General features: G+C 46.0%; 4 protein-coding genes and 1 long non-coding RNA gene across 9 annotated transcripts; 1 reads left to right on the top strand and 4 right to left on the bottom strand.

Annotated features, from left to right (window-relative positions):
- Positions 1-3,038: 3,038 nt before the first annotated feature.
- On the bottom strand, positions 3,039-34,637 carry PLAT (plasminogen activator, tissue type). The gene is made up of 14 exons (XM_081870121.1): positions 34,392-34,637; positions 28,662-28,776; positions 27,073-27,112; positions 24,885-25,016; positions 24,338-24,454; positions 16,135-16,309; positions 12,869-12,960; positions 11,655-11,826; positions 9,306-9,391; positions 8,661-8,850; positions 7,868-8,004; positions 7,624-7,764; positions 4,739-4,887; positions 3,039-3,652 (listed from the first exon to the last, which is right to left on the bottom strand). The coding sequence occupies exons 2-14, from the start codon at positions 28,728-28,730 to the stop codon at positions 3,494-3,496; spliced, it is 1,659 nt and encodes a 552-aa protein (XP_081726247.1). The 5' UTR covers positions 28,731-28,776; positions 34,392-34,637; the 3' UTR covers positions 3,039-3,493.
- Positions 34,638-51,768: 17,131 nt separating this feature from the next.
- IKBKB (inhibitor of nuclear factor kappa B kinase subunit beta) lies at positions 51,769-90,881 on the top strand. 3 transcript variants are annotated; one of them, XM_081870016.1, is made up of 21 exons: positions 51,769-51,906; positions 58,794-58,888; positions 59,681-59,798; positions 70,054-70,123; positions 71,799-71,887; positions 72,540-72,629; positions 73,420-73,544; positions 75,230-75,337; positions 76,330-76,459; positions 77,701-77,895; positions 78,426-78,540; positions 80,201-80,324; positions 81,550-81,701; positions 82,579-82,640; positions 84,722-84,831; positions 86,782-86,831; positions 87,589-87,688; positions 87,876-88,023; positions 88,428-88,555; positions 89,938-90,028; positions 90,639-90,881. In XM_081870016.1, the coding sequence occupies exons 1-21, from the start codon at positions 51,805-51,807 to the stop codon at positions 90,708-90,710; spliced, it is 2,274 nt and encodes a 757-aa protein (XP_081726142.1). In that variant the 5' UTR covers positions 51,769-51,804; the 3' UTR covers positions 90,711-90,881. The 3 variants fall into 3 exon arrangements, with proteins under 3 accessions (XP_081726142.1, XP_081726143.1, XP_081726141.1); XM_081870017.1 differs by lacking the exon at positions 90,639-90,881 and adding an exon at positions 90,363-90,597 and having other exon boundaries at positions 88,512-88,555; positions 89,938-90,090; XM_081870015.1 differs by lacking the exon at positions 90,639-90,881 and adding an exon at positions 90,363-90,595 and having other exon boundaries at positions 89,938-90,090.
- Positions 81,692-84,715, bottom strand: LOC309346408. The gene is made up of 2 exons (XR_014158621.1): positions 83,059-84,715; positions 81,692-81,960 (listed from the first exon to the last, which is right to left on the bottom strand). It is a non-coding gene; the product is annotated as an uncharacterized lncRNA (long non-coding RNA).
- A 2,269-nt stretch (positions 90,882-93,150) lies between the features above and the next one.
- VDAC3 (voltage dependent anion channel 3) lies at positions 93,151-109,614 on the bottom strand. 3 transcript variants are annotated; one of them, XM_081870074.1, is made up of 10 exons: positions 107,984-109,614; positions 103,323-103,446; positions 102,346-102,417; positions 101,172-101,221; positions 97,963-98,115; positions 97,152-97,204; positions 96,612-96,839; positions 95,553-95,703; positions 94,079-94,136; positions 93,151-93,681 (listed from the first exon to the last, which is right to left on the bottom strand). In XM_081870074.1, exons 2-10 carry the CDS (start codon positions 103,351-103,353, stop codon positions 93,590-93,592), a joined length of 888 nt encoding a protein of 295 aa, XP_081726200.1. In that variant the 5' UTR covers positions 103,354-103,446; positions 107,984-109,614; the 3' UTR covers positions 93,151-93,589. The 3 variants fall into 3 exon arrangements, with proteins under 3 accessions (XP_081726200.1, XP_081726201.1, XP_081726199.1); XM_081870075.1 differs by lacking the exon at positions 103,323-103,446; XM_081870073.1 differs by lacking the exon at positions 107,984-109,614 and having other exon boundaries at positions 103,323-103,847.
- Positions 109,615-124,704: 15,090 nt separating this feature from the next.
- MAT2A (methionine adenosyltransferase 2A) lies at positions 124,705-133,692 on the bottom strand. Its single transcript, XM_081870052.1, has 9 exons — positions 133,459-133,692; positions 130,176-130,253; positions 129,952-130,074; positions 129,742-129,854; positions 129,488-129,631; positions 129,012-129,230; positions 128,266-128,448; positions 127,379-127,512; positions 124,705-126,187 (listed from the first exon to the last, which is right to left on the bottom strand). The coding sequence occupies exons 1-9, from the start codon at positions 133,538-133,540 to the stop codon at positions 126,085-126,087; spliced, it is 1,179 nt and encodes a 392-aa protein (XP_081726178.1). The 5' UTR covers positions 133,541-133,692; the 3' UTR covers positions 124,705-126,084.
- Positions 133,693-142,559: the final 8,867 nt, after the last annotated feature.

The raw sequence follows: 142,559 nt of genomic DNA on the forward strand, positions 1-142,559 counted from the left end.
TATTCCATTGAGCCAGTTGCAAAGAGTGTGCTCTGAGCTATGGCCCTCCGCCAGCAACTTCTGCAAGTGAGCTTCCCTACAAACTGGTGTCCTCCCCACCGGGTGTGTGTGTGTGTGTGTGTGTGTCAGATTTCACACCCAATTTGTGGTGGTGTTGGTTGACAGCCATCTGTATCAAGAGACAACTGCATATGCCTTGGCAGGGGTGGGAATCAAACCACTGAGAATCACAGCACCTTCTGTGGCTGCTGAGAACAGTAACTCGTGACTGCTGCCTCCTGCCTTGTTTTTGCTGCGTTAGTAGCACGCGACCTTCCCAGGGCGCCAGCCTGGGCCATGTGAAGGGAGGTCTTTGGCTTCCCAGACGACAAGACCCGCCTCTCGGCCTCACTGGTGGGGTCCAAAGGAAAGCAGAGCAATACATTTGGCACCAGCTGGGCTGCAGGAGTTGCTGAAAGGAGACACCTCTGGTACTACACAAAATCAACAGCCTCTGCCCCCCAGATCTCTGTGGTAGAGATGTGGCCCTTCAGGAATTGCTGGATTACAAGTCGCATCATCCCTGACTATTAGCTATCCTAGGATTGCCATACGTCTGGAATTTCCTGGACATAGCCAGGATCCATCCCTTGGAAACAGCATCTGGTTGAAAACCACTGAAATGTCCAGGAAAATCTGGACGTATGGCAACCCATGTTGGAAGTGTGGATTTTGGCTAATTTCCTTTAAAACTTCGTATATATTTTTGAGATTTTGCAAAAGAAGCTCAACAACTTTGGCCAAAAATAAAAAGCCCCCCCCCCCCAAATACAACCCTAAGATATGCTGACTGGGGCTGATGGGAGTTGTAGTTCAACATCATCTGGAAAACCATGGCTTATCTATGCCAAGGACACAGCAGAGGGAGCCAAGCAAGCGTCCACATTACTGTCGTCATTTGTTCTGTTGTTGGGGCTTCTGGAGAGGGAGAAATGCCCCTCTCATTTCTCTGAGTCAACAAGCCTCCCGCCGAAGGCCTTGTTCACTGCGTTGGAGTGAGGCCTTCATTCCTGAAAGGCTAAATCACCAGAAGGCCAAATCAGCCCTGGCTTGAACTTTGAACAGCAGCAGAGCAGAAAGACCTTGTGAAGTTGGGAGGAGGAAAGCCTGGAATTCCCAACCCTGTTACCTCAATACAGATGCAAGTCCTCTTGAATTCAGGGGGACATTCCCAAGTAATTGTGTATGCCATCAATCTCTTATTTTCAGAAATAATAGTACTGTAATATCCTTTTTGCATGATTTCTGTTTCTTTTCTTCACCTTTAACGGCCCTGAACCATTTTGCTTGTTTTTCTTTTATCTTACTTGCTACTCTCTTTCTCCTTTCATCTATTTCTGTCATTTCTATATACGAGGACTGTTTGATTCCTGCAGTTGACCTTTCACCAACATTTGCTGTTTGTGCTGTCTTCAGCATCCTGCTGGGCACCACACAGAAATCAAAGAGGGGCACATTCTGACCCCCAGGCTTGCAATCTAATAAACTATGGTATGCAAGAGAAAGGGAATGCAGAGGGGAGAAAGGAAGATCATGAAAAAACAGCAGGACAGACAGAGCGAGAAAATGCACTTTCAATAAGTAGCTGTTTGGATCAAAGGCGGAGAAATATTCCAGGCTTATGGAGCAGCAAGGTCAAAAAACGAACTGCTGAAAAATGGCACACGAGAGCTGGGGTATAAAATGCAGGTTAACATTGAAAGTTAGCGTCCTTCAGTCTTGAGACAATGGAGTGCACCTCTGGGGGTGAAGTCCACTTGCTGCTATAGCAGCACCAAAGTGACTTCCCTGGGGCACAAGCCTGGGCAGTGTGGATGGAGGTCCTGGGCTGCCAGGCGACAAGACCCTGCTCTGGGCCTCGCTAACATGGTCCCAAGGCTGCCAGAAGGAGGCAGACAAGGTGCCATCCAACTGCCTTGGGGACTCCACTCCAGATTTGTGTAGGGTTTACTCCCGAGCCTTTTCTTCTCCCAACGGTATCCCACATGGCAGTGGAGGTTTAGGGTCAGGCCAGACCAGGCCTAGTGAGCACAGCAACTCATCCCTGTAGATCTAGCCCCTATGAGGCAGTTGTGTGGACTGAAGATCCCCACCTTCCCACAGTTGCCTAAGTCTCCTCTCCCAAGTCTTTCTCAAACAACCGGACTCCATTGCTGTGCCTGTTGGTGTTCCACCCTTTTCCACACCTCTTCTGGTTCTGGAGATCAGGGAGAAGGGAGCTGGTGGCAGGAGGGGGGCGGACCCCCCAGCTTCTTCAGCAGCCAGACTCATCTCTGCCTCTTGGCCCCTCTTCTCCAGCCTCCACTTCTGGACTGCTCTCTGCCCCAGCCCCTTCCCACTCACTAAGCCCTGTTGCCTCTTATACAGTAAACAGCTCTGTGATCCTCAAAGGGCAGTATAGAAATTTAATGACTAATACTCAAGAAAAATGTGGAACAGGACTGGGGCAGATTCCCAAGGGAGGCCTGAAGCGCCACATTTGGCCCAGAGGTTCCCAATCCTTGCACTGTCGTGTCAATTCAAACTCCACCCTCCAAGCTGTTCACAGCTCTTTCCAATGTTCATCAAGCACACAACCTAGGAGAAAGATCTCCTGCACAACCCACCTCAAAATGCGTGGGAACTGGGCAAGCAGAAGTACTGTGTTCTTGATTTCAGTGGGACTCTGGATCGGTCGATACACACTGAGCCCGTGCCTTTTCTTTGTAACCCTTTTTTAAAAAAAAAATTTAAGGAAAAAACATTGAAGCAAATTAATACAACACACACCAATTAATTCAAAGACAAGGTAGTTTAATGCCCTAGGAACCACACACAGAAGGACAATTTTCAGCACAGGAGTATTTTCAAGTAGCAGCAGAAGACAACTCTGCCTTTGGACAGATGGTTAACATCGTATTAAAGAGTGTTTTATATAAAACATACACAGAAAGGTTAAATACCTGCAAACAAACTTTTGGATTAAAAGGATCTGAATGTGTTCCTGACTAGAAGTGCGATGCCCACGTTCTCTTCGCATACCTTTAGGAAACTGGAGCTTTCTTCATTCAGCAGGCTAAGCGTGTGTGAGAGAATTTCTTATTGCTGGCTGCACATATCGTTATTGTGTAGCCTGCTGCTAGAGTAATATACTCTCTGTCTTCTCCTGTTCATAAACTGCTCTTTAGAGCGCTTCCTGGTTTGAAAAGTTCTTTACTGTGTGGAAGTGGGAAAGATATACACTCCTTTAAACAAGGCAAGTGTGGCTCTATGCTGAAGATTTCATTCCTCTCATAAAGTGCATGTTGAGGTCATATGCATGCTGGACATGCAGGTGCATTCAGACGTGCACATGCCTGCTTTCTGCCAGTTCCCACTCCATACATATGGAAACAAGTTTCGTTCTCTGCCATCCACTGTCTCTCCCTGATGCAAGGAGATTCCAATGGGAGGGATGACTGGCTTGCAGGTGCCATTAAGGCTTCATGTTCTCCTGAATCCAGCTCAGATAGTGAACCACCTTTGTGTAGACGCCCGGAATGCCTTTCTTCCCACAACCCACGCCCCAGCTGATGATCCCCAGCAGGTTCATTTGGCCATTGTTCAGACAAACCAAAGGCCCACCAGAATCACCCTGCAAAAAGAAAAGAAAAAGGAGGGGTGAATTAAGTGAGCAACAAGTTCATTATTCATTTTAAAGTTCACTGAAGACAAGTCTTTAGCCACAATGAGCCACCTAGTCCTCCTACGATCAGCAGATCCAGGAACCAGTATCTAAATAAGCTGCCTATACTCAGGTGCCAAAATGAGCTAACCTTTAAGTGGGTCAGTGGGCTTCCTTGCTGCTTTCATGACCGCTGTTTGCAAAGGTCCATGCCAAAGAGATATTGTGATCTAGGAGGAAAGGGTGAAGCAGCCTTCCCCAGCCTGGTACCTGAAGGCTAGTTCAAAATGTTTGCATCCACTCCAAAAACTATATTTTAAAAAGGCCCCCAAAAGGAAATACAACAGAATCACAGAATTGTAGAGTTCATCATCACAAAACTCAAGAGGTTACTCAATTAAATTGATTGGCAGTGTTTCTCAAACTTGGGTCCTCAGCTGTTGTTGTACAACACCCATCATCCTTAGCTAGCAGAACCAGTGGTCAGCCATGAGGGGAGTTGAAGTCCAACAACAGCTGAGGACCCAAGTCTGAGAAACACTGCTCTACGCGATTCACTGCTTCAAAGTGCAGGGATGGTTGACAGCTTAGGCAGACAAAATTCATGGCAGATAAAAGGCCTTCTGGGTAGTGGCACCCAACCTGTGGAACACTCTCCCATCGTATGTCACATAAACAAATGGCTTTTAGAAGACATCTGAAGGCATCCCTGTTCTGGGAAGTTTTTAATGTTTGGTGTTTTATTGTGTGTTTATATTTTGCTGAAAGCTGCCCAGAGTGGCTGGGGCAATCCAGTCAGGTGAGTTGCATATAAATATCATCATCATCATCATCATCATCATCAAACCATGGCTATTTATTTTTAAAAATCCTATGTCCAGCTTCCCCCACCCGCTCTGAAATATGGGATCTCCAAAGTCAGATGTTATTTACCTCTGATCCTCAGAATCTAGAGACAAAAAATAGGACATTGCTTTGATGTCCTCCTTGTGAGCTTTGCAGGGTGGTGGTCTGATCCAGCAGGGCAATTCCTAACATTCCTAGAACTGGGATTACCTTGCAGGCATCGTCAATCTCCCTGGTGTCTCCTGCACACAGCATGTTCTCAGTGACCGTCCTGTTTGAAAGGAGCTTGGGTGTGCATTGGCTGTCTGGATAGAGCCTCACATGTCCTTCCTTCAGACGCTCCGAGAAGAAAGCAGAAACTGTAGATAGAAAGAGAACATATTCAACTGGATTATTGTCTTAATACATAATCACAGTGAAGAAACTCTGGAGTGAATAAAGAGCAAGGACTGAATACTTCTTAATATTAGAGCAAAAGTTGTGATGTTGGATTGGCAGAAGGTTATGGCTGATGTTTATCTATAATAATAATCAGAGAACCTCCTTTGGACTTCTTGTCTTGAAAGAAAATTGAATGCCTGAATTGAAGACTGGAAAAACATCACCTAGCAGAGGGAAGAACAGCTGGAAACAGGACTTTAAATCATTCTTCCACCCCTCTTTTTTTCTTTGTTTTTGCTTAGATTAGTTTGTTGTTTAATTGTATGTATTATGAAAAGTCTTAATAAAATCTTTTTTAAAAAAAGAAAAAAGGAACAGGTGCATATAGCCAAAGCACAGCACTGGGGCTGTTTGCAAAAGGCTTTCAAACCGTCCCATACTGCACTTTGAAGTCCTGGCAAATTGGAGCGTCAAAGTGCAGCATCACCTGACATCATAGTGATGTCAAGCGACTGACCCAAGTCTGGCCGGGCAGGGGTGGGGAGATAAAGATATTGCCCCCCAGTCAGAAAAGGTTCCCCACCCCTGATTCAACAAGTCTCTGCACCATGTTCTGCATACTGCAGGATATATATGATCACTGACTGTAGAGTCAGCCATGAAGGCAGTTAAGAGTCAGAGGCTCAAATGCCAGAATATTCCTCAATACCAAAGAAAAACAAAGAATTCACTGCACACAGAAAACTAGATTTCAGAGAAAAGCCAGGTTTCTGCATACAGAGATATGCTTTTGTTTGAATGAGCTTTCCATCATGCAAGCTCTCCACCCCAGCCCTCTGAAGAGAGGCATCCCAGACACAGGTGGACACGCAAGGACCAGGCCCATGTGCTGCCTGCCTCTGCTTCAGGTAGCTGCCTTTTCATTGGCTTTGAAAGCCATGGCACACAGAAATTTGAAAAGAAGAAATGAAGTTCCCAAAACACATAGGATAAAGGTCACCACTTTCGGGATCTGGCTAGCTCTAATAGAAGCCAGATGCTCTGCTGGTGTAAACTTGGTTCAGTCATATAGATCAGTTAGTAAGCAGATAGGAATTCAGCTCACAGACAAACACTGCATCAAATTAGGAGCAGGGAGATGTTTGTTGAGAGAGGCTGATTCTGCAGCTGGGCAACAGATGAAATCTGGCAACTGGACAGTCCCATTCCAGACCAAGTGACCTTAATTTCAGTAAGTACATAAGACATTTGTGAAACAACCCCCCCCCGCCCCGCTGCCGCCTAGGTGAGTGGTGGTGAAGCTATGGCATGCGTGTCAGAGAGGGCACTCAGAGCCCTCTCTGTGGGCACGCACCCCGTCGCCCTTTCCAACTCCCCACACTCCTATGATTCAATGGCTAGCCCACCGGGCTGCACTTCTCAAGCCCACTTGTGCAGGAGGGAGCAAAATGCCACCTGGCTTACTGGCACTTCTGCACCGAGGCGCTTTAAGACAGTGGAATGGAACCTTCCCGTTTCAGCTGCAGCCGGTGGGTGGCAAACCGGCTACTCACACATGCGCAGCTCCATTCAGTGCGCATGCTGCCCCTATGAACTGTGCTGGGGCTCCTCCTCCCAGGCTGCAACCGAGATTTCCTTTTTGCCTGCTTGGTCAGGCCAGGAAGTAAACTTTCGAGCTGAACTCTCTCCCATTGCCATGGGTAAGTGCAAGCTCCTCCCTGCTAGGGGACACACAGTGGAGGGCAAAAGAGACTGTTTTGGTTTTCTCATAGGATTGTGGGGAGTTGGAAGGGAACCCGAGGGTGATCGAATCCAACCCCCCATGCAGCTTCTGCTTTGAAATCTCCCAAAGAAGTTTCTGAAAGGGAAACTATCAAAACGGCCATGTTGTCTGGGAGTCATTCCCCTTTTCATGATTTCCCAAACAAGGATAATGCAAACTTTTACCTTTCAATAAAAAGTTGTTTGTATCATTGAAAGCTCTGTTATTTTGTTTTTCTTTTAAGACAAAATATGTTAATGTACAAGTTGTTTTTTTCTAAACTAAAACCTCAGTATTCAGGTTAAATTGCCGTGTTGGCACTTTGCGAAAAATAAGTGGGTTTTGGGTTGCAGTTTGGGCACTCGGTCTCTAAAAGGTTCGCCATCACTGGCCTAGGACTACTGCAAGGAAAGAAAAGGTTGCAGAGTTGTTGTTTTTTGGAGGGGAGGCTGTCAAAGGCAGTGAGAGAGACCCAGAATCCACTGGCAAGTTCTCCAACACTGCTCAACATTGCTCAAAATGCAGAAGGGGTTTGGATGCAGAATAGGAGAGGGAGAAATTTGCTTGGTTTGATCTGAAAAACTAACTTACATATTTGCATTTCCAAAACCACAATACAGTTATCTTTTGAGATTCACCCTTCTCCAAATTTTGTAAAGCACTTTTCCATACAAAAGATGCATACACCTTAATAAACAAACATTAGAAAAATCATGCACAGGAATGCCTGTATTAGTTAAAATAAGATGACTTTCATTATTTTAGGGGAAACTGTTTAGAAAATGGACATGTACAAAAATTCTCAAACTGATGCAGAAGTGTAACAAACTGGAAAGATGAGAAAGAGAAATGGACGGGGTTGGTGTCTCCCTAGCTAGCTACTGGGATGGGGCTTAGTCCTTTGAGCACAACACTCAGAGGCCACCGTTTGGAGCAAGCCAGAAGTTCTTACATTCTTCATGCTTGCCGTAGCCTGAGATCTCACATTCTGTCCAGTCAGGCAGCTTCAGGCCAGGCTCTGGGAGGCAGACAGGACGAACGGAATCTGTTTCCATTGCACACTCATTGTACAAGGACTTCAGCTTCAGAAGAGCTAGCAAAAAGAGAAAAAGCAAAGAAAAAGGCAGGGTGGGTCAAGGCAAGAGGCTGGAGCAGGTGCAGATCTAGGTCTGTGTGTAGGGAGGGAAAGGTCTTACCAATATCGTTGTCAAAGGTGCTTTGCACAAAGCTTTTATGTACAACGTATTTCTCCACTGAGAATGTCTGTTCAGACCATTCCGGGTTTCTGCGGGAAGTCCTGCCCAACACAACCTTGAGACGACTGGTGTCAAACCTACAGAATTGGGGGGCGGGGGGGGGGGACAGCTTTGGTGACTGCCAAGTTCAGGTGTAATTTATGCTCCTAAAAATACAGACTTCAACTTCCTTGCTCAAGCGTTCAAGGCCTTCAAGGTCCAGTTGTAACCATGGCTTTGCAGCTAACTGACCACCGTGGTTGTCCAGAAGAGGAACTGGAAGGCCTCTGCTCAAGCTTCAGCTCAACCATGTGCAACATCCCTTACAGGGGGAGAAAACTGGCTGCCTTGCAAAGTTGCTGGATGGATTACTTTCATATAACAACAAAGCAAACATTTTGTGTCTTGGGCAAAAAAACAAAAAACCCTGCCCCAGACCTTGAAGGGATGTTTCCTGCCAGAGGGGGGGTATTGAGGTAGATGGAGAATTGGGACTTGCCTCCCAATACAAATAGCAGGAACAGGAGTGGGGGAGATCTGGACTGCAGCAGCAAACCCTCCCTACAGTAGAATCCCACCTGCTATTTACTCCAAGAAAAACCTGCACGAATGGCACAATTGATAAATGCACGCATGTTGCTGCCTCCCACTTGGCCCTTCATCTCCAGAACCACAAATTGCCTCTGACTTCAAGAGGCTTCCTGAGGGGGCAGCAAGTGCAGAAGAGACGGCAAATCGGGCGCTGGACTCTTACCTTTCCACAAAGCAGTGGGCAGCTGAGAGGACCCAACAGGAATGGATCAGGACCCCACCACAGAGGTAGGCCTCCACTCCTTGTATCCTGACAAAGATGGCCGCCTGCCACGGGTGGGACTGGATGTACGAGTAGAGGCCTCCTTTGATCCGAAACTGAGACTGACGGTACTTTCTCGTTCCACACGTGGCTGTAGGTGGCCAGGAAAATAAGGAAAATGTACCCCAGACTCAGATAGAACGTTAACTCTCCGCTTGGGGCAAAATACTCTCACAGGGCCGACCTCTTCATTTATTTAGCACGTTGCTATCCCATCCGTCCTCTCAAAGGAGCCCAGGGTGGCAAACAGTTTAATGATAAAAGCATCTTCAAAACAATTCCACTACAGATGCAGACACAGAAAGATCTCTGCTTAAAAGTTGGAAGAGGAAGGTCTTTGGTGCTCTTAAGACAACAGACAGCAGTAGTATTTATCCCACCTTTCCTCCCAAAGCTAGAGCCAAGGTGGCGCACAACATTTAGAAACATTATTATAAAATACAAAGTAATGAAAACAATAGTAAAGGTACATCAAAACACCATCGGAGCCAGCAACTGAAATGCAGTTTGCTGGCATTTTGCCCCACAGATAGGGCGGGCACTTACAGCAAGCCGGCACATTGCAGTATTCCCATTTCCTCTTGCCACCCCTGAGCACGTGGCACCAAGGCTGGGTGCTATTATCAGGATTCCTGCAACACAAAAGTGGAACAGGATTACTTCAGAGATCAAAAGCTCCCCCCTCTCTGCCCCTGCAAAGAGCAGCAGTGTGGGCTACCCAGGTTTGTAAGTCCCCTGAGGATGATGTTCTGGAGTTTACAGAGGGCTGCTTTATAACCTTCTTTGTTTTTTGCATGTACTTAGAACAGCTTTTTCCCAACACTCCTGACGTTTTGGCCATCAGCCCCATTCAATGCAGATTGGTCAAGGCTCTAACGAAGGTGCCACATTCTCACCATACATTAAAACACTATGATACCACTTTAGAGGGCTTCCTGCAAAGAATTCTGGGAGCTGCAGTTTGTTAAGTGGTCTGACGGTTAGTAGGAGACTCCTCTTCCTGATCCGAGAGCTAGAATTCCCAGAGTTCCCTGTGAAGAGGGATGGGAATTGTAGCTCTGGGAGGCGAATATGAGTCTCCTAACAACTCTGAGCACCCTTAACAAACCATATTTCCCAGAATTATTTGGGGGAAAGCCATGACTGTTTCAAGCGGCCCTCCAGATGTTGCTGAATGATAGTTCCCAACATCCTTGGCCGTTTTTGTGGGTGCATGGGAGTTGGAGTTCAGCAACAGCGGGAGGGCCAAAGGTTCTCCACCCAGCTTAACACAACATGAATTTGAAACTGGTCCATGCCACAGAAAGCTCTGCATCAGCCGTGACTTCCTGTGTCCATCCATCTTTCAATCTTTCAATCATTCAATCCATCCATCCATCCATCCATCCATCCATCCATCCATCCTATACTATAAAGTCACAGGCAGGCCTGGAAACACTTGGGGATAGTCAAAAGCCATTAAATCCAGCATCATCTCCTCCTCCTGGTCAGCTTTCACAGACACTGTGTGAAGTGGCCTTTGGCCTCAGCTGTGATTCAAAGCCTCACTCAGAGTCCTTGGGAAGGGGGCGCTTGAGAAATTGTCCTCATCCCAATTTTATTCTAAAAGATCTGAATAGTTTCTGCACTGGAAAGCAATGCTCTTGAAACTCTCCCTTGTTTTTACTGTTTTCAAGTTGGACAGAGCACTATGCAGGCATGTTTTGCAACAGTTTTGCCTTCTTTTGCACTTCTTCCCTTCCCTGCAATGCGTTCCCGGTGCACAGATGTGCCCTGGTAACACACTACCAATGCATTGCCACAATGCATCAAGGTCGCCTTGGGACAAGCCAAGGTACATTCAGGGATGGACCACAGATGCAGAAGGTCCCATGTTCAATCCCTGAAATGTTCAGTTAAAAGGATCTCAGACAGAAGGGAATTCTCAGTGAAAGCTGGAAAGTGGCTGCTAAACATGCCCTCCAGATGTTTCCCACCCAGCTAATGGTGGGATGCCAAGGGACCCACGTTCCATCTCCAGTCAGTGCCAATGCCAGTCAGTGCCGTATTGCGGTGGGTGCAGGGAATGTACAAGTCCACTTCCTGAGTTTCTAGATAACTGCATCGAGATTCATTGTGTGTGGTGGTTTTTTTTTACCAGTGTGCAAGATCATATATGCGTGCACCAGTGGAACACACACCAAGACCCTGAATGCAATCCTACACATGACCACATCCAAATTTGGGTTTTCACCAATATTTTATCAACAACCACATAGGCATTTGTAGCAAACATGAATGAAATGGCACAAATGGATTGGATGACCACAGCCTCATCTAATTGCAGAATTATTTCTATGAATTCAATAAAAGCAGCACACAGGGCAGAGCAAATCAGCGGGTTATTGTTCTTACACTAGATAAGGCAGAGCAGTCCAAACACATATCTTATCCATAAGCCATGTTTTGCATTTACCATATTTTTTGCTCTATTGGACGCAGTTTTTCCCCTCCAAAAATTGAGGGGGAAATGTGTGTGCATCCTATGGAGCGAATGCAGGCTTCTGCCATAGCCACGCGCAACCCCTCCGGCAGGGAGAGGCTGCACGGGGCTATGGCTTCTTTAGCCCTGTGCAGCGTCTCCCGGCAAGGAGAGGCTGCAGGGGGCTAAAGGGGAAGCCAGAACAGCGAGCAGGATGCATCCCGCTCGCTGCCTTGCCTTCTTCCATAGCTGCGCGCAACCCCTCTGGCAGGGAGAGGTTGTGTGCAGCCTGTACGCTGCTCTTTGGGGCTGGGGATATTTTTTTCCTTGATTTCCTCCCCCTAAAAACTGGGTGCGCCCTATGGTGCGAAAAATACGGTAGTTTTTCTTTTTGGACAAAAAACTGCAAGGAGAAAAGGTGCGGGTCTGCTTACCTGCAGAAGTTGTGGCTAGTGAGACCGAGCTGCTCTGCGTCCTCCCTACGGGAATTGAAGACCAGCCCAGTAAGGAACTGGGAATCCCACCTCAAGCAAGCAGCACCCGATTCCGTGCGGTTGTGGGGACCTCGATAGTTGTTGCCTCTTCCAGAAATGCAAGTATGGCTTTCTGTGACAAAAAAGGCAGGTTTGCATCAGTCCCGAACCACATTCATTGGGCATATAGTTTGAGGTTTTTTCTCAATGCAGATTTTCAATTGTGAAGCCTACATTAAAAGCACATTCCCCCCCCCAAGAATCATAGGAGCTCCAGTTTACCTCTCACAGAGCTACACCTCCCAGCAATCCTAATGACCCACAGTTTCCAAGTTGAGGGGGGGGGGATGTGCCTTAAATGTATGATCCTTGGGGCAGGGATCCACTTTTCATCTGTAAAGCCCCACAGATGTTACAAGGGATGGGGCTGGTTCTTAAATTAAATTTTACATATTTTATTTAAATAGAAAAGTTTTAAATGATTTTTATTTAACTAGAAAACCAACACAGAAAAAGCTGAAAGTTACTGTACATGTCTTAGAACAAAGCTTACACATACCTTATGAATACGAGCCCTATTAAATAATTTGTAATAAACAAGATAATACATTTTTGCTGCAAACATGAAGGTATCAATATCCAAAATGCAACATTAAGAAAATGTTTAAGTTGAATGCCATCAGAACATTGCAAAATGATTATTTGAAGCCAGCACCCTCCCATTTTTATTTAATTCATAATCAAGTCTCTTTTAGTATATATTGTATCTTCTCATCTTCTCTTTTTTTACCGTAATGAGAGAGTTTGGTCATTGAGGCCAACTACCACAAGTTTTCTACTCCATTTTCCTGCAAGCATGGCAATAACCATATATGAAGCCAATTCTTTGTTACTGCAAAACTAAACATGCTGCACAAATAGGGAATGATTGTGATGGAACTAGAGGCCAAGATTCCACGCAAGATTCTCGGAGTCTGGTGCATATTTCTTTTGAAAAGGAGCAGACCAAAATACAAGTGTGTGGGTGTGGAATTCACACAAGTTAATTTGGATCAGGGCCGTGATGTGGAGAGAAACTGCTAACAGCCTTCTTCCCTTCGGCTCCAATGCTCATAGCACAACATTTTCACAACCCCACCTGGCTCTGCCCCACTACAGAGGAGCCTTGAACCTACTGTTGGCGCAGGGAGGGAGGCTGCAGAACTCAAAGCTGTACGTGTTTCCTTTGTAGACAAAGCACCAGGGCATGGTGTCGGAATCGGGGTTTCTAGAGGAAAGGAAAGGCAAACACTGGGCATTTTGTACCATTAAGACATTTATCATGGAAATGTGGAATTGTAGAGCTGGAAGGGACTCCAGGGGTCATCTAGTCCAACCACCAACCTTCTGGTTGATAGTCAGATGCACTGGCCCACTGCACCACTGGAGACAGCTGCAGACTCAGCTGCAACCTCAAAAATAAGGGGGAAAATGGGGGGGAGGCCAACATTTATGCTCAAAATAATGCACTGATAATTTTAAGGATGTAGGAAGAGTCTTGCTAGATCATACGAAGAAACATCTAGACAGACGCTCGGTTCTCACAGCAGCCAACTAGAAGTCAGTGAAAGGCTTGGAAGCAGCCTTTCCTGGGTGCAACAGCACTTGCCCTGTCCCACCCCCCACTTGCTATTCAGAAGCCGACTGCCTCCCCCCCCCCCAAGGGAAGCATCACCTCCGTCAAGGCCAGTAGCCACTGACAGCCTTATCCCCCAGGAAAAGGTCAAGAAAAGGGCTGCCAAAATAATTATGATGGACTCAAGGGCATCCTGATCAAATTTGCAGATGACACCAAACTGGGAGGGGTGGCTAACACCCCAGAGGACAGGATCACACTTCAAAACGACCTTGACAGATTAGAGAACTGGGCCAAAGCAAACAAGATGAATTTTAACAGGGAGAAATGTAAAGTATTGCACTTGGGCAAAAAAAATGAGAGGCACAAATACAAGATGGGTGACACCTGGCTTGAGAGCAGTACATGTGAAAAGCATCTAGGAGTCTTGGTTGACCACAAACTTGACATGAGCCAACAGTGTGACGTGCAGCTAAAAAAGCCAATGCAATTCTGGGCTGCATCAATAGGAGTATAGCATCTAGATCAAGGGAAGTAATAGTGCCACTGTATTCTGCTCTGGTCAGACCTCACCTGGAGTACTGTGTCCAGTTCTGGGCACCACAGTTCAAGAAGGACACTGACAAACTGGAACGTGTCCAGAGGAGGGCAACCAAAATGGTCAAAGGCCTGGAAACGATGCCTTATGAGGAACGGCTAAGGGAGCTGGGCATGTTTAGCCTGGAGAAGAGGAGGTTAAGGGGTGATATGATAGCCATGTTCAAATATATAAAAGGATGTCACATAGAGGAGGGAGAAAGGTTGTTTTTCTGCTGCTCCAGAGAAGCGGACACGGAGCAATGGTTCCAAACTACAAGAAAAAAGATTCCACCTAAACATTAGGAAGAACTTCCTGACAGTAAGAGGTGTTTGACAGTGGAATTTGCTGCCAAGGAGTGTGGTGGAGTCTCCTTCTTTGGAGGTCTTTAAGCAGAGGCTTGACAACCATATGTCAGGAGTGCTCTGATGGTGTTTCCTGCTTGGCAGGGGGTTGGACTCGATGGCCCTTGTGGTCTCTTCCAACTCTATGATTCTATGAATTAAGGGATGGAGTGACTCTCCTATGAAGAAAGGCTGTTGCACTGGGGACTTTTTAATTTAGAGAAAAGGCAAGTGTGAGGTGACACGATGAAATTTTATGAAATTATGCAAGGCATGAAAGAAAGTGGTTGGAGACGTTTTCTTCCCTTCTCATAACACACCCAATGAAGCTGAATGTTGGAAGATTCAGGATAGATTTTTTAAAAAGTATTTCTTCATGAAGTGCAGAATTCAGCTCTGAAACTCACTCCCACAGGGGCACTGGTAACCACCAACCGGAATGTCTTTAAAAGAGGATTGGACCAATTCATGGAGGAGGAGGAGGAGGAGGAGGAGAGGGGCTCTTGATGGCTGCTGGCCATTTTGACTCTGCTTTGCCTCCACCAGCTCCTCTTAGGCTCGTGGGAATTGGTCTTCTCAACCCAAGTTGGTGGTTGACACTATGCTGCCTTGGGGGAAGGAGCTCCATAGTTTAATTCTAAGCCCTGAGGGAAGACGTCTTTCCTGTTGTCAGCCCTGAATCTTCCAATCTTCAGCTCCACTATATGGCCTGGATGTCTTCCTATTTATTCCCTTTCTCCACAAAGCGCACACAGTTTCATGACATTATGATGAAATGATATTATACACCTCCACCTTGTGTGTCTTCCCAAAGTCTCACTTACACTAAAGTAAAATGTTGTAACCTTTCCTCACAGTGGAGATGCTCTCAACCATTTTGGTTGCCCTTTTCTGAACCTTTTCCAGCTCTGCAGCATCCTTATTTGACAATGTCAATATTTCTCCCGCTCAGAGTAGATTTTGCCTACAAGGATGTATTTGTGGGAATGGATTTAGGCACTAGGAGAGGATACATGGTTTAGTTATTATCCTTCCTTGCTCACATTTGTGAGATCAACAGAGTACCATCCTTTGCAGCTTAAACTTTGAAGCTAAGAAAAGTTTGATTTAAGCTTCTACAAACAATAATCCAGGATGCTCTAAAGGCAGACTGGATTTTCCTGGTATTACTTATTGTCTACCCCTTAAAAACAACAATCACACATTGTTTTGTAAAGAAGTAAAAGCAGTATTTACTTACATAATCTAGGTTGAAGTAGCAATTGCAGCACCAAATAAAAGCATGTTTATAACTACAGTCGTACCTTGGAAGTCGAAAGGAGTCCATTCTGGAAGTCCACTTGACTTCCAAAACGTTCAGAAACTAAAGCGTGGCTTCTGATTGGCTGCAGGAAGCTCCTGCAGCCAATCGGAAGCCGCAGAAGCTATTGGACGTTCAGCTTCCAAAAAGACTTTGCAAACTGAAACAGTCACTTCTGGGTTTGCAGCATTCAGGAGCCAAAATGTTCAGGAAATAAGCTGTTCCAAAACCAAAGTACGATTGTAATATCTAAGTTACCAAGTACAAAAGGTAAGTTCAAAATTATGACTGAGCTGCAGCCCTCAGACATAGACATGTGGTCAGCTTGGAAGCATGACGAAGAAAGAGGAGGCTGCCCAGGCTGGAAGGATGTAGTGCTACAGCTTCCTGCCCAAGCAGACAATGGAAGTGATCTCACAGAGTTCTCTCTAGCAAATTTGACAAGAAAGCTCTATGAGCCTCCGCCCCTTCATGTACCTATCTGGTAAAACATGAATTATTGGTTTGACTGCAATAATGTCCCACAGTATTGGGGGGCAAGAAGATGGGGGGCAGTATTGGGGGGCAAGAAGAGGAAGAGGCCCCTCCTAAACTCACTTTCTCACCTGCAATAGTTGTGGTTTCCAAGGCCCAACCTAGCGGCATCTGCCCGGTACGCATTGTACCGCTTATTCCTCAAGGAATCGAGCTTCCAGTTCAAGCACTTGGCTCCACTCACAGTTGTGTTCCATGTCCCCATGTAGCCCTCTCCAGCGCCCTCATAACACTTGGCTTTGGTATCTGAAAAAGGAGGAGCAGAGTATTCAGTCTCCCTCCTGTTCTCCAAAGGTACTCTGCACACATCTTGCATCCATGGGGCTGCTCAGGATCAAGATGGGAGATTGCAGCCGTGGTCACTGGGGGCTAGACAGCAGAGGCCTGTGGGCCACATGTGACCCCCCCAGGTCTATTCTGTTTAGCTCCTGGGACTCTCTCCAGGCCCCCCGGCCCTCAGCATCTCCACCCCTCTCACTAGCCCTACTTTGCAGCCTCTCCTCAAATGTTTTTGACTTGCTGGAATGTGGTCTTGAACTCTGATAATGGTTCTTGCTTGTCTGGCTGGAGGATAGAGAGGAATGCCACAGTTTGTGTGTAGAAACCAGCCTCATGAACCAAAGCAAAATTCACATTTCCTCCTGTGCCCATTTTTGCCCCCTGCCAGATGAGGTGGAGGATGGAAGAACCACAAGGCAATCTCTGTCAATATCTTCCCTGCTCTGTGATGCAGAACTCCTCCTTCCCCACTATTCCAGCCATCTTGGACTGGAAGAAACAGGAAGCTCATGACACTTTATGCCAGATCCTGCTTCCACGCTGCCTCTCCCTCACAGGCACAGCTAGCAAAGCCAGCAGGCCTGGCAGCCAAGCTACATACAATTTATTTTTATTATAATTTATTTATTACATTTCTATACCACCCTTTTCTTCCAAGGAGTTGCTTGGGAGTAAAGGTGGTATATAAATGTAATACACACACACACACACTAGAAAACCAACACAGAAAAAGCTGAAAGTTACTGTACATGTCTTAGAACAAAGCTTACACATACCTTATGAATACGAGCCCTATTAAATAATTTGTAATAAACAAGATAATACATTTTTGCTGCAAACATGAAGGTATCAATATCCAAAATGCAACATTAAGAAAATGTTTAAGTTGAATGCCATCAGAACATTGCAAAATGATTATTTGAAGCCAGCACCCTCCCATTTTTATTTAATTCATAATCAAGTCTCTTTTAGTATATATTGTATCTTCTCATCTTCTCTTTTTTTACCGTAATGAGAGAGTTTGGTCATTGAGGCCAACTACCACAAGTTTTCTACTCCATTTTCCTGCAAGCATGGCAATAACCATATATGAAGCCAATTCTTTGTTACTGCAAAACTAAACATGCTGCACAAATAGGGAATGATTGTGATGGAACTAGAGGCCAAGATTCCACGCAAGATTCTCGGAGTCTGGTGCATATTTCTTTTGAAAAGGAGCAGACCAAAATACAAGTGTGTGGGTGTGGAATTCACACAAGTTAATTTGGATCAGGGCCGTGATGTGGAGAGAAACTGCTAACAGCCTTCTTCCCTTCGGCTCCAATGCTCATAGCACAACATTTTCACAACCCCACCTGGCTCTGCCCCACTACAGAGGAGCCTTGAACCTACTGTTGGCGCAGGGAGGGAGGCTGCAGAACTCAAAGCTGTACGTGTTTCCTTTGTAGACAAAGCACCAGGGCATGGTGTCGGAATCGGGGTTTCTAGAGGAAAGGAAAGGCAAACACTGGGCATTTTGTACCATTAAGACATTTATCATGGAAATGTGGAATTGTAGAGCTGGAAGGGACTCCAGGGGTCATCTAGTCCAACCACCAACCTTCTGGTTGATAGTCAGATGCACTGGCCCACTGCACCACTGGAGACAGCTGCAGACTCAGCTGCAACCTCAAAAATAAGGGGGAAAATGGGGGGGAGGCCAACATTTATGCTCAAAATAATGCACTGATAATTTTAAGGATGTAGGAAGAGTCTTGCTAGATCATACGAAGAAACATCTAGACAGACGCTCGGTTCTCACAGCAGCCAACTAGAAGTCAGTGAAAGGCTTGGAAGCAGCCTTTCCTGGGTGCAACAGCACTTGCCCTGTCCCACCCCCCACTTGCTATTCAGAAGCCGACTGCCTCCCCCCCCCCCAAGGGAAGCATCACCTCCGTCAAGGCCAGTAGCCACTGACAGCCTTATCCCCCAGGAAAAGGTCAAGAAAAGGGCTGCCAAAATAATTATGATGGACTCAAGGGCATCCTGATCAAATTTGCAGATGACACCAAACTGGGAGGGGTGGCTAACACCCCAGAGGACAGGATCACACTTCAAAACGACCTTGACAGATTAGAGAACTGGGCCAAAGCAAACAAGATGAATTTTAACAGGGAGAAATGTAAAGTATTGCACTTGGGCAAAAAAAATGAGAGGCACAAATACAAGATGGGTGACACCTGGCTTGAGAGCAGTACATGTGAAAAGCATCTAGGAGTCTTGGTTGACCACAAACTTGACATGAGCCAACAGTGTGACGTGCAGCTAAAAAAGCCAATGCAATTCTGGGCTGCATCAATAGGAGTATAGCATCTAGATCAAGGGAAGTAATAGTGCCACTGTATTCTGCTCTGGTCAGACCTCACCTGGAGTACTGTGTCCAGTTCTGGGCACCACAGTTCAAGAAGGACACTGACAAACTGGAACGTGTCCAGAGGAGGGCAACCAAAATGGTCAAAGGCCTGGAAACGATGCCTTATGAGGAACGGCTAAGGGAGCTGGGCATGTTTAGCCTGGAGAAGAGGAGGTTAAGGGGTGATATGATAGCCATGTTCAAATATATAAAAGGATGTCACATAGAGGAGGGAGAAAGGTTGTTTTTCTGCTGCTCCAGAGAAGCGGACACGGAGCAATGGTTCCAAACTACAAGAAAAAAGATTCCACCTAAACATTAGGAAGAACTTCCTGACAGTAAGAGGTGTTTGACAGTGGAATTTGCTGCCAAGGAGTGTGGTGGAGTCTCCTTCTTTGGAGGTCTTTAAGCAGAGGCTTGACAACCATATGTCAGGAGTGCTCTGATGGTGTTTCCTGCTTGGCAGGGGGTTGGACTCGATGGCCCTTGTGGTCTCTTCCAACTCTATGATTCTATGAATTAAGGGATGGAGTGACTCTCCTATGAAGAAAGGCTGTTGCACTGGGGACTTTTTAATTTAGAGAAAAGGCAAGTGTGAGGTGACACGATGAAATTTTATGAAATTATGCAAGGCATGAAAGAAAGTGGTTGGAGACGTTTTCTTCCCTTCTCATAACACACCCAATGAAGCTGAATGTTGGAAGATTCAGGATAGATTTTTTAAAAAGTATTTCTTCATGAAGTGCAGAATTCAGCTCTGAAACTCACTCCCACAGGGGCACTGGTAACCACCAACCGGAATGTCTTTAAAAGAGGATTGGACCAATTCATGGAGGAGGAGGAGGAGGAGGAGGAGAGGGGCTCTTGATGGCTGCTGGCCATTTTGACTCTGCTTTGCCTCCACCAGCTCCTCTTAGGCTCGTGGGAATTGGTCTTCTCAACCCAAGTTGGTGGTTGACACTATGCTGCCTTGGGGGAAGGAGCTCCATAGTTTAATTCTAAGCCCTGAGGGAAGACGTCTTTCCTGTTGTCAGCCCTGAATCTTCCAATCTTCAGCTCCACTATATGGCCTGGATGTCTTCCTATTTATTCCCTTTCTCCACAAAGCGCACACAGTTTCATGACATTATGATGAAATGATATTATACACCTCCACCTTGTGTGTCTTCCCAAAGTCTCACTTACACTAAAGTAAAATGTTGTAACCTTTCCTCACAGTGGAGATGCTCTCAACCATTTTGGTTGCCCTTTTCTGAACCTTTTCCAGCTCTGCAGCATCCTTATTTGACAATGTCAATATTTCTCCCGCTCAGAGTAGATTTTGCCTACAAGGATGTATTTGTGGGAATGGATTTAGGCACTAGGAGAGGATACATGGTTTAGTTATTATCCTTCCTTGCTCACATTTGTGAGATCAACAGAGTACCATCCTTTGCAGCTTAAACTTTGAAGCTAAGAAAAGTTTGATTTAAGCTTCTACAAACAATAATCCAGGATGCTCTAAAGGCAGACTGGATTTTCCTGGTATTACTTATTGTCTACCCCTTAAAAACAACAATCACACATTGTTTTGTAAAGAAGTAAAAGCAGTATTTACTTACATAATCTAGGTTGAAGTAGCAATTGCAGCACCAAATAAAAGCATGTTTATAACTACAGTCGTACCTTGGAAGTCGAAAGGAGTCCATTCTGGAAGTCCACTTGACTTCCAAAACGTTCAGAAACTAAAGCGTGGCTTCTGATTGGCTGCAGGAAGCTCCTGCAGCCAATCGGAAGCCGCAGAAGCTATTGGACGTTCAGCTTCCAAAAAGACTTTGCAAACTGAAACAGTCACTTCTGGGTTTGCAGCATTCAGGAGCCAAAATGTTCAGGAAATAAGCTGTTCCAAAACCAAAGTACGATTGTAATATCTAAGTTACCAAGTACAAAAGGTAAGTTCAAAATTATGACTGAGCTGCAGCCCTCAGACATAGACATGTGGTCAGCTTGGAAGCATGACGAAGAAAGAGGAGGCTGCCCAGGCTGGAAGGATGTAGTGCTACAGCTTCCTGCCCAAGCAGACAATGGAAGTGATCTCACAGAGTTCTCTCTAGCAAATTTGACAAGAAAGCTCTATGAGCCTCCGCCCCTTCATGTACCTATCTGGTAAAACATGAATTATTGGTTTGACTGCAATAATGTCCCACAGTATTGGGGGGCAAGAAGATGGGGGGCAGTATTGGGGGGCAAGAAGAGGAAGAGGCCCCTCCTAAACTCACTTTCTCACCTGCAATAGTTGTGGTTTCCAAGGCCCAACCTAGCGGCATCTGCCCGGTACGCATTGTACCGCTTATTCCTCAAGGAATCGAGCTTCCAGTTCAAGCACTTGGCTCCACTCACAGTTGTGTTCCATGTCCCCATGTAGCCCTCTCCAGCGCCCTCATAACACTTGGCTTTGGTATCTGAAAAAGGAGGAGCAGAGTATTCAGTCTCCCTCCTGTTCTCCAAAGGTACTCTGCACACATCTTGCATCCATGGGGCTGCTCAGGATCAAGATGGGAGATTGCAGCCGTGGTCACTGGGGGCTAGACAGCAGAGGCCTGTGGGCCACATGTGACCCCCCCAGGTCTATTCTGTTTAGCTCCTGGGACTCTCTCCAGGCCCCCCGGCCCTCAGCATCTCCACCCCTCTCACTAGCCCTACTTTGCAGCCTCTCCTCAAATGTTTTTGACTTGCTGGAATGTGGTCTTGAACTCTGATAATGGTTCTTGCTTGTCTGGCTGGAGGATAGAGAGGAATGCCACAGTTTGTGTGTAGAAACCAGCCTCATGAACCAAAGCAAAATTCACATTTCCTCCTGTGCCCATTTTTGCCCCCTGCCAGATGAGGTGGAGGATGGAAGAACCACAAGGCAATCTCTGTCAATATCTTCCCTGCTCTGTGATGCAGAACTCCTCCTTCCCCACTATTCCAGCCATCTTGGACTGGAAGAAACAGGAAGCTCATGACACTTTATGCCAGATCCTGCTTCCACGCTGCCTCTCCCTCACAGGCACAGCTAGCAAAGCCAGCAGGCCTGGCAGCCAAGCTACATACAATTTATTTTTATTATAATTTATTTATTACATTTCTATACCACCCTTTTCTTCCAAGGAGTTGCTTGGGAGTAAAGGTGGTATATAAATGTAATACACACACACACACACACACACACACACACACACAGTGGTGTACACGGTTCTCCTCCTCCCCATTTCTTCCTCACAACAACCCTGTGAGGTAGGCTACAAATGCCGAGTGGCCCAAGGTCCCCTTAGGTGCTTCCTGGCTGAGTGGGGAATTGAACCCTCCTCTCCCGGAGTAGGAGCTGGCACTCTGACCATCCCACCACAGTCACATCTTGGAACAAGGCTGCTTAAACTTGCTCGCTTTTATTTGGGGGGGGGGACTGCTGCAGGTATACCAAATTCAGGTATTACTTCTAGAAATGAAAGGCCGCATATGGAGTCTTGTACTAATTAATCATAACAGCAGCAGCAGCAGCAGCCAGGCAGGGGGCCATTTTCAGTGGGGAACCAAAGCAGGGTTCTGATCTGGTTCAGGAGAGTTCTCCAAATTGGGGACCCACAACTATTTTCCCCAAAAAGGCTGCAGGCAAAGAAGTTTCCAGTTCATATTATGGCTTCATTTGTGTCAAACGCAGATGTGGTCTTAAGCAGACCAGAATTTTTCTGTGTAAGCAACTGCAGCCATTGGTTTTATTTCTTTTAAACTGCTTTTTGTATGTTGTATTTTAAATTGTTGTGACCCACCCTTGGATCTTACACTGAGGGAAGGTAATAAATCAAATGTAGGAATGTTGTGGATACTAGGAGGTGATATATTGATTAAATATTATCCTTCCTAACTCACGCTTGTGAGTCATACAGCAAAGTTCATTCCCCAATATATAGCAAGAAGCTAGTTGGTGGATTCGGCTGAATCTCTATACTTAAGTAATCCAATCTGGCTTTGTTCAGGTTGGATTTTGTTCCTGGTAAGACCCCTTTTATCCCTCCTAAAAAGAATAAATACACAAGAAGCTTCTTTTAAAAGTAATACGAAGTTTACTCACATTCAGTTCACAGCTGGATCCTGAAGGCAAGCTTCAGCTTAGAGTTACGGAAGAGAGTTTGAGTTCATCCCATATGGGAATGAGCCCCTGTCCCGGTGGCTTAGAGTCAGCAGACAGCAAAATGCGTCAGGATCAGGAGAGCATGGCATCAAGAGAGGAGGGCGACTGCGTGACTGGACCTTTTGTGGGGTCTGCAAGGGCCACGCCCACCTACCTGGTCACATGCAGGGGGAGGATGTTCCAGACCAGGTGTAACAGGAAGTTCAACTGGCTGGATCAACATCCCCTGTCTGTGTCCACTCTAGGCAAACAAGGAATGTTGTATTTGACTGTGCCAATGGATTACCGTATTGGCCCAAATATAAGCCGCACCCGAAAATAAGCCACACCTTTAAAATTCAAGACTTATTTGCAGGTGCAGCCCACCTCCTGGCACTACTGCCCTCAACGGGGGGCGGTTGGCACCAGTGCTTGCCACCCCACTCCCCAAGCCGGTGCCGGTGCTCAGTTCTGAGGGTGCTGCGCGCCCACCTCCCAACACTACCGCCTCCTGGCACTACCTCCCCAAGCCGACACCAGAGGAGGCTTGGCAGTGGTAGGGGGCCTGTGCGCCACTGCCCCACACTCCCGGGCTGCTTCCTTGCGGGGGGAGCCACACCGTTTTGCCGGAGGCCTGCCCCCCTCCCCCTTCCTTACAGTGGCTTAGGAGAGGCTTGAGAGACGCGGTTGGGACGGGAGCTGTTGTCCCACACCCCTGACACCCTTCGTGGGCAGCTGTTTCAGCAGTGATACTGTAAGGTCACAAATATAAGCCACACTTTAACTTTTCACAATCAGAATTTGGGGGGGGGAAGTATGGCTTATTTTTGGGCCAATACGGTACAGTGGTACCTTGGATTAAGTACTTAATTCGTTCCGGAGGTCTGTTCTTAACCTGAAACTGTTCTTAACCTGAAGCACCACTTTAGCTAATGGGGCCTCCTGCTGCTGCTGCTGCCGCGCCGCCGGAGCACAATTTCTGTTCTTATCCTGAAGCAAAGTTCTTAACCCGAGGTAATATTTCTGGGTTAGCGGAGTCTGTAACCGGAAGCGTATGTAACCCGAGGTACCACATCAAATGCATCCAATAACAGAGAAGCAAGGCAGGGGAGAATAATGCCTGCCTGCCTGCCACCTAGAACTGTTGTAAGGATTACCCAGATGAAAGCCAAATAAAGGCCAAGCGTCTACACAGTGGCTTTCAGCCCAAGTCAGGGCTCCTTATATTGCATCCCACAATAAATGTGGTGCAGTGGTTAGAGTGTCAGGCCTCGGAGAGTGGGGTTCAAATCCTGTTCGACACGGAGCCAGTCACTGCCCCTCAGCTTCACAGGGTTGTTGTGTGGATTAAATGAGGAGGGGGAGGCCCCCGTATAATACCTTCAACTCTTTGGAGAAGAAGGTGAACTATAAATGCAATCAATCAATTAATCAATCAGCCATCCAACCACATTGCATACCAATTACTCACCAATCTCACAGCGCTTCCCAGAGAAGCCTGGGCGGCATAAGCAGATGAAGAAGTTAGAAGAGTATAATGCTTGCTTGCAGCGGCCCTCATTGAAGCACTGTTGCCTCCTGCTGCAGGCTGTCGGACAAAGAAGAAAGAGAACCTCAGGTTTCCCTCGCCAGCAGTCGAGTGCTTTCAGTTCCTGGGCCCATAACCTCTTGGGGTGGAGGAGCAACTCAAAGGCAGAGCAGCTACGTGGCTTGCAGAAGGTCTCAAGTGCACTACTTGCTGGCCTCTGCAGTTAAAAGGGGTTCTAGGGAGCCACATTGTGGGTCAGACGTTTTCAACTACCCCACTCACTGCCTTTGGAAGCCTTGCAAGTTGCTGCAGGAGGAGGACAGTGAGCAACATCACAGGAGAGGTGTTCCTAGGACCAAGGCTAGACTGTCATGCTCCCGCCATCAGGTCCCAGGGTCCTATGAAAGAAGCTGCAAAAGTTTGGGTCACCCGCTTCATTGTCGCATCCTGCACCCAAACTGTCTCCCATATCTACCCATCTAATACCCACCTGTGCCTGGCACGATATGACAAATGATGCTGTTGGTCGCACACCGACAATATTCAAGTTCTTTTTCTCTTTGGCGTAGCCAGCTGTCCCTGAACTGGTAGATCTCTTGTGTTACTGGGTCTTTGCATACAACTGCAATCAGGAGAGAGGAAGGGCTCCTGAGAAGAGTCCCCCACACCACCACTTCCCACCCTCCAGGCACCAAACTCCCCTTTGCTCCCTGCTCAGCAGCAATGGTGGCTGGAAGTGGGAGGACATAAGCCAGGAGGCCAACAGTAGATGCTGCCAGGTCGCCAGTGACAGGCAGAGCCAGCAAATCCTAGGTTTGTCACCATCTTCCTCCTCCCTGCAAAGCTCTACAAGAGGGACACTGAGATGGAGGAGGATGAAGCAGACCAACGGGTTACACGTAAGAAGACAGGCAGGTGGGGGTTGTGGGACATTATTATGGTCAAACCAACAATTCATGCTTTGCTAGATAGGCACATGAAGGGGCTGAACTGATAGAGCTTTCCTGTGAAATTTGCTAGAGAGAACTCTGTGAGATCACTTCCTCTGTCTGCCTCGGCAGGAAGCTATTACACTACATCCATCCTTCCTTCCTGCCCGGGCAGTCTCCTTTTTCTTTATCCTGCTTCCAAATTGACCACACGTGCCCATCTGGGGTCTACAGCTCAGACGGCACTTTGTAGTTTGGTAACTTAGCAGTTTTAAACCTGCCTTCATTTTGCTACTCTAACTCCTGCTTCAAGATCTAGATTATGTAAGTAAATACTACTTTTATTTCTTCACAAAACAATGTTTGTGTGATTGGTGTTTTTACGGGGGAGAAAAGGAGTAACACCAGGATATCCAGTCTGCCTTAAAACATCCTGGATTATTGTTGTAGAAGGTTAAATTAACCTTGCCTTAGCTTCCAAGTTTAAAAGCTGCAAAGGATGGTACTCTGATCTTACAAATGTGAACAAGGAAGGATAACAACTAAACAATATATCCTCTCCTAGTGTCTAGATCCTTTCCTTGAAAGCAGACTGAGGATGGTAGGGCACTGCCCCATATGCCCTCATGAACCAGCCTCCCCTGCTCAGCAGTCACCCTCTTTCTGCCCCACTGCTGTCTGTGGGTGATGGGGCCATTTTGGAGCCTGCCACTTGCCAAGGTCCATGTGTGCTGTAAAGGAGAAAGGGAAATGTCTACCTTCTCTTCTTGGAAATACTTTCAAACCTTGTCAGCCAAAGGGAGGGTGGTAAATCCAAAAAAATTTTCCTCCAGGGCAGTGCATTATTTGCATCTGCATAGGGCTGCCAAGTGACCATAACAACTAGACAGTCCCTGTAATACTCATATTAATCAAAAGCAAGCTTCTGCCTGGTCCTCATGGCTGCAGAGAAAAGTTTGAAAAGCCATGTTGGGCAGAGCCTCCTGACGTCCCAGGAGCCTTGTGGGGCAAAGAGGCAATAGCTGGTGATTTTGGCCAGGGGGAGCAATGCAGGATTGGCAGTTGTGCTGCCTGATTTAAGCAGCCTGCTTTCTTCCAGTACACTCTGCAGTTTTAAAGTCCCCAGTGCTCACTCTTGTTGCAAGCAAACGGATCGTGCCATGTGGGTATCTGGGGTCAGCAACTTGGAATACTTGTGCAGCTATTCCTGCCTGCCCGTGACCGTTCTGCTTTGGCCCTACAGTTCATTTATCCTCAACTTCATAAAACTGCTTGGCATTAAGCAGTGTATGAAATATTAATATTAATGGTGTTTCCTTGTATCCAATGCTAGTCAGGCTCCAAGTAGCCTCATTGAAATTAAAGCAGCTCAGCCATGTCCACTAACTTCCATAGGTCTACTCAGAGTAGAACTAAGCTCTGGATAAATCCCAATATTATCATTAACAATAGCTACTTTTACGCTACTTTTGGCCTTGCCAAACGAATCCCAACTTCATTCCATTTACAAAACCCAAGTTATGAACAAGTTTTTGAACAAGTTAGGTCACAGATTTCCATGCTTGCTTAAAATTCCAGTTACAGATACTGAGCACAGAACGGGGCTTAGTTTGGTGCTCTGTGTGGGGACCCCTAGGACCGGGAGAGCAAAATCAAAATAGACCACCCAGTTTGTTTGTGTCTATCTGCTCAAAATAGCACACCCCACTCATTCATTTTGGAACTGGGGTGCTAATCCTGGCTACTTACCCTTTGACCGAGCTCCTAGTGCAGCATACCAAGAAAATTCCTGCCAAGACACAGAGGGGAAACGTTGGCTTTTTTAAGGAAAGACATTGTCAGAGAAAGTCCTATTTCACAGCTACTTCCTAAGCTCTGGAGCAGCCTTCCCCAACCCGGAGCCCTCCAGATATTTTGGGCTGCAACTCCAATCAGTCCCAACCAGGAAGCTAGAGATGCTTTGCAGCAGGAGGTGGAGCTCCATGTCCTGCCATTCCCAAGTGACGCAAAATGAGTTACAGGTTCTCAGGTGGTCCCTTTGTTGTTTAACTCACTTAAACACTGTTTTTTAAGAAGAGATAAATTGGCTGAGTAACCTAGTCCACCCCCCCACCAGAGAGAATTTGATTGGGTGGAGGTGCCACCATAGGCGCCAACTCCATGGGGCCTGAGGGGGCCCGAACCCCCTCAAAAATTCGTTTGGGGGGGCTCTGCCCCCCCCCAATAATTTAAGAAAATTATTAGTTATATTATGCTTTGTAAAATCACAAAATTATGTTGGTATTTTTTATTTTCCTTGTTTGACGATAGTTACCTTTTAAAATACATTCAGTAATGAGTTAAAACAAAGCCACTCCCGATCTAGAGAGGGGGTGGGGTTCCGGGCTCTCGACCCATCAACAATCTCGAGGGGCTGGCGTCAGCCCCTCGAGAAGCGGGGATTCCCCCTAGCTCATTAATATTCACCGCCCACGGCGGCAGCCAATCGGCTGCCGCAAAGGGCGGGCCCTCACAGGTTCACTTAAGGTCGGGGCAGCCCGGGGCTCGCCCCTTTTGTTCCCCCAGCAGCAGCGGTTTGGAGGTCTTGGCCCCCCCCCAATATTTTTTATAAGTCGGTATGGGCCCCCGCCCCCCCAATATTTTTTATAAGTCGGCGCCCCGGGTGCCACTACAGGCTAAACTGGCATCCTGCCTGAGGGGTGACCCAAGTGTCACTCCACCAGTGCAGAGCGCCCCCCCCTCCAAATGTCCAGGCAGGTGGTGTTCCAGAGGCAAGGAGGGGCTGAGACAGCCCAGGATCTACTGGATCCCAAGCAAGTCCCAGTGACGTTGCATGATAGCATGGGGTCCAGTTGGACTACTTCAAGCTGCTGCAACAATTGTCTGCCTCTCCCCCAACACATCTCCGCCCGCCAGCTGCTGCACCAGTTAGGATTGCTCCCCCAAACAGTGTGCAGCACAGGACTTAAAACTAAGCACTGCACACTTACAACATTCTCTCTTGCTCCTTCTTGCCGTTCTGGGGGGCGGGTGTGTAAGGGATTGAAGCAAGAGGCCGTGCCCCATAGTGCTGTCAGGGTTGGACTTTGGGACAGACATCAGCAGCAGCAGGGGCAGAAGGGGTCCCCCAACAGAGCAGAGCTGGCCTTGTAATGGAAGTGACCATCTCAAGAGGCTCCCCATCCCTCAAACCTGCTAAGGTGATTTAAGTGCAGAGTCTAAAATTACCCAACTGCACCGCAAGCTGGAAGTCTGCTTATCCCTCTTCTAATGCGCTGCTAAGGTGGCTGGAAAGGAAAGCCAAAGTGAACCGACAGGTTGGCAGGATGAGCTCTTACCTGGCGCTGAATTGTGGCAAACCCTCCCAGCAGCAGGAGAAATGGGGAGAGTCCTTGTCCCAGCCTCATTCTGAAGTCTTTTCAAGGCCTTCTCTTCCAAGTGTAATCAAGAACTCTAAAAGAAAACAGAGGTAGGAGAGAAGGCAGCTAAGGAAGACCTAACCCATCATAAAACTGCAGACCTCTACTTGGAGGAAGGGAGTTGCCATGGCAAACTCTGGCCCGGGAGCTGACTGGCTTCTTCTAGGAACTTTGCCCAAGACTCGTGAAGCACACACAACAACGGATGGCCGGGCAGCAAGAGTGGCTCTCTCAGCTGCAGAGCTGAGCCTGGAAACGCAACAGCAGCTGCCACAGCAGCAGAACATATTTACTGGTAGATTCCAAGCCAGGCGCATCTGCTCCAGCATTTCAGCCCAGGCTGGCTGTTTGCGTTCTGGTCCCTCCCTTTGGCTTGCTGACGAAAGTAGGTTACTTGGCCTGGGAGCAACGGGGCTTGTGGTCTTGGCTCTCTGCTCATCCGGGTGGCGGTGCTTTCACCTCCTTGACTCACTTCCCTGCAGCCACAACAAGCCTCTTGTAGCCTTGAGTCGAGGCCAAGAGCCAGGCCTTTGACTGCTGCCCTTCTGGTTTAACTCTCCTGCTGCCATATTCACAACATTGTGCCCACCCCAAAAGAAGTTGTGGCTGTGAGTGCTCCATTATCCAAGTCTTCCTCCAAAGGCAAAATTTATTTTCTCCTTCCCCTTATTCCCATACTTTCCCTATTTTAAAATTGCCCTCTAAAGCTGCCTTTCCAGATGCTTTAGGCAAATTGGCTGAAACTGAGGGGAGTTTTGGTCCAAAATCTCTGGATGGAAATTTGAGCCCAAAACCTTGGAGGGCACACGGTTTAGAAAGGTGCTGCCATCCAGCAAGGTCACTGAAGGTTTCTGAAGGCCTCCTCCTGCAGAGCATCTTGGCTGTGAGTCCTGGAAGACTTGACCCCTGCCTTGCCGGCCTTTTCCCACCTGGCCTGGGACGAAGGGCCCTGACTGACTCCAGCTACAAAAGCTGGGGCTGCTGAAGAGGCCAGAGACCATCTTGGTTTTCTCTTGGCACAGACGCAGTTCTTCATGCCTGAGTTTTCACAGCCAGCACCAACCACCATTGGCAGGACTGGCAGCAACCGCAGCAGGTATGTTCTCTGTTTAAGACAAGTGCTTTTTTCTGGGGGGACGCAGACCCCTAAACATTTTATGACTCTAAGTTTGGCCTCATTGGGGGGCAGTATTTCAATATGAGTGGGAAAATGAGAGTAACCCTAAACATTTTTTTAAGAAAAAAAGCACTGGTTTAAGGTAAAATTTTATTCTCTTGCTAATTGTGCTGTTTTAAATGTGCATTTTATACCAGACTTCCTTCTTTGAAATGTTTAAGTTTTTTTGTTAACTTTGCTGCATTAAATGCACATTCTGTAGTTGACCACCTTTATAAGGTTTTGTTTTGAAATCTTTAAGGTAATACTTTAGTTTCCTGTTAACTACATTACTTTGAATACATACTTTATCTTTGACTTTCTTCAGTAATGTTTTATTCTGGATTGTTATATTTGATGTTTTAATTTGTTACAAACGGCTTTGAGACTTTTTCTTAAAAATATGAAGCGGTATAGAAAAGAAAAGAAAACTAATAATAATACTCTGCAAACATTTTATTTTGATGTCCACAAAAACCTGAGTTTACTGAGTGAGGGGTAGCACTGTACTTTTTGATAATGTTTGCATTTTAAAAATCATATTTATCTACCTCAAGCCTGAGGCAGAAGACTGGAGAAAGATTAATTAAAACCCTTGCTTAAAGGTAGCCACCTGCCTAAGGAAAAGAAAAACCTCCCAAGAGGTTTGCATTTGCATTACTTCATTAAGCTACCAAAGCGAGGCATCGGTTCATCCTGGAACCTGAAAATCAAGGAAAGGCTGGTGAGTTTGCAAGCAAAAGGAATACGTGTGTTTCAGTTTGCTTATTAGCTTAGGAAGGGCATATTAGGTTTGCATGAATGAATCTCTCTTCCACAGCCTTATTGAGAAGCTGTCTGCTTTCTATAGGCACAGAACACACACATTTCTTTTGTCTGTGAAAAGGTTTTGCGAACCCACAACCACAGGCAAAAGCGGGATGAGCAAACTCTTCCTTCAACCAGTGCTCTGCACCCTCCTTGTCCGGCTGGAATATGTCCTTGAAAGCTGACAGTGACTCTCAGCTTGCAGGGATGGAGAACAGAGAGGTAGGTTTCTCTCTCTCTCTCTCTCTCTCTCTGTGTGTGTGTGTAAACCAGCCTCCTGTGCAAAGGCAAAATCCACATTTATTGCTCTGCCCCCGCCCCCCCCCACAGCATGTGTCCCCCACCCCAGAAGGCAACAAGGCCCGTGGACAAAGAAGGGGCTGCTCTACACAAAGTGACATTTTGCAGGGCCCCACAAGGTCCTTTTCCATGGTGGAATTGCTTCCCAGGGAGTCTCTCTTACCTCACTTCAGTACTAGCACTCCAGCAGAGAGACTGATAGGGCTCAGTCAGTGGAGAAGGAGACTCAGGGTTGTGAGTTTGCGCCCCATGTTGGGCAAAAGATTCCTGCATTGCAGAGGGTTGGACTAGATCAGTGTTTCCCAACCTTTGGTCTCCAGCTGTTTATGGACTACAATTCCCTTAATCCCTGACCACTGGGTCTTGCTAGCTAGGGATGATGGGAGTTGTAGTCCAAAAACAGCTGGAGGCCAAAGGTTGGGAAACACTGGACTAGATGCTCCTTGTGGTCCCCTCCAACTCTACAATTCTATGATCTATATCCTCTGCACTTTGTAAATGGATTTGAATCTGCACTGTTGCCCTCTGTTTTTAAAAAAACCATTATTGCTGTATTATGGTAGAAAAGCATTACGGCGATTTACACATCTGAGTGCTTGGCACAAAAAGTTGACCAGCATTTTTTAAAAAAGAAACCCAGACACCACACCTGCTGTTCCCAGTGGCCAATGATGTGCAGAGCCCACTTTCTGTATGCTGGTGCCTGCGCCCTTGTCTCCAGCCAGCAACAAGGATGTTCCAAAAAGATAAAGCAATCTAACTGGATCCACATGTCAGAGATACAGCTGTGTTTACAGGGGTGGAAACTGAGTTTGGCAAGCACATCTCAAGGAAGCAAATGGTTCTAAGAACCCAAAGGCTGTCAGCTCCAACCTGCTTCCTGCCCCCCAAGCCCCTGCCAGCCAGCTCCAAGGATCAGCCCCACCAGAAGGGAGTCAGCCTGATGCTTGTATAGAATATAATCCTGTATTAGAAAGAAGGAGAAATAACTTATTGAGCCACAAAGAGAGAGCTGCCTCTTGTAGTTCCCTTAGCAACGCTCTTGCTTCCAGCGTAGGACTTGGCCGAGCCTGAATGGAAATTGGGAGCTCTGTAAGATGCTCTTAAATAGACTGAAAGCAGAAGGTTTGTTTTTAAAGAACTGGTTCCTAGTCTGAATTTAAGGAGGACAAACAGCAGACAGCTGGCCTTCCTCTGAGGTACCAGAGGACATTAGGAAAATGGGGATCTGCCTTCTGTTGAGGCAAACCGTTGATCCACCTAGGTCACTATTGTTTACACTTCCTTCAGCCCCATCCTACAAGTCAAGGATAAGGGAAGTGGTCGTGCAGCAGTGCCTGTGGCGGCACAGGCTGGCTGCCCCTGTTGTCCACAAGAAGCTTCCACTGGCCCATCGAGAGCAGTGCAGTCTACACTCAGCGGCAGCAGCTCCCTGGGGCTTCAGGGCAGGCCAGCCACACCAGGATAGGCAGATGACTGAAGCCAGGACTTCCTGCATGCAAATCTGATGATGTCCTGTGGCACAGAGCTATAGCTGCCCTTCTGTGACTGAGTTAGACCTTCCCCAGGCTATTAGATTGCATAGTTAGCTGGATAAAGAGTGGCACAAGCAAATACTGACAATTAAATAACAATACAATTACAGTGGTACCTTGGGTTACATACTCTTCAGGTTACAGACTCTGCTAACCCAGAAATAGTACCTTGGGTTAAGAACTTTGCTTCAGAATGAGAACAGAAATCGTGCGGTGGCGGCGTGGCAGCAGCAGGAGGTCCCATTAGCTAACGTGGTACTTCAGGTTAAGAACGGTTTCAGGTTAAGAACAGACCTCCAGTGTGAATTAAGTACTTAACCCGAGGCACCACTGTATTTTCAAAAACTTATTTGGGCTCCTTTTAAAAAAACCTCATACATACACACAAACACCCACGCACTGTATTCTTGCTTACTGTGTCCTAGTACTGAGTATGAGAAGTAGATCCAAAATCTAATATTTTGGAGAATGAATTAACTGTGAAGGGTAAAATATACAAAGCAATGCCCAAGTCCAGCTTAACTAACATGGTCGTCACAAAACTCAAAACTGAACATCTACTGGGTTATTTTGCATTGTATCAGAGTGGGTTGTTGCCTTACTATATTATTTTCTTGTTATACAAGTCTTTTATTTGTTTCCAGAAGAGACCAGCCTCTTTGAGGTACCCACCCAATTCCCTGCCCAAACAAGTGATCCAAAAGAATTGCTTTACAAGATAATAAACCAGCCCTGCTGTCCTTGGGGAACTTCATGCTCTTTAAGAACCCTCCTGGGTTGGTCCAAAATCCTACCTAATGCGGCACCTGTTCTTCCTGGAAGCCCCTGAACTGGGCCTTGGGGCAGTGACCCTCTCCCTCACAATCCTGCCTCTGATCCTGGAGATAAATCAGTGGCCACTGATAGCTTTATCCTCCACTAAGTTGTCCAAACCCCTATTAAGCCATGCACTGAGTTCAGCAACCAGAGCTACACGCAGCAATCCAACTGCAGTTGCACCACAGATTTGCATTCAGGCATCCTTGCATCCTTTTCTCAGCAGTTTTATTTTTTACTCCTTTGTTATTGATCCCCAACATGAAATCTGACTTTTTCACAGCAGCTGTTCAGCATTCACACTGAGCTGTCCACCACAAAGCCAAGATCCCTTTAGTGGTCAGTTATTGCCCATTCAGACCACAATCATATACACACACGCGTGCAAAGTTGGGATTCTCCCTCCACCCCCTGCCTGTGCAACATTTTACCCCTGCATGCATCAAACCCCATTTGCCATTTGGCCTCCCAGTTACTCCTTTAGAGAGACAATCTGGAAAATCCAGCACCTCACAGCTCACCCTGGACTCTGGGCTATTTATGAGGAAGTTAAAAGGCAAAGTGAGACAATACAGATTTTCTGTGACAACTGTCCATACTTCCATTCTGCTTCCTGCTGTTTCAATTGGTTATTGATCCACATGAGGATGCCTTAGCTCACGGCTGAACCCCACATACAAAAACATTTAAAACATGTGGTTCCTCCCCATGAATCCTAGGAGCCATACTTTGTTAAGGGTGCTGGAAACTGTATCTCTGTGCCAGGTAAACTACAGCTCTTGGGTGGCAGAAGCCATGCGTTTCAAACGTATGGTGTGGTTGTGACCTTGGTTTACTCAGGATGGGAGCCTTGGGTGAGGCATTTCATGGAAAGAAAGCTCTCTAGATTTCTCATCACCTGAGGAAGTGGGAAGGCTAACAGGCCTTGATACCAGCATCTCACTGGCAAACATAGTAACGCAATAAACAAAATAAATAAAACGGCATTGATTGTGAACAGGCTACACAATAGCAGCACCTGTCTGGGACACTTACAAAATTCCTTGGCCCATCTGTGTCCTGTGCTGACACAGGGCTGCTCTGGGGGACCCACCCACTGCAATGGAGCCCACTACAAAACCTTAAGTGGGAGCAACTGGGCATCACAATGATGCATCTGGACAGCCTGGCGTCTCTCTTCACTGCCTCTTTATCTCTCTTCTCATTCAAAGGTTTCCTGCCCTTACAGTCTTCGCATTATGGGTACGGCTCACTAGCAATGTATCAAAAGAGAGAACAAACACAGCTTTCCAAGTATTGCTTTCTAGAAAGGACTCAAATAGCACAGACTTGAAAAGGAATAGCCATCCAGAAATGGTATAACAGAAAGTCCGAGAAATTGGCTTTAACCAAAAAACCAACCCAGAAGTCGTGCATCACCAGAGGACAAAAGACAAAGGGAGCATTCTCTGCAGTCTGGTGAACCTTTGTTGCCTTTACAAACAAAGGAGAAGATAGTAAATCCAGTGCCAAGGGCAGTCTAAAAGCATGTGGACTGGATGGCCTTTTGGGAGCATCTATTTTCTGCAAAGGCAGCCAGAACCCTCAGAAAGACAAAACAACATTATGTGACTCTCAAATTCCTGAGTGCTGTCTGTGCAAAAAGGGGAGGAGGGAGTTTCCCCACTCCCACTTATATGTAGTTGTAAAGATGATGATAATTTGGATATTTTATTTTTTATTTTTAATTATAAACCACTTGGAGGTGGTTAAAAAAAATTAAGCAGAATATCAGTTCTGTCCTGGATGCTTTGCTGAGATTCCTGCATCGCAGGGGGTTGGACTCGATGACCCTCGGGGTCCCTTCCAACTCTACAACTTTGTGATTCTATGAAATAGAATTCATTATTTACAAAATAAAGTGTGGATTTCAGTTCTATTAGCCGCGATGGCTACTTGCAGTAGCACTGAAATCTCCAGAGGAGAGACCAGTTTGTGTCTTGATCCATTTATGCCCGGTGCCCGTGGCAGAAGGCATATATGCACGCAGAGGGTGCTGAGAGGGAGACGTGGAAGCCTCAGGGCATTCGCCCCGCGCACAGAAGGTTAGAGGGTCGGGTTCTGTGTAGGCTTCTTCGGACAGGCCGTTTCCCCCTCCTGGCAGGGAGGTTTGGCAGGGCGGGGGTCCCCCACAGAAGCAGCCTGAAGGGACCGAGCCCAAGAGAAGCTTCGCCCGTCCTCCCGGGAGGCGGCGGCGGGGGCTTCCCCACGGAGGGCGGATTCAGACCTGCCTCGGCCGTCTTTGACCACGACGCCCCGCAGGCGGTCGGAGCTCCGGCGCTGGGGAATGGGAAGGGCGGGCCGAGGCCCCGGCGCCCGGGCTCGCTCGGCTCCGGGGGGGGGGGGCGGCCGGCCTGCCTGCCTGCCTGCCTGCCTGCCTGCCTGCGCCCCGAGCCCCGCGCAGCCAGGGCCCAGGGGGCATCCCGGCCCCAAGTCCCGAAGGGCCGCCCCCTCCCGGCCCCACGCCTGCTTTCACGCGGCCCCCTCAAATCTCTTTCCTCGACTCGGAAAGAAGCAGCACGTGCGGAGCGCCGTGCGAGTCGGAAGGCGGGGACTGCGGCCGGGACTCCGGCTCCGCTCCCGCCCCGCGCCCCCGGCCGGACTCACCTGCCTGCCTGCCTGCGTCGCGCTCCCGTCGCGGCTCCTTCTTAAGCCGCGGGCGGGCGGGCGGGGCCAGCAGAGCCCGGAGCTGCCGGCGCCGCCCCGAGGCGGGCGGAGGCCGCCGGCGACCCCCTCGGGCCGCCCCTTTCCTCCCGGAAGGGGCCGGGGGGCCCTCGATGCTCCCCCGAGGGGGACCCCCTCCGCGTCCCCCTCGCCCCTCCCGGGCCAACTTCGAGGGGAGGGCGGCGCGACCCCCCGCGGGTCCCTCCGTCGCGCGGCGTCTCGAAGTGGGCCGGGCCGGGATGCGGACCCCTCGGCGGCAGAGAGGCTCCCAGCCCCTTTCGGGCCACTCCGGGGCAGAGGTCTTCGTTGGAGGTTCCGAGGTTACTTTCAGAGCCTCTTGTGAGACAGGCGCGTTGCGGAAATTGGGCTTCATTTTAAGAATATGGGGAAAGATTTGTTACCAATGAAGACTATCTGAGCGGGGTAACTTGTATGGTCTTTTATTCCAATGAGAAGGAGGGGTGCGGCGAGGTCTCCTGCTGTATTTGGGGACCCCCTTCACTGCCTCCAAGGCCTTCAGCTGAGGACTCCACGAAAACCCCTCCCATGGTCGGCGGGGAGTCAAAACAGGGCGTCATCCTCCACATCCCAGGTGCTGCACCAGCAGAGAAAGTCCAGGCCGACTCGGCGAAGAGGAAAGCCTTTGACCTGTCCCAATAACTCACTACCAAGAGGAGCCAGGCTGCAAGCAAAAATATTCTGCTGGCTTTTCATGGGAAACTAGGGTCGTGGCTGCAAGAGGCACACAGCTGCTGGGCTGGAGAAGGAGCAAAGGAAAGCAGCGGACAACCGTGTGGTGGCCCAGATGCCTCCAGAAACACTCGCTCTGGGTTTGGGTCATGGCTATGCTAGATGCATCAAGCAGGAAATGGCTGCCTCAGCACCAAGGGGTTGCCACCTTCTTATTTGTAAGCACACCCTCTGCCCCCCTTGTGCTAATTAAGTTGATGGCTCACCATACCATAGAATCATAAGAGTTGGAAGAGACCCCGAGGGTCATCTAGTCCAACCCCCTGCAATGCAGGAATCTCAGCTACAGCATCCATGACAGATGGCCATCCAACTTCTGCTTAAAAACCTACCCAGGCTAAACCTACCCAGCTCCTTCAAGTGCTCCTCACAAGACTTAGTTTCCAGACCCTTGATTATTTGCATTGTCCTCACCTGTCAACGTTCCAGCTTGTCAACATCCTTCTTAAATTGTGGCATGTCCAGAATTGGACACGGTATTCCAGGTGTGGTCTGACCAAGGCAGCAGTGAGTGGTAGATTTGGATTTGTGGGCTGCGATACCAAAAGTTTGAGAAGCCCTTAGGGTGGCTTAACAGGAAAGGGTTATCAAGGGTTATCAATTTCATTCAATGAGCCAGCTGTGTGTGTCACCAGCATTAGCCTCATTGAACTCATTGGAAGGTGCTAGGCAAGATGTCTCGTTCAAAGACTTGAAACTTTAGTTTAGTAGCAGTGTACACTACATAAAAATAGTGCAGAAATCAGAGGCACACACCAGAGGTCTTTCCTTGGACTTAAGGTATGGTTAGGCTTGGATTGTTGCCAAAGCTAAAAAATTAAGCTGTCTGCTTCAAAAAGCACAAAGATGCACAAAAACAGACAATTTCCCCCTCACTTGGTTTCTTCTTCAATTGATTAGTTCATCGGAACAGAGGGAGCAACCACCAGCCACACCTGGGCACATGTGGCAGTTCAGTGCCACTAATGCAGCAGTTTGACTTCACCCCCAGAGGTGCACTCCATTGTCTCAAGTCAAGACAGACGGAGGCTAGAAACAACAACAACAACAAACAAACAAACAACAACAACACCACACTAGCAGCCGGTGCACAGAGTGAGGAACTACCTAGCAGAAAGGGTTGGTACATATAATTTTTATATTTCTTTGCTTCCATTTCTCTTCATTTATACTCAAAGCAGTTAATAAATGGGTGAAAACACAGCATTCACAAAATGTTCATTAGAGGTTTTTAAGCAGAGGGCTGGCTGACCACCTAGCAAGGATGTTGTAGGCTAGGCAGTGGGTGGACTAGATCACTTGGAGATCCCCGCTCTGTGACTCTGTAGTATACACATTAAAGTCAGTTCAATTTGTATCCCCTTTTACAGCCCAACCCAGAATTGGCTTTATTACTTGTATTTGATGGACAAATACTTGGCAACTTTTTAATTCATCAGTTCAAGACTTATTATTGCTAAAAACTGGAAGGTTCTAAAACCCAATCTACAGTATTACAAAGCTGGCATTAAGAAGTGTGGAAACTAATCTGATGGGGAAATACACACATAAAAGCACAGTGAAAAGGAACAGAGACTGGCAAGTTCACTAGTAGAGGGAAATATAAGTGGAATCAGATTTATTGTGAGATAAAGCATTCTATTGAACTTTCATAAGAATAAGACTTTGGGAAAGCAAACTATTATTGCCAGCATAGAAAGCCAGCAACATCCTGCTTTTCATAAACACATCCTGCTATAGAAGGCAAGGCAAGAGAGGTTAACTGCAAAAGTGTGTTATAAATCTCCAACAGCCAGTTTCTGTAAACAAAGGCTGCATATGTACCATGCATTTAAAGAAGCCTGGGAAATGCAGGGGTGAACACAGTTCCCAGCATTCTGAGGGTGGGGGGGCCATGTGCTTTAACTGTGCTTCCAATATATGGTGTGTGTGCAGCCAAAATGGGGGGGGGAGGGCACACTTTTGCGTAGAGAAATAGTGCAAGTGATTTTTTGTAAGCCACTTTGAGATTTTATTGCAATCAAGCAGTATATACATCTTGTGATATAAATCAACACATTAAAAAATGTGTTTTTCACCTTTTCCCTGCCCACCATTTCACAGTTGATGGGAAGGTTGTCACTTCGTGGAAGAAAATATGCTTTGCTGCAGCGATAACCACACAGGAACAACAGGAAAGCTGATTCACCTTAAATCTCACTTTGGACCTCGGCAGCAGTTTTTATGCAAAAACTGCAGATCAATTGCTCATCCAGGGAAGCCAGGGAGAGAAAAGGGCTCTTTCCATCAGGAAAAAAGTTGGAACGCCCTAGGATGAAATGTCATGCCCTAGCTTTCGCAGGGAGGAAATCCTGGTGAATCTCCAAAGATGACATGATTTCCATGTGTGCCCCATCTGTAGCTTTGCCCACGTCAGTCCTAGGCCTTATCACAACACTGGGGAGTCGTCACAGGACAACAATCTGATAGGAGTCACAGAGACACATAATGTATCTGGACGTAGTTATGGCTCCTAACGGGCAATGATTCAACAACTAGAATCATGATCACCTATTGCTCATGCCAAGGAGAAACTGTACAAGTTAGCCAATAAGTTGTTGGCATGAAAGAAGTAAACAGTGAGGAGGACTCCATTTCCAGTACAAAGAGCCTTGTGACTTGCAATAATACTTTTGAAAATGTCAGGGTACAAATAATAAACTGTTACAACTGGATTTTGAAATGTTACCGTGTGAAAGCTTTTAAAAGTTGTGGGAAAGTGAGCTAAGGCAGGAGCTGATGACAGATGAGCAAGATAAAGATGTCACAGACATATGGGGCAAATAAATCTAGCATCAGGATTCCTGTAGCTTCACAAAGTGCAACCAGACTCAAAAGAGATATTGCAGAGATGGGGAAAGTCAGAAATGGCACTCAGAATGACCAGGGGATTGGAGCAAATGCAGAGGGGAAGCAGGCAGAAGCTCCAGACAGAATGCAAAATAAATCCAGTCACTGTGGCTCTAAAACTGAACTAATCCTAACATATTCACTCCACTCATTCAAGTTTACTCACAATGAATCACAGAACCAAGACAATAATGCCCATTTACACCACAAAGAACTCGTAACCAGAACTCAGAACTCAGCAGCCAGAAACATCATAACCAGACACTGGTATGACCTGTCAAGAGTAAGCATGGACCAATGGTACCAAATAGTATGGGAAACGGCCTTATTAGAAAAACTAACCAACAAACTGAAACTGACATGGGGACAAATAGAAGAAGACTTTATCACATACGCAGCCTTTATCACATACACAGCCCAACAAGACAGTAACAAAAATCCACCAACAGCATACAAATCAATACAGTGATACCTCGGGTTACAGACGCTTCAGGTTTCAGACTCCGCTAACCTAGAAATAGTACCTTGGGTTAAGAACTTTGCTTCAGGATGAGAACAGAAATCGTGCTCTGGTGGCGTGGTGGCAGCCGGAGGTCCCATTAGCTAAAGAGGTGCTTCAGGTTAAGAACGGTTTCAGGTTAAGAACGGACCTCCGGAACGAATTAAGTTCTTAATCCGAGGTACCACTGTATGGCTAACCTGATCCAAAACACCCACCCACCCCATTCATACTTGAAAAGAAAGACCACCACAGCCAATCACAAATGACCAGCCACACCCTAGGCCACCCCCAACCTCTCTCACCACCAAAGGAACACAAGCAAATAGCAGAGAACCGGCACAAGCGATGCTGACACAAAACCCCATACATATATTAAGTAAAATGGAAACATTGCCACCTGACCCCACCCACCTTTCCCCCTCCACCTCTTTCCCCCTTTTCTCCCTAATGTTTCAACAAATGAAACTGATCTGTAAAAAATGTTACTTGAAAAAAGAGAGAGAGACATTGCACATACTTTTGTAAACCAAGAAAATCTTAATAAAAATACATTTAAAAAAACCAATGAATCACAGAACTGCAGAGTTAGAAGGGATCCAGCGGGTCATCTGGTCCAGCCCATCAGGTCCAATCAGCAAGACTGGGCAGCTTCATAGAAGATCCCCTCTTGGAACTCTGGCGCTGGGAAGGGAGCTGATTTTTCTGGTGATGGAAGGGGCCCTTCTTCACAACCAAGACGCCAAGTGGAAAGCTGCTGCGTCATTAGCTAAGAAGCCAAATCAGGTTCTTCACTCTGAGCCTGATGCCAGAGCAGGACCCTCACAGGCATCTTTCTTTGAGCCCAGGGAACCACATTCCCCTCCCCCTGCACCACCAGTTCACTGGCACAGAGAGCACGCCAGGTGGGAGGCCACAGAAGCCGTTACCTGTCCAGTTCAGCCCATGATAATGACCTGGCCCACAGAACCCACAAGGGGTTCCAAACAGCCCCACCCTCTGTGTGTCAGGGATTGGGGGGCTGGCCCTCTTAAGCGTCTCAGTGTCATTGCCTCCAGATGAGGGCATGGACTCTGAAGTGGAAGGGTAAGCAGGGCCAGCCCCACAAAGGCTCTCAGGTGAATCGGTGGGGCCAGTGCCCCACCCATTCCTGCCTGGGGATGTGGCACTGCCATTCTCTGACTCAGAGGACTCCGCTGGAGAAGAACAAGACCGACCTGGGGCTTCCCCCACTTTGTTGCAGTAGATTACTAGATTACTGGAGAAGGCTGGGCCCCTTTAGGTAGGGCAACATCTTGCAGCACAGGTGGAGCTAACAATTATGTTGCACCTGCTGCTACTTCTGTAAATGGACTCAGTTTCAGTTTGTTCCTTGCTGGAGCAGCTACAGAGCTTTGTTCTTCAGAGCACAGCCTTCAGAACCTTTACTTACACCCATGTTGGGCCTTGCTGCACAGAGGAACACAACAAACACTCCGGAGAGCTTACTGAAGGCAGAGCAAGTTGTTCCCTAGGAGCTCTCCACGGTGCTGAGACAACAGGCCTGCCTTGCTCAAAAGTCCTCAGTCCTCAGAGGTAATGACTCACTTGAGATGTCTTCCCTGCTTCCTAGACTCCGAGGTGGGACCAGAACAGGGCGGCAGTCTTCCTTGGAAACATAAGAAATGCACTGGGACTAAACTCGACAAACCAAGGATTCAAATTTGGCCTGTTAGGGTATTTTCCCTAAGCTATGCTCACCTGCCTCACAATTGATGGCATACCTGATGTTAGATGTGAGGGCAGGTAGAGACAGGGCTGCCAGTGCACAACTAGGAGCCTTAAAGAGCACTCCCAACTGTGCACCTGGAAAGGAAAGCAGGTGCCAGATTCCCTGTGAAGCACCTCCTCAGTCCACCCAGGCTGGCTACTGGTTCGTCTAGAACAGGAAGTATACAGGGGCTTCCTGTTCTAGCTAAGCAACAAGATCTCACTGAGTTGCGGTGTTGAACCTGGGACCATCTGTGTGCAAAGCAGATGTTCCAACTCCTTTTTTTTTTTTAACAGAGCACATAGTTAAACTATGGAATTTGCTACAAGATATCATGGTGGGCATTATTCAAATCAGTGGCTGCAAGTCATGATGGTTGTAGGCTGCCTCGGATGCCAGTTGCTGGGAACAAGAGTGAGAGAAGGCTATTTCATTCATGTCCTGCTCTTGTCCCTGACCCTTTCATGGGTATAAATGCAGGGGAAAGTGTGCATGCCTCACTCCACCCATTAAGCACATTAAGAAGTAAGCAGGCTTCGACTGGTCAAGAGTTGGGCCAAAATGGGCAGAGCCACTGAGATAACAGGCACAGCCCAGGCCCTTATTTGTAATTTGCAGGCTGCAATCCTATAGACACGCCCCTGGGAGTAGGATTGAACTCATTTAATTCTGAATATAGGATTGCACTGTAAATGCTATTTTATGAATATTTGGCTTTATTTCATAAATTTGAACATATTAGGCTGCCTGCATTTGGGACATGACTGTTCTGCCTCAGACCTCCACCTCCAGCCTCTCCAAACTGGTGTTTGTGGTGGATCTATTCTAGTTTATCAGTTGTTCTAGGATGGGCTCTGATTGCTACCATATTGCTGTCTGGGAGGGGGGTGGGCTATCACACAAAAAAACCACCCTCAGAACATTTGTGGTATGAAAAGTTACAAGGTATGCACTGGTTGGAAATGAATGAGTAGGCCCACCCCAAAACCTTTGCAGGAGCAAACAATACAGTGCTGCTGCTGCAAGGCTATTGAAGAGAAGAAGTCGGTTGCAAATGGCTGCTTAGCAGAGGACCAGCTTCATTGTAAAAGAACCTTGCACAAGAGCCGCATTGACTCCCGGCCTCAGCTGGACACAGCGCCACCTTTAGTTGAAATAGCCATATAACCGTTAGCTCTACACCACAACTGCTTAGAGATGCTAACGATTCCGTGATATATAAATGCCATAAATAAACAAATAAATAAAATGGTGTTGAAAGTGGGAATGTGTATGACCACCCAGATCGCATCCTGAGCACATCCTGAGTGCATAATGAAAAGGATGTCTGCAAGGACCCAGGTACTCCTTTAGGTTCCCCACCACAATACTTCTGGCTACCGGCCTGCAAGAATCCTTTCCGCTTCGCTGCTCAGGGGCAGAACTGAAAAAGAGGAATTTGCTGGTCAATTACAAATTCACATTTTCTCAATCAGTTGCTACTGATGAGTTTCACTGCAACAAAATGCTGCTTCCATTGCTTAATTCCCAAGCCACGTTGGAGAATATCAAAGAACCATGTAATCTTTGTGATATTTTGAGAACTTGCCGTTCCATTAAGCAATTGGATGACATCAGAACATTTTATCTGTGCAGCACACATCTGAAATGGCATTTCCTAGTAGATATGAATGCAGCCGGAAAGTCTTTCACCCCTACCCCTCTTATCGGTGTCATTTTAAGATTCCTTATGGAAGCCAAGGGAGGGGCAAAAGCCTCCACTACTGCATCATCCTCATTCTTTTTTTAAAAAATAAAAGCATAGGCACATGAGAGGAGCCTGACTGCTGGATCAGCCCCACAGCCATCGAGCCCCACTTCCTGTTCTCCCAGTGGCCCCTGGATGACTCCAGGAAACCCATAAGCCAAACCTTAGTCCATCAGCGCTCTCTACCCGGGAGACTTCCAGCAACTGGTATTCAGAGCCCGTTTTTGAGCCCTCTGTTCTTTGTGCCCAAATAAGTAGAAGGCTGGTGTGTTTTTTATTTGGTTTTCAGTTTATCCCCAATTTTAATTCTTGAATGTGTTAAATAGTTGTTTTTAACTGTTTTACCAATAATTGTATTGTTTCATTTTTTTGTTAACTGCTTTGAGGTGTATAAATTTTATGAAATAAATAAAATAAAGTGCAGTGCAGCAATGAAGGCAGGTCATTGTAAGAAGCTTACAATCAACTCATTTACATTTAAGCCCTACGTGATTTTTCCAGTTCCCCACACAATCAGAATTACACGGAGAGGCAAGGACGGCCACGTTATTGGTCCATGATATGAAAATGCAGCTCTGGGGCAGACTCAGAGGAACAAGAGACAGAGCCTGGGAGCCAGTGCCCCCTCTTCATGGACCATCCAGGCCAGAAGATGGAGGACTGCCTTCCCGGCCAGCCTTCCCCATTCCCAGGGCTGCAGAATAGGGCAGTGGTCCTTTCAACTCCTTAGAGTGGCAGGGCTAACAGGAGGTATCAGGTCAGTCTCCATAAGGCAGTGCTTCTCAAACTTTGTTCTCTGGGCCACACTTTCAGAATAAAAAATTGCTAGTGCCACACCAGTTTTTTTAATAGATAATAAATACATTGGAAAACAAAAAGAAACAACTCCTAGTAGTGCTTCATTTATAACTTGGAACACAACTGTTTTAAAGTATGATCATGGCACACCCAGAAAGTATAAAACAATGCAGCTACATAAGAACATGAATCATTCCTAGAGGTCCCGGGCCCTAAGGAAGTTAGATTAGCCTCAACCAGAGCCAGGGCCTTTTCAACTCTGGCTCCGGCCTGGTGGAACGCTCTGTCTCATGAGACCAGGGCCCTGCAGGATCTGATTTCTTTCCGCAGGGCCTGTAAGACAGAGTTGTTCCGCCTGGCCTTTGGCTTTGAATCAGTTTGATTCCCTCCCCCTCTTTCTTTTTCCTTTCTCCTCCTGTGATGAGGTTGCATTTTAATGTTTTAATGTTGTATTTTAATCTTGTTTTTAAGTTGTATTCATTCAACTTGTTTTTATTATTGCTTGTTAGCCGCCCTGAGCCCAGCCTTGGCTGGGGAAGGGGGGTATAAATAATAATTATTATTATTATTATTATTATTATTATTATTATTATTATTATTATTCCAGAGGCATTGACTTATGCCCAAGATTGTGTCTGACGTCATGTGCCTGGCCTGCAATGTGTGGGACATTACATTGTCAGCCCAGAGCGCTGTGGCTTCAATGGCCAGCAGCCCCTCCTCTCCTGCTCAGGAGGAACTGACCACTGAAGCTCTGCTCCGTGCTTGGACTCCTGTCCCAATCAGCATTGAGGGGGGCCAGCCAACAGATATTGGGGGAGCAAAAGCACCTCGTCCCCATAGTTGGTGGCCCTGAATCATTCCAGAAATATAATTATAAAACGAGTCTCTTACATATGCACCTTAAGTATGTCTACAAACTCAATGAGAGGTGCAAACTTGTTTTAGCAGGGTAAGCGCCACCCTCTTAATCATTTTGCTTGTCCTTTTCTAAACCTTTTCCAACTCTACAATATCTTTTTTGAGGTGAGACAACCTTAACTTCACAGTACTTCAAATTATGGTTCCTACCATAAGGAAACTCTGAGCTGAACCCAAACTGAAACTGTACCAACATTCGGCATGTGATGTTATCCAACGTGGAATGAACAAAAGTCACAGCTGGAAGCGAGGTGGGAGTCTTCCTGCTATTGAGAGAGGAAAGAAAGATATGCTGTGGAGCCATAAGAATCCCTGCCCTCGTGCTTTCCTGCAGACAACAGCCTGGATGGCCCTCAAAGAGAAACCTTTTCCATAAACAGGAGCACCTGGCCTAAGCAGAGGTGCAAACCACATAAGATGCAGGAGTCCAGTGACTGGAGCTCCCAAAGCCCCCCCCCCTTTTTAACCTTAAATGCAGGTGTGGCATTTAATCCAGATCTGATTGGAGCAAGGACAGCAGGGGAGCAAGGTGAAACATTTCCTTTGCAACATTTTTCCAATTAAATTGGTTGTGGTTATTATTCTGTATTAAGTTACATACAGTTTGCTTGCCGAAATGGCTTCTAGACTCTCAAAGATAGTTATTAAACCTTCTCTGAAGATTATTAGACCTTCAGTAGAAAAAAATTATCCTCCTTTCCCCCCATTCTAATATCAGCTTGAGTAACAATTCTTTGTGGGGGGAGGTTGAAACCCCTTTCCCCTTGCAACCCTTCTCCAATCAGTTTCTGAAACACACACTATGGCTGTTTTAAGGTACTTAGGAAGCTGCCTTATACCAATTCAAAGCACAGGTCCCTCTAATTTAGTATCGTCTACACCAGTGGGTCTCAAAGGGTGTGGCAGGAGAAGATGACAAGTGTGGCAAGAAGATTCAACGACAATCAAAGAAACATTTAAACATTTATGTGTAGTATAATATAGTACACACACACACACACACACACACACACACACACACACACACACACTTATTTGCAGAACATGGATAGGTATCTTTTCAAAATGAGAGCAAGAGCATCAAGTGAAACTGAGGACCATCCTAGTTCTGATCAAGAATCACCATTCATACAGAGTGCTGGAGAGGCCCGTTTTATTCAACACCAGTAGCAGGCCCAAGCAAACCTCCAAAAAAGGAAGTTTGTCAACAATATATGGATAGCTATCTGAGTCTCAGTTTCTGGTGGAATGGAGATGACAATGTCCCTCAGCTTATAGGTTTGATCTGTGGTAAGAAGCTTTCAAAGTCCAATATGGGCCCAAACAAGATGAAAAGACATCAAAATATGGAAATCTGGCAAACATGAATATTTTGAAAGGCTTTTGGAACAGCAGAAATGCCAACGATCATATGTAAAAAAATGAGTAAAAGATAAGATGCAAATATATTCAGTGTGATGAGAGCAAATTTTTATTCTGAAAGTGTGAGAAAAAAGTTTGAGAACTACAGTCCTACACTGACTGGCAGTGACTCTTACTCAACAGGAGTTCCTATATTCTGGGTGCAGACTAGGGACATTTCCTACCTAAGATGTCAAGGATCAGACCTGGGATAGACCCAGCCCAATACATTTTGCTGCTTGAGGCAAAACAGAAAATACCCCTCCCCCACCGCCACTCTTGCTGCTGCCTCCTCCTCTGCTGCCCCTAGAATATTGTGTCCAATTCTGGGCACCGTAATTTAAGAAGCATGTTGACAAGTTGGGACGTGTGCAGAGGAGGGTGACCAAGATGATCCAGGGTCTGGAAACCAAGCCTGATGAGGAACGGTTGAAGGAGCTGGGTATGTTCAGCCTGAAAAAGAGGAGACTGAGAGGAGAAAGGAGAGCCATCTTCAAATATCTCAAACGCTGCCACGTGGAAGAGGGAGCAAGCATGTTTTACCCTGCTCTGGAGGGAAGGACCCAACCAATGGCTTCAAATTACAAGAAAGGAGATTCTGACTAAACCTCAGGAAGAACCTTCTGACAGTAAGAGCTGTTCTACAGTGGAAGAGACTCCCTCGGGACGTTGTGAACTCTCCTTCCTTGGAGGTTTTCAAGCAGAGGCTGGATGGCCACCTGTCAGGGATGCTTGAGCTGAGATTCCTGCATTGAAGGAGGTTGGACTAGATGACCCTCGGGGTCGGTCCCAACTCTTAAATTCTGTGACTCTATTTTTATTTGTTTGTTTGTTTATAAATATTTTTTATTGGTTTTTACACATATTTTCCAGGATATCATCCTTTTAAACATCATTTCAAAATCTTTGGCTATCACAGCCTTAAATTTCCTTCAACCTCAACTGATGGTTTTCTAAAATCCTTTCTAATTATGCATTTTGTTACTACAGTTATTGCTATAAATTCAAATCTTAATACCTATTCTTAGTTCTTTTCACAATAATTTATATATTATTCCTTACAAAACTTCTTTTAACCCTACAAACAATGTCAATTGGTTACAGTTACTTTCCAAATACGTTGAATCATAGAATCATAGAATCATAGAGTTGGAAGAGACCACAAGGGCCATCGAGTCCAACCCCCTGCCAAGCAGGAAACACCATCAGAGCACTCCTGACATATGGTTGTCAAGCCTCTGCTTAAAGACCTCCAAAGAAGGAGACTCCACCACACTCCGTGGCAGCTAATTCCACTGTCGAACAGCTCTTACTGTCAGGAAGTTCTTCCTAATGTTTAGGTGGAATCTTCTTTCTTGTAGTTTGGAACCATTGCTCCGTGTCCGCTTCTCTGGAGCAGCAGAAAACAACCTTTCTCCCTCCTCTATGTGACATCCTTTTATATATTTGAACATGGCTATCATATCACCCCTTAACCTCCTCTTCTCCAGGCTAAACATGCCCAGCTCCCTTAGCCGTTCTTCATAAGGCATCGTTTCCAGGCCTTTGACCAATTTGGTTGCCCTCCTCTGGACACGTTCCAGTTTGTCAGTGTCCTTCTTGAACTGTGGTGCCCAGAACTGGACACAGTACTCCAGGTGAGGTCTGACCAGAGCAGAATACAGTGGCACTATTACTTCCCTTGATCTAGATGCTATACTCCTATTGATGCAGCCCAGAATTGCATTGGCTTTTTTAGCTGCCACGTCACACTGTTGGCTCATGTCAAGTTTGTGGTCAACCAAGACTCCTAGATCCTTTTCACATGTACTGCTCTCAAGCCAGGTGTCACCCATCTTGTATTTGTGCCTCTCATTTTTTTTGCCCAAGTGCAATACTTTACATTTCTCCCTATTAAAATTCATCTTGTTTGTTTTGGCCCAGTTCTCTAATCTGTCAAGGTTGTTTTGAAAAGTGATCCTGTCCTCTGGGGTGTTAGCCACCCCTCCCAGTTTGGTGTCATCTGCAAATTTGATCAGGATGCCCTTGAGTCCATCATCCAAGTCGTTGATAAAGATGTTGAATAAGACCGGGCCCAAGACAGAACCCTGTGGCACCCCACTAGTCACTCTTCTCCAGGATGAAGAGGAACCATTGATGAGCACCCTTTGGGTTCGGTCAGTCAGCCAGTTACAAATCCACTGAGTGGTAGCATAGTCAAGTCCGCATTTTACCAGCTTCTTTACAAGAATACCATGGGGCACCTTGTCAAATGCCTTGCTGAAATCAAGGTAGGCTACATCCACTGCATTCCCTTCATCTACCAGGCTTGTAATTCTGTCAAAAAACGAGATCAGGTTAGTCTGACATGACTTATTTTTCAGAAATCCATGCTGACTATTGGTGATCACAGCATTCCTTTCTAGGTGCTCACAGACTGTTTGCTTAATGATCTGCTCCAGAATCTTCCCTGGTATTGATGTCAGACTGACTGGGCGGTAATTATTTGGGTCCTCTCTTTTCCCCTTTTTGAAAATAGGGACAACATTTGCCCTCCTCCAGTCTGCTGGGACTTCGCCTGTTCTCCAGGAATTCTCAAAGATGACTGCCAGTGGTTCTGAGATCACATCTGCCAGTTCTTTTAATACTCTTGGATGCAGTTCATCTGGCCCTGGAGACTTGAATACATCTAAACTAGCCAAGTATTCTTGTACTATCTCTGAAGAAGTGTGCATGCACACGAAAGCTCATACCTAGAACTAACTCAGTTGGTCTTTAAGGTGCTACTGGAAGGAATTTTTTTATTTTGTTTTGTACTATCTCCTTAGTTATTCTGGGCTGTGTTTCCTCTGCTGAATCATTTGCTCCAAATTCTTCAGGTCGGGCATTGTTTTCTTTATCGGAGAAGACTGAGGCAAAGAAGGCATTGAGGAGTTCAGCCCTTTCTGTGTCCCCTGTTTGCATTTCACCATCTTCTCCTCTGAGTGACCCCACTGTTTCTTTGTTCTTCCTTTTGCTACGAACATACCCATAAAAGCCTTTTTTTGTTGCTTTTAACCTCTCTAGCAAGCCTGAGTTCATTCTGTGCTTTAGCTTTTCTGACTTTGTGTCTACACGTGCTGGCTATTTGTTTGAATTCCTCTTTGGTGGTTTCCCCCCTTTTCCATTTTTTGTACACATCCTTTTTTAATCTTAACTCAGTTAAAAGTTCTTTAGATAGCCACCCTGGCTTCTTTAGGCACCTTCCATGTTTCCGTCTCACTGGTATTGCCTGAAGTTGTGCTTTTACTATCTCCCTCTTAACAAACTCCCAGCCATCATGAACTCCCTTTCCTTTAAGTATTACTGTCCATGGGATCTCACCCAGCACTTCCCTAGGTTTTATGAAGTCGGCTTTCTTAAAGTCAAGAAATTGAGTCCTAGTATGCTTGGCTGCTCCTTTCCGCTGTATAGTAAACTTCAGAAGAGCATGATCACTCGTGCCTAATGATTCTTCCACTTCTACCCCACTTCTTACATTCCTTTAGGAAAGTCTGGTCCTGCTGGTTCCAAATTTTCCAGGATAATCTCACCATCTCAGCATAACACTGGGCTACAGCCCTTCCCTGCTGTGAAAATACGGGTAACAATAGGAACATTAGCTGTTCCAATAATTGATCGCCTGTGCAGACTGACCATCTGATCCACCAGCGATCCAATTTTTGTTTAGAAATCCTTTGCCAAGTCTTTGCAGCGGTGGAGCAAGCCGATCGGGCGCCTGGGGCAGCGCATGTGCCACCGCGTCACTCCCAGGAGAGACGCGTGGCTCGGGCGCACTGCAGGCCCTGCAGTGAGTGCCGCCCAGCATTTTGTCACCCCCCTCAGTGGTGACACCCAGGGTGCACCGCCCCCCCCTTCCTCCGCTCCTGAGCCTTTGCATCTTTTAGCTTTGTAATACAGTCAAAGAAAACACTGCCATTTCATTTGAAAGATATTTGAGTACCATACAGGCAGGTGATGCTCCTGCCCACAAAAGTTTGGAGGTAGGCGTTCAATTATCACATGTTACCCAAGTGCCCTGTGGTTATTGTGTCTTATGAGCTGGAGTGGGAGAGACGCTTGAAAGATTTCCTGAGAAAGCAGCTGTGGGTGGAACTTTTGTACCTACTCAGTGAATGCGGATTCCAAACAGCTCTTGCCAGAACTACTCATTGCTCTCAGCATCACACATACTGTCCCCGCCCTGATTGCACATGGTCTCCTACCGGGATCCCAATGACCAAAAAGACACCCTGTTGCTACCAGCAGAAATGTACCACCCTCCCCACATTCTTCCTGAATTGGAGCTATCCAAAATACGTTGGGTTTTGAGGAGATGCTCCCCCCCCGCGCCAGGCTACCATTGCTGTCTGTTGCTTCTTTCTGTGATGCATTCTTGTCTCCCTTGGAAGGTTCTGCAAATGCCAGCCTAAGCCAAAGGGTGTTGCTTTCCTTTCACAAGGGGCCAGCTAATTAGATAAATTCCTGGGATTCCTGGAGGCTGACGGGGAGCCGAGCTGTACTCCTCTCCATGCTCGCCAACTTGCTGAGAGCGGAGTTGGTGGCTCTGTGCCCCCGGCTGCCCAGGAAGTCTGCAGAGGGAGCCGCCTGGCTGCGCCCCCCCCCCCGTCCCGGGCCCGGGGTCTGAGTGCGGCAGATGAAGCCCGTGCTCGGCGGGGAGGGGGGGGCAGCGCGGGGCGCCCACTTTTAGGGAAGGGCCCTCCCCGCGGAACTTCGCCGGCCGACCGAAGATTGATGCCTTTCTTTATGAAATCCCAGCAGGCATTTGAATCGCCTTCTGTTTTGTCCTTTGCGTTATTTCTGGGTTTCTGCTCTCCCCGGTCCCGTAAGGGGCGGCGGTGAAGCCCCCCTTCCCTCCCTCCGCGCGAAGGCGGCGGCCCTTTAAGCGCCGGCCCGGCCCGCCTCCTGGCGCCTCCCTGCCAAGGCGGAAGCCCGAGAAGGCAGGCCCGGCGGGAAGAAGGGAGGCCTGGCCATGGCGCCGCCTCTGCAGCCCCAGGGCAGCTGCGGACCCTGGGAGATGCGCGAGCGCCTCGGCACCGGGGGCTTCGGCAACGTCCTCCGCTGGCAGAACCAGGTGAGGGGGAGAGGCGCCCGCGCGCGCGCGCATTCACACGCACACGTGTACCCCGCGCGCGGCTCTCGGGCCTGCGACGCGGAGAAGGGGAGCCTCGGAGGCCTCCGGGATCCGCTTCGGAAGTCCGGCGGCCGCGTCCAGGTCCGCCTTTAGAAGCAGCCCCTCGGAAGGCGGCGGCTTCGCTGACGGGGAAAGAAAGGAAAAGACTGGGCTCTCGCTCGCCTCCCGCTTGGCTTCCGTGGCAGCCCCCCCCCGTCCCCCGCCCGGGCAGGAGGCCGCCTCGGGAAACTCCAGATATATCTTGAAAAGAGTCGACTTGGCCCGAGGTGCGCTGTGGAATCCCCAATTAGGTCCTGGGTCCGATGAAATGGACAGGTGGCACTTGAAGGCGCCATTTGCCTCCACTCGCGCTTTTAGGGCGGCGCTGCTGTGCCAAGACCTAAAACGGCAGCGTGGATCCTGAGTGTGTGGACTCTTGGAGTTTTAGGAGATCTTTCACCTGGCAACCTTTCTACCTGCAAGGTATTTCCACATAGGATTTTTAAATAAAAAACCCCGGCTGCAGACAGATAAAACATAGGAAGTTGCCCTGCACCAAGTCGGAGTTTTGGTCTGCCTGGCTCTGGACGCTTGAGTGGCAGCTGCTCTTCAGGGCTGGAGACCAGAGCCTCCTTCCCAGCTCTGTCTGGAGATGCCGGGGATCAAACCGGGGACATTCTGCATGCAAGGCAGCTGCTGCACCACTGAGCTAAAGCCAATTGCCACACGTCAGAATGGGTGCCACTTCTACGCGTGGGGTTACCAAAGGAGGTACAGGGAGCACACCACCCTCACTGACAGATTCACACACCTCTGTGCTCATTCCACACATAACTCTGTGCCAAACAATGTCCAGTGCTGTTGGCTCTTTCCTAACTGCTCTGAGTCTGTGTTCTGTTCATTATCTCTGCAATAACTGCTCCAGCACTGGCTTCTGAAACAGGGCAAGTTAGTAAATCGACCAACAGTTGGCAGATTTATTACGGAGTAGATTGGCTTCAGTAACTTGTGTGTGTGCATACACAACAAAAGGGCCGTTTGTAAAATAATCCTGATAGAGTCTGCACTTGGTTTTCTCCTCAGAGAGCCAGTGTGGTGTAGTGGTTGAGAGTGGTGGACTCATAATCTGGTGAACCGGGTTTGCGTCTCCGCTCCTCCACCTGCAGCTGCTGGGTGACCTTGGTCTAGTCTCACTTCTCTGAAGTCTCTCAGCCCCACTCACCTCACAGAGTGTTTGTTGTGGGGGAGGAAGGGAAAGGAGATTATTAGCCGCTTTGAGACTCCTTAAAGGGAGTGAAAGGCAGGATATCAATGCACTAAACCTTAACTCTGCTGAAAAATCTTTTTATTGAAGGTTCTTGGACTTAGAAATTTGACTTTATTTTAACTGAAATTGATTTCTTCCCTGAAATATTTTAAACTCCCCCTAGAGGATTTGGGACTTATAACAGTGACTTTTACTTTACTTTCTTTTTCCCGGCCCCTTATTGACTGTGACCATCTGTGCTGGGGCTTTCTCATGGGAACAACTCAGCTTGACCTTGAATTTTAGATAACTTTGGAATGAGTGGTACAAGAAGGAGAGGAAGAACTAAACAAACAACTTTGACAACTTTAACCGCAGCCTCACAGGCACGTAGATCATCTGTGCCTACTTTGCCCTCTGAGGTCGAAACTGTTTCTCTGCCACGGGCAGGGGAGGGAGAAACTGAGGAATTACAACTGGAAGATATGGCCTCAGGGGCAAGCACTACTATTTTAGAGAAAATTTTTGAAAAATTAGAATCTTTGGATAAGAAAGTAGAATCTCTGGACAAGAAAGCTGATGAGCAAACATATAAAATTGAGCAGAACATAGAATGTTTAAATAAATTATCTGGACAAGTCGCACAGAATACTCAAGCAATCGGAGAATTGAAGGAGGCTGCAGGGGAAAATCGGAAATTGGCTGAAGATACCAGCCAAAAACTTGAAAATTTAGAACAAGAGGTAAGACCACTCTGCAAGCAAGTAGGCGAACATCAGACCTATTTGTCCATGCTTGAACTGCGGAACAGGGAGAGCAATTTAAGGATAAGAGCAATACCAGAAGTGGAAGAAGGCAACCTAGCTGAGTTTCTGACTAAAGAATTCTCCAAATTTTGGAGTTTAGAGGAAAAGGACTTTAAAATTGTTTCAGCTTTTAGGCTCGGAAGACTTCTAAAGAAAGAGAAGCCCAGAGATTGTTTGATAATATTGAGGTCAAAGGAGGAAAGGGATAAGATTTTGGGCCTACACTACGGAAAGTCACTGGACATTTTGGACAAAAGAATTGAGATCTACAAGGATATTCCTAAACAACTGCTAGATCTTAGATCTGACTATTTGGAGTTGACAAGACTACTAAGGAAGAATTCAATCATCTTTAGGTGGGAATTTCCTCAAGGACTATCTTTTACCTTTAGAGGGAAGAAGATCAAAATCAGAACATCGGAAGACAGAGATAAATTTCTGAACGTATACGGAGAGGACCTTCACAAAGGAATTGATCAACTTCCAGGGCCTGAAACACCAGAGGCATCTGCACCCTCGGACTCTGAAGATTCTCTGAACAAGATACCACCCCTTGAAAAATAACCAGATTTATTCAGGATGTCTCTGCAACTTTTGAGTTGGAACATTAATGGCTGCAATATCCCGGAAAAAAGGAGGAAAATTTTTCATATATTAAAAAAAGAACAATTGGATATTATTTGCTTACAAGAAACACACGTGACTAGGCTCCATAGAAAGGTGTTAATAAACAAAAGACTTGGCCAAGAATTTATATCTTCGGACAGAGTAAAGAAGCGAGGAGTGGTGATATATGCAAAAGAGAGCCTGTCACCTAAATTCTTATTCAAAGATGAACATGGAAGAATATTAGGAATTGAGATACAACACCAAGGAGAAAAGATTCTGATATTAGGAATTTATGCACCAAATGACGGGAAATCGGAATTTTACAAGAAGTTGCATGAGACTATGCTGGACTATCTGGACTACAACAACATCATTATGATGGGAGATATGAATGGGGTCGTATCGACAAATATGGATAAGTCACAAAATCAAAACGCTACAAAAGACGGCAGACTACCAAAGACCTTTTTTGAAATGGCTGACAATATGGACTGGATTGATATTTGGAGAACTAAGAACCCCCTGGGAAGAGAGGGAACATTCTTCTCTGAAGCCCAACTGACTTGGACAAGAATCGACCAAATATGGATATCTAGAGGTCTGGCACCCAAGGTCAGAAAAGTGGAAATCTGCCCAAAGACCTGCTCCGACCATAATGCGCTGAAGATGGATATGACACTATTGCCAACCGGCTCCTTTAGATGGAAGATGAATGATAGCTTGTTTAGAGATCAGGAGATTCTCAAGAAGGCCCAAAAAACATTGAAGGATTATTTTGAAATAAATATGAACACTACGGTGGAAAAAAGAACTATCTGGGACGCAAGCAAAGCTGTGATGAGGGGGTTCTTGATACAACAGAACACTGTAAAGAAAAGAACACAAAATGAAAGGAAAGATAAGATTTTGCAGAAAATTAAAGAATTGGAGAAGAAATTAAGATCAAATCCGAAGTCACAGCCGATTCTGAGAGAAATTAAACTATATCAAGCCCAATATTCTAAATTGATAAACCAAGAAATAGAATGGAAGATTAAATTAATGAAACAAAAAACTTTTGAATCGGCAAATAAATGTGGAAAACTGCTAGCTTGGCAGTTGAAGAAGAGACAGAAATTAAATACAGTTACAAACCTAGAAATTGAAGGAAGAAATATCCAGAACCCCATGGAAATTAGAAAGTGCTTCCAGAGATACTTTAAAAAATTATACACTCAAGGGCCGCAAGATGAGGTTGAGATTAAACAATTTCTGGAAAGAAATGGATTAACAAAGTTGTCACAAAAAAACAGATTAATCCTGAACAACAAAATAACACAACAAGAGATTGAACAAGCTATCCAGAACATGCAACTGGGCAAATCTCCAGGGCCAGACGGTTTGACCTCCAAGTATTACAAGACATTAAAAGACTATCTGACCCAACCAATGATGGAGGTCTGTAATGAAATTATGGAAGGGAAGAAGGCGCCGGAATCGTGGAAGGAAGCCTTTATCACATTGATACCAAAATCTGAAGCTGAAAAGACACAACTCAAAAACTATCGTCCCATCTCCCTTTTGAATGTGGATTATAAAATATTTGCAGACATTTTGGCAAGTAGATTCAAAAGAGTGCTTAATGAAGTAATTCACAAAGACCAGGCAGGCTTTCTCCCAGGTAGACATATGTTTGCAAATACTAGGAACATTATTGACGTTTTGGAACTTTTGCAAACAGACATAAATACAAAAGCAGTGTTAATTTTCATAGATGCGGAGAAGGCCTTTGACAATATTTCTTGGAAATTTATGAAGGGAAATTTGAATGAAATGGGAGTGGGACGGGGGTTTGAGAATGGGATTGACGCAATATATTCAGAACAAAAGGCCAAACTGATAGTTAACAATGTGGTTACAGAAGAGTTCAAAATTGAAAAAGGAACACGACAAGGCTGCCCGATTTCCCCTTTGTTATTCATTTCGGTTCTGGAGGTGCTCTTGAACTTGATCAGAGGGGACCGGTTGGTGGAAGGGATTCAGGTCGGAGCGAAACAATACAAATTGAAAGCTTTTGCAGATGACCTAGTTTTGACTCTGCAGGAGCCAGAATCTAGTACGAAAAGAGTATTACAACTGATACAGGATTTTGGTCGGGTGGCAGGATTTAAATTAAATAAACAGAAAACTAAAGTGTTGGGGAAAAATTTGACAGATACAGAGTCGGAAAGGTTTCAGAGAGAAACAGAACTAACTATGGTTAAAAAAGTAAAATACCTAGGGGTAAACATAACAGCAAAAAACCTGAGTCTATTTAAGGACAATTATGAAAAATGTTGGTCTGAAATTAAGAGAGACTTGGATAGTTGGACAAAATTGAAGCTTTCTTTGTTAGGCCGAATTGCTGCTATTAAGATGAATGTATTGCCAAAAATGTTGTTTTTGTTTCAAACATTACAGATTGTGGACAAAACGGAGTGCTTCCGGAAGTGGCAGAAAGATATATCTAAATTTGTCTGGCAGGGCAAAAAGCCCAGAATTAAGTTTAAGATATTAACAGATGCGAAAGAAAGAGGTGGCTTTGCCCTGCCAGACTTAAAGTTGTACTATGAAGCCGCAGCTTTCTGTTGGCTAAAAGATTGGCTACTTCTCGAAGACACTGACGTGCTGGACTTGGAAGGTTTTAACAATGCTTTTGGTTGGCATGCATACTTATGGTATGACAAAGTTAAGATCAATAAGGCCTTTAAGAACCATATTGTCAGGAAAGCACTGTTCAATGTCTGGACGAAATATAAAGACTTATTGGAAAACAAAACTCCAAGGTGGCTCTCACCTCTGGAGGCTAAGGCCCTAAAAAGACCCAATATGGAGGCCAAATGGCCAAAATATTGGGAATTATTAGAAAAAGATGGAGACAATTGGAAATTGCAGAGTTTGGAGAAAATGAAGGATAAGGTGCGAGACTGGTTACATTATGCTCAGATTAAAGAAGTTTTCAAAAATGACAAAAAGTTAGGGTTCCAGGTGGAGAAATCGAAGTTAGAAACAGAATTGTTAGAACCCAAAACCAAGGTACTATCTAGAATGTATAACTTGCTGCTAAAATGGAACACACAAGACGAAATGGTTAAATCGGCTATGATAAAATGGGCACAGGATATTGGGCATAACATTATGTTCGAGGACTGGGAAAGGTTGTGGACCACTGGGTTGAACTTCACTGCATGTAATGCTCTGAAGGAAAATGTTATGAAAATGATATATAGATGGTACATGACCCCAGTTAAACTTGCCAAAATATACCATTCGTCTGACAATAAATGTTGGAAATGTAAAGAAAATGAAGGAACATTCTTCCACCTCTGGTGGACATGCCCTAAGGTGAAGGCCTTCTGGGAAATGATATACAATGAGCTGAAAAAGGTATTTAAGTATACCTTCACTAAGAAACCAGAGGCCTTCCTTCTGGGTATTGTCGGCCAGAAGGTGTTAAAGAAGGATCGAACATTTTTCATGTATGCAACAACGGCAGCAAGGATTCTCATCGCAAAAAATTGGAAAACTCAAGATTTACCCACACTGGAAGAGTGGCAGATGCAGCTGATGGACTATATGCAACTGGCCGAGATGACTGGCAGAATCCGAGACCTGGGAGAAGAAAAGATGGAGGAAGACTGGGAGAAATTCAAGATGTATCTACAAAAACATTGTAATTTGTTTGAATGTTAAGAAGGATGCTAGATTATAAAAAACTGGCCACCACTAAACTAGATTTAAATTTGATGATAAGTGAGACTAAAGAAAATATAAAAATTTTATTGGAAAAAGTGTTAAATTATATTGGAATGTGTGGACATGAGATTGTAAACAAGTTGATAATTTGTTTGGAAAAATTCTTTTTTTTAATGATGTAAATGGGAGAGGGGGACGTGAGGGAGTCCAAAGAAGTGAAGAATTTGTTGTTATAAAAGTAAGATTGTTTGATCTGTGCATTTATATTTTAAAAAAAACCTTAATAAATATTTATAAAAAAAAAAAAAAAAAAGAAAGGCAGGATATCAAATCCAAACTCTTCTTCTCAGATTCATATAAGAATGGCATAGGAATTTTGTAGCATCTGCAGCAGTACTAACGCTGTCAGGGTTCTGAGAGTTTGAAGGTCAGAGCACTTGGTTCACATGAATAAACTCCCCCTTTTTTAACAGGAGAGTGGGGAAGAAATTGCTATCAAACAGTGTCGTCAGGAGCTCAGCCCACGGAACAGAGAAAGATGGTGCTTAGAAATACAAATCATGAAACGGTGAGCAGTATTGGAAAATGTGTGGCTTGTGTAAATATCATGGGCAGTGAACTTTGCCTTCTAGTAAATGCATTTAGCATCAGGATTTTAATCCTGTTTATTTACAGAGTTATCTTTTAGTTCGCCCCATCTTGAGAAGGAAGGTGTGGCAGCATTAACCCATTAAGCCAGGCTTTGGTTTTCCAAGTGAGGATGGGGAACTTCTGGTCCACAGGCCAAATCAGGCCCTGCACAGGTCCCAGTCTGGTCCACAAGGCCATTTCCCCCAAACTGTGCCCACCTGCCCAAGCCATATGTGGCATTAAGGGAAGCACAGGTAGAGACACACTGCAAAGGACAGCCAGGAGCCTTAAAGTGATGTTTGCTGTCAGTACCAGTCAGCTGACTGACAGTGACAGCAGGCCCCAGTGGGACTCGGCTCAACACGATGCTTCCTCCCAAGAGTTTAATATGCAGAATATTCTTTCATGTTTTTGTCTTCTTGATGAGAATGGTAAGGACATTTATTTTAAAAAGCTAAAAAAAAACCACCTCCTGCAACATGAAGCTCCAGGAGAATGTTTTAGAGCACACTGTCAGTTCACATGGGGGGATTGTGGGGCCCAGCAGGATGACCTGTTCTGAAGAATATGCTCCAGAATCTGTTTCTACACTCGTTTCATCATGGACATTCAGGAATTGCATAGCAAGACAGGCCAATGTAGAAAGTGTTTCTCAGAAAGTTAGAAAGCCATTGCTTAAAGGTAAAGTGAGAGATCTACCTGAGATCTTACTGTGTTTTCTTTTCCTCAGGCTAAACCACCCCAATGTGGTGGCTGCCCGGGATGTCCCAGAAGGGATGCAAAACCTTGCCCTGAATGACTTGCCATTGCTGGCTATGGAGTACTGCCAGGGAGGAGATCTCAGGAGGGTGAGTGAGGGGCGGAAAGGGGGCGGGGAGACTGAGAAAATGGACTGGGTTTAATCAAACGGCTGCTCTGTATTCCCAGTCATAGTGAGGGCTTTGCCTGAGTTTGTGGCACAGAGGGAGGAGCTTCATTCTTCTCAAATAATGTGCCACCCATTAGTGGTTTCTTCTGAAGTTATCATTTAAGAGATATTTATTATTAAGCTTACATACAAGGTACGAGTATCTGCAGGCAGCAAGTGACAGGCTAGTTCTGAAGCCCTTGAGAGCAGGGATAGAGTGTTGGTGCTGTTTTATGCTGGAATGCCCATTGAGGCCTAGATAGTGGAGAGGCAGGTGGTCAAGACTTCCTCCACTGTAGGGAGGAAGCAGGAGGCCCTGAGCATTCCTGGGAATCACAAGTGGGGGGAGCTGCTGCTGCGCTCAGGTCCGGCTTGCAGGCTTCTAGAGGCATTTGGTTGGCGGCCGCAGGAGAACAGAAGGCTGGCCCAAATGGGCCGTCTGCCTGATCCAGCAGGACACTTTTTGTGAATTCTGCTTGAATACCTTCCTGCTGCAGTTGCCGTCTTGCTCCCAGAGAAGGTTGCTAGAAATATGTGGTTGGTTTCTGCCGGAGGGTAGAGAAACTGGGGAAAACAGGATTCCAGAAGGACTGCTCTTATGGGGAAAGAGGCAAATATGTTATTTGTTGCATTAAAATCCTAAATGTCTAAATTTATATTATTCTACTTACATTACTTAAGAATGCAGGTGAAGGATAGCATGAGTGAAAGTTCCACTATATCAATTTCTCTGTGGAAAGCTACTTTGAAAAGTGTGTTCTTTTCCCTGATGTGGAGATATTGTGCCTTCAAGATAGCTCAGTTGGCTATTATGGAGCGTGGTGCTGATAATCCCACCCCCTTGTTGTTATATGCTGATGACGCGGCCATCATCTTACGTTCCAGACCGGGTGTGAATTATCTGCTGAGGAAATTATCTGATTACTGTTCTGGAAATGGTTTATCCATTAATTATGAAAAATCTAAAATTTTAGTCTTCGAAAGAAGATTTTCCTGGTCTAAATGGGTGCTGGATGGCCATAACCTTGAACAGATAAAATACTTCCATTATCTAGGGCTCCCATTCCATCATACAGGATCTTGGAAACACCATTGGCAAACCTCCCTTCAAAAGGCGGAGATTACAAAGCTAGCCATACTCAGATTCTTCTTCACAAAGGGAGGCAAATATGTTCCAGCAGCCTTAAGGGTTTTCAATGCAAAGCCCATTTCCCAACTCCTGTATGCAGCAAATGTCTGGCATAATGGGGACCTGCCAAAGCTAGATGGCTTTCAGGCAAAATTTCTACGATCTCTGCTGCAGGTACCCAACTGCGTCTCCAACTCCGTCCTTCTGTTAGAAACTGGTGAATGCCCAATTTCAACTAAAGCGTGGTGGGCGGCCCTAAAATATTGGCTCAGGATTTCAATGTTTAACCTAGGGAAGGGTTTGTACCAACACCTGACCAATGAGGAATTTGTCAGCAAATGGCAGAAAACCATGGCTAAAAAAGCCACCTCTATTGGTCTGTCAGCGCCCCCCCCCCAACTGTATTACCTGGGTTATGAAGGCGTCCAAAAGATTTTAAAGCAAAGATTATGGGATAATGCACACAGTGACTTGCGATCTTGATCACACGCAGTCTGTAGTCAGCTGGCAGTAGGAGTTCAATATGAGTATGTGTCAGGGGTTCAGGAGCAGAGACACAGGAGATGGAACAAATGGAGAGTGAGGAGGAGGAATGCGAGGGGGGTGTAGGCAGTGACAGTGGTCAGAGAGATTCCACGAGTCTCTCCAGCGAATCGGAAGATTCACAGAGAGGAGCACCGATGGCCAGGGCAAGGGGGGTGCCAAGGGGGAAACCCCAGAAGGAAGGGGCCAGCGGGGACTCCCTGAGCAGCAGTTGGAAATCAGGACCAGCTTCCCCACCAGAGCGCAGTGGGGGGGAGGAGTCCCAGGCATCGGGACCAGTGTTCTCACCACCAGAGAGAGGAGATGAGTCAGGATTGACCACGCCTCCATCGGAGAGCGGGGAAACGGTCAAGAGGAAAGTCACCGGCTGGGCGCGCGCGCCAAGTTCAAATGTACAGGTGAGCGGCACAGCAGGTAGCCCGGATAGGGAGCCAGGTCCTAAAGCCCGCCGGAAGGAAGGGGAAGACTCAGGGGGGTCAGCGTCAGAAGAGTCCAGGAAGGAGGAAACCCCAGGGGGCAGAAGGACCCAGAGGAGGAAGGAACAGCGCAGGAGGTGGAGCCGGGCTAGGATCTTAAACTGGTGCGGAAGGGGTAGTGACTCAGAGGGGACTTCGCCGATCTAGAGCCAAGACGTAGGGCTGCACGCTCTGGGGTTTGAAATGGAAACTAAACTTCAATAAAGACTTTTGTACATTACATCAACCGGGCGTTGGTCCTCTGTGAGCTGGGACCTAGAGGCAGCTCTGACAGTAAGTCCCCTCTCCACTTTTAAAACCTCGCAATGTGAGGGAACGCAGCGAGGGGGCGAAGATTGGTGCTTCGCGAGCTCACGAAAAGGAGGCAAAATGACTACCGAAGAACACATAGCAAGCCTGCGGAACGCAGTAACACAACTTAATGCGGAGATTTTGGCATCCAGGAAAAAGGAGGCGGAAGCAGCGGCTGCCTGCCAGGATCTGCGAGCCAGGTTAGAAGCGTTGACTACACAGGGGCTGCCGGGACCCAGACCAGAGGGGATTGGGCTGGGGAAGAGAGGAGGGAGCCTTGTGTCTCATTTCGATGGGAATCTGCAGCAGTATCCTAACTTCAAAGCAGACGTGATTTATGCGCTAAAGTTGCTGGAGAAGGATTTTAGAGATGAGGAGGAGAAAGTAGGCTTCATAGTCAGTCATCTCCATGGAGAAGCTAAAGCATGGTTGCGCAATCTCTGGAGAGATAAGGATCCAGCCCTCCGGAATGCGGATGCTTTCATTAAAGCGATGGATGCGTGTTTTTTGTCAGAGATTGATGTAGATATCGCCAGGAAAGAGGTGCATGGACTGAGACAAGGCAGAGCCACTGTAAGACAATATCACTCCTGTTTTTTCGCATTGGTCAACGCACTGGGGTGGGAGAAAGAGTCAGCTGCCGTCAGAGACCTGTTCTGGGAGGGGCTGAACGGTGCTGTGAAAGACGAAATTGCAAGGGGGGAGAGACCCAAGACCACCAAAGATGTGGTGCAGAGGGCGCTGACGATTGGGGTGCGCCTGGAGGGACGCCCTTGGAACAAGGAGGAAGGGTGTTGGGGACGCACGCCAGCAAGAGCACCACCCTCCTTTCCCAGGGAAACAGCGCGCGCTCAATCCACGCCTCCACTGGGAGGGGGAGAAGAGCCGATGGAGTTAGGTGGTGCTAAGGCTCAGTCAGCAGCCGGAGCCCTAACGCCGGGAGCAGTCAAAACGAAGCCTCCTAGAGGGAACAGGAAATGTTACATCTGCGACAGTGCTCAGCACATGGCGAAAGAGTGTCCCCGGAGGATTCACAAGCACACTGCAGCCTCAGCAACAGTAACAGAATCAGTTCAGCAGAATGCACCACAGCAGGGAAATGGAATGGTCTGGCTGGAATCGGAGGCACTGGGGCCCAGGCAGACAAGTCAGTGAAGCAGTCCCCAGGCATCTTACAGCCCACAGACCCTCTCCCACCCAAACCAGTGGTGCAGCTCACCGCATCCCTCCAGCTTCCCAATGGGCTCACCATGGAAGTACCTATTACCATTGACTCTGGCAGCAATGCAGACTTTATCGGAGTGGATTTTCTCAAGCAACACAATGTGGCGCTCCTGCCAGCCGCGATGCCCCTGAACGTAGTCACGGTGGACGGCAGAGAGCTACTGGGAGGGCAAGTGCTGCAGCAGACACCTCCAATGGTGATGCGAATTGGTAATCACCGCGAAGTCATCAGCTTCAATGTCACCCACCTATCAGACACGCCCATAGTGTTGGGCATGAGTTGGCTGGACAGGCACAGCCCCGCATTAGCATGGTACCAGCGTCAACTGACCTTCGGCTCCTCCTACTGCGCAGAACACTGCATCCTCGCTAACGCGGAAGAGGAGGGGCACGAGGATGGACCACAGCTGAACTTAGGCATGTTGCAAGCAGTACCCAACAAGTACAAAGAGTTTTTGGAGGTTTTCTGCGAGAAGGAAGCGGACAAGCTGCCTCCCCACAGACCCTACGACTGCAAAATTGACCTCCTGCCGGGGGCGACGCTGCCGACGGGGAAACTGTATTCCATGTCTGAGGATGAACTGCAGGAACTCAGGGAGTTCATAGATCACAACTTGAAGCGGGGATTCATCCGGGAATCCAAAGCGGTGGGGGGCAGCCCCGTCTTCTTTGTGAAGAAGCGGGACACGCCCCAGAAGAGGCTGGTAGTTGATTATAGAATTTTGAATTCGAAGACCAAGCCCTCAGCCTTCCCCATGTCCAAGATCGTTGACCTGCTGGCGACGGTGAGGAAGGGTCGCATCTTTACTAAGTTGGATCTGCGCGGAGCGTACAATCTCATACGCGTGCGGGAAGGCGACGAGTGGAAGACGGCCATGTTTACGCCGCTAGGCACCTATGAGTATAGAGTTATGCCTTTTGGATTACAAAATGGTTCCCACTGTTTTCAGGCCTTCATGTACCACGCCTTAGCGGGTCTCCTCTACCAGAAGTGCGTCTGCTTCCTGGATGACATCCTGATCTTCTCGGAGTCGCCGGAGGCTCACGAGAGAGATGTCAAGGAAGTCCTGCAGCGGCTGAGGGAGCACAGGCTTTACGCCAAGCTGGAGAAGTGCCAATTCGACAGGACGGAGGTGGATTTCCTGGGCTACAAGCTGTCCGACAAGGGACTCGCCATGGACAGCGCCAAGGTCCGCTCGGTGCTGGACTGGAAAAGCCCGCGCAATCGGAAGGAGGTCCAGAGGTTTGTCGGCTTTGCCAACTTCTATCGCAAATTCATCAGGGGTTTCGCTATGCAGACGGCGGCCATCACCGACACCCTCAGTTCCAAGAAGAAGAAGTTCATCTGGACTGAGCAGGCGGAGCAGTCCTTTCAAAAGCTCAAGCGTCTCTTCGCGTCCGAGGAACAACTACTACATGTGAACCCCACCAGGCCCATGAGGGTTGAGACGGACGCCCCAGACAGAGCCGTGGGGGCCGTCCTGTTGCAGCAAGACCACCAGGGGGACTGGAGGCCGTGCGCTTTCTACTCCAGGAAACTCAGCAAGTCGGAACAGAACTACACCATCTGGGACAGGGAGTTGCTGGCCATTCATGCAGCCTTCAAGGCGTGGCGGCACTTCCTCATCGGAGCCAAACACACGGTGCAGGTCCGCACGGACCATAAGAACTTGGAGTACTGGCGCACAGCGAGGTTCCTGAACCAGAGACACATTCGCTGGGCGGAGTTCTTTGCAGATTTCGACTTCAGGATAGAATACATCCCGGGAGACAACAACATCATGGCGGATGCGCTATCCAGGAAACCGCAGTATCTCGAGGAAGAGGCACCGGCGGCGGCCAAGCACATTTTCGCACCGGAAGCGTGGGCATGCGCCTCAGCCACGGTGGACCTGGACGCGGTACGTCGCGCGCTGCAGACGGACTCCTTCGCTCGAGCCAAGATGGAGGAGGTGCGCAGCGGCACAGCGAGGGACGACGAGTTCCAAATAAGTGACGGACTGCTAATCCGCAAAGGGGCCCTCTACGTGCCGGGAGACGACCTCCACGCGAAAGTACTGCAGCAGTTGCACGACACGCCCACCGCTGGGCACTTCGGCAAAGAGAAGACAGTGGAATTAGTAGCCAGAGACTTTTGGTGGCCCAAGATGCGGGGGGAAGTCGCGGATTATGTGAATAGGTGTGACACCTGCCAAAGGGCCAAGCCGGTACACAAGCCGCCGGCGGGGCTGTTGGAACCGCTACAGACACCGTTCGAACCGTGGGAGCGGGTGGCTCTGGACTTTGTCACTGATCTGCCCAGTTTGAGGGGGAAGACAGCGGTACTCGTGGTAGTAGACCTGTTCACCAAGATGGCCCACTTCATTCCTTGCGCGAAGGTGGCCACAGCGGAGCAGACCGCCAAGCTGTTCATAGACCACGTGTTCAAGGTGCACGGCCTACCACGGTCTATCCTGTCCGACCGGGGGCGCCAGTGCATCTCCAACTTCTGGCAGAAGCTGATGGGCATCCTGAACGTCAAGGTCAACCTGGCGTCGGCGAGACACCCGCAGACCAACGGACAGGCAGAAAGGGTCAACGCCGTCATGCAGCAGTACCTGAGATGCTACGCGAACCAGCAGCCGTCGACCTGGGTGGACTACCTACCGCTGGCTGAGTTTGCCTACAACAACACGAAGCACGTGTCCACGGGGGTGACACCGTTTTTCGCCAACAATGGGCGGCATCCCAGAACCTTCCCGGGTTTAGAGAAGGTAAGGGAGGGGGAGCCGCAGGGAGCAGGGGCCGTGGCAGAGGAGTTACAGGAGGTCCACGAGCAGCTCAGGAGGCAGTTGGAGCTCGCAAAACAAGCTTACAAAGTGCAGGCAGACCGACACAGGAGAGTTGGGGAGGACATCCGGGTGGGGGACTGGGTCTGGTTAGCAGCCCAGGCAGTCCCAGCCAGATCGTTAGCCAAGAAGAAGCTCAGACACAAGCAGCTAGGGCCTTACCAAGTCGAGGCACAGATCAACCCAGTGGCCTTCCGGTTGACACTCCCGGAGGGATCCAGAATGCACCCGGTCTTTCATAGATCAGTGCTAACGCCCTACAGGGCACCTCACAGGTTTCAGGCGCCAGGGACAGCACCAGAACCGCTCAGGGGGGCACCTGAGAAGGGGGGGTCGTCGAGAGAGGAGCCACTCAATGAAGCCACAGAGATTTTAGACTCGAGGTGGGGGGAGGAAGGGATTGAATATCTCCTCGCCACAGAAAACACCCCAGCCAGCGCCAACAGGTGGGTGCCGGATTATGCAGTGGAGGAGCAGTGGCTCAAGGAAGAATTCCATACAATTTTCCCGCACAAACCCATGCCAGCGGATTATTTCGACGAATATCTTTTCACGCCCACACTCTCAGCCAGCACTTTCCAGGGTTTCTCCTCAGCTGAGGAGACGACTCCGGGGACTAGTTCCCCAGAGGGATCGCTCTCAGGGTTTGGCACGGGAGGGTCTTATTGGTGGGAGGATCAACCCGAAGTGGGCTGGCGCAGAGACCTGCCGAAGGGACCTTGGCACGCAGTGTCGTCCCAGGAACCAGGGGAAGAAGGGGTCTTGGGGGATTTGGGGGTGGCTCCAGGTTTCGAACACGCCTCCCAAGAGATGGAAGCAGAGGAGATCGCCGTCGATGAGCCCATGCAGGACTTCCCGGACTTATCCCGATGGCTGCACGCCACCGGGGACGAACTGTATCCAGCGCTCACCCCCACAACACTGGAGCTCCCGGAACCCACACCTGGAGAGGGGGAGGGGGGAAGGGGGGGCTTCGAGGGGGGGATGGATGTCAGGGGTTCAGGAGCAGAGACACAGGAGATGGAACAAATGGAGAGTGAGGAGGAGGAATCCGAGGGGGGTGTAGGCAGTGACAGTGGTCAGAGAGATTCCACGAGTCTCTCCAGCGAATCGGAAGATTCACAGAGAGGAGCGCCGATGGCCAGGGCAAGGGGGGTGCCAAGGGGGAAACCCCAGAAGGAAGGGGCCAGCGGGGACTCCCTGAGCAGCAGTTGGAAATCAGGACCAGCTTCCCCACCAGAGCGCAGTGGGGGGGAGGAGTCCCAGGCATCGGGACCAGTGTTCTCACCACCAGAGAGAGGAGATGAGTCAGGATTGACCACGCCTCCATCGGAGAGCGGGGAAACGGTCAAGAGGAAAGTCACCGGCTGGGCGCGCGCGCCAAGTTCAAATGTACAGGCGAGCGGCACAGCAGGTAGCCCGGATAGGGAGCCAGGTCCTAAAGCCCGCTGGAAGGAAGGGGAAGACTCAGGGGGGTCAGCGTCAGAAGAGTCCAGGAAGGAGGAAACCCCAGGGGGCAGAAGGACCCAGAGGAGGAAGGAACAGCGCAGGAGGTGGAGCCATCTTAAACTGGTGCAGAAGGGGTAGTGACTCAGAGGGGACTTCGCCGATCTAGAGCCAAGACGTAGGGCTGCACGCTCTGGGGTTTGAAATGGAAACTAAACTTCAATAAAGACTTTTGTACATTACATCAACCGGGTGTTGGTCCTCTGTGAGCTGGGACCTAGAGGCAGCTCTGACAGTATGTCTTTAAGTTAACATCTTACATTAAAAATCTGACAGTACCAAACTACCGAAGGCTTTCCACCAAAGCCAGACTAAATGTCTTTCCCTCTGAAGTGTTGGGTGGCAGGTTGAGAGGAGTTCCCTACCAGGACAGACTTTGCTCATGTGCTCAAGACATCGATTCCATAAAACATATTTTGCTGCATTGTGCAAAATATGAGCAGGCCAGGGCTGAACTGATACTACCTTTGCTGGTAACTTTCCCGGGAAAATCAGAGGCTCAGTATGTCAGGTTCCTACTGGAAGACCGGAGAAATGCTAGTACGTTAGCAGTGGCAAAGTTTTTATCGGTGGTTGCAAGAACAAATGAGCCCTATATTCTAAACAAAGTGCTTGATTAACCTGGAGGTAGGCTGTATGAATTGTGTATTGATTTGTAATGATTTGTTGGGTCTCTGGACCGTAATAAAGATTGATTGATTGATAATCCCAAGGCCTCAGGTACAATCCCCATCAGGGTGAATAAAAATCAATAAATTTTTAAAGAAAATTTTTAAAAATGGATTTTTTTATTTAAATCAGATTTTCTTGATTTAAATCAGATTTTTTAAAATAAAATGCTTTTGGAGGAAATTTTTCTCTAAAGAGAGTTTCTATTTAAGTTACATTGTAGTCCAAAGGCTATTCATCAAGAAATAAGGATTTGTTGGGGGGCCACTAGGGGGCGCATTGGAAGATGGCTGACAATACCATCTCTCCGGCCCACACAAGGTAATTAAGAGGCTGTTATGGGAGTAGGCAGCCTCCCTTGTTGCCCCAAGGATATGGGGAACACTGCCCTTGCCTGCTGTGCCCATAAATCACCCCCTAATTCAAAAGAAGGGGGTGAGGGCACTAGGCAGAATGCCCTTGTGTGGACTCCGGCTCTCCTCGACGCTGTCCACTAGCTGCAGCAATTTGTAATAATTAATTTGGAAGAAGCAAATGCACATATTTCAAGTGAAGAAGGGGAGTGAAGACTGCTAACTGAAGGGACCTCTGTGAAAGAAGAGCGACGGGTCGGAGTAACAGGAATATTTCATGGAGAAGACACATTAAAGGCTGGGTATGTCAGCAGCGGGACTGGATGGGGGGGACTTTTTTTCTTTTCTTCTATGTGATTAACCAAGAACCCCTCATACTGGATCCGTCGGCTAACTGACCTAAGCAGGATGTTTAAGGACTGTGTGGAAATGAACTTTAACCAAAAGTATGTTTTATGGAGATTGAGTAAACAATAAGAGCTTTTGGAGTGATGCAGCAATAAAAACAGTCGCCATCTTGCCAGGCTTTGTCGAAGGATTTACAACCGGGAGGAGGAATGGATTTGTTTTCGGACTGCATTCCTGGCGAACCTCCTCAGAGGTTGGGAGAAAGGCGACAGACTTGTGAAGATTAACGACGGTAAGACTGTTTTTATTTAATGAAGTGATGATATACGGAAACCGTCTGAATATGGTTCTTGCATGAATAAAAATATCCACACAGGATTACAACTTGTTTTAACCCACTTTGGAGAGCATCAGAGGTCACAAAGAGAAAGGAAAAATATATGAGAATAACAAGAGGAGATGTGGAAAACAATAAGAAAGGACTGGACAGTATTGTGAACATCATATGGGCAGATTTGTGGACATTAAAGCAGCAGCAAGAAGATGATTGGATCCCCTTCGGAACTTGAAATATGGGTACCCCCAACAAAAATTTAAAATTCGGCTTTGTAATTTGGAATTTATGTAATTTGGTTTGATTTGATGTGATTGGTCGGTTAATAAAAATTATTTTTTTAAAAAAAGAAATAAGGATTTGTTTTAAGTTTTTCGTGTGTGCTAAAACTCAGTCTAAGTTGGGGTTTTTTTAAAACCGTTTAACCACATAATGGTTAACACATATGGAAGCTCAACAGAAACCTTTCTCCTGTCCTCTCGTTACACCTTTCAGCACCTGAATCAGCTTGAGAACTGCTGTGGCCTGCGGGAGAGAGCTATCCTGATCTTGCTGTCAGACATTGGTAAGTGGCCAGGGGTGGCCCTGTGGGGAGGTAAGGAGCCTCAGATGGTGGGTTTTGAGTGGAATTAAGGACAGCATATTGGGACGCGGGTGGCGCTGTGGGCTAAACCACAGAGCCTAGGACTTGACGATCAGAAAGTCGGCGGTTTGAATCCCCGCGACGGGGTGAGCTCCCGTTGCTCGGTCCCAGCTCCTGCCAACCTAGCAGTTCAAAAGCACGTCAAAGTACAAGTAGATAAATAGGTACCGCTCCGGCGGGAAAGTAAACGGCGTTTCTGTGTGCTGCTCTGGTTCTCCAGAAGCGGCTTAGTCATGCTGGCCGCATGACCCGGAAGCTGTAGGCCGGCTCCCTCAGCCAGTCGGTCACGACTGGACCTAATGGTCAGGGGTCCCTTTACCTTTACCTTAAGGACAGCATAGTGAGATGCAAACACCTGTCAGGGAACAAGCGCACTGAAATGAACAGGTGTGTGCAAGAACTCCTCATTTCAATGAGGATTTGGTGCCCCCTGGGTGGTGTGGTTGCAGATGCCTATCAGATTTTATGTCTCGGGTACTATCTCATCTTTTGAATATGTCCTTATCAAAAAAAAGTATGTTCTCATACATGCAAGGGCTTTTTCTTCTATCCCTTGGCTAGAGTAGGAGTTAGAAATCAGGGCAGGACAAAACAGATTCTCAGGAGAAATGTGCTCTAGCAGCTGGTCTGGATGGCCCCAGCTGTTAGGCTACTGCACCTTGTGCTTGTGTGTTCTTGCTGCTACACGTGAACTCTGCTGCTCTTCTTCTAATGACAGACGCTGCACTTCTGGTGCTCTGAGCAGGGCCAGATTGAGGTTTGATGAGGCCTTAAGCTACTGAAGGTAATGGGGCCCTTTATACAGTGGTGCCTCGCAAGACGAAATTAATTCATTCCGCAAGTTTTTTCTTCTTGCGAGTTTTTCGTCTTGCGAAGCACGGTTTCCCATAGGAATGCATTGAAAATCAATCAATGCGTTCCTATGGAGACGCGCGCCTTCCCCTCTGTCCCCGGAGATTGCGGGGCTGGCAACGGGGAGAAGCGATCTTCTCCCCGCCGCCCCTTGCTTCAAAAGAGGTCCGGGGACAGCGGGGAATACGTGCTGCACTTCCCCGCTATCCCCGGAGCTTGCGGGGCAAGCTTCGTTTTGCGAAGCAAGCCCATAGGGAAATGCGTCTTGCGAAGCGGCTAAGAAAATGAAAAATTCCTTCGTCTAGCGAGTTTTTCGTCTTCCGAGGCGTTCGTCTTGCGGGGTACCACTGTATGTCCAGCTGTCCTTTGTCAAAAACAAATTGTCTGTTTTTTGTGTTGAATATATGCTATATGGTAATTTATGGACCTAATAGGTATCTAAAGCCATTTGCCACTGTTGCTGTATGTAGGTTTTATTTTATTTGTTTTTTACCATATATTTTGGAAATGCACTTCCAGGTTTTTTTTCCTTTAATTTTTTGGGGGCCTCCAAGAGAGTGGGGCCCTAAGCTATAGCTTGTTTAGCTTATACGTAAATCCGGCGCTGTCTCTGAGCCTTTACAGTGCTGCTGCTGGTTTTCTGAGTTAACAACAGAATGCACTAATTGATTCATACGGATAGATTTTGGTCATGACAATACATTCCTCTCTCTTTCCCTCTTTCTCCACCCCCCTTCCGTCTCAGCCTCTGCTCTCAGATACCTTCACGAGAACAGGATCATCCATAGAGACCTGAAACCAGAAAACATTGTCCTTCAACAAGGAAAAGAGAGGGTGGGTGATGCTCTTCTGTTAAGCTTCCCCACCTGTCACCACTAAGGCAGGGTGCTGGGCAGAATTGTATCCCTCCTGCCAAAGGCGCTGTTTGAGAAGACTCAGTGAATAGGGGTTGGGTGTGCTTCGGCTAAGATACTGATCTAGCATATTTACTTACAAAAGAAAAGACTAAACTGGCTGGAGGTTTGTAGTGATGTGAGTTGCTTTCCTGCAGCATGTTCTGGTGGTCTTGCTCAAATCACTTTGAATTTGTTGATGTGCAGGCATCCCTTTGCAGCGCAGCTGCTCTCTGGTTGTGGCACTCTGGTGTGAATCATGAGGTCTGGTATATGGTGGGCTGTGGCAGGTTGGTCCTGCTTTTCTGTTTGGGGAAGTTGTCGGCTGTAGGGCTTAGTCCCTTTCAGCTCTGAAGGGCTGGCTGTTTTTTTGGAACCCTCTCCAGACGTGATCACACTACTTAACAATACTTTCGCAGTCCTCGATTCTTCCAAGCACAGAGATAGGATGAATGGGATATTGTGCTGGGTCCAGAGCTGATCCAACTCTGTGCTTGTGCTATATATTTATCAGCCATTTGGGTGTTGTTTTTTGCCAAAGCTCTCAGGTTCTAGTTCTGTTTACCACAACTGCCCTCTCTGCTTTCTCTCAGCTAATACACAAGATCATTGATTTGGGGTATGCCAAAGAGCTGGATCAAGGCAGCCTTTGCACTTCCTTCGTTGGGACATTGCAGTATCTGGTAAGGATTTGCAAGTGCAAATAGCGTGCTTGCACCCAGGAGGGCACAATTAGGCAGGAGGAGTGGAAGCAGCACATTAAAGGCGGCAACAAATGGATGGGAAGCTGAGCTGTTAGGAACCAGGAAGCCAAAGCCAGTATCCCGAAGAAGCATTTCAAATGAGTTGCAAAAATGTTGCTTTCCTGGGTCCGACCAAGGGTCCATCTGGACACTTCTAAGTGGGACAAGGGAGGTGATGGCCTTTCAGTACTGTTTGTCCCCAGGATCTGATCCTTAGAGGTATATTGCCTCTCTATACATGGCAGTTCCATTTTGCTCTCATGGCCAGTAGCCAGTGACAGACCTTGAACCGATATGAACCCATTTTTATACTGTGATCCTTGGATAAAGGGTGATATATAAATGTAATTAATAAGAAGAATAGGATTTTTTGTGTGTTTTTTTACAAAAGAAATCTGTCTAAGCTAGTATCTATCGCCGCATCTTGTGTTAGTGAATTCCACAACAGATTTACATTGTGTCATGTAGTCCTTCCTGTCTCTAGTCCTCAGCCTGGCCATTGCTGTTTTAAAATTTATTTAAAATTCTATTTTAAGTAAAATCTGTCTTAAGGAAGTAGAGGGAAGGGATCATATCTCAAGTTCTCCCTTGGTTCAAGGGAGCCTTTTTAGGAAGCTGGGAGCTTGTGGAGTGTAGGATTGCATTCCACCTAGGAGTGAGTCTCATTGGACTCAAAGGGGTTTGCTTCTGAGTTGCACTGCTAGCCTTTTCCTGGTTCTCAATGTTTCAGGCCCCAGAACTTCTGGAGCAGCAGAAATACACAGTGACTGTGGATTACTGGAGCTTTGGCACATTGGCCTTTGAGTGTATCACAGGCTTCCGACCTTTTCTTCCCTCCTGGCAGCCAGTGCAATGGTGAGTAACTCTGGCTCCATTGTGAGGTTCTTAGGAAATGTCCTTTTCACTTGAAAACTGAGAATACAACGGTTAGTATTTTTCTTGGCAGGGAGGTGAGAGGAGGAGTTAATGCTGATCAGGGTGATCTGTAAGAAATAACTTAATAATTTCTATAGCGGTGTATAAAAAGAGGCACATTTTGCATCTGAGAGGTGAGCCTGGCTCCAGCTTCAAATAACATGTCTTGGCAGCAACCAAGATTTCCTCACCTGTTTGGCTATCCTGCCTGTCTCTGGTGGATGTCTTCTTTTTTCTTGCCATACTGGTTTTATTCACTATTACATTTGCGACTTCTGATTTAAACTGTGGCCCTCCAGGTGCCATTGGAGGCAGGAGCTGGTGGGAGTTAATAGTTCAACAGCACCCGGAGGACCACGGGTTCCCCATCCATGGTTTAAATGTATAATTGTACAATCATATGGTGTCTGATTAAAAACAAAACAGAATCTGAACAGTCTTGGTTTTTTAAGCTGAAAATCTACTCCAGAGGCTGGAGAGAAGGGTGTTTATTATGTTGCAGGTGCCAAGCCAGGTGGTCTTCTGCACAGCACCATTGGCTTCAGACGGAGAGAACTTTTCCTCCAGTTCTTAGACACAGTCCTCAGAGACAATTCTCTGTGTGGTAATGAGTGTGTTTAGATGTATTTATTTCATTAACGCACATACTGTTTGATTGTAACAAAACCTCGAAGTGGTTTCCAAAAAATAAAACATCGCAATTGTCAATAAAAGACCGCTGAAAATAGATATTTAGAAAACATTCAGAACTACTGAAAATCAACCGTAAGCTAAAAACAGATTAAAACACATGTAGCTTTTACGTGTCTGGATGGCTTGATGAAAAAAATGTTTGAAGCAGGTGCTGGAAGAAGTGCAGTGAGGACAGACGCCTGGTGCCAGGAGGCAGGGAGCGGCCGACTCTCAAGAGCTGCCACACAAAAATGCAGAATGGATATTATTTGGTAGCTGCAGCAGTGCTAGTTCTGCAGATCGGAGCAGTCAAGTGGGCACATGAAGAGTCAGGCAATCCCACGAGTAAATGGGTGCCAAGCTGTTAAGGGCTTTATATTCTAAGAGTGACTCATTGAACTTGGCCCAGTAGCAAATGGGCACTCAGTGCAGACTTCTGAGCAGAGCTGTAGTATTTTGACAAGGCCTCATTCCTGTCAACAATTGTGCCGCAGCATTCTGAAATAATTGCAGCTTCCTCATCACCACATAGAGTGCCCTGTAGTGATCCAATCTGGAAGACACCACTGCTTGGACTTCTGGGGTCAAGGTATGGCTTAGCGTGACCAGAAAGGGCTCTTCCACTCCCTCCCATTTCCTCTGGAGTGGCCACAAGGGGCAGCCCGAAAGCTTCTGCTTCCATTTTAGCTTCACCACAGCTTGCGTTTTCTTCCAGGCAAATTGGTTAATGTTTAGTATGGCTGGTTGAGGTAAGCCATCCTCATAAACTCTGGTTTGATGTTGGCATGTTTCAGTTAACCAATTTGTGTGGGTTTGGAAGACACTGCAAGCTGTGATTAATTTAAAATGGAACCGAAAGCTCCTAAATTCTTCCTCTGCTGTAGCAAAAGGCCTTGGTGCAGTTATAAGGGTAAGCTAAAGTCTGAACCCACCCAATGTGTGCTTCTTCTTAGGCATGCAAAAGTCCGGCAGAAAAGTGAGCTGGATATTGTTGTCTATGAAGACTTGTCGGGAGAAGTGAAATTTTCTAGCAAGCTGCCACACCCCAACAATCTGAACTGGTAAGGAACGACTGACACCTCAAGGAAAACTCAGTTGCCCATTTTGCAGGCTGGCTGGGACTTTCCTTCTTTCTGGTTCTGCAACTCTCAAATCACAGTTATGAACTGACAGCAATTTATGCAAATGAGTTGTTGTTAAGAAACTTCCACTGCTTATTTTATGACTGGTCAACCAGGACTTGAGGAGTGTATTTAGAGCCAAAAAAGGTGAATGCTATTCTATACAGAAGTCTAGTGTCCCGATCAAGGGAAGCAATAGTCCCACTTGTCCACACCTGGAATACTACTGTGTCCAATTCTGGGCACCACAATTTAAGAAGGATGTTGAGAAGCTGGGGCATGTGCAGAGGAGGGTGACCAAGATGATCAAGGGTCTGGAAACCAAGCCTGATGAGGAACGGTTGAAGGAGCTGGGTATGCTCAGCCTGAAAAAGAGGAGACTGAGAGGAGATATGATAGAAAGAAGAGTTGGCTTATTTATTGTAGTTCAGTCTTGCCCTCCCTCTAAGTGGCTCAGGGTGAGGTTCTGTTCCCTGTGGGGAAAGTTAGGTGAGTGAATGTTTTGTCCAAGGCCATCCATTGAGTCTTGTAGCTAAGCAGAGGTTTTAACTTGGGTTTTCCTTGCTCCGAACCCCACATCTAGCAATTTATGCAGCAACCAACAACAATTACAATTAAAACATACCACCATCAATGCATACCTTCATTTTTGAATAACATTCGTAGGGGGAAAGGATCCCTGCCCCCAAAAAAGCTTACTAGTGAATTTGAGGGAATTGGGGAGGCGGGAATCCCATGGGATCCATCCTGTTGTTTAGGGTCCTGTGAATGGAACCATGGAGAGAGAATAGCAAGTCTGCAGAATATGTTATGTCTCTTAAACATAACGTTTAGGACTCTTCTCTGCAGAAAAGAGGTTTGACTCATCCCCCTGCACCCCCATCTCAGCATTTTCTTCATTCCAGTGCTTTCTTTTTCCTGCTTTCCTTCAGTGTTTTGGCTGAGCGGCTGGAGAAATGGCTGCAGCTGATGCTCCAATGGCATGCGCGGCAGAGAGGCACTGACCCTACATATGGCCCCAATGGTTGTTTCAAGGCTTTGGATGATATATTGAATTTAAAAGTAAGTGTTATTAATGGGGGGGTGTGCCTGTAGATTTCGCTTTATTTCCTTTAGATGTGACATTGCAAAAAATAGGGAATAATCTAAAGTGGCTTATTGGAGCAGTTGTGGTACAGAAACTTCTCTTGCTGCAAAATGGGCACCAGGAGTTCTGCACACATGGCACCACTTTCATGCCAGTTGCACTGGCTGTTGCTGCACTCCCAATTTGAAGAGCTGATGTTAACATTTAAGGCCATAAATGGTTTAGAGCTGAATTACCGAAATAATTCCTACTCCTATAAAACCCCATAATCAAAATCTATGCTTGAGGTCCTTCTTGTGTCTCTGCTGGTGACATCCATTTGGCTGGTTGGTGAGCACCCAAGACAAGTTCATGGCCTTGCAGAACTTTATTCCACTGAATATTCATTTGGCTCCTTCAGTGTTGGCATTCAGGGAGGCCCTAAAAGCTTTTCGTTTTACTCTTGCCTTTCCTTCACAAAATTTTGGTGATTCAGTTTCCCTCATGCTTTATTTTTGTCTGTATCCATTCAGTGTTTCAAATTCCGCCTGAAGCTCTATTATTATCTACGTCACTTGGTGTGAGCTTGATACAGTATATAGCGTACTATATAATTGCTCAAATAAATTATATGTGTACGCATTTTCTGTTTTTCTGAAAGGTAATGATATTTTTATTTACTCAGTGCCACCAGTTAGCTAAACTGACAAGTTTTTATTAACTTTTAAAAATTTATTTGTTGAGAGAGTTGCATTACTGTATTCAGTATATTATATTACAGAGTAATGTATCAAATATTAGGTTTGTTTTTGTTTTTACTGTGCAATACGTTTATCAGAGATTTTCTTTGGAAAGAGGCATGACAAATATTTAAATATAGATAAGTGTGAAAACATTTTAGTGGCAGTTTCACAGCTTTGCTGAAGTAGGTTTGAAATTTCCCTATAAGCCACTTAGTGTCCAAAGATACATTTAGTTTTCTGGCTGATGCAGAGAAAGGGATAAAAACAAGTCATGTAGATTAATATATGGTGCTGTGCTCAGTCCCAGAATCTGAATTGCTCTGAAGCAGAATTTACCCCTGCCTATTATCCTTTCTTTTACTCTGGCAGAGAGGGTGGTCTTGCTATTGGTGGCCTTTACTTCTGGACAAATTCTCAAACTGGAGCAAGTTGGGATGTGTCCTGTACTGGTTCCAGTTTCTCTCTGTTTTGGGGTGTTTTTTCTTCTTTTGCAGCTGGTGCAGATCCTAGACATGGTAACGGGCACTGTGCACGTGTATCCTCTGGCAGAGGACGAGACCTTGCAGAGTGTGAAAGCCAAGATCCAGGCAGACACTGGCATCCCAGAGCAGGCGCAGGAGCTACTTCAGGAAGGAGGCTTGGCATTATTTTCTGAGAAACCAGCCACTCAGTATCTGGCTGACATCAAGGTGTGTCCAATAACATTTCCCCCCATGGGTACCAAATTAGCTCCTGTTGCTTTTGGAATACTCCCAGCTAGTGAAATTTCAGTTTTGTCCTTTACCTTACCTACAAAGCCTTGGAAGGAATTGCCATTGTTTTAAAGGGATGGGGAGTGCAGAAGCAGGGGGATGGATTCCCCTTTTTGTGGGAGATGGTTTGGTTGAGAGTAAATTTGTGAGCAAAGGAAACCACTCAAGGAAAGATAACAAGGGAAACAGAAGAGGCTTGAGGGATGAGGAACAGGACTTGTGTAGCAATGAATGAGGTACTAATTTTCTCATTGTATTAAAAACACTGCATCTTTTCCCTACATAATGTTATTTCTTTCAGATAGAACACTTGGGAGAATGACTTTGAGTGACTCGTTTGGAGAACTAGCTATTAATATCCTATTTCTGTTGGCTGCTCTTAGTCCTTTGGATAGGGCATGATTGTAGGAGATGTTTCCAAGTTATAGGCCCCACGATAAGGGATCCGTGCTTCCTTTTCCTTGCAGCTAAATGATGCCACAGTTGCTGACACAGGCCTCTTCTTCCTGTTCGACAACCGAAAAGTTACATACAGGCCTCAGATCTCTCCCCGACCTCATCCAGAAAGCATTAACAGTATTCGTAAGAACCTTTTCTGTGTTTTGGTGCTACTTGGGGGGGGGGACAATTAATTGTTTTGAGGTGAATATATAGTGAGGAATACTTGCTGCCTTTGTGACTGATTGGAAATATATGTGTGCTCTGTGCTTACAAAAATAATAATCCAAATTCTGCTTCAAGAAACGTGTAACATGTACAAATTAAGCACCTTGTTTTATTTGCTATATTTATAAAAAGCTGCCCAATATAGAATCATAGAATCCTAGAATCATAGAGTTGGAAGAGACCACAAGGGCCATCGAGTCCAACCCCCTGCCAAGCAGGAAACACCATCAGAGCAATCCTGACATATGGTTGTCAAGCCTCTGCTTAAAGACCTCCAAAGAAGGAGAATATCATTCTCTATTCTGGTTACAACATAAAATGATAAAATACAGTTGAAAATGAAGTATCATAAAATAACAATTTATGGCATAAAAACTTGCAGCATATAGTTTTATATTTCCTTACCTGGCATGACTGAGGAGGGGCAGTGAGCACTCCTCCAGCCACTAGAAGTCCTCATACAGCTGAGGTCTTCTCTGGCTGCTGAGATTCTTCCTGGTTTTGCCTACACACTTTCAAGCTTATCTCTGCAACCGTATGGGCTAGGAACTTACTTAAAAAAAATTTTTTTAAGAACTCAGGACACCATACTATGACAATTCAGGTTTCTGTACATACATGAATTGCAGAATACATACCACACTGAACACAAGGCGACACGGTGGCAGCCTCTAGATGTGTCATTCCACAATTTCTGTATTACACGCTTTTCATCATAGGAAATATATTTTTGTATATTTTCTTGGCTACCTGGTGAGCTAGTTTAGCCTAAGGAGGATTGGCTTGCCCAAAGCCACCAGTGATCTTCCTGGCTAAGCGGAATTTGAAGCTGAGTCTTTCACTCCCCAAGAAAAGGAGTGAATTTTTCTAAAGTGCACAGACCCATGACGGATGTGAGCCCCAAGCTCAGCTTGGTTTTTTGAAACATCGTTTATATTGATCAGTAAGACTGAGATAACAAATTAATTCAGCCCTTGATGTTTTTACTGCAGAAGTTGGAATGAACTGAAAGAGTCAGGAAATGCTGGCAAGATAAGGAGCTTTTGGAATTCCTTGCCTGTGTAGACAAAGTTAGTTACCGTATCTCAAAACCTAATGGACACTTGTAAGTTGTGTGATGACAGGCAGGTGGACCGTGTAAGACACAGACTACGGATGATCTCTCATTCATTGGTTGTGTCTGCATCTCCTGGGAGATGAGCCAACAGGTGGGTATTTTTGCCACTGATGTCTGTGGCAGCGGTAGAACCCACGTCTATGATTGACTAGATTAATTATTTGGTTCACCATGCAGGCAGGGGCTGAAAGAGACAAGTCAGGGAGTAGTTTTGGCTTGCTGGTTGCAGAACTGAGGATTTGACTTGACTCCTGAGAGACTCCTGAGAGAGTTTTTTGTAGCATCCAGCTAATTAAGAGACCAGTCAAGTCCTGGGATAGCCTGAAAAAGTCCAGACATATTCTAATTTTGTAGAAACCAGCACTTGGCATGTAAAGCATACAAAATCCTAATTGTGGGTTTGGGTTTCCCCACTTGTGTCCCTCTTCCCTGTTGATCCTTCTCTTCTTTCTTCTGCAGTCCAAGATCCAAAGAAGAATCTCTCCTTCCTCCAGCTGCGCAAAGTGTGGGGGCAGGTCTGGCATACCATCCGAAGACTGAATGAGGACTTCCACCAGCTCCAGCACGGACAGCGGGCAGCCATGTGCGTGATGGGATCCTGCTACGTTTGGGGCTGCCAGTTCTGTCCACTGGGCTCAGACCTCGCTGGCCTGTTCTATGAGCAGCCTAAGTGAAGTCTGCACCACAAAGGAAATGTTCCCTGTTCTGTGCCCAGAGACGCTTCAGTTCCAATGCCTTAAACATTTCTGCAAATTTGCATTATATTTATTTGGCCAATTGATTTTTCTTATGCTAGCCCAGGGTGAGAGGGTGCAGAGAGTCTGGGGCTATGGCTGGAAGGCCTGCCTTCTGAAACCTCAAGAGGGCTCCCAGGTGTTGTTCTGCTTATGCTTGTAGTTCTTGGGGCTGGAAGCCTTGCTTTAAAAAGGAAAGGAGAAACACGGAAATTACCAAGGGGCTAATTTTTTGCCCTCAGTAACCACATTTGTGTACCCCAACTGTGTGGATTGCATGCCACTCTAAATACAGATTATATGAAATAGGCTCCTGCTTGGCTCCTCTTTGGCTTTTTCTATGCCAAGGTTTTATTGTCAAAACAAAATAAAAAAATTCCTTCCAGTAGCACCTTAAAGACCAACTGAGTTAGTTCTAGGTATGAGCTTTCGTGTGCATACACACTTCTTCAGATACACTGAAACAGAAGTCACCGGACCTTTCTATATAGTGAGAAGGTGGGGAGGGGTATTACTCAGAAGGGTGGTGGGAATGGGTGATTGGCAGATAGCTGCGATGAGCCTGTTGACGACTCTTAACGACTGCAATAGGTCTAACAGGAAAAAGCAAGGGGTGAGAAGGTGAAAAATGGCTTTGTCATGTATAATGAGATAAGAATCCAATGTCTTTGTTCAAACCAGGTCTCTCCATAGTTTTAAGTTTGGTGATAAGGTTTTATTGACCAAGGCTTTTTGCATTTTTAGTTTAATCCGGACTGTAAATGTTTGATGCTGTCTCTATTGTTGTTTTTTTCTTGGCTGGTTTTTTAATGCTTTTTGTTGGTTCATATTATTATACGCTGCAGTGTTAGCAAGCCACCCCAGGAATATTTATAGACAGACAGTCATATAAATTTACAATACTGTCTTTGAGACTGAGACAGAACTACTGGTTAAAAGGTGCGTCATGTCATTGTGCTGACGCTGGGTGGGGATGGTGGCTGTGGAGCCCAAGCAAAGGGGAGCAGACGAGGTCTGGTCAGCTGGGCCTCCAAGGGGGCAACTCTCTCTCTCTCTTTCTGCCTGGCTTTGTAGGAGGAACCTTCTGCGCCACAACAGTACCCTTTCCAAGATGAAGAACACGATGGCCTCCCTATCGCAGCAGCTGAAGGCAAAGCTGGACTTCTTCAAAGCCAGTATCCAGATTGACTTGGAGAAGTACAATGAGCAAACTGAATTTGGAATCAGTGAGTTTGGCTGTTTTTAATGATAGGAAAGCAGTTGCTAGGACAGACCTCTTCCCTGGGTTTTGTTTGCCTTGATGCCAGGTCACGCTCCCTACAGTATCACATTTTGCGCTTCTTCCTCAACTGGACCACCAGAGACTGCTAAGAAATGATAGCAAGTCTGAATCCTTCCCCAGGCCAGAAAGCATGGGCTGGGTGACAGGGGGTTAGGCTAAACTTCTCCTTCTTCATCTGCCAGGATATTTTTGTGCAGGGAATTCTTGGAGGGAGAGAGAATTTAAACAAACAACAGAATTTTATTTGCTTTATACGCTTAAGAAATTATGTTTATCTTCTTGTCTGTATTATTGCATAGCTTGGCATTGGTTGAGGAAAGTGGTTCCTGGCCTGCTCTCCACCCCACCCCCACCCCCGCATTCCCTGCAGTGACAGTTGTGCCCCATGTGCTCCCACCCCATTTTCAATGTCTGATGAGAATCTGAATACTCCTGGACAGCTCCCTGCTTACACAAGCTTTTCTTTTGTCTCTTGACTTCTAGGACGGCCTTTGATCTTGGACTTCCCACCTTTATTATATTGCATGTCAGAGCTCTCTAATCACCTCCTCCTCAGTGTGAACAGCAACAGACCCCTTCAGTCCTAGCTCAGTTTAGAAAAGGGTTCCTGTAAAAATGAGTTGTTCTGCAATGTAGTGCCTCTTTTCAGTAAACCATGTCTTGCGTCAGCCCTGCCCTAAATTCCCATATTCCCCCATCAGACTTGGTTTTCACCAGCCCCAGCATCTAATGTTTATGGTGACTCCTTGAGAGGCTCAAAGGGATACTTTTGCTGATCTAGGAAGGGTCTCTTGAAAACCAGAGCTCTTTTCTCTTTACAGCTTCTGAGAAACTGCTGCTTGCATGGAAGGAAATGGAGCAGACTGTGGAGCTCTGTGGGCGGGTAGGCTTGGACTTTTTTCTCTTTTGTTTTGCTTGGATGAGTGTTTTGCCTTGCAAAGGATGGTTAGAGTTACCAGGCCATAACCTGTGAGGTGGCTGGGATCAATTTCTTGGCAATCCTGTCTAAATTGTTGGACTTTGGGAAGCAGCAGATTAATGGACGAGGAATAAACCCAAGATGTTCCTTGTTTCTTTCAGAGCTTGTGGGCAAGGGGTAGAAAATTAGCTGGAGATTAACAGAGTTGTGTGGTCACAGGAGGAGGAAGGATAAGAGGACCCAGAAACAATAAACAATAACAAGTCCTTGAGAGCAGAGGTGGGCAGAGGCTAGATCTCTATGAGTGATTTGCAGTAAACCAGAATGCATTTCTGACTCTCAGTTGCTTAACCATGGCAGCAGCAAAATGACTCTCCCCTACCTGTCCTAAATTATACTGCTGAAATGAAAACCTTTTGAGGCAAGCAGCTTTGATATGAAAATAGCTTGGGGAGGGGCTGGAGCTCAATGGTAGAGGATCTCTTTTGCATGCCAAAGGTTCAGATTCAATCTTGAATAGCATCTCTGGCTAGGGCTGGCAGAGAACCCTGTCCCAAACCCTCAAGAGTCACTGCCATCCACAGTGTAGATAGCAGGCAGTATAGACTGTGAGCTCCATCCTGTTCTGGAACATACAGTAAATTCCTGAGCTCAGAATTCTCTTCATTGTGCATCTTTTGCATCAGGTTCTGGTTGGTGGATCTTGATGTTCTAGTAACAAGCAAAGTGGATCCCCAAGCCTGATGTCTCCCCACCCCTGCTTTAAAGTGTTCCAAGTATCTTTAAAAAACCTTGTCTTGGTGATCCTTGTACCAGCCCTGTAAGACCTGGTATTGCATATGGTATTGCACCCATATGGTTGATGGAGAGCTGAAGCTGAGAGTGAGGGCTTACCAAAGGCTACTGACGAGGACTGTGTTACAAGTGACTTAACAGGGAAAGCAGTGAATAAACTGTTAAAAATGAGCAATATAAAAATGTAACTCTTTCAGCCAAACCACTTAAAATAATCATTAGAACTAGTTCAGTCACATCCCCCAAGCTGCTGAAGTCTGGCTGGGTCTTTTTATGGGCCATTGTGATGGTTGTGATACGCTCTTTTTGGCTCTTTTTCTGGTAAGGTATTTAGAGAGACTTTTGAAACAAACAGCTAAGTCCAAATAATAATCACAATCACAATTAAAACTGATCTGGCTAAAAAGATACCCAAAAAGATACCTAAAAAGATACCCAACAGCAATAAGACCTTAAACAACATTCCAGATCATCTTAAAGATGTTAATGTGGAGGCCAGATGAGCCTCTTTGCAGAGGGCAAGCCATAAGAGGAAGGCCAGAATGCAAATTTCCTTCTTGTCAGCACCTGCTGTGCTTTTGCAAGAGGAGCACACAGGTGAGAAGTACTAGGTTTAGGTACTAGAATTATGCCAACACCATTGTCTGTCTTGCTGGCTTCAGAGGTAGAACTTCAAGTATTGTCAAATACTTGAATATTATACCTTCCAATGTGTTGGCCAAAAGCTAACAGTGTGGCAACAAAACATCTGTATATTTGTTTGTTTTACTTGGTTGGTTGGCTTTGAAATTTGTTTCCCCTGGATGGATCTTAGGCAGCCTTCACTAACCTGGCACCCTCCAGATGTTTTGGACTACAATTCCCATCAACCCCCAATAGCATGGCTGTCATGGCTGGGGCTGACGGCAGTTGTAGCCCAAAATATCTGGAGGGTGCCAGATTGGTGAAGGCTGCTCTTGAGGTGTCAGCAGGTGGGCTCAAGACTGCAAGCCCCTCACAACACCAGCTCTGGCTGTGAATTTTGAGTCAATGGCAGAAGGCAGAGCGCAGGTGCCTGGTATTAAAAGGGCATTTCCTCCAGCCTCCTTGGGCATGATACCACTGTCTCATTGCTAGCCTGGGATTGTTTAAGACTGGCTGGAAAGAGTTGGGTTACCTGCAGCCTAAGCTACTGGAAATAATGTCTTGCAACATGACCAAACCATTCCTGGTTTGCTGTCCTTTCCTTGTCCCCTCCTCTGCCTCCCGAGGAGGAGGAAGTTGAGCAGCTGGTGAAGAAGACGATGGCCCTACAGACAGACATTGTGGACCTGCAGAGAATCCCACAGGGCCCGAAACAAGGGAGCTCTCTGGATGCCCTGTAAGTAGTTGCTTGTAGTGCCTTTGGTTGTTTTAGCCCTTTCCTAAATACCATTTTCTCCAGTATCCATCATCCTGGGGCAGCATAAAATCACCTCCTTTGTTTGATAGACATGTACCCTGGGAAGAGGTCAGATACGCATGTGTAACACGTCAAACATGATAGCTTTTATTTGGGTTTCCCTATATTTAAAGGACAGCATAGGAAACTTAGAAAGTTCGGCACACCTAAGTCACGGAATCCAGTGGCACAGCACTTAAATATACCTATTTTTAAAATTGATTTTTAGTTTTTTTGGTGCTTACCTTTCTCTAGGTTGCACTTATAGCCAACCCGGCCAGGTCTGATCCAGCCCCACAAGCAAATGTTTATGCCCCCTGCCCATCAAGACTCCACCAATTTTGTCGGTGGTGGCAGAAAAGAAAAAATTAAGGTATACACCACGCTGGAGTGGGTGGCACAGCTTAAACCTCTCTGCCCTGCCCAGGCCCCAGTAGCCTGATGACTATAGGAGGCAAATTGCCCCTTCCACAGCCATCAGAGCAGCCATTTGATGAGCTGGGAGGGGCCATCACTTTCGCCTCCTCATCTGATCCACAGGGATCAGCAGATTTTTTTCGGGGGGGGGTTGTGTGCCCTACAAATGCGGGTGGTGCCCACGCCTACTGCTGTCATGCAGCCCAAAGGAGGTTATCCACGCCAACACACAACATAGCCAGGTTGAAAAGACTGGTGCAACTTATCCAAATCTGGAAGGCAACAGGCTGGGGGAGGCTAATCTAATCTCTCTCCCTCCATTGTATTCATTCAGCAGAGTCTCACCTGAACTCCACCATTTCAGGCTGCAGATAGGTAAAAGCTCCATGCACCAAAAAACCAGCAACAGCATATCATGAAGAAGACTGGCCAGAACTTTTCTTCTTGCCTAGTCTTTCTAGTTACATGTGTGCAGGGGGAGCAATCAAAGAGCATACTCCTGCGCACTTGGAGTGGCAACGTTAAGGGATAGGTTTTCCACTTTATTCTAAGAAATGTATAGCTGAACCTTGTGCTGGCTAAGGAAATTTGCATTTTAGATTAAGAATCTTCTGGGTCTTGTTAATCCTTGGGATTAAATCTAAACTGGCAAATGAACAGCAGATCTGTATTTACTCCACTGAGAGGCTGCAAGATAATATGGCACAGAATTTGAGTTGCTCCTTGTTCCCCCCTCCATCTCCATACGGAAGAGTGCCATTGTCAATAAGAGAGGAGTGCTAGAAAAGGGAGCAGGGAAGGCACCGAGGAAAATCATGTCGAAAGAAAGGCTGATGTAGTTATGCTAGTATTCTGTTTGTTCTTTTAAGTTGTTGTTAAATGATGTTTTTATAGTAATTTTATTTTGTAAATAATTTAAATAAGTGGAGCATTGAACTGTAGCCAGATGGGATTTACGGGAGACAAGGGCAAGCTGTACAGGGGCTATGCTCGAAGTTACCATTGCAACTTAAAAGTGCTTTACCAATTGTAATGTGTGTAAGTCCCTAGGATTCTCACTTCTTACATAGAATACAAGATCGGGAGGCGGGTGGAAGTAAGGAAAATAAGGTTTTGAAGGTTACAATTGAAAAGTGAGCTTTTATTTTTATGCTAAAATTTCTTTTTTCTTCTTTTTTTGTCTATGTTTTTTTATGTTTTTCTTTCCTTTTTTTGTAATGTCTATGGAAATTTGTTTTCTTTTTTTGTGTCATTTTGTGTAAAATGCAATAAAATATTATTAAAAAAAAAATAGGATTCTCACTTCTTACAGAAGGGTAACAGGCTAAGAGAGCAATTTTTGCCCAAAGCCACGCAGAAGGTGTTGAACCATGCTGAGCACTCAGTTGGTCTGAACATGGTGTTGGGTGGGGTGGGCTTGCTTCTACACTCACGAGCGCTGGAGAAAATTTGTCTTTTCTGTTTCTTTTATAGAGAGGGACAAGCAAAGGACTTGTACCAGAGACTGAGGGAAAAGCCAAGAGGTAAAAAAAGCCTTTGTAGCATAGGAATCTTGTTGCCGCATGATCTGTTCCAAAGGAAACTGACTACAGCTGGGCACAGGAGAGGAATTGCCGCAAGACCATGTGCTAGCACTGCTTTCTCATCTCACCATTTCCCCAGCCTTGTGCTCCTTGACAGTGCTGTGGAGATGCATGTTTACAATTCCCGTTCTTTTAGCATCAACATCCCCCACCCGTCTCCTTTGAGACTTCTGTAGTACAAAACACAACACAGAATAGTGTGTTACTAATAATGAGAAGATTGTTACCCCTTAACATGCTTTTGCCCCACTTTTTTTGTGGACATGGTGAGAGATGAATACTAAAGAGCAGTGACTTGCGTTCTGGCAACCATTGACATTTCACTCTGCTCCATTCACATTTCACTCTGCTCCATTCACATTTCACTCTGCTCCATTCACATTTCACTCTGCTGAACTAGCTGTTACCAGTTGGCTCGAAGTTTTACTGAGCAATGTTGAAGAATGCTGCCAAATATAGAGCGGTGATTTTAATCTGCATTAGTGGCAGTGATGCCAAATCCAGAGAGGGGTATTAATTTATACCAGAATAGATCCAATCTTGCTGAAGCTGTTCAAGGGTTTTAATTCCTTTGCCTGTGGCCCAACAGTCACAGTAATGGGGGCTGTTTCCTTTCTTATGTCTTTGAAGAGCTTTCTCGCTCCGGCCCCCACCCTCTGCCTAACATGCCACTTGATTCTGCACACTTTTTGTCTAGACCAAAGGACTAGCGGAGACAGCCAAGAAGTCGTGAGGCTACTTCTGCAAGCAATCCAGACCTTTGAAAAGAAAGTCGGCCTCCTTTATGCTCAGCTCAGGTAGGACTCCCAAAGACCCACTCTAGTGAGGTTGTCCTGGTTACTGGGAATAAAGTTGAAGTGGGGGGATACTGTTTAGTGGAACTCTGCCATTGTCCCACACCTCTCAGAGTTCTCTGTCTCTCCCCCTCTCCTTGTGCTAGTAGAGCTGATGACACGTGATTAGAAGGCTATCTCTTCTTTACAGTAAAACAGTTGTCTGCAAGCAAAAGGCACTGGAGTTATTTCCTAAAGTGGATGAGGTGATGAGCCTGATGAATGAGGATGAGAAAATGGTTGTTGAGCTTCAGGATAAACGGCAGAAAGAGCTGTGGAACCTGTTGAAAATTGCCTGTGTGAGTAAAGTGGAATATATTTTTCTGGTTAGGAACATCAGATTCTTCTCCATCTGGCGAAGATCAATTAGCATTAACTGTGCCCACGGCTCCCTCCCAACTCTCAAAATCTTCTGAGAACCCTTTCCCCATCATCTTGCCTGCTAAGAAACCAGTGGGCTTCACAAATTCTGAGGGCTCTAGGTCAGACTTGTTGGGCCTCACGTTAACTGAGTGTATAACCCTAGAGCATGCCCCGTCCTTTCCTGTTGCTGCCCCCTGCATTGTGAACTTTGTATTACTGATATTCTTCAGGGATCTGACAGCTGTTTGGAAATCACTGGCAGCAATGCCTTTAAATGAAAATAGTGTATTTCTTCATATTGCATGTAGAAAGCTTGATCTGTGTTCTTCCTCTCCTGCAGAGCAAGGTGCGTGGGCCTGTCAGTGGGAGCCCAGACAGCATAAGCGCATCACGCCTTAGTAATCCTGGTCAACTCTCATTGCAGGTTCCAGCCCTGCACAGTAATTTACAGGATCCTGGGATTAAAAGGTAATATTTAAGGCAGTGGTTTGCTCTCATAGTTATTGGTTACCTCTGCACTGGTCTTCAGCAGGTGGCTTGGGACCACTAGTGTGTCACGGCCTGATCCAGAATGCGGCAGCTAGACTGGTGACTGGGAGCAGCCACCGAGACCACATAACACCAGTCTTGAAAGACCTACATTGGCTCCCAGTATGTTTCCGAGGACAATTCAAAGTGTTGGTGCTGACCTTTAAAGCCCTAAACGGCCTCGGCCCTGTATACCTGAAGGAGCATCTCCACCCCCATCATTCTGCCCGGACACTGAGGTCCAGCGCCGAGGGCCTTCTCGCAGTTCCCTCGCTGCAAGAAGCAAAGCTACAGGGAACCAGACAGAGGGCCTTCTCAGTGGTGGCTCCCGCCCTGTGGAACGCCCTCTCACCAGATGTCAAAGAGAAAAACAACTACCAGACTTTTAGAAGACATCTGAAGGTAGCTCTGTTTAGGGAAGCTTTTAATGTTTAATAGACTATTGCATTTTAATATTCTGTTGGAAGCTGCCCAGAGTGGCTGGGGAAACCCAGCCAGATGGGCGGGGTATAAAAATAAATAATTATTATCCACAGTGGGTCATCACAAGGGCAGCAGCCCCATGCAAATATATGGTAGAAGAGTAAGAATTGGGTCCCCAGCTGCATGTTTGGGATTAAAAGTGGGTACTGGGTCTGAAAAGATTGAAGGGACCTGTTCTGCATTACCCTTTCGTCTGCAGTTAGTTGAGCTGGGCAATGCTTTCCCTTGCCGTTTCCCTTGCACACGCATAGACCATGTCATCTTACAAATGTGTCTAAAGTTCCTGTGTTGCATTTTTGTATGTTACATATGTGCTGCAACTCGCAGGCAGTACTCGTCACAGATTACCTTGACACCGGTGATGGATACTCATGACAGAAGAAAGGTGTGTGACTGGTAGCATGCTTGGTTGGAGCTGGCTGACTTCACAAGGAAATACTTTACTGGCTTCCGATAACATTCTCAAAGACAAACATTCATTCCTCTGTTCAGCATTGCAATGTACATGCTTTTTTTCAAGCAAGGAATGAATTATTTTTAAAACATGCACTGTATCACTTTTTATTATCTGTTCTCAGCCAAAGGGAGCAAACTTTACACTTCCTTTGAAGAACACCCCTTTAGTCACACAGCAAACTGTCAAACTGAGGGCAGTTAAAGCAGTTTGTGATTCACTTTTTAAAAACAAAACAACAAAAATAGGTTCCCACTAGCCTAGTGAAGGCATGAAGCAGCTCTGCTAATCCTGGCAAAAGTATGCCGTGATGAAAAAATGGACCTCCTTTATGCCAGTTCCTTTTATTGTGATATTCTTAAAAATCTTCTCTGATTTGTTTTAGTGAGGAGTTACTGATGGAATCTCGAAGTCTCTGCAATCAGCTAGAGAATGTGATGCACCACACAATGAAGGATCAAGAGCACAGCTTTATGGTAACATCTTATGTTTTCTGTTGTAAAGTGACTGGGGCGAGGGGAGCAGAGAGACTGATGCTTTGCCAGTGTGGAGAGCCAGTGTGGTGTAGTGGTTAAGAGCGGTAGTCTTGCAATCTGGGGAACTGGATTCGTGTCTCCGCTCCTCCACATGCAGCTGATGGGTGACCTTGGGCCAGTCACACTTCTCTGAAGTCTCTCAGCCCCACTCACCTCACAGAGTGTTTGTTGTGGGGGAGGAAGGGAAAGGAGATTGTTAGCCGCTTTGAGCCTCCTTAAAGGGAGTGAAAGGCGGGATATCAAATCCAAACTCTTCTTCTTCTTCTTCTTCTTCTTGCCAGTACAGTCCCTGCAGGTCAGTTTGAAAGTGGGTGGCATTGCCCCTCTCTCAGACACCTGATGTTAGATGGTTGAAAGGTAGGTGGCCTTCCCCATATGATAGCACCAATAACTTGTTTCTAGCCAGCGAGAAAACACTCTTATTTAGACTAGCTTATAGTCACACAAGAGAGGATTTAACCTGAACTGAAAAATACTTTGGAGGAAATTGGACAGGAAGCCACAGTTTCTATGAATGAGGTGTCTCAATAAGCACTTGTTTTGTTTTTAGGCTCTGGACTGGAGTTGGTTGAAACTTCAAGAGGAAGAAAGAGGAAAAGGCCTAGAACAAACCCAGATGTGAAAAGGGCCACTATTAAATCGCTTAAAAGCTAACATTTTAAAAGTTGGTAGCCTGCTATGAATGGAGGCTGCTATCCTTGTTGAGAAATCTATGCCTATTGCCCACTGACTGATTGTATTCATTTTTTACTCTTAATCATCTGTATATATAAAATATACTGTTTGTGAACTATGTTTGAGTGTAAATTCTCTCTAGACCTGCCTAAAGCATAAATTGCCCACTCTGACCTTTTCCCACTTGGTATTTATTAAACCTCTGGCTTGGAAGCAAACTTAGAAGCACCAGTTTTAGAAATAGCATACATGCAGGATATAGGTCAGTATGCACCATTACAGATCAGGATAGCCATTCAGGGAGGCTTACCTCTTCCACTAGTACCGTAAGTTGGTCTCTGCAATTAGCTTTGAACTTAATGGTCACCAGGTACGGGTAACCACCTTTGTTCCAGTGATGCTGACTTCAAAGGACCCCATACCTTGCAAGTTGTACAGTACCCAGTGCAAGCAGTGGCAATGCCAGGTCTAGCTTAGGCAATAAAGTTCAAGCAGCTAAGGCAGGTTATGTGGTTGGGCATGCAGCAACAAACATACTGGCTTAAAAGCCTAAGGACCATGTAACTTAGGGGTAACCAGTTTGGTGCTTGCTAGCAGTTGCTGGACATACAACTCCACAGGTTTGCCAGAGGTTGAATTGAGGGATGTTGTACAGCAGCCTTTGGGGAGCACCATGTTGGCTGTCCCTGATATAACTACCGTATCCTGTGAAATGCATTGCCTTGAACAACAAAGCTGGTAGGATCCCAGTGTTTGGATGGGGTCACACTGATCATAATGAGAGAGATAATAACAAGATGGCCTTTCCAAGGACAAAATTATGTTCTTTCCTGCACTTAACAATGCAGAAGTGTTAGGTCCTCATTTTTCCATAGCCAAAGTATCCTTCTGACTGAAGCATCTGAAGGGGTTCACAACTCAAGGATGGACTAAAGTTAAGATCTGGAGCACTGGCTCTTCAGACCTTGGCATTGATTGCCCAAGCTATAATTCTGAAATTTTCCTCGAAATTAAAAAGCTTAGCAGATTCTCACAAGATTGTAGAGATGTGACAAGTGTTAGAGATGCACTCTGACTGAACTGGGCTTAGAGTACCTTATACACACTTCCACTGTCAACACTCCCATCTAGAATACTGTGTCAAATTCAGTTACAAGAAAGCAGAACTGATTCTGGTGGTGCTGCTTCACTGCCTTGAAGGACTTGGGTTACAGAACTACTACAATCAACCTGACCAAGTCTCTGTCCAAAGCTATGAGAAACTACTGAATGTTCTCCCAAAACATTTCTCTCTCAGGCAATGCAGGTTTTGCTTCAGGCATGCTGCATTGGGGGAAGCACTTTACCCAAATACTTCTTGATGCCAGAAAGCCCTAGCTAGGGTTTGGGGGGAAGGGATTTCAATGCCTCATCTGAAGCGCTATTGGAGTTTTGCATTCCATATTGCTGCACAAGAACTCAACCGAGATTGTGAAAAGAACTTCAGACCAGGCAGACACTGAACCAATCAAGTAAATTTCCTCTCAAGTTGCTGCCCTGGAAATACTTGTTCTTAGTTGTCATAACATTGGCCAGACAAATTTCAGCCCTTGTTGTTGTATCAGTCAGTGCTGACTAAACTAATCTTTCCTGCACCCTGAAGGTCAAAACTTTGCTTCATATGCCTCAGGAGTATCTAGATTGTGTCCAATGCTACACACACAGAGTTCCACTAATGGAACAGGACTGCCCCTTTCTCTCCCCACACCCTCAAAACCTGCTCCAATCTTCTGGAGTGGATTTTGAGAGTACGGGAAGGGGAGAGTTTTGTTGTGCAAGCAGGTCTGCTGCACTTGGGAAACAGCAGCAGTGGATATGACCCCATGTCCCTATCCTTTTGTCTAAAGCACACAGATGGCATACTTGACTTTGGTAAACATTATCAGTTGAGTACTCTCCTCCCCAAAGGCACCCCCATTCTTGTTACTCAAGAAAGAAAATAGCAGAAAGGCTAGCCCCCCACCCAGAATAGTCAGTGCTGCTATCCAACATCCCTTGTTTGGATCCCCCACCTTAAAGCACCTCAGCTGAATTACATGCTGAAACTACCAGACAGGACTTAGCCCAACGCTTTAGCACAGGCCAGCCTACATTGCAAGTGAGGAGAGTGACAGTTGCCTGGTTCCCTTCCATCTACTGAAGAGAATGAACATTCAGAGTAACGCAAATGTCCCCCTCTAATTGCCAGGTGTTGCACTTGTCTAGCAGAGCAATGTGCTTTACATACAGCCACCCTCCAATTAGATATGAGAGCAAAATGTAATACAACCCTCTCCTTGTCTCCCTATTGTAGCTTAGTCTTTGGCTTTTTAGCTGTGTGCTAAAAGAGACAGTAACCATACAAGGAGTAACTTCCAAATGTGATTTTGATTTATTTCCACTTTGATGCAAAACCAAAGCTTTCACTACAGCACAGAGACCAGTTATACAAAAGGTCGTGAGGTGCAGGACATGCAGGATGTGATGTAGGAACACAGAAGGATGGGAGATTATTTCCTTTCACCAGATGCTATGCTGTCTTCTGAGGAACACATTTTAAAGAAACTGAGGAACTGAACTGAAATGTAGCACAACCATTACAACTTCCATGCATGCCTTCAAGTATTGCCCTTCATGGTAGGTTTGCACTCTCCAGACTTCAAATGTTGGGGGTTACAACAATTCTTTGGAAGAATATCAAGTTCACACTTTTTGAAGTTTCACAGAAGAGTTTAAGGCCAGAACATGTGGGGTTTGTTTTCTCCTTCATCTTCCAAATAAAGATCTAATACTTCATTAAAACCTACATTAAGCTTCGAGCTCAAATCCCAGCCCAATTTTATGGCCGCCAGTACTGAAATTCTTGCCATCAATCAGAGCAGAGAGAGTCAACTTCACACCTGGGAGAAACACAGTGCCATTATTAAGAGAATACAGCAGACTACCAACCAGTAAGGGAGAATAGGGGGGAAAGTCAAAAGAGAAGACTCGCAGCTGAGAGAACCAGTGTGTGCTAGATCTCAAGGTAATTCTTTGGTAAGACTCCCATGCACCGAGGTTTCTCAGGCAAGTTGTTCTCTCTAGACACACACTGGCTACAATAGCTTCCCTTTGTGGCAGGATTTACTCAAGGCATAATCCAAAAATAAGGTGGCGTATACTGTTCTTTACAGGGTTTGGACCCACTACCCCATGATGCCCTGGAAGTATCACTGGAATTTTCTAACTCGTTTTGTCCTACAGCCAAATGCAAGCAAAATTAAGGTATGCATTCAATACATTCAACAGTTTACATACCAGGTCGTAAGGTCTGAGTGTAGCCAAGTCCAATGAGGCTGGCATTATTGACTTTGGCCTAGAAAGAAAAAAAGGAACATTCAACAGCGTTACCAGTTTTTACTTGCTTTCCTGAGAAAGTTTATGAAGAGTCAGCAGTCTTCTAGAACTAGATCTATCAGTAAAGAGATGGAAGACGCTGGTAGTTATATGTTGGCAACTGCTTTCTGAGCATAAAAAGTCCCTCCTTCACCAGTCTGGGTAAAGGAATGGTGCCCACACTAGTGGAAACACTAATGTTATTGCCCTTAAGCATCAATGTAGTCAAAATCCATTCTCCTGTGTGTCACGAAGAGGAAATGATCACATGCAATATAGTCAACATTACCCAGAAGGAAGGAAGATTGGATGTTAAACAAAACTTTGGGTAAAGGTAAAGGGTAAAGGGACCCCTGACCATTAGGTCCAGTCGTGACTGACTCTGGGGTTGCGGCGCTCATCTCACTTTACTGGCCGAGGGAGCCAGTGTACAGCTTTTGGTTCATGTGGCCAGCATGACTAAGCCGCTTCTGGCAAACCAGAGCAGTGCACGAAAACGCCATTTACCTTCCCACTGGAGCGGTACCTATTTATCTACTTGCACTTTGACGTGCTTTCGAACTGCTAGGTTGGCAGGAGCAGGGACCGAGCAACGGGAGCTCACCCCGTCGTGGGGATTCGAACCACCCACCTTCTGATCGGCAAGCCCTAGGCTCTGTGGTTTAACCCACAGCGCCTCCTGTGTCCCTAAAAAAATCCTCAAAAAATCCTCAAAAACACAAAAGGCTTCATTCTTAGTAAGATGATAAACCTAAGCCCTTAACCTACATAGAATCATAGAATCATAGAGTTGGAAGAGACCACAAGGGCCATCGAGTCCAACTCCCTGCCAAGCAGGAAACACCATCAGAGCAGGTGGAATACTGCTCCATATAAAACAGTACCCTGCATGCAGAAAGGCTACGTTCAAACCCTTCTCCCAGAGGACATATTCTATATGTAGGAAATTCAATAAGAGCACTCACTCCACCTGAAGTTGGACCTGGATGAAGACTTATCTACCAAAGGAGATCTCAATACAGTACGTAGGATTGATACCACTGCCAAATACACCAAAGATCTCACAAATAGTGGAAGTCTTCCTACTCCCTAAGTTGATTCTACACAAACAATTCACAGCTAGCATAAAACAAACAAGTGAATTTGTTTTTATAAGACACTAGTCCATACTGAAACTTTCACTTGACAACTCGTATCACTCTAATTGTTCCATATAGGGTTCATACTAGAATCACAAGGAAAAGGTTAACAAAAAACTTCTGCTATTGTTAAGACTGCTCCAAAGACATCTGAGGCATAAAGCCAAGAGGCAAGGAAAATGGGACAGTGCTATACAATTAACTTGAAATTATCAGCACACATGTATAACATACTGGGAAGATGGCAAAATTCTTACCGAGACAGAAGCTTTATCATCCAACTGGTACTTGGTGGCAATACCAAACCGAGTGTTATTACTGCCAGCGGTCCAAGCAAGACTGACAGATGTTTCAATGTTGTTATTAACCTTCTGATAGATGGAGCCACCAAATTCAGTGCCATCATTCCTATTTTTTAAGAGATCAAATGAAGATTCCATTTTGCCTTTATAGAAGTTTTTCAACAACTGCAAATATTTGCCCTTATTCTCTTTACCTCTACCCCAGCCTTATTCTAGCTTGTATTGATTTTCTGTTTTTTCTAGTCCGTCCCCACCCCACGCTGCTTTTAGGGCTAAGAGTGGCTGACAACAATTTTGAATAAAATGGTTAAATCCATATATATTCCCTTCTTGTCCTGACATTTTCCTTACTAGATTAGAGGTTCTGTAGCTAAAGTTAGACTTAGGTTAATATATGAAGATGCACCAATTATCAGCTGGTATAGGGAAAGATCTGAAATAATGACAAGCATAGAAATGATATTTTTTTCCCCAGCTGGATTGAGAGGGAAGCACTTTCTGATATGAAGCAGAAAGACCAAATATAAGCTAAAATGTTCCTTTCTAAACTGCACTCTGAATGCAAGAGCAAGTGAATGGAGATTGGAAGGAGCCATTTCCCATCCAGATCTCCTTAGCTTCAGCATGTGCCTTCATGATGGAATATACCCTGCTCCATGCAAGTTAACTACCTTGGTGCTAGCATAATGTGAGAGAACCAAAAGTAATTCAACTGTGCAGTCATTTCCTTTTTAATGAGTTCCTGGATCCTGGCAAATGCCCTAGAAATCTACGGAGACTAAGAATTGTGCTCTTTCTGGGAAAGAACCATAGGTGGTCAGAGAAGACTTGGTTTGCAACCTTCAAGACTGAAGGCAAAGGTCACCTTCAACACAACCTCAAATTTAATCCCTTTCATGTATGCATATCGCCTGTCTTAGCAGAAAGCTGATATTGCATATTTTATTGATTATGTTTTATTATGTTTTCTGGTTTCTGTACATTCTGGCCTCCTGACCACAAAGAAATACTTACACATTTGTGTGCAGCTGGAAGTCTGCTGCCTTATATCCCAATGCAAAGTTATTCTGTGAAAGTTTGGACTTGGCTGTGTCGAAAGCCATCTGATACCCAGCAAGCCAACCTTCATAGCCCAGAACAGCCCAGCCATGGATGGTTGGTCCAGCAAGGTCAATGTCAACATTACAACCTAGGTTTAGATACTCCCGTTTATAGGATGTCTTCAACTTTCCACTCTTCTTCCTGGGAAGGTGTAAGAACAGGGAATCAAGTTTAATCCCATCTATAACCTCTAGTAGGCATTTCTTACAAACCCATACATTTAGCAGAAAACTGGGCATGAATTACCCCTGCGTGCTACCTGATGTTACATAATTGATTCAGAGTCACTGTCAATATTTCAATACATTCACTTAAAGACAGCCTTAAGCAAAAGAATAGGAAAGCACCTCCTATGTGAGCTAGCAGCTCCAGTACAACAGTCTGCAAGTGGTACCATCACCTATGAGGAAAGCACCCAGCTAAAAGTAGCCCTCTCGAGGGATGAATACTTACCCTGTGTTTGGTACAAACATGGTTTCAAGGGTCAGCTTCAGTCCCTCAGCCAGCTGAAGTGAAAAAAAGAAAAATATAGTACTCGTCTTTAAAAAATAATTACTTAATAAGTAGTATTTTCTTCCTACTTTAACTGCTTCTACTTAGCATTTCTTTTTCTTTGTAAATTATGGTAGTCTGCAGCACAGAAAAATGAAAAAAAAAATGTATGATGGAAATCCTAGAGAATCAAAAGTTTTCAAATGTTACAGTCTTTGAAAACCAGGCCATTATACATTACCTCATTATTTAGTGCCACCTGTGATAAAATGGAAGGTTCCCAAATTACATATAACTGAAAAGATCTCACACTTTTTGCCTCAAATACCTAACTAGCAGCCCAAGTACTTGTTTTTTCTGCATATGTGAATTCATTGACATACTAATTATATTTCTTGGATTGAAACTCAAGAACTCACAAAAGCACAACTAGGCATTAATTTTTGATAGATTATAAAGCAGCCTCACCATTTGACGGTCAAGGTATATTCAGAACACCAATTTTCCCTACCTTCAGAGGTGGCTGATAAATGGTGAGAGGACCTTTTCAGCAATGGTGTCTATCTGTAGATATAGTCTGTAGATATCTCCAGATATAATCTACATTACATTACTACCAACCACTAACTTCAGAATCCCTCACCCCCACTTAAAAAACTCCCCACAACATAGAAAAAGCTATTTTACACAACTCATTCTTTCCCCATAAGCCTTTGCTTAATTTCTTCTAGTTTACCTGCTATGCTGAAGTCATGATTCCATTTCCTCTTACCTTATTCTCCATGGACAGTTCTGTCCCCAAGGTGTTGTCAGTGTTCCATTTCTGAGTGAACGTAAGTCCATAATCCTTGAACTTATATTTGGTCTCTAGGCTGCCTGAGGCTTTGCCTGTGTCTGTGTTGGAGGAACCAGTGGTGATAAATTCCTGTAAACATACCACATTTGAATTACAAAGCAATCATGTTTTAAAATGAATATGCAATTCCAGCAAATCATGCAAGCTTTAGTTCCGCCTACACAATATGCTTTATAATCACCCTGCAACATTTATTATTCACATCTGCACTGGATTTCATGGTCCTACCACATCTAACTTCTCCTTTCTGATGTCTGGAACCAACAATTTAACAACAAACGCTTCATAAGGTACAAAAAATTACAATATATTGGGTGCTAGACACAGCCACCAGAATGTTCACTGAAGGGCTTTCTGATAATACAGTTTCAGTCTTTCCTGATCAATATCCTGCCCTACTTCCAAATATTCTTTTAAGTAATCAGTTTGTGTGCATAAAAGAATTACACATTTGGAATCTTAATACACAGCAGTTTTTTAATCAAGTGTGCAACACAGAAGTTGTGTTACATGAGGCTAATACTTATTTTCTTCAATAGTGTTGAAAGACTCATACTGCAACTGCTCCATTGACCATCTTAATGGAGCTTGCAGACCACCATTTGAGAACCTCTGGTCTAGGTCATTACTATTTATTTATTTATTTATTTATTTATTTATTTATTTATTTATTAGCATCTATAAACCACTTATTTTTAAAATGAGCCTTGCATATCAGGCTATATATGTTACTATTCAACAAAAACCCCTTCTAGTCAGCTTGCCTACAGTCTGCCTTTGTTGGCTATTTAGAGCCTAAGAGGCACACACAGACACCTATAAGCTTTTGTGGCCACCTAAAGCCTATTTTTATGTGCCACAGGAATCAGGCAAGTAGCTGATGATCAGGGTTATAAATAGCCAACTGCCTAATCGAAAGTTATGAGTCTGTGGGCACAGCCCATCTTTTTAGGTTATTTTTTGTACAGTGATTAGCTTCTTGGTGCTAGATGCTAATGTTGCCTTAGATACTGTACAATTTTACACACATACAAGTGCCTGACAACAACTTACAAGCTAATGAGGAAGAGAAGCAATTGGAAAAAAGAAAACAAGAAGGCAATTTTAGTTCAGAAACATGGTTCAGCTTCAACACAGATTTTCCCTGGCTTAAGAAGGATATGACATCTTGGGTAACTTTCTGTGTGTGTGTAGCGGCCAGTTAAAAATAATTCCTAGATCCTCTTTAAAAAGGTTGAGCTGGCGCCAGTGGAGGAGAAACATTTCATTTAACTTTCTTTGTTTGCTGAGTGGGAAGAAAAGAAAGAATCTTGCAGTCATATGATCAGACCAGGATTTTCCTGGCAGCTGCAACAAGATCTGAGTGGGGAAAGCAAGAATGCACACAACATATGTTACTTTTCATCTTACAACTGTCATATGTGATGGTTGCTTAGACCCCCATATGTCTGCAGTGCCAAGCTCCACTTAATCTGAGCCAATCCCCAAATTCTGCTTTTGATGTGACATTTGAGCTCAGCACATACATGTGGAGTTATAGGTCTTCATGACGTCAGACAGATCAAAAAGGAAGGCCACAGCAGCATAGAGGCCTTCTAGCTTTACATGATTTTGTTGAAACACATGATGGCCAGGAATGTAACCCCTGCATAAGATGTGAGTTACCTGTACTGTGCAGTTTGCAGAAATAAATTTTCTGAAACAATTGAGCAGAACTAGAATACTAATGGTCAAAGGGGTGGCGCATGACAACCAACAAACACCTTGGGAAGGAAGAGAGCTCCAAGGAGGGCAATGAAGTGCCCCACACACCACACTAAAAGTCTTTTCAAGATCCCTGCACTTAAGAGCCTTCAGAAGATGCTGCTCACATCTCTTCAGCAATATGGATATGCATAACAAATCCTGTCATTATAAATATACAAACTGCTGCAACTTCCAGGACCACCCTCTTTTCATATACAGTGGTACCTCTAGATACGAACGGGATCCGTTCCGGAGCCCCGTTCGCATCTAGAAGCAAATGTAACTAGTGATGGCACAACTGCGCACACCGCTTTTCGCCGCTTCTGTGCATGACGTCATTTTGAGCGTTTGCGCATGCGCAAGTGGCGAAACCCAGAAGTAACGCACTGGGTTCCGGGTTGCCGCGGAGCGCAACTTGAACGCAACCAAGCAAACACACACACACACACACACACACAGATTCCAAGAGGAGGTTTTTAAAAAAAGCTTAAGTCCTGCTGCAAGGTGAGCAGGGATGCTACTGGCTGGATGGGGAGCTCTCCATGAGCCACCAGTTCCTCACCAACTACTTCAGAGATTTAGTCACCAAGTGATACTACTCAGAAATACTAACTTCTAAATTTGAGGCTATCAAAAATAGCATGCCTGTGATTACACTGCTGTCTCCAATTCTTTTGACAGTTCAAGTGCAAATGCTACTGCTGTATGGAGCTGTACACAATGCAACATTTAGTGTCTGGTTAACCACATTTATGGGACACGTAACCCTTTACCTTTAACCACATATACTTAGCCATTAGAGTGGATTAGGAATGGCAGTGGGTCATGGTCCAAGTACACAAACCTGAAGGAGAGATATATAACAAGAAAGCAAATACGTGGTTCTCTTACCAGCTGAATAAACATCCAAAAATCAGTGTTGCATGTAAAAGGGAGAAGTCACGTTAGAAGTTAGCATCTTTAATAAGTCAGTAAATGTGAACCAATCCAAGTATCCGTACTGCCACTTCCACTTGCAGAGTCAGATTGTTTAAGCCATAGTTCTAGCTCTAAACTCCTTCAAATGATTACCTCTTCCACCACAGCTATTCTGAACATGGCAGACAAGTGGACAGGTCATGTGTCACCAGTCCAAATCCTTTCTTCACAGTTTACTAACAGCTGCTCTATGAGATGTCAAGCACTCAGGAGTCAAGCCTCAAAACACTAAAACTAATACTGCATGGAGGGGTCCTAAGTATAACCTTCAGGACACCCCAAACATACAGGAGAAGCAGAATGTTAGGTGCGTACATTGACTCTGCCAATGCTGTAAAGGTAATATTAGTGCTCCACAAACTCTCCTGTTGCAACAATAATTCAAAGTACTCATTACTTACCACTCCGCTGGAAGACTTGGTCTTCAACTCTAGCTTGACCATTCCAAACCCTGAAATTGCCAAAACATTAGTTTCTTATTTATACCACAATAAATGAATGAGAAACAAAGCCCAAGAAGTAACAAATTGGGTGCATCTGCCTTTAAAAGGTGCTTGTGATGAGCACCAATAAAAAGAGAGGCCAGCTTAGCTCTAATGGAAATTCTAGGAATCACTTGACAGAGACCCACAGATTTTGGCAGGCACTGGCAACATCTGGTTGACTGAACAACTCTGATTCAGGGAACTAATGGCATCCCATCTCATTACAAGGGTCCTGTTGGATCAGATCTAGCACTCAACTACCACAGCAGCCAAACAGATGCCTATGGAAAGACCATAAACAGGATGTGAGTACATGTTCACTTTTTGGAATTGTGCTAAGATTTGGACATTTTGGGTGCATTTTAAGTACAGTACCTCCAAAGAACAGCTCAAAGACGATCAACAAACCCCTTTAAACTCAGGGAAACTGATATGGGGCTCACCTATGTTATGCCACACTTCATATTCTCAAAATTCCACTAAAGTTGCAGCGTTGCTGCAGAGACAACCCCAGAGCTGAATATGCAAGCCAATATGTGGCGCAGAGCCCGCTTCAATAAGCCTAAAGTGAGCCAATAGGAGGTTCCATGCCAGTTTTTGAAATCTGCAATCACCATAGAATGGAGGCCCTCATCCATCTTGAGAGATTATGGACAAAGTCAGATGAGGAGAGTCAGAAAGCAGAAGACTGAAATGCAAGTGTTGCAGGCACCAGCTCAAAACCAATTGATTCATCTGAGAATTTAAGAGATGGGCTTTCCTTCCTGCTAGTGCTAGTTTTTAACTCGTTGTGTTACATTTTTGGAGAAAATGAATATACACTTTAAATAAAATATAGCATTTAAATAAAACAAGCATTAACTAAAACATCAAGGGATGAAAGCAAGGCCATCAATCCAATAAAAAATCTTAAGGATGGATGACAGATTGATAGAGTGAAGAAGGATAGAGAAACTAAGCGAAGGAGCAAGAACACTTCAAAGATGTGAACAAAAATATGCCATTCTAAACACATCTGAAGACCTTTAGCAACAGATTTCCAAAATATTTAGAGAATATATGCATAATTTGTGGCCATTGTCCTGCTTACCATATCCTTTGTTGAATACATCCCTGGCAGATTTCCCCAGGTCACAGTAGGATGGTGGGATAGCCATGGGGTCTGGAAGAAGCAAAAAAACCAGTACATATTTGGAAATAAATGAGCATGTATGAACACCATTCTCAGCAATTTCTTGCCACTACCTTACATGTCACATATGATGAAGAACCATGAGTCTATTCATAAATCTTCCTTTCCGACTATCAATAATTTTTTCGAGGGCAAAGAAATAATCCAAAATTTGATAGAAAGATTTAATAGTTTGAGTTCAATAACATATTTATTCCATGGCAGTCTGCTAAGCCAACAACTTTCTCTTGTGTATGGTTCCAAGAGCAACAGAATGGCTCCTTTGTATCAACAGCTTCCTCATCAACCTTAAAAGCCTTTGATCCAAAATTCATATTGGCTCCCCCCACCCCACTGCCACCCACAGAAAATTGCCAGGCTTGTGGGAAGTGACAAGTCTTTTTACAGCAAGGCCAAACTCCACTAAAGATACTTGCTGCTTGATTACTTGGGGAAGTAGTTTCGTTGCATTATTCCCAACTCCATGTACTGGAAAACCTTGTCTTAAGGAAATAAATTTAGTGGTAAAAACTAAATTGGCTGTCGACTCTACCCTATGAGGTGTTGACCTATTGGGCTGTACAGAGAAACTTATGCATAGCTATCTTGCTACTCTCAAGCTTCTATTTCCATTTCCCCCCTAAAGCATAGCAGGAGTTCTTCTGAACTTTGCTGAAGAAGAAATCTATTCTTGGCACATTCCTCTCCAATGTCACCTTCAGGAAGATAGCAGCGGTCAAAACGCAGAACTGCTTTGCAAGTCTGACATGTGGGATATCAGCAAGCCAGCTTTGTGCTGCTGGATAACATAACTCTTGCTTTTAAACACATCATCTTAGTATTAAGGTTCTAAATTTGTTTCTTTAATATCTGAACTTCCATATACGTATAGATACCTGGGGGTCTAGCAGGACCACAGCTGAACATGGTTGCAGACTTCTTATTTCACAATTTAGCTCCTAAATCATTTACTTCTCAACGTGAACCTACAGGACTCTCCTCTAGCTCTTTGATATACACCTGTCAAATATGGGGGGGAAATGCATGCATCATTAAAGATCAAAGCTATCACTTATAATACCTGCAACCACTACTTTTATACTCATTGTAACGCAATGTTTATACCAAACCTTCAAGGACAGCATGACAGGCAAACTTAAAAAAAAATACACATTAATATATATCACTTATCTACTAGGTTTAACCCCTGAAGGCAAGGAGCCGCTTCATATAAGTCCAGAGGTGTGAAAAGCATGTATGTGCAATATGTGGGGGATAGGGACAGGGAGATAGTATATGTGGGCATGTGCACTGGGAAACTGTTTACAACCGGCTTCTCAAATGTACACATAAGTTATACATAACATTCACATACGACAGGTCTACTTGAAGAGACCCTTACCTTACTATACATCAGACCAACCTCTCCCTTGGAAAAGGGAATATGATACCTATGATTATCATTATCAAACGCCTGCCAGCTATAGAGGCTCCAAGCCTCCTGCTTGGGGGGAAAGGGAGTATCTGTATGCAGTCAGCTCTTGTAACTACTGGCAGCAGTGCATTCTGAATTCAGCCATTCAATTCCTAATCCAGCTCTTCAGTTCATTCAGGTGAGTCAATTCTTTCTATAAAGTAGATTCACTAAAAAGCATGGATCCAACCTAAGCCTGACCATTCTCTGTGTCTAATTCTTTCAATAATAAATCATGGTTCCAAGCTTTCCTCAAGTCAAATTAACATTGATTCTGGAGGTATTTCAAATCAGCCTCCCCATTTTAGGCAGAATGTGTTAATCTGGACTCTCCAAGTGGAGATGGCTTTTTATTTTATGTTTGTCTGCTTGCTTCCTATATGCCTCTCAAAGTATTTTTTAGCCCCCTTCGATTTCTTCTCCCTTTTCCTTTCACATATAATTTGTGCCCTATTCCCACCCCCAAGTACATGCAATTTCTTCCATCCCTCCTCCCTGCTCCTTGTACATTCACTTCCTCCTATACCAGCTACCCTCCCTATTCCCAGTTTATCATGACTTTTAGAGCTGCTGCTTGTATCTGTCCCCTGTGAGAGGGGGTGGACTGCAGTGCTAACACTGATCTGGAAGTGGGCTAGTTCTTCTTCTTTGGCGATCACTCGTAGCCGAGTAAGATTGTCTTCCATGAACACGGTTTTAACAAGGCCCTAAGTGACTGTGGAGGCCAATTCTGGATCCACACGTCCTTTCACAGTGGGGACATTGGTTTCGGGGGGGGGGGAGTTGATCACGGTGTGGATTTGTTAAGCGTGCCTTCCTCTTAGCACACTTCTCCCTTACGTCCTGAGTTCGAGTGTCTTCAAAGCCCATGACACCTTTGGTAAAGGCTGTTCTCCAACTGGAGCACTCACAGGCCAGTGTTTCCCAGTTGTCAGTGTTTATACTACATTTTTTTATATTTGCCTTGAGACAGTCTTTAAACCTCTTTTGTTGACCACCAGCATTACGCTTTCCATTTTTAAGTTCGGAATAGAGTAGTTGCTTTGGAAGACGATCATCAGGCATCCGCACATGACCAGTCCAACGAAGCTGATGTTGAAGAATTATTGCTTCAACACTGGTGATCTTTGCTTCTTCCAGTGGGCTAGTGCCCAATGGTGGTCCCCAGTCCTCAGTTTCAGAAATTATGATCTATACTAATTGGCGCCTATAAAAAACCCTTGTCAACTGAATGCAAGGCAGGAAAAAGAAAATGTCTGAAGACATTTATACTCCCAAGAAAGACAAAGCTACTAATCACTAGTTTTCTTTTTCCCAACCCTTCCTTTTCTGGTGAAATTCTGTACTGTGCATCCATCATTTCAGCCTAATATGATGTTTTACCACCAAGCCAAGCCAGCCCAATGAAAGATACCGACCTACTGTGTGCCATCCATGTACATTGTAGTATTGCACTTTAGGAATATTTTAGATAAGAACAATTTGTATTGTTGTAGACAGAATAGTTTTCAAAGGTAGCATTAGAAGCAATAATTATTATTTTGTTCTTTTCTTTTTGCTCTTCCCAAGATTTTTTTTTTAAAAATTCACAATACAATAAAATTGTATTCAGAAACATTAAAAATAGTGCCAATAATAGTAATCATCATCATCATCATCATCAAGTTTATTTACATCTTGGCTTCTTCCACCCTCTGCCTCAAATAAGAGATTGTATTTTTAAGGAAATTAAATTGTAACATATTTAGCATTATTGATCTGCAGTGTTGCAGTTTTGAGACTAAGAGATCAGTGGAGAGAAAACCAGAGTACTAATTTATTGGCTTTTATAAACATTGTTTCATTCATGATTATTTTTTTTAAGTTTTCAAATTGAAGCCCACTCTGCTTTTAATTAATGTGCTATTTTTAACAGGTTCCCCAATTGGTTAATTTTCAGCTGAACCAGAAGAGAAGGCAAAAGAGTTATCGTAAGAAAGCAGTACTGAGTTCTGTGGGGGCTTTGTGCTCCAACCAATCCTTGGGACTACCACCTGCCAGGGTCTGTACAGACTTAATGTCCATCAGGTGTAGTGCCCAGCCAGCCAGTATTGATTCACATCTCAGCCATTTCTGTATGTGCCAATGCCACATACTGAATGAAACATGGACTGGATTTTCCTATTCCAAAACTGCAATTGTTGTGCAGCTTTTCAAGAAGTTGCAGTCAGGCTTTTATGGGTATGTTTGTAGCAAAAGGAAGAACAAAGAAACAGTGGGGTCACTCAGAGGAGAAGCTGGTGAAATGCAAACAGGGGACACAGAAAGGGCTGAACTCCTCAATGCCTTCTTTGCCTCAGTCTTCTCCGATAAAGAAAACAATGCCCGACCTGAAGAATTTGGAGCAAATGATTCAGCAGAGGTAACACGGCCCAGAATAACTAAGGAGATAGTACAAGAATACTTGGCTAGTTTAGATGTATTCAAGTCTCCAGGGCCAGATGAACTGCATCCAAGAGTATTAAAAGAACTGGCAGATGTGATCTCAGAACCACTGGCAGTCATCTTTGAGAATTCCTGGAGAACAGGCGAAGTCCCGGCAGACTGGAGGAGGGCAAATGTTGTCCCTATTTTCAAAAAGGGGAAAAGAGAGGACCCAAATAATTACCGCCCAGTCAGTCTGACATCAATACCAGGGAAGATTCTGGAGCAGATCATTAAGCAAACAGTCTGTGAGCACCTAGAAAGTAATGCTGTGATCACCAATAGTCAGCATGGATTTCTGAAATATAAGTCATGTCAGACTAACCTGATCTCATTTTTTGACAGAATTACAAGCCTGGTAGATGAAGGGAACGCAGTGGATGTAGCCTACCTTGATTTCAGCAAGGCATTTGACAAGGTGCCCCATGATATTCTTATAAAGAAGCTGGTAAAATGCAGTCTTGACTTTGCTACCACTCAGTGGATTTGTAACTGGCTGACTGACCGAACCCAAAGGGTGCTCATCAATGGTTCCTCTTCATCCTGGAGAAGAGTGACTAGTGGGGTGCCACAGGGTTCTGTCTTGGGCCCGGTCTTATTCAACATCTTTATCAACGACTTGGATGATAGACTCAAGGGCATCCTGATCAAATTTGCAGATGACACCAAACTGGGAGGGGTGGCTAACACCCCAGAGGACAGGATCACACTTCAAAACGACCTTGACAGATTAGAGAACTGGGCCAAAACAAACAAGATGAATTTTAACAGGGAGAAATGTAAAGTATTGCACTTGGGCAAAAAAAATGAGAGGCACAAATACAAGATGGGTGACACCTGGCTTGAGAGCAGTACATGTGAAAAGGATCTAGGAGTCTTGGTTGACCACAAACTTGACATGAGCCAACAGTGTGACGCGGCAGCTAAAAAAGCCAATGCAATTCTGGGCTCCATCAATAGGAGTATAGCATCTAGATCAAGGGAAGTAATAGTGCCACTGTATTCTGCTCTGGTCAGACCTCACCTGGAGTACTGTGTCCAGTTCTGGGCACCACAGTTCAAGAAGGACACTGACAAACTGGAACGTGTCCAGAGGAGGGCAACCAAAATGGTCAAAGGCCTGGAAACGATGCCTTATGAGGAACGGCTAAGGGAGCTGGGCATGTTTAGCCTGGAGAAGAGGAGGTTAAGGGGTGATATGATAGCCATGTTCAAATATATAAAAGGATGTCACATAGAGGAGGGAGAAAGGTTGTTTTCTGCTGCTCCAGAGAAGCGGACACGGAGCAATGGTTCCAAACTACAAGAAAGAAGATTCCACCTAAACATTAGGAAGAACTTCCTGACAGTAAGAGCTGTTCGACAGCGGAATTTGCTGCCAAGGAGTGTGGTGGAGTCTCCTTCTTTGGAGGTCTTTAAGCAGAGGCTTGACAACCATATGTCAGGAGTGCTCTGATGGTGTTTCCTACTTGGCAGGGGATTGGACTCGATGGCCCTTGTGGTCTCTTCCAACTCTATGATTCTATGATTCTATGAAATGCCAGACATTCAGACATCAAATCATTCCAAGTTCAGTGCTGGAACCAACATATCCAGCGTACTTAGTGTGTGGCTACTCACCTGGCTGCATAGCACGACTATGAGAAGCTCAAAGGCTACTTCTGTCATCCCCAGCCAGCATGGCTATGCTGTCTGGAGTTGATAGGAGTTGTAGTCCAAAATGTCTGACAGGCAACAGGCTGACGAAGGCTGAGCTAAGATCTGCCTGTTTACAGCTCTCATACAACAGGGTTTAAAGTAAGCACTCAAAACCACACACCCACTTCTCCAGTCTATCCTGGGTGTAAAAAAATTGCTTCCTTGAGAAAGTGACAAAATTCACTTTGATATCTATAACTATGATAAGGTAATATTGGCCTCTCCTGGCAGATCTGTCTGCCCATCCAATGCTCCTATTATCTTTGCCACTCAAAACGTTTCCTATAGCTCTAAACCAACTTCCTTGTTAGTGATAACATTTTAAAAGGTTGGCATTTCAGAAGGAAACCAAAGCAGCATGAGTTTAACCATACTACCCTTTCATTTTCAGCAGCAGCAGCTCCCTCTTTGGAGTTGCTCTGCAAGGAATCACAATCAGAATAACCATGAAGAAGAGATGTAAGCACATGTGGATGAACCTGGGCACACACGACTGCAAGAATAGATATATACACTTGAGCAAGATTGAGAGGTGCTACTGAATGCAGTCCACCTGCAGATTTACAATAGTCCTGGAAGCCAAAAGAGCCGGGCAACTCCTATGTCCACCCAATACAATCATTGTGGGGTTACTACAAATTTCAGGAGGTATCACAGACACACACAAAAAGCCCTATGGCCACAGCACTTATTGTGGAATTATCAGTATGGAACTTCCCACCCTTAGTTCTGCATCAAAATAGTAGTATTTTTGTTTAAAATAAAATGCCCAATTGCTGAGATTCCGAGCAATTCCACTGACATTTTCATGAATGTGACACCTCAGGAGATTTCACAAAAGTTGTATGTCTATCTACAACTCTCATGCTTCCATTTAATGATGGATGAAAAGGAATTGTGTATATGCTCTAATTCAGTTATTGCCAGGGCTTAAGCTTGCAAAGATTTACTTTTGAGTCCAGTTAAACATTGCTCTCTCTTACATCCATAACTTACCAGCATGTCTGTCAGACATAGATAGTGGAGGCCTTGCTTAAAATTCTTGCTCAACCTCAAAGCTCTTTGGATAACCATCCTCTCCAAATGAGGGGGCAGTACAAGCTATCCTGAGCTCTTTGAAAGAGATCAAAGCAGAAAATACCATGCATGGACAAATGAGCATCACCATCTCAAGACTCTCTCTGTGCAGATTTTAAAATCTATGCTTTTCAGAGAAAGGCCAACACATTTTTAAACCAAGCCACTGAATTCCAATAAGCCTACTAACAACTGCTGACACCATGCAAGTACAAACCACCTTTAACTGTGGTTTTATTGTCACATATTCCCTTTTGCTGTTACCCAAAAGCAGAGTTAGAAACGCAGATATGTAAACTAATTGCCAAATGGCACCTTAAACCTGGGTTACGGTCGCCACAACAGAATATCTAAGCACTATCCTTATTTCTATACTGCTTTACATTTTAAAGAAAAAAAACCCTAAATGATATACAACACAACACATTAAAACATCAAATAAAACAATCCAGAATAAAACAAATTTAAGCCTCAAGGAAAATATTTCAGATTCTTCTCTAAGTGACATTTTGCTTTCCACATATTTATTTACCTATAATAATAATAATAATAATAATAATAATAATAATAATTTATTTGTACCCCGCCCATCTGGCTGGGTTTCCCCAGCCACTCTGGGCGGCTTCCATAGAAACCAAAAATACAGTAAAATATCACAGATTAAAAACTTCCCTGAACAGGGCTGCCTTAAGATGTCTTCTGAATGTCAGGTAGTTATTTATCGCTTTGACATCTGATGGGAGGGCGTTCCACAGGGCGGGAGCCACTACCGAGAAGGCCCTCTGCCTGGTTCCCTGTAGCTTTGCTTCTCGCAATGAGGGAACCGCCAGAAGGCCCTCGGTGCTGGAACTCAGCGTCCGGGCAGAACGATGGGGGTGGAGACGCTCCTTTGGGTATACTGGGCCGAGGCCGTTTAGGGCTTTAAAGGTCAACACCAGCACTTTGAACTGTGCTCGGAAACGTACTGGGACCCAATGTAGGTCTTTCAAGACCAGTGTTATGTGGTCTCGGCGGCCGCCCCCAGTCACCAGTCTAGCTGCCGCATTCTGGATTAGTTGTAGTTTCCGAGTCACCTTCAAAGGTAGCCCCACGTAGAGCGCATTGCAGTAGTCCAAGCGGGAGATAACTAGAGCATGCACCACTGGCGAGACAGTCTGCGGGCAGGTAGGGTCTCAGCCTGCGTACCAGGTGGAGTTGGTAGACAGCTGCCCTGGATACAGAATTGACCTGCGCCTCCATGGACAGCTGTGAGTCCAAAATGACTTCCAGGCTGCGCACCTGGTCCTTCAGGGGCACAGTTACCCTATTCAGGACCAGGGAGTCCTCCACACCCGCCCACCTCCTGTCCCCCAAAAACAGTACTTCTGTCTTGTCAGGATTCAACTTCAATCCATTAGCCGCCATCCATCCTCCAACCGCCTCCAGGCACTCACACAGGACCTTCACCGCCTTCACTGGTTCTGATTTGAAAGAGAGGTAGAGCTAGGTATCATCTGCATATTGATGGACACCCAGTCCAAACCCCCTGATGATCTCTCCCAGCGGCTTCATATAGATGTTAAAAAGCATAGGGGAGAGGACGGAACCCTGAGGCACCCCACAAGTGAGGGCCCAGGGGTCTGAACACTCATCCCCCCCCCACTTTCTGAACACGGCCCAGGAGGAAGGAGCAGAACCACTGTATAACAGTGCCCCCAGCTCCTCTAGACGGTCCAGAAGGATGTTATGGTCGATTGTATCAAAGGCCGCTGAGAGATCCAGCAGAGCCAGGAAACAACTCTCACCTTTGTCCCTAGCTCGCCGGAGATCATCAACCAGCGCGATCAAGGCAGTTTCAGTCCCATGGTGAGGCCTGAATCTCGATTGGAAGGGATCCAAATGGTCCGCATCCTCCAGGCGTGCCTGGAGTTGTTCAGCAACCACGCGCTCAATCACCTTGCCCAAGAATGGAAGATTTGAGACTGGGCGATAGTTGGCCATACTGGCCGGGTCTAAAGATGGTTTTTTAAGAAGCGGTTTAATGACCGCCTCTTTCAGCGGATCTGGGAATGTTCCCTCACAGAGGGAAGCATTCACCACCCCGCAGAGCCCATCGCCCAGCCCTTCCCGGCTTGCTTTTATTAGCCAGGATGGGCAAGGATCAAGGAGACAGGTGGTTGGTTTCATGCGTCCAAGCAGGCTGTCCACATCCTCGGGGGTAACAGATTGAAATTGATTCCATGCAACTTGACCAGACAGAGCTCTAGCACTCTCCCGCCCCAGCCCTGCTCCCACGGTGGTGTCTAGCTCCTTCTGAATATGAGTGATTTTATCTGCAAAAAACTTTGCAAAATCGTTGGAGGACATCTTGGGGTCTTTACAAGGCCCCGGTGGTAAAGGTGGTTCCGTTAAATTGCGAACCACCTCAAAGAGTCTCCTGCTACTATTTTCTGCAGATGCAATAGAGGCGGTGAAGAAAGTCTTCTTCGCTGTCGCTATCGCCACTTGGTAGGCTCGACGTTGAGCTCTACCCTGTGTCCGGTCAGATTCGGAGTGAGTTTTCTGCCACCGACGCTCTAGCCGTCTCAGCGATTGTTTCATCGCCCTCAGCTCCGAAGAAAACCATGGGGCTGTCCGGGCTCCATGCAATCGGAGAGGGCGCTTCGGAGCCAGACAGTCGATAGCCCTGGTTAACTCCTTGGTGCAGCGGGGAGGTCGGTACACCAAAAGGAATCCTGTACTGCCCCTATTGCCCAACTTCCAGAACATGCACTCAGAGAACTGGATCTTCCCAGTAGGACGCCAGGTGCAAGCTAGTGACTTCCTAAAAATCACTGCAACCCCCCCTCCCCGCCCACATGACCTGGGTTGCTGTGCGTAAGAGAAACCTGGTGGGCAAGCAGCGGCAAGGACAGGCCCATCTGCTTCCTCCAACCAGGTCTCTGTCACACATGCCAGGTCAAATCCTCCATCCACAATCAAGTCGTGGATGGCAGTGGTTTTATTCATCATTGACCTGGCATTGCACAGCAACACTTTCAGGTCATGTGGGTTTCCCCTGTTGATTCCAGTATCCATCCGGTCAAGGCCAGACCCGGAGGCAGGGATAGTCTTCAAACAACGACTAAACCTGCCTCCTCGGTAATGACATGGTCTGGTCTTAGCGTAACTCCGCCTCCTGCCCATGATCACCGAGATCGGATGTCCCAGTGCTTCCGCCCCCGTGGAACTTGTCCCAGCCATCATGTTGGCTGGGGCCCCACTCCCAGGCAGCCCTGATCCCGCCCCTTAAAAACAAAATACAAACTATACAGAACCAATAAAACAACAACAAAAGGAACAGAACAATTATACTAAAATTAATCCCCAACCAACTATACATCCCACCCACCCACCCCCAACAAAGGAAAAAAGGAAAAAAAGAAATAAAAATTTAAATTGCCACCGACTGCTTGAGGACATTTTAAAGCACATTAACCACCTGGAACAGGGAAGCAATGGCAGAACACTTCCCACACTTCTCCAAAAGTTTGTTCCTGGGCCACGCCCCCTGGGCCAGTTGGAGAAGGCCCTGGAAGGGAGTAGGCCCTGCAGTCCTCACCCAGCTGATGGTCCAAGGCTTCCCCGCAGCAGGAGTCCCTTTATAGCTGGGGGAGAGGGCCTGGGCCACGCCCCCTTGGCCAGTTGGAAAAGGCCCTGGAAGGGAGCAGGCCCTGCAGTCCTCACCCAGCCGATGGTACCTACTTAATTTATAGAGCTGCCCCATAGCAGAAGTACTTTAGGAAGCCAGTGTGGGATAATGCTTAGAGTGTCGGACTAGGACCTGGGAGATCAGGGTTCAAATCCCCACTCAGTCATGAAGCTCACTGAGTGAACATGGAGTCAGTCACAGTCTCTTAATTTACCTCAAAGAGTCATAGTAGGGATTAATTGGGGGTGGGGGGAAAACCATGTACTCCTTGGAGGAAAAGGTGGGAGATGCCTACCTGCTTAAGAAAGCTGGAGGGGCCAGCCAGATGGAGATGTCAGTTGCCACCTGGCATTCAAAGATCTCCATGTGGTCACAACTGGACCTGCACAGTTTGCAAAATGCACCTGATACCTGGCTAATTTTGAACACTGCTTAAAAGAAGAGGAAGAAACCATAATAGCTTGTGCTTTGCACAGCAAAGGTCCTAGGTTCAATTTCTTGGTATCTCCATTTAAACAAAAAAGGAGGATCAGGAAGCAGGTGATGTTAAGCCCTGGAGAGTTGCTACCAGTCAGAGGAGACCATGATGAGCTACACCAGGCTCCCATCACCCCTTGCTATGGGCCATGCTGGCTGGGGCTGATGGGACTTTCAGTCCAGCAACATCTGGAGGCCACTACATTGGCTAACCCCGAACTAGACTGATAAACAACCCGATCCCACACAAAGCAATTTCACACATTCCCATAGTTCACCTGTCAATAAACTGCACGTAGAATTATTAATTGCATCTTTATCACCCCACCATCACTACTTGTTCTCTAAACAGTGTTCAAATTAGCCAGGCGCCAGACTACTGGCCACTTGTGACCAAGTGAAGCTGCTTGGGCACTGCCAGGATGGTGCCTGACATCACCACCATCTGGAAGTGCATACCTGGGAATCTTGGGGTCTTAACTGTTTTCACACACTAATGCCACATCTTGCAGAATTCTATCAGTTACATTTTATCTGCACAATCAGAATGAATTTCAGGAACCAATATGCTTTTTCTGTGCAGCCTGAGAATGAGCAGTGAACAATGTTATAGTGAATTGTTGCTTGTCTTCACTTACCCCAACCCACAGTTCACAGCTGTGAATAATATTATTATGTTACGAATGGTCTGTTACCATTATGAAAAACAAGTTGGAATAGGCTACAGCTGCTGTATTTCAAAAAGTGAAAATCCGGACACACAAAAAATACCACTTTTGAGCTATTTTTTTGGGAAATCAGCAAAAACGACACTGCTGACATGGCTTACCATACATCTGGATTCTCCCAGACATTTTGCCGATTTCCGCTGGGACAGTGCTTCCAACTACAGTAGTCCAGGAAATTCTGGACATATGGCAACCCTAGAATAGGCCGTTCTATGTGGGCTGTCCCTGGATAAAGTGACTTTTCTTCTTTAAGCTCTCAAAGTTCTTAACCTAGCTCAGGCTTCCTCAACCTCGGCCCTCCAGGTTTTTTTGACCTACAACTCCCATGATCCCTAGCTAGCAAGACCAGTGGTCAGGGATGATGGGAAATGTAGTCTCAAACATATCTGGTGGGCCAAAGCTGAGGAAGCCTGACCTGGCTCAAAGTTGTCATCTGCTAGCCAGATGTTTAACTGATAATCAATCATGATCAGTCCATCATTTGAAAAATAAAGACTTTAGAACAGTCGTGCCCCAAAATGGAAACCAGATGTTCTGTTCTGGTGGCTATAACCTTGGTTTAATGAGCCATTTGGTGCCTAGCTTATATACCTGAGTTTCTGACACTACAGTACCTCTAAAGAGCTTGAGATGGCAGGCAAGCCTGCACACTTTAACCTGACAACAACCCTGTGAAGCAGCCTATGCAGAGAGATGGGGGGTGGGGGTGGGGATCCCCAAAGCCATCCAGTGAGCAGAGATTTGAACCTGTGGCTTCCTCTTAATCTCAGTTTTTTCTCTGGAACGCACTTGCAGAATAAAAATTTGCTGGCACCACACCGATTTTTTTATCGATGAGAAATACATTGGAAAGCACGATTAGCAGTGCCCTCGGTATCCTGACACTTGACAGTCTTGCTCTCATACTGAAACTATTCATATTCCGCAAGTATTTTTTTTTAGAAAAATACTTTGATGCCATAATATATGATACTACACTGAAATGTTCAGATGTTGCCCTTGAACCTTCCCGCCCCGCCTGCCAGCTTCTCCCTTTGGGTTCTGCTGCCTCAATTTCTTCATTGGTTTTTATTCTGCTCATTTCGTATGCCGAAGATCGCAGGGGGCTTCACGCCGCCAAATACAGGAGACGCCGCCGTGGCGGGGTCTCCGCGTCTCCCCGCCGCCCTCCCCCCTCCCCCCCTTGCGAGCGCGGCCTTGGCAACAGCCTCAGGCGGCGGGCCGGCCGGCGGGCGGGCCGGCGGGCGGGCGGGGGCTGGAGGCCCGCCCTCAGAGGAGCCCCTCGCTCGGCAGCCCGGGAGGGCGGCGGCGGCGGCGGCGGCGGCGGCGAGGGGGCAGCGCTTCCCCACAAGGCCCAAGGCCCTCTCCGCGGCCCCCACCCGAAGCCTCAGGCGGCCCCGCTCGCCGTTGCGAGGGCGTCGCCGGGCTCCTCCAGCCGCGAGCCGCCTTCCCTCGCCCGCCTTCCCTCGCCGCGCACCTCAAGGGCCAGGGCCAGGGCCGCCTCCGCCGCCGCCGCCGCCTCCTCCGTCAGTCCGTCCCTCCTTGTCAAGCTGAAGGTCTCCGTCTCCGCGCACTGCGCAGGCGTAACGCTCGGGGCCCGGCTCTGGCCCCGCCCCCTTGCCGGAGCTTGCGTCTCAAGGCGCAGGCGCGGCACCAGCCTCTGCCCCGCCTCTCTTTCTCTCGCGTCATCTCTGCGCAAGCGCACAGATTCCTTCCGAGGCGCAAGGTGGGGCTCCCCGGCCGCCTGCTGGGACCCCGGGGTCATCTAGTCCAACCCCCTGCGAGGCAGGAAACGTGGGGATCGAACCCACAACCAGGAGATTAAGAGTCTCACGCTCCACAGACTGGGCTGCCCCCGTTTTTTGTTTTTGATTTTCAGTTACAAATAAATTAGAGATAAAAAAAGAGAACAGTAAAGATAATACCAACAATAACAACATTTGTCCATTTATTCCTGCTCTGCATTGTCTCGTTTCTTAACCAATTACTGAGTCACAAGAGAACTGTTGTTCTATGACTTCTAAGCTTAGGAGTATTTGGTGAGTTACTTTGTCCAAAAAATTTGAGAGTCTGTGTACAGTGTCCACTGGATCACCTTTATACACATGTTGACACTCTTAAAAAGCTCTAGTTAACAAGACATAGTAAACTCTTACAGAAGTTATACTAGTTTTTCTTCTATATGCTTGGTAGTTCTATCTTTAACAATACTTTACACCAGTTTTCTTGGAACAGACATTAAATTAACCAACCTGTAATTTCCAGCAAAAAGCCCCTGGATTGCTTTTTAAAAATGGTGTTCCCTTGACTGCTTTCCAGTCCTCAGATATGGAGGCTGTTCTTAGCAACAGGTTAAATATTTTTGTTAGAAGATCAGCAATTGCACATTTCTGTTATTTAAGAATTCTTGGGGGCTTGCCATCCAGACCTAATGATGGGGTGAGTTCCCATTGCTCTGTCCCAGCTGCTGCCAACCTAGCAGTTTGAAGGTACGCCCAAAAGTGCAAGTAGATAAATGGGTACCACTGCAGCGGGAAGGTAAACGGCATTTCCATGCACTCTGGTTTCTGTCACAGTCTCCCATTGTGCCAGAAGCGGTTTAGTCATGCTGGTCACAACTCAGAAAGCTGTCTGTGGACTGGACCTAACCGTCTAGGGGTCATTTACCTTTACCTTACGTTATATCCTGGCTGAAGCCTCCTGCCCAACCTCAAAGAGTAGCCCCATATAGAATGCATTACTGTACAGTAATCCAATCCAATGCATGGACAGTTGTGTCCAAACTATCCCAATCCAGGAATGGCTCCAACTATCTTACCAGCCTAACCCATTTTAGCAGTCTGAAGTGGTATAGCCCACCCAACACTTCGGTCCCATCACCTCATTTACAGAACAGGCATCCAAAGGGTATTCTGCAGAGGTGTGTCTGTCATGTCAACATCATTTAGGAATATACCTGTGTCTATGATTTTATGGGCAAAGGAACAATATAGATTTTGGGGGTAGGGAAATGGTAGATGGAATCAGCCAAGGAGAGGCAGAGCCAACTTAGTTTTGTGCCCCTGCTCCTTGCTGCCGAAGAGTGCATCAGGCCCATCTCCTCCAGCATGCCATCCCCACAGGGGCCCACAAGCAGGACCTGAGTGCAACAGTGCTCCCCCAGACTGAGGTTCTTCGGGCTGTGTCCCATTTGCCCAAACAGACCAGAAACCACTGTGCAGAAATATTATGAAGTTGTTTTGTTGATCTCTGGAAACTGGAATTGCTTTGTATGGAAAGTAGGAGGGTTAGGCAACAGAGAGCAGTTGTCTTGTTTTTGTTTAGTAGTTTAAAATGACATGGCTCTAGATAATGGCTGCTGCAATAACTCCTTTTTGACTTCCTGCTTTTATCAGCTTTGAAAGCTCTGTAATTTGTCAGATTGATAGGTGGTAACCCTAATGCTGCACATGTAAAGGAAAGTGATGCAAGCACCAGCCTCCTAAAGTTGAAGTCTGCTATCCATTCTGTAGTCTCACAAATCTGCACAATGTATTCCTTCGACATTTCTTTTGCAGTTGAAGTCTGCTATCCATTCTGTAGTCTCACAAATCTGCACAATGTATTCCTCCGACATTTCTTCTGCAATGTTTACTATTTTGCATTATTTATTTTGATTTTGCTAGTTATTGGAAATGCAAGAACATAAACAAATTTTAAACCTTCTCTGTGGCTTCGGAGATTTCAGCAGACATGACCCATATTTTCAAGCAATTTTCACAGCTATGAGGTCTAGAAACTTGTTTATTAAAAACAGAAAGCTGAGACACTCAGGAATCTGAACTCTATACCTACTATTATATTCTGCTCTTGTGAAACCTTTGTATGTACACAGGGCCTCTCCAGACTGATGTCTTTGTTGGGGGGGGGGTGACTTGATCGTGGATGGAGGACTTGACCTGACATGTGTAACAGACTTGGTGGGGGAGGGGTTTGCAGTGATTTTTAGGAAGACATAAGCTTGCACCAGGCATCCTATTGGGAAGACCCAATTTTATGAGTGCAAGTTCTAGAAGTTGGGCAATAGGGGCATTACAGGATTCTTTTTGGTGTATCAACCTCCCTGCTGCACCAAGCATTCCCTGGCCAAGCTGCTTCAGGTCATGGTGGATGTTTTCCTAGAGATACCTAGTTTGGTTGTTCTAGGGGATTTTAACATCCACACTAACACAACCTTACAAGGGGCCGCTCAGGACTTCATGGAAAGCATGGCCTCCATGGGGCTGTCCCTGAATAAGTTTGGCCCAACTCATAGGCGCAGACATGCCTTAGACCTGGTGTTCACCTCTATGGATGTGGGTGATCTGACACTAAGTAAAATCAAAACAAACGAAGTGCCATGGTTGGATCACTTCCTGGTGCAACTGGACTTCTCCACAACCCTTCCCCTCTGGGACGGAGGTGGAACTGATTTGGATGGTCCGCCCCTGCCACTTAATGGATCCAAATGGTTTCCAGAGAGTGGTAGATGTTTTATCCCATGCTGATGGCCTTTCAGCTGATTCCCTGGTGGCCCGCTGGAATGTGGAGTTAACCAGGGCTATCGACTTGTCTGGCTCCAAAGTGCCCTTTCTGATTGCATGGCGCCTGGACAGCCCCGTGGTTTTCCCCAGAGCAGAGGGCAATGAAACAATCGCTGAGATGGCTAAAGAGCAAGTGGTGGAAAACTCATTCTGAATCGGACCGGACACATCGAGCCTACCAAGTGGCAATAGCAATGGCGAAGAGGACCTTCTTCACCGCCTCTATGGCATCTGCAGAAAACAGCAGGAGGAGACTCTTTTAGGTGGTTTGCAATCTAACGGAACCACCTTCATCATTGGGGCCTGGAAAGGCCCCCAGGGTCTCCTGCAATGATTTTGCAAAGTTTTTTTAACATCTATATGGAGCCGCTGGGAGAGATCATCAGTGGGTTTGGGCTGGATGTTCATTAGTATGCGGATGATACCCAGCTCTACCTCTCCTTTAAATCAGAAACATCCTGCAGGATTCATCTCACCCGGGATACAGTCTGTTTGCACTACTGCCTTCTGGCAGGAGATATAGAAACATCAAGTCAAGGACAAATAGACTGAAAAATAGTTTCTATCCAAGAGCTGTGGCCTTTTTGAATGCTGTAACTCGATAGTGTGACCTGGAAGTTTGATGGGTGTGGGTGTGGGTGTGGCTGGAATGTGGTTTGTTTGGTTGTTGTTGCTGTTTTGCTTTTGTTGTTTTTTTAAGGGATGGCATCCAATTTCGTTGCACTGTGCAATGTTGCACTTGTGTAATGACAATAAAGAATCTATCTATCTATCTATCTAAAGGCGGGGAATGTCTTGTGTGAGTGCCTGGAGATGGTTGGAAGTTGGATGGCAGCTACCAGATTGAGGTAGAATCCTGACAAGACAGAAATACTGTTTCTGGGATACAGGGGGCAGGAAGGTGTGGAGGACTCCCTGGTGCTGAATGGGGTAACTGTGCTCCTGAAGGATCAAGTGTGTGGCCTGGGAGTCATTTTAGACTCCCAGCTGTCCATGGAGGCACAGATCAATTCTGTGTCCAGGGCAGCTGTCTACCAGCTCCACCCCCATCGTTCATCCCAGACACTGAGGTCCAGCTCCAAGGGCCTTCTGGTGGTTCCCTCACTGCAAGAAGTGAGGTTGCAGGGAACCAGGCAGAGGGCCTTCTCGATAGTGGCACCCGCCTTGTGGAATGCCCTCCCACCAGGTGTCAAGGAATTAAACAACTATCTGACTTTTAGAAGACATCTGAAGGCTGACGTATAAGGGTAAAAAGATATTTTTTAATTGTTGTTGGCATATTAATAAGGCATTGGTGATAATTTATTCTGCTGTATTAGTTCTGTGACATTTCCCCGATACTACATTATTGCTGTCTGGACAAGCTGTAGTGCAAAATACATGGGGACGACGACGACCCAGAACATTTGTGGTATTATGGATTTTTTGTGGAATTTCAGCTGGAAGTTTTCACCCACTTCTCTGACCCCACTGTGGGGCTGCCGACCAGATCTCAGGTTTAGGAAATCATTGTTAGTCTCTGCGCTTCGCTTCTCCTGTTGTGTCCCTAGTCAGGCTCAAATCTTTTTGTACACTTATTCCTTTAAGCACCAGGGGGCAGTGCAGTGTCCAGCAATATGCATTGCCTCTTTGACATGACCCAGTGCTCACCTGTGAACTACTTTCAGTGGGCAGAACAAGATTAGTGTTTTACAAGAGCACTCAGGCAGTAATACCTTGGGGAAAGGGGACAAAATACTGAGTGACACGCTATGCCTGCCTGTTCCATTCAGTGCCTCTTCCAAAGGAGTGTATAGTCTTAGCAGGTTCACTGATTTTGCTGCTCCTTTTAGCAACCCGTTTCATCGCTTGAATTTTTGTTTAAATGGCAGGATATTAATCCACAAGTAAATAATAAAGACTGCAAATCTATGCAGACTTAACTAAAAAAATAACCTCCACTAAATGCAATAAGGTGTTCTTGCTAAATGTGGTTCAGATCAAGCTGCAAAAAACAATCCGCTGGCAACTTTCCCAAAGCAAGCTGAAGGGCTGCGCTGGGAAACCTTTGTCCTGGCACATGTTGTTGGATCACAGCTCCTGGCAATCCTTCCTGCTGGCTGCTGGACTCCAACATGTGGATAGCCACCAAGTGTGGAAGGAGAGAAATGTGGGAACTAAAGTAGCATATCGAAGTGGATGGGTTTTTTTTTACCTGGAAAGTGCTAGGCCTCTTTTTTCATCGACACCAGTTCCTAGTTTCCAGGGTCAATTCAAGATGCTGGTGTTAGCCCTGAATGACCTGGGACTCCCGTCCATTCGTTTTCACATCTGAAACACTACACAACACCATGAAGAATGGTGGGCAGCCACAGGGAGCAGGTTTATTGCTTGAGTGGCACCCACTCTATGGAATGACTTGCCAGTGGAGATCCTTTAGGCAACAAATACTCTGGAACTGAATCTTTCTTCTGGTTTTTTAAAAAATGCTGTTCCCAGAAGCTCTTTATACACATACAAGCAAGCAAAACTCTGTGTTTCCTTCGCTTAAAATCAGTGGAAGAGGCCTTGTCCAGTGATCTACCTTTTGTGAATGAGAGCAACTGAGCTGATCAAGACTGCCTCTTCAGATATATGGAATTCCCTATCTGGAGAGATTTGCCAAGCAACAGTGGTCTCTATAATATCACATGTAGAACTTATCTGCTGCTTTTGTGTGTTCAAAGTGTTTCATATCGATTAGCTTATAATCCTTATAAGCAACCCTGTAAGGTAAGCCAGTGACATTACCTCTATATAGCAGATGAGACGCTAAGGCTAGAGGGTCTTTCCTACGACTACCAAGTGACTTCAGAGCAGAGGGGACTTAACACTCTGACACAGCTACAGGTCAAGACAGTCAGATTTTTAATGCATTTCCCAGCTACTGATAAGAGTCATTCAGTTTTTAACATGCAGGTGCCTGTATTGTTGTTTTCACCAAGTGTATCCCATGCAATCCAGTCCCATCACAACTGCTCTCTTCCAGTGTGGTCAATGCAGTGCTTTTTCATAGCAAGTTGGATTTAAAAAGGGAGGCTCTAGACAGCACTTAAAATAGCTCTATATTATCAAGCAAGTCTCCATAGCCAAGATCCTCTTATGATTGCTCACTGTGAAGTCCTATTTAGCAAAGTCTCCAGCAACGTTGAGTTTCCTATTTTATTGCTCCCTGATGAGAATAGCTGCAATAACAGCAATAAATTGCTGCTTAATTTTGTTGCTTGGGGCAAGGTGTAATCTTACAGATTCCCTTTCATTATTATTTTTTCTTAATTGAAGAATAAGAGCCATTTTGCTATAAAAGGGAAAAAGGGGGTGCTGGGGAAAGGAAACCTGTTAAGGGGCAAATTATAACTAATCCCCTAGTCACTGGAACGGAAAATATTAAAATGACTTGCAAGGAATAATCTGTCGGTAAAAGACACTAGTCCGCAAACTGGGAAGTTTGCGTTTCTGCATTAAACAGCCTAGAACTGCAACTGCATTTTGTTTCACTAAAATGCTGCAAAGGAGGTCTGAAAAACAGAATAAATTTAATGCAAGGAATACTTTAATGCACTGAAGTGTGTGAATGAATAATGGACATTCTATTTTAAAGGCTAACTACAAAATTTGTTTACAATGAAAAGATCTCACCACAACCACAAAGCTGCTGTTCAGACTGGCAGCGGCCACCAAGGCCTAGAAAGGATCTCATGGGCCTGCCTGACACACTTTAGAACCAGAGCTGTGGGGAAAGCAGCTTAAAGGCTTTAGCTGAGGAAGCAGTTTACACCGGCAGTAGGTCAGGGACTGGGCTCCACTGACAATGTGTGACAGGCTCCCACAACAATGAGCCTTTTTAAAAACAGCGCACTGGTTGCTTGTTTGCTTCTAGGCCCAATTCAAGAGGCTCATATCCATATAGTTGAGGTGGCAGAGTCATGGCTTGCAGCTAATAGCCTTATTCTCCATGATGCCTTCCTGGAACTAGGGATTCTCCCCCCCCCCTTGATGTCACACTGGCCTTTTTGCAAATATACTAGAAGCCCTGTTCAGATACCATGTCTCTTTCCCTCCAAGCCCTCACAGATGTTGGTAACAGCAGCATTCTAGCAAGTTTGATTATCCTGAGCAGCACAGGGAATGGCAGACTGGGGGAAAGGCTTCTCCAAAATGACAGTTACAGATGGGTAGCCGTGTTGGTCTGCCATAGTCAAAACAAAATAAAAAAATTCCTTCCAGTAGCACCTTAAAGACCAACTAAGTTAGTTCTAGGTATGAGCTTTCGTGTGCATGCACAACCCTCTACAATCCACGTATCCCACTGAATATGCAAGAAAACTATGCAGCACTTTCTCGAAGAAGCTGCTCAAACATCTGATCAGCGTTCTCTTGGTATCTGAAGAAGTGTGCATGCACACGAAAGCTCATACCTAGAACTAACTTAGTTGGTCTTTAAGGTGCTACTGGAAGGAATTTTTTTATTTTGTTTCCAAAATGACAGAAATCCCTCCCCACAAAGGTGCATCTAATGATTATTGTATAGCATCTGACATATGCTGAAAATGCACTTCTTCAGGACCTTCAACACCGAATACGTATTTCAGGACCTATACTACTGTTCTGATGGCAAATAGTTTTGAACAGTGGGCCTTGGGCCACATTACTGTCATAGATGCTCCCTAGTGACTTAGCTGACTCTGCTTTGTCCAAAATTAGCCTTTTACCAGCTCCCATCATCCCCAACAGACATATGCTGCTCGTCCTGAAGCTTCCTAATGGAATGTTTTCTACTACAAATGTTCCACTTGTGCCTGGAGGCGACCCCTAGATCTAAGATGACAGGAAGGTGGGGCTGAATGATGCCTTACAGCAACAAAGGAGACACAGCAGGCAACTGTTCCTGCTCAAATCTGAACCTGCCTGCAGAGGTAGAAGCCCATTAACTGCTGACAAAAGAAATGAATTTGGGCCAAATAGAGCAGGACAACAACAGCCAGGGATCTCAACCATCTTCCTGCAATGCAGAACACTGGCAAAAGATCTACATGTGCTCTCCAGTCAGTTACAGAACCAGTGGGCTTGGGCAGTGAGCTGAATATTCAACCCAAATGCACAACAGAATGTTCACCCTTATTGCACCAGGTTCGCAGGAGGGAATAAGCTGTACAATGCAATAAAACTTGAATCTGAGAAAGTTTCTGGCTATCTGGAGAGTAGCATCAGTGAGCTCAATAAAGTAGCAGCTAGACAGCACACCCCACCACATGCAGGATGGTGCCATATTCAGCAAATCAACCTGCTCTAAAAATATGAATGGAATAGAAACATTTCAAACACTCAAAATAGGCCAGCGAAGTGGGTGGTATCTGAGAAGTTGGTTAGTACCTGCAACATCAAGTGGTCTGTTCATACACCCTTTTTTCTTCTCACCTTCATTACTTTCTCTGTAAGTGGTACCTCGGGTTACATACGCTTCAGGTTACGGACTCCGCTAACCCAGAAGTAGTACCTCGAGTTAAGAACTTTGTTTCAGGATGAGAACAGAAATCGCACAGTGGCGTTGTGGCAGCAGCAGGAGGCCCCATTAGGTGAAGTGGTGCTTCAGGTTAAGAACGGACCTCTGGAACGAATTAAGTACGTAACCAGAGGCACCACTGTAGTTTGCTGCCACAACAGTGGTGGTGCTACCGGCAGCATATGAAGCTTACTTAAGTTCCTTCCCCTTACAGCTCCAGGTGATCTATGTCCATAACTACTTGTCCATAGTTTTTATATGTTTGCTGCTTGCACAGCTGTTTTAAGCTGCCACCTGCATAACCAATTTTGCAGAAGTTGACAACAGCAGAGTGTGCATTCTGCAGGTGTGGATTCAGTCAAGTATTAAAATAATCCATAATCCCAACACAGGTAGCGAGGTAAATGCATTGGCATCAAGCTCCAACTCAGGCATGACTTCATAAAGAATGGTGTGCATTCCAGAAACTTCCAAAATGCAAGTAACTTCATCCTGCTCAACTTTTGTTTCCCCTCTTCTGTATACAATGCAAGTTATAGCAAGAGCCTCTTATTCCTGATTTAGTACACCTCCAACCTTGACATTCAAATCAGAGACACACAACACAGTAAGATAGAACCTAGCACTTTATTAAGAACTTTAAAATCAACTTGGAATTGAACCAGACATACGTAATAAACGCCCAGGAAAAAAATTGGAACGCAAAAGGCACTTCCTGCTTAGGACACTTGCCATGGAGTGGGCAGGTAAACAAGCTGGTTTCTCTGTACAACACCAGCCAAGTCAGCCTCTCCCAAGGCCAGTTATCCTGAGCACTGCCCTCCCCTGTTTTACACAAGCCAGACCCCCTGCAGGTTGTGACCCAAGGCTTTTCTGTAGGACACCTTGGCCTATCAGGGAATGCTGGGTACTGTCAAGGAATTTATGGTGTCAAAATAAAGTTAAAAAGCTGCCATTTGAGACCAGGGCTTCTCTGTACTCACACCCTATCCCAAACACAATAAATAAGCAAGTATAAAAAAATTTCAAGTATGTAGGGTTTTCCCCCCACGTCCTTCCCAAATGCACTTACACTCTGAAGGGAACTGGCTTCTCTGTAGCTACGCCAGTACTTCAGAATGCAGTTTGGACCTGGCTTTGAAAATAAACCCTGGGAGTTTTGTGCAACATGAAATTCTTGGCTCTTCTAAAGAAAAAAATTCCAGGTGCCAAAAGTATGCAGCCTACAGACCTCAGGCACAACCCTGTGACTTCTCTGCAGTACATCACAAGGCTGGCCAAGGGCCCGCTTAATAAAAGATGGTGAGGTTTGGCTAGTGCTAAAACTGTGCATAGGATTTTTTTTTAAAAAAAAAAAACCTTTATTACGTACATCCCCCAAGAAGATAAGAGCAGAAAATGATTAAGGTATGGTGCTGACTGATTTTAAGAGAATAATACCATGAGTTGTTGGACCAAAATTGCCTCAATTAAAAAACCACACAAGACTCGAGTTCCAAAATGGAGCTTGCGGAGCATGCAGGGCCATCTGCTAAGGCGGCGATGACTCACTCGCAAGAGATCGGGGGGGGGGGTCCAATCATTGCACCATCCTGCTCTAGATATCTGGACAGAGACTATGTGAAACCACGCAGTGCACATTAGGAGAGAGGCATCTTGCTCATTGTTGAAAGGAAATTCTCGTTAGCCTTTGGGCAACACAAAGGATTAGACTGAAGCACTGTTTTGACTACAGCCTGTTCTTCTGTTTTACATATAGCGCCTATGCTCAACTGGCTCTACACATACGTCAAGCACACCAGGAAGAGGAGAAAGCACAGTGCAATTGCGGTCCCCGGAGGACTAATATTCATGGCAATGGACAGAATGTGCCAAATTAAGAGCAGAGGACAGGACCAGTTTAGGGAATGGGGCTCTTTCCCACAGAAAAGCCTGGAGGTTTCTCTGTAATGCACACCAACAGGTCTGGGGAAAGAAGCCCAACATATTCAGTATTTAAGCTTTTTGGGCACTTCCCATGGGAAGTTGTCCCTACCAAAGTGGCCATAGGCTGCAGTCTTCTGATAAATTGGCCTCTTCAGATCCAGATCCCTGGAATATACAAGTCCGTAACTCAATACAAGGCATTTATCAAGCAAAGCAAAAACCAGCTACACTGAAGGGGCCACTTGATGTTCAATGCTGTAGTCCCAAGACATGGACCAACGGCTACTTTGTACACAGGAAGTAGATTTGCTCCCAATTCTGGGTGCCAATGCAAATACATCCCAAGGAAACTAAGCCCCTGGGCTCAACTGACATTACAGAATACTTACCCTCCATTATGAGGGGCTACATCCAACTGTAGATCACCACAAGTTTCTCCACTGGGAATGGTACTCCCCAACTGAATAATCAGCTCATATGACAACCAAACCTGCCTACTTCCAGCTTGGAGCTTTTAGAAGCAGTTAGTCAGCGTAGGCAGCAGCACCACTCAGAACACCCATGTTTGCAGAGCTAAGCACCCACAACTTCACACTTTGATTCCAGGACAGTACAACATAGCTGGCCTTGGGTGTCAGTGGTTGGGCCAAAATACCCAGAAGATCTCTGGAAAATGAGTTTTAATACTCAAAAGCACATGACTGAAGTGCCCAAGAGGAGTCTGTAATAACTCACAGAAATCCTCATATCCCTGCACTATCCATACTTTCCAAATCAGTGCAAGAGCCACAAGGGCTGTGCCAATTTGCAAGGATGGATTTAATATTACTGTATCTATACACCACTTGCTGCATTAAAAGAGAATAGCTTTTCAATCTTGGGTATGTATGCCAATGGTGCAACTCCAAACTGGCTGGGGATCATGGCCAGACAGCAACAAGCTACTTTGTTAATTAATAGCCACCTTTGCCCCAAAATGTGCTATTCTAAGATATTTCTCATTTTCTGTGCCTTCCCCTGGCATGTCACATCATAAACTCTAATTTGCCTTACTATACAGTGACAAAGAGGCACAGACTAGCACACCATTCTGCTTTAACTACTACATATTAAAGAGCAAGCACTACTTTGTTTTATCTCTAGAAAAATGAACCACCCCAAAGCTCCTCTACAGCGGTGCTGGGGAACTGTCTCCACCACTCCCCAGGAGACTAGGTGTTTTGACAAGGGTCTATGGTAGGAGATTGTGCAACATCATGTACGTTTAGGGTCCATGCCTTGTTTATGCCTAGTCCCATCCTTATTACCTCCTCTTTATCTGTCTGAATATTACGCGCATGCACCACCATGTTTTACCTGACAATAACCCCTGGGCGGAGGTCAAAGTTCTTCTTCACAATGTCTAGCAGCTCATGCTCAGTCTTTTGGGAGGTGCCGTAATGAAAAATGGAGACTGACAGTGGGTGGGCCACTCCAATGGCATAGGAGACCTAAGAGCAAAGTTAATATAAACCAAAAGCATTAAAATGTGTGGTTTCAGCTACTTTGTAGGGTATCCCATTTCTCTTCTCCCTCTTCACACACCATTATTCCAATATTTCCCTCTCAACTTTCCTTTCAACCCACACTCCCTAGCCAGTTGTTTTTACTACTAATCCTTAAGTTGTACCTCCATAATGAATTCTGAATGCTTATTTCATCCAACTTACCTTCCCTACTGTTTTTATTTTAGAACCCAAGATTTGAAAAGACACGCAACAGCACAGCCACACATCAAGTTGGCCAATACTGCATGGCACCCAAGTAACTCTTGCCAGAACAGGAGTTGGAAATGTGGCATCCTCCAAATGCTGCTGGGATGCCCATGAGACCCAGCAACCATGGCCAATGGTCAAGGATGATGGGAGCTGTAGTCTAAGAAACCTGGCAAGGATTGCAATGGCCACTGCAAGGCAGCATTTGAGATTTACTGTGGCATTGATTACAGGTGCAAGAATCATGGGGGTGCTGGGTGTATTAGTACAAGGACCGCATTTTTCAGAAGCAGCTGTTATTCAGCTGAGCATTACCAGACCCGATTTACATCTCTGCTGCATTGCAGCTGCCTAAAAATCATGAAAGTGCCAACTGTACACACTTCCCAGCAACATCTTAAACCCCCAATACTCATTTGAAGAAAACATTAATGTTGCAAATCTTGGGAAAATGCATCTCGTTGCCCAGAAATAACAGACTGAACATACCTGAACAAGCACTCTCCGACAGAGACCAGACTTCACAAGGGATTTTGCAACCCAGCGAGCAGCGTAAGATGCTGAACGGTCAACTTTTGTGTAGTCTTTACCAGAGAAAGCACCACCTCCATGAGCTCCCCAGCCACCATAGGTATCAACAATGATCTTCCGGCCAGTCAAGCCAGCATCTCCCTGAAATTGGCAATTTTTTTCATTATTTATTTGCCAACCTTCCTGCAGAGTCCATCTCATCTGACTGGACACAACACCACCTGTCTATAAGACTGGAATGAGGAACCCGTAGCTCTCCAGATTGTGAACTCGCATCAGCCCCCAGCCAAGGTGGCCCATGATCAGGGGAGGAAGTTTTAGTCCAATAACATGTGGCAGTTCAGAGGCTCTCCACCCCTAGTCTATAGCAAGGCAAAGCTACCAGAAGGAGAACTGTGCTGTGTTTCTAGACACTAGACCTCTAGATCAGTGTTTCCCAACCTTGTGCCTCCAGCTGTTTTTGAACTACAACTCCCATCATCCCTGACTAGCAAGACCAGTGGCAAGGGATGATGGGAATTGTAGTCCAAAAACAGCTGGAGGCACAAGGTTGGGAAACACTGCTCTAGATGGCATATGGAGCAAAGGCATTTGTCACAAAAGCATGATGCTTCTGAACTGTAACACTGTAGCTGAGATCTTCCAATAAGGTACCATCAATTGTACAGATTAGGCAAGGGACAAGAATCCAACCTTCATCATACCTGGGGGCCACCAATTACAAAACGGCCACTAGGCTGCAGGTGGTAGACAGTATCATCATCCAGGTATTTTGCAGGTACAACAGTTCTGACCACTTTCTCTTTCAGGGCATCCCTCATCTCATCCAGCCCAATTTTATCATCATGTTGAACAGAAATAACAATTGTATGGACTCTAATAGGGATGACTGCACCACGGTCTTGTCTGTACTGCACAGTCACCTAAAAGGGAATCAAGGAAAACATAATTTTTGCATTATTTCATGTCCATGTTCTTCATACACTTTGATTGTAGTTTAAAAGGCCTTAAAAGGCACAGTCACCTAAAAGGGAATCAAGGAAAACATAATTTTTGCATTATTTCATGTCCATGTTCTTCATACACTTTGATTGTAGTTTAAAAGGCCTTAGATTGACTATGGTTTCCATTTTCAAGACCTTTCAATGTTAAGACAACGCAAGTTAAAGACAACATTTACCTGAGTTTTAGAATCTGGTCGTAGCCAGGGCAAGGTATGGTTACGACGAAGCTCTGCCAGTTTGGCGTTCAGCTGGTGTGCAAGGAGAAGAGTCAGGGGCATGCACTCTTCCGTCTCATCCGTAGCATAGCCAAACATCAAGCCCTATTTTTGTAACCAAACCAAGATATGAATTTCAGCTTCCTAAGGTGAAGTTTTAAGAATGTACACCACAAACAAATTTTGAGTAATCCGCAGCCTCTTATAACACTGACCTGATCCCCAGCACCAATGTCTTCTTCCTTTCTGTCAAGATGAACTCCCTGAGCAATATCAGGGGACTGCTGCTCCAGGGCAACCAATACATTGCATGTCTTGTAGTCAAAACCTAGGACACATACATAATGCTTGTAAGTCCCAATCTTATTAACAGTCAACATTTCTATTCAAAATTAAAACGGCCAGAAGCAATCCAATCTGCTTACCTTTTGAGGAATCATCATAGCCAATGTGCTTTATTGTTTCACGAACAATTTTCTGATAGTCAACCGCAGCTCTAGACGTGATCTCCCCAGCCAGAAGGATCATTCCTGTCTTTGCAGCAGTTTCTGCAAAATACAGAACCAGAACTGTCAACTCAAAGTACAGAGGAGTTGCAGTTCTTTGACCACACTCCCAATAGATTCCCATAATGGTCAAAGGAACTTACCACATGCTACTTTGGCATCCGGATCTTGTTTAAGATGTGCATCAAGGACAGCATCACTAATTTGGTCACAGATCTTATCTAAAATCAGAAACAGCTTCCATTACTTTTCAGACCTCAAGGTTGCCACTATTTCACATGTTAAAAAGTATTCAGCCAACACCCATGCAGGTTTGAGCCTTTTACCACTTTTTTCCTGGTATCATCAACCAATTCAAGAACAGCTGTTTGTGTCAATATGGAACTCCCTTTCCCAAGAAAGCTTGATCTGCTTGTTTTCTGGTAACAGACATGGATAGAGGACTTTATAGGAGACCTTGGTTTAGGAAGAGCCACTGGTTCCTGCTGACCTGTTGCAACTGCTAGTTTTGACATTAATGACTTATACCAACAATACAACAAAAAGACCCAGCATTCACAATTAATGGTTCAGCAGAAACCCTGGGAAGTAATTAGGCACCAATGAATGAAGTGGGGAAAATTATAATTAAGCAAAACTTGCCAATGCTTGATAGCACAAGTTCAAGCTTTCCTCATTCCCTCTAGACACACAAACAAAATTATCCTCAGAATTGCACAGGTGTCCCGCAGTTCTCAAGCTAGTTTTGGTTGACTAAACCTTGCAAGCTCTCTGTATTTCCTACCCACTGGTTTCCACATGGAAACTGCACTGTTTGAGACGAAATTTTAATGCTGTGCATCCAAGCACAGTTTGCACCTTCAAGGTATACATGTTACATTTTATTCTGCTGCCCTTATATTTGCCCTTTACAAATAATGCCTCACACTCAGCCATGCATCTTGGCATTAAGATTCAATCGCTCCAATACTGCATTGATGACTCTGAGTTTCTATAAGCAGAATGAAAGGACCTGGTTACAAAACACCCACTCAATTCTGTAGAACTTTACATAATCTAATCCTACAGTTGTACCTTAGAGCCCAAATGCCTTGGTACTCGGACATTTTGGCTTCTGAAAAGTGTTCCAGTTTGTGAACATTCTTTGGAACTCGAACATCCAAGTCAGCCAATCAGAAGCTGCACTTTGGTTTCCAAACGTTTTGGAAGTCAAACAAACTTCCAGAACGGATTCCATTTAACTTCCAAGGTACGAATGTACTTGCCATTTTGAAATTGGAACTGCTTTCAACCAGCAAAGTCAACCCACACTGCAATGAAATTTATTATAGAGCACTCAAGTCTGGAATGCCAAAATGCTTTACAACCCCTTATGTATGCTTCAGTGATCAACACAGCCTGCCACATAGTCCTTAACAGCCATTCTTCAGATTTGATCTACCATTTCATTCAATGGTCAAGATTTAGCCATCTTGTTACCTCTGAGGCACCAACGTGCCACAGATAAGGCTCCCCACCACCAACACTTCAGCTAGTGGTCTAGACACATGAAGTCTTTATTTAAGAGAAATATTTAACAGAAATTCTAAGGCATACTTCAAAAGCCATCAATTTGTTTAATGTGTATAACTGGTTACTGCCAGAAGCATTGTCTGCACACAAGGCTGCAGGCTATAAATGCAGACTAGTGTCATCCTATATCTAATCCAGAGAGAACAAGATGGCAGTGAGGATAAATTACCACCAGCACAGGATTCCTAAATATGGCTAAGTCTGAGACAGAAGATACACAGCTGCACACACCACTAGCACTAAATGAACATTTTACAGTATTATAAAATAGACCTCCAGCTTGGAGTTCCACCTAAGCCAGAAACGAAGAAGCTCTAACAGCACAGATTTAGCAGTCGTGCCAAAGGTGGATGTTGTGCTTAAAGTGTTTATTCTATCAAGAGGTACTAAGTTGTCAATACAAATGCCTAATCTACATAAAGTTCAGTTGCATGACATACTCATTTGACTAGTTTCACAGTATAAAGTTTCACAGTATAAAGAACTTGAACATAGTCAGAAAGCCCAAATCAGAATATTTTACAGAAATTTAAACACATAAAAATAGTGGGCAATTTCTAAACAAGAAACTAAAATAGCTCCCTAGGGGACTGTGTTACAGACGGAACAAAAGTCTAGCAAGTATAAAGAACAGGCACTTAGAATTGTGGATTTCAAAGTCAGAAAAACAGATGTCATTCACTGTGTCTTGGAAAACAGAGTACTGTAAAAGCACCAGTGATGCTTTTCTGCCCTGTTCTCTGCATACAACTCAGGCAAAAAGAAGCCGGATATGCAGCAGTCGTCCCCCCAACTGAAAACACTACAAGGTGCTATTCTTCAATGGAGCCACATGGGTTCAACCACCACATGGCAGAAACAGAGGTGCAGCAAAGGAAATGGCCAAAGCTGAATTCCCCTGCATCAAAGAGTCCTTGTTCCCATGCAGCCTCTTGGCAAAGGCTATCTTTAGAATAGTACAAAAAAGCACATATGCCCAGCCACCAGGATCGGGGACAGCCTTCTCCAACTCCCGCCCTCCCTCTATGCATGCTGCAGGCTCTGCCCAGACATCATGGCGGAGGAGGACAATGAAAGCGCAAGTCTCCTCCTCCTCCAGCGTCGTTGGGCATCCAGACCGTTTTGAGCCGACAACGAAATCTTCCGCTCTGTGTAGTTTTGAATTGCTTTTTGATTCTGTGTAACGTAGACAGATACGTGATTGTGCGTACTTACATGAAAGCCCACCTGCTTCTGTATGTAAAAGGCAGGCGCTTGGTCCTTGTCTCCCCCACCCCCGTTTTTACACGCGCGCGCGCTGCAGTTTTGGGCTTCCGGCTTCTTTCTTCCATTTCCACACACACAAAATCCCTTTTCTCAGGGGCTGCTCCCTTCCCACCGTCCCTCCCAAGATCGCGCCATGCGGATACCACGTGGTCGCCTGCAATGCGGGGGCGCGTCCCCGAAACCGAGCGGGAGCGCGCGCTCCGAGCCCGCTTTCAGCGTCTCCCTCCCATGCCGCCATCGCGCGCTTTCCCTTTGTTACCCTGCCCCCCACCCCGCAATCCAGGGGGGCAGCGGGGAACCTCCCGCTCCTGTCCGGGGCGGCCGAGCGGAGCCTGGAAGCGGCGCCCGCCCCCCCCGCGCGCCCTCGTGGCGCTTCCCCCTCCCTCAGCCGCCGAAACGGGCCTCCGAGAGCCGGACGTGAGCCAGCCAGGCAGCCGGAGGGCGCGCGCCACAGCACGGCAGCCAATCGGCGAGAGAGCGGTCGGTCGGCCGGCCGCGCGCGCGCCCCCGGCCCCTCCCCCGGGTTTTTCGCCCCCCGCGGGCGGGCGGGCGGGCGCGCGCGCCTCCTCCTGCCGCGAGGGCGCTCACCTGGGTGCCCCTCCCCCACCGACTCTGAGGTGAAGAGGAAGGTGCCCTCATCGATCCTGCTGTCGCGGAAACCGTTCATCATCGCGCCGGAGGAGAGTCGCTGAGGAGAACGAGGCGGAAGCGTGGCCGGAGCGCGCCGCGGAAGAGCCCACAAAGCAAGCAAGCGAGAGCGCGAACGCGGGAGAAGCGCGAGTGAAGAAGCTCTGGCCCCTCGCCGGAATGGAGGAGCCGGCCCTCCGGCGCGGGCATTTATAGGGCCTGGCCCCGCCTCCTCCGGCGAAGCCCCGCCTCCTGCTCCTCTGCCCGGGGGGGGGCGGCGCTGCCCCAGTCTGGCTCCTCCTCCCTCAGACGAAGCCCCTCTTCCCCGAATCTCCTCAGGGCGGCGCCGGCCGGCCGGCCGGCCTGCTGGGCATTTCCGAGGACGAGGCGAGGCCTGCCGCGCGAGGCGCCGGCCGGCCGGGCGGCCATCTTGGCTCCCTCCGCTCCGCCGCGCGGGCCCCTCCTCGAGGGCGGCGCAGGGCCCGGCAGCGGCTCAGCTCCCGCCACCGGGGCGCCAGGCTCGCCGGGCGCATTGTCCCGAGGGCGAGCCGAGACGCGGCTCGTCGCTCCCAGCTTCGCTCGCCCGCCCAACTGAGGGCGCTTCCTCCCCCCCCCCCCCAGCCGGCATACTGGAGAGCGCGCCCCCAGGACAAACACATTTTCAAATAAATTCGGCATTCGATCCATACGTATAGAGCGCTTTCGTGTTTTGAGACGTAGGCTGAAAGGATGCCGTGGTATGAACCCGATGGGGCTCCAGAGTAAACGGGCACGGGATCGAAGGCCTCCTTCGTAAAACTGATGCCCGAAGCAGTGAGGTACCTTACAGTCCTTGGAGGGCGACATTTTAGAACCGAAGTCCTTCCAATACAGCATACCCTCCAACATTTCTCTGATGAAAATAGGGACGTCCCATTCCATAAGGATAATATTACTATTTATACTCCACACATCTTACTGGATTGCCACCCTCTCTGGGCAGCTTCCAACATATATAAAAACAATAAAGCACTAAACGTTTTTAAAAAGCCCTTCCCTTTACAGGGTTGCCTTCAGGTGACTTGGGGGTCAGATAACTCCATACCCTCCCAACATTTCTCCAATGAAAATATGGACATTGCACAAAATTCTGAGGAGGCATAGGAGCCAACTCTGAGTCGAGGAGTCTTTGGCCTGCCTAATGAAAGATATGAGGGAGGTGGCCCCACCAAGTTGATGGACATTGCCGTTGCCCTGAGAGGAGGGGCAACCCCCTTCGTGGAGGGGGGATTCTTCCACCAAGGGCCACGTCAACGGGCGGGCTCCCCCTGCACGGGCAGGCGGCACAGCATGGTACCACTTGGCTGGGGGGGGGGCTGTGGCGGCATCAGCGGCCTGCCCGCCCTGGGCACTGGCAACCTATGCTCTGCTGCTGTATTGACCCCTTCACACCCAGAACCCATAGAAAACATTTATTGTACTCCTGAGCTAGCCAAACCTAGCAGATGCACAAGTCACTAGATCATGTTAATGCAGCAAGTAACCAATGAAGAAGAAAAACCCACCCAAATCATGTTCTGATGCCAATTCTGAACCACAGATGATATTCCAGAAAAAAATGGCCTGGCACACCAAATTCTGAGCAAACCAACAAAATTGAAAAGTCATTTCATGCATATCAGCTTCCAAGCTAACAAAACCAAATTTACGCATCACACAGCATTAGATGGGATTGATTCAGCTATTAGCCTTCACCCCACCCCACCCCCCGCAATGCAGTAGATGTTAGTTATGCAGGAAACTATTTCAATCTCACCTTTAGCAATCCATAAGGTCATTTATCGCACCCCAGGCTCCTTTTCATTCCCAGACAATAGCTACAGTAGCCTCAGCCCTAGCCACTTGAAGAGGCAGCTTAAAAGAGAAAAATATCTTATAAACTGTGATTATGATTATTAATTGAATTTCTATACCGCCCTCTACCCACAGGTCTCAGGGTGGTTCACAGAAAACAGCTTCCATACGATGTAACATGAGAAGCTGATTTGGGGACAATGGATCCTTTAATTCTTATATGCATTTTTAAATGGACTCTTGGCTTGGAGGCACATTGAATTTGTTTAAAGTTTAAACTATTTGTATCCCTCTCCACAAGGGATGCGGGTGGCACTGTGGGTTAAACCACAGAGCCTAGGACTTGACGATCAGAAGGTCGGCGGTTTGAATCCCCGCCACAGGGTGAGCTCCCGTTGCTCAGTCCCTGCTCCTGCCAACCTAGCAGTTCGAAAGCACGTCAAAGTACAAGTAGATAAATAGGTACCGCTCCGAAGCAGTGAGGTACCTTACAGTCCTTGGAGGGCGACATTTTAGAACCGAAGTCCTTCCAATACAGCATACCCTCCAACATTTCTCTGATGAAAATAGGGACGTCCCATTCCATAAGGATAATATTACTATTTATACTCCACACATCTTACGTCAAAGTACAAGTAGATAAATAGGTACCGCTCTGGCGGGAAGGTAAACGGCGTTTCTGTGCGATGCTCTGGTTCGCCAGAAGTGGCTTAGTCCTCCTGGCCACATGACCCGGAAGCTGTACGCCGGCTCCCTCGGCCAATAAAGCGAGATGAGCGCCGCAACCCCAGAGTCGGCCACGACTGGACCTAATGGTCAGGGGTCCTTTATCCCTCTCCACAAAGCAGATGCTTCTCTCAGCAACAGTATAATAAGAGAATCAGGTTAGCATTGGGCACTAAAATTTCACTACAAAACTGGGATTTGGGGGATTTAGATGTTGCTGCTCAAGCAAAGCAACCGGGGAATTTTGAGGGAAACAGAAGAGTTTTGTATTAGGAGAAGTTCCAGCGATAACTTTTTGAGCTTCTTTCATGGCTTTGTTTAAAAGCAAATGTTTTCCAGATGGGCTAGAAATGCAATTTGAGAGATAAAAGCTTCCAGAATTCTGTAATGGATCTTTCCAGCTGCTTGAGCTGACGGAAGAAGCTGGCTCTCTACCCACCATGAGGGAGGGTGAAACCTACCATTAGGCAGAGTGAGGAGGGGGCAGCAGTGGGAGCCATTCTGCAGCTAGAGAGTTGAATGAGTGGCAGCAAGCAAGGTGTAGCAAGCAAGTGCAGTGGAGGACGCTGCCCCATGGCCGGTTTTGAGGTGAGGTGCAGGAGGAATGCCAGTTCAGATTCTATTCACTGAATCATCGAATTGTAGAGTTGGGTGGAACTCCACCTAGTCCAACCCCTTACAATGCAGGAATCCTGCCCACAACATCCCCTGGGTGGGCTCGGACCACCCACCTTCTGGTTAACCTGGGGTTAACCACTCCAGGCAGCAAAATATATTGGACAAGGGCCTTGCTGGCGTCATGTGAAACCAGGGCTGACTTTATTTGTCTAACAAATGTTGCCCCACAACCATCTCAACAACATTACACCCATCTTCATCAAACCTGAAGGCTTTTAGTACAGTTGAATAGGAGTGCTTCTGTCTATGTTAGCAAGTGAATGAAAAACATAAATTCAGTGGTTCAAATACAGTAGTGGTGATTTATATTATTGTTCTCCTGAGTAAGTGTGTTTGGGTAGCATTGCATTGGAATTCAGTAAACCAATACCTGTGACAGCTAGTTTTGCCTCCACCTTCTGACACCATTGTTTTATGGGGTTGAGAGCTCATTCAACCTCCTCTGATTCTGCAGGCGAAGAAGCTGCCACAGCAGAATCGGTGACCTCATCCATAGTGGATCCCTCTGGGTCTTCTGCTGCAGGTGAGGCAGCCATTGCTTTTCCATAGATGCTGGAGGTATCTGAGGTAGTCTGAAGCAAAGATACCCAAAAGCTGCTGAAAATGTCAAATATATCTGTTCATTTATGCCAAAGGTGAGCAACTTTCTCCCCTTATGACTACGTTTTCTTATCACTACATTGTAGTATCACCTTACCCCATGTATGCCCACCAAATCTGCACAGCTGTAAAAAGCTGATCTCTTAGTGTTGCAGTTGCAGCAGCACCTGCTTTAGAAGTCCCTGCCTACTGGATCAGGCAGGTGACTTTGCTTCACTCTTTCCAGCTCCTGCTTAAAACATTTTTATTTGGCAAGCCTACTCAGACATCCAGAATGTGGACATGTGTTTTAATCTCTTTTTAGCTTACCTTTGATTTGAAGTATCTTTTGAATATTTTCAAATACCTGTCTTTTATTGATCGTTTTAATGTCTAATGAGGGTTTTGTTTGTTTGTTTTTGTAAACCAACTAGAGGTTTCATTAAAATCAAGTGGTAATTAAATTTAGCTAAATAAATATGTATATTCGTTAGAGACAATTTGTCAGGGGCCGCATGCCAGGTGGCAGCAAGGGCAGAGCAAAACATTTCTCTCTCTTTCTGCCACCCCCTTCTCTCTCTCCCCCCCCCCCCCCGCTTCCTCTCTCTTCCTCCCCACCCAGAAGGCTGCTAGCAAAGGGACAGATAGCTCTTGCAACAGGTCTTGTTGAGGGCAAAGGAAGTATTATATTAGGCCAAGGGAGGCAAATGAGCCTAAGAGACACAGGTTGCCCATCTCTGATTTACTCTAAGAACTTGTGTTGCACTTCCCATTTCCATTAGATGACAGAGCTGATACAATAGACACTGGATTTATTAAGTGCTCTTCAATAAGCTACAGCAGCTAAAACCTTTCCCATGGTGCAATATATCTTTCTCAAAAGTGCTATTAGTGTGCAAGCCTTTGGGGCAGAGAGATGTTTCAAAATGAAATAAGATCAGGTCAGAGGAAATGCTGGGGACAAGACTCTGTGACAGGAACAGGTGCAGCCAAATGAACTAGTTTTACACACAAGGATAAACTGCATGCTAGTGAATTACAGTGGTACCTCGGGTTACAGACGCTTCAGGTTACAGGCTCTTCAGGTTACAGACTCCGCTAACCCAGAAATAGTACCTCAGGTTAAGAACTTTGCTTCAGGATGAGAACAGAAATCGGGCAGCGGCAGCGCAGCGGCAGCAGGAGGCCCCATTAGCTAAAGTGGTACCTCAGGTTAAGAACAATTTCAGGTTAAGAACGGACCTCCAGAACGAATTAAGTTCTTAATCCGAGGTACCGCTGTACAGCAATTGAGTAGAAAGCAGCATTGCAGGGTGGGGTGGGGACTCAGTGCTTACCCCCCCCCCAATAATCTGCTTGGTCATTCTGGTGCATCTAAAGCAGAGGTCAGCAACCTTAATTGGAAGATGGGCCAGTCGATGCTCCGTCCGTCGGAGGATGGGTTGGAGCGTGTGCACACATGTGCTCTTCTGGGTTAGAGGAGCACCTGTGTGCGTGTGCACACGCTATTTCCGGCGCTTCTCCGAACCCGAAGTGCGCTGGAAATAGCGTGTGCGCATGTGCACGGGCGCTTCTCCGTCCTGCACACATGCTCACATGCTATTTCTGGCGCACTTCAGGGTCAGAGGAGCACCTGTGTGCATGCGCACAGGCACCATCAACCTGGTCGATCTCTGCGCCACACCACTCCAGTAAGAGAGAACGTGGGGGGGGGGGCGGCAGCAGGGGTCGCCATGGGCTGGTTAGACAAGGCTCATGGGCCACTCCCGGCCCATGGGACTTCGGTTGCCGACCCCTGGTCTAGCAGATTCAGAACAAAGTGTTTCCACAGCAATTGTTTTAAACTACTTTCTTCTGACCTCAGGCGCTTAAAAAATATGTCAAAAAATTTCTACAATTTCTACTTTTAGTTAAGTATTTTTATTTATTTACTTGATTTGTTGGGGGCAGCTACCCCCCCCCACTATGCCCATGATACAGTGGCCTAGTTTGCTGAAGGTACTAAATTGTTCAGGATTGTTAAAAGAAAAAGTGATTGCAGATAGCTCCCATTTGTCCCATAATTCCTAGGCGTGGGTTGGTTTTTTGTCCTGCTGCTTTCTCTGGGAAAATCCACCATTTACTGCTGAATCAGAACAAATGTTATTTGGATTTTTGCAGATTGAGGTTTGTTCTGATTCAGCAGTGAGTAGGTTTCCCTGGGGAAAGCAGTGGGGAAAAAACAAAAACCTCTCCGACCCATGCCTAGAAATCATGAGACAAATGGAATAAATTGTGGGAGGAAGGAAAGTGTGGAGGAGCCCTGAGTGAGTGGGAGATAAGATAGCAAATTCAGCTGAATGTGTGAAACAAGTGCAAAGTAATGCCTGCTGAGAGGGCAGGAGTCTTCATTTTACATGTGTGCTCCTGGGATCTGAACTGGTGGTGACTGGCAACTGTGCAAAATCAAATCCCATGCTAGGGATCCTTATAGGAAATAACTGAAAATAAAATTGCCAATATCATCATTCGGTTATGCAAATTTCTGGTGCAACATTTGGAATACTGCCTACAGTTCAGGTCACCTCACCTCAAAAAGGATATTGTAGAGTTGAAAAGGGATCGGGAAAGAGCAGCTAAAAGCAGTGCTATTTTTCTAGAAAAAGATGTGTCAGAACTCACCATGAACGCCTCCCTTCTCTTATCATAGCAATGGCACCCACCTGAGAGTTGCTGGAAATGAGTTCTAGTTCTAAAAAAAAGCCCTGGCTAAAAGTATCAAGGTGGTGGAATGAATGACTCACTTATAAGGGAAGATTGTAGCATTGGGGGCGTTTGTGTTTGGAGAACAGGCAAGTACGAGGATACATAAAAGAGGGGTATAGAATGATGTATGGCAAAGAGAAAGTGGACAGGGAGAATATTTCCTTTCTCAGAACACTAGAACTTGTGGACATCTAATGAAGATGACAGTTGGAAGATTCAGGTCAAACAAAAGAAATAACTTCACAGTGCATAGCTAAGCTATGGCACTCACTTCCACAGGCCACCAACTTGGATGGCTTTAGAAGAGACACATTCATGGAGGTCAAGGCTATCCGTGGCTATCAGCTGCAATAGTTATACTTTGACTCCACAGTCTGAAGCAGTCTGCTTCTGAATGGCAGCTGCTAGAAACCTCCGGCAGCAAGAGTGCTCTTGTGCTCTGGTCCTGCTGGCAGGCTTCTCATCTGGTTGGCCACTGTGGGAACAGGATGCTGGACCAAATGGATCATTCCCCTGATACAGCAGGCTCTTCTTATGTCCCTGTCCTGTTGTGACTTAGGAAATAGTGCATTTTGATGTGTGTGTGTCCCCCTGCAAAAAATCTTGATGCAAACTGAGAAAAAGAACAACCTATCTGCATTTTAAGCTAATGATGCACAGACAGCCAGGACTTCAAGAGGTACAGCTTGTCATGCAAGGAAAGCTGTGCCAACTGAACCTTGCTCTCCTACACTACCATTTCAAAAAATAAGGAGAGTCCTTCCTTTCTCATTTGCAGCCAGTTACCCTAGCTAAGCAGCCCTGCTTTCTTGTTTGCTGTGATAGTGCCAGGCACTTGGTTGGAGCACAGATCCAATGTCCTTTTCCTTAGATAGACTCTTCAAGTGACAGAAACATCACTCCTTCATTAAACTTGCCTCTGGCAAGCACAACCCAAGGCGTGGGTTGGCTCCCTCTTTTAAATTAATGAAGACCCACTTATGACAGAGTCAGCCTGGCAGGTGACAGGAAAGGCCAACCGACCAGAGAAAGGACTGCCCATATGTTTGTTTATGAGATGTGGTGTGTGGCCTCAGGGGCATGTCAGGCTGCCCCATATGATGCAACAGAGCCTCTGCCTTGCCACACTTATTCTCCAGCTGTGAGGCAGGTCTGCCTTGGACAAGGAGCATTTGGAAGGGAGTGGTCTAGTTCCTGAAGAGAGATAGGATCCTGAGGGAGGGGGTCCTCCTTCCCTATCAGCCCAAAGTGGACAGACCAAATGCCTCTTGGACAGTGGATTGAAGTGGGATTTATGATCCCACCATCCCAACATGATGTGTAAAGAAGTGAGCTTAAGAAAAACACATCCCTCCAAAGAATCCTGGGAACCTTAGTTTATGAAGGGTGCTGGGGATTCTAGCTCTGTGAGCAATAAACTGCAGTTCTCCAATTCTTGGCAAGGACAGTGCTTTAAATGTGTTGTGTGCATGCAGCCTTTGGTTGCTTCCATAGTCCTTTTATCCAGCACTTATCCTGATTTGTTTGCACAAAGTTTCCAAGGAGGTTACACAATGTGAACTATTTATTGAGCATCCATTTTGATTTGTTTTCAGGGAGGTTATACAATTGTTATCCCATACTTTCCAGTGCATTTCTCCATGACTTTTGTTATTGCAAAAAGTTCCAATAATGGGTGGGTGGGATCAGGTGTGTTGTGCAATGATGCCAGATCAACTGTAATTATGTAACCTGAATTTGCTGATGTGATTGAATCCCCCCTGAAAATGGCAGCAATCTAGAAATTCATCAGCCAGTTGAGAGCCTCTTGAACATAGTAGAATCAATACATAACACTGTGGTCTCCAGTTGACCTGTTTATTGACTTTTCTTCTGATTTGCTTGCACAAAGCTTCCATGGAGGTTAAATTATATTTGGTGTTTATTCAGAATTTATTCTGATTTGTTTACAGGGAGGTTATATGACAATGAATATTAATCTTGCATTTATCCATTTTACAAAAGCAATTCATCCTCTTTGCTTGTGGGGTGTTTCTATGTCTTCCTGATAACATTTTGTTAATCCCACACATTTAAATGCATGTTCCTGTCACTTTCCTATAGCCAAAAAAGTCTGATTTTTTTGGAAAAAAGTGGATTTGCTGTGCTAGGGTGACCAAGCACCTTAATCAATTTCTATTGCACAAACCTAAATTTTTCAGTAAGCACTTGAATTGCTCCTGTAAGATACTGGCAGTTTGGAAGCACCCTAGAATCATAGAATAATCTAATTGTAGAGTTGGAAGGGACCATAAGTGTCATCTAGTCCAACCCCCTGCAATGCAGGGATCTCAGCTAAAGCATCCATGACAGATGGCCATCCAACCTCTGCTTGAAAACCTCCAAGGAAGGAGAGTCTACAGCCTTCTGAGGCACTCTGGTCAACTGTTGAACTTCCTCAAAAGGCTTCATTTCCAGACCCTTGACCAGCTTGGTTGTCCTCCTCTGCACACATTCCAGCT

Source organism: Podarcis erhardii (assembly GCF_964252035.2).
Source record: "Podarcis erhardii genome assembly, chromosome: 7".
Classification (NCBI taxonomy): Eukaryota; Metazoa; Chordata; class Lepidosauria; order Squamata; family Lacertidae; genus Podarcis; species Podarcis erhardii.

Bases quoted from the DNA above. Each gene is read 5' to 3' on its own strand.
- IKBKB (XM_081870015.1), top strand. From the start codon at position 51,805: ATGGCGCCGCCTCTGCAGCCCCAGGGCAGCTGCGGACCCTGGGAGATG. The intron at 58,889-59,680 runs GTGAGCAGTATT...TCTTTTCCTCAG, and splicing joins GAAATACAAATCATGAAACG to GCTAAACCACCCCAATGTGG. The intron at 88,024-88,427 runs GTGAGTAAAGTG...CCTCTCCTGCAG, and splicing joins ACCTGTTGAAAATTGCCTGT to AGCAAGGTGCGTGGGCCTGT.
- MAT2A (XM_081870052.1), bottom strand. From the start codon at position 133,540: ATGATGAACGGTTTCCGCGACAGCAGGATCGATGAGGGCACCTTCCTC. The intron at 127,513-128,265 runs GTATGTTCAGTC...CTTTGCTCTTAG, and splicing joins GTCGGAGAGTGCTTGTTCAG to GTCTCCTATGCCATTGGAGT. The intron at 126,188-127,378 runs GTAAAACATGGT...TGTATATTCCAG, and splicing joins CGCCCAGGGGTTATTGTCAG to GGATCTGGATCTGAAGAGGC.
- VDAC3 (XM_081870074.1), bottom strand. From the start codon at position 103,353: ATGTTCAGCTGTGGTCCTGCTAGACCCCCAG. The intron at 102,418-103,322 runs GTATCTATACGT...TGCTTCTTCCAG, and splicing joins TGGTCCTGCTAGACCCCCAG to ACCCCATGGCTATCCCACCA. The intron at 95,704-96,611 runs GTAAGTATTTCT...CTTAAAAAATAG, and splicing joins TTCCAGCTGCACACAAATGT to GAATGATGGCACTGAATTTG.
- PLAT (XM_081870121.1), bottom strand. From the start codon at position 28,730: ATGAGGCTGGGACAAGGACTCTCCCCATTTCTCCTGCTGCTGGGAGGG. The intron at 24,455-24,884 runs GTGGGTATTAGA...TTTGTCCGACAG, and splicing joins TCATATCGTGCCAGGCACAG to CCTGCAGCAGGAGGCAACAG. The intron at 16,310-24,337 runs GTGAGTAATTGG...CTCCTTTTTCAG, and splicing joins TGGGAAGCGCTGTGAGATTG to ATACCAAAGCCAAGTGTTAT.